The sequence below is a fragment of the Ceratotherium simum genome, chromosome 40, assembly GCF_057802395.1.
Source record: "Ceratotherium simum simum isolate JZ-2026a chromosome 40, ASM5780239v1, whole genome shotgun sequence".
NCBI classification, from domain to species: domain Eukaryota; kingdom Metazoa; phylum Chordata; class Mammalia; order Perissodactyla; family Rhinocerotidae; genus Ceratotherium; species Ceratotherium simum.
This window is the reverse complement of record NC_141939.1, coordinates 9,156,372-9,280,565: the sequence shown is the minus strand read 5'-3', so window position 1 is coordinate 9,280,565 and position 124,194 is coordinate 9,156,372. Positions and strand designations below refer to the sequence as shown.

General features: G+C 40.1%; 1 protein-coding gene across 1 annotated transcript; it reads right to left on the bottom strand.

The window, feature by feature from the left end:
- Positions 1-61,398: 61,398 nt before the first annotated feature.
- Positions 61,399-123,133, bottom strand: SLC9A4 (solute carrier family 9 member A4). The gene is made up of 12 exons (XM_004435870.3): positions 122,878-123,133; positions 117,817-118,280; positions 93,002-93,261; positions 91,586-91,803; positions 88,620-88,822; positions 87,955-88,041; positions 82,679-82,749; positions 79,095-79,256; positions 73,290-73,386; positions 68,532-68,663; positions 67,690-67,777; positions 61,399-64,097 (listed from the first exon to the last, which is right to left on the bottom strand). The coding sequence occupies exons 1-12, from the start codon at positions 123,131-123,133 to the stop codon at positions 63,742-63,744; spliced, it is 2,394 nt and encodes a 797-aa protein (XP_004435927.1). The 3' UTR covers positions 61,399-63,741.
- Between the last annotated feature and the right edge of the window lie 1,061 nt (positions 123,134-124,194).

Below are 124,194 nucleotides of genomic sequence, written 5' to 3'. Positions count from 1 at the left end.
TGAATCTTGCCCTTGAGAACTATGTAGTATGATAGATAGAATAATAGTGATAGGCAACGTTTACTCAGCACACGGAATGAGGCAGGCTCTTTTTCAAGCACTGTATCTATCATCTAATTAAATACCCACAATGCCTTAAAATTATAGATATTACTAGTACAGCCCATTTCACAAATGAGGAAGCTAAAGACAGAAAAGTTATGTAACTTGCCCAAGGTCACACAGCTAGTCAAGGTTTGAATACAGGTGATTTGACCCCAGAGGCTACACTATACTGTAGAACAATGATGATGATGATGACAGTGATGGTGATAATGGGGATGATGATTGTGGTGGTGGTAATGATGCCAGTGGTGGTGATGGTGATGATGATGGTGATTATCATGATGGATGATGGCGATGATCATGACGGATGGTGGTGACAATGATCATCATGATGATGGTGATGAATGATGGTAATAATAATGATGATGATGGTGGGGGTGGTAATGATGATGGTGATGTTAATTATGATGTCAACATGAATTTAGACTTTCAGTATGTCTTTTTTACTCACCAGTAACCAAAAATTCTATGCGATGAGTATTATTTCCTCCAGCTTAGATATAAGAAATGTCAGACTCAGAAAAGTTAAGAAAGTTAATCAAAAGCTATTCAGGGGGCCAGCCCCATGGCTTAGCGTTTAAGTGCACGTGCTCTGCTACTGGCGGCCCAGGTTCGGATCCTGGGCGCGCACCGACGCATGCTTGTCCAGCCACGCTGAGGTGGCATCCCACATACAGCAACTAGAAGGATGTGCAACTATGACATACAACTATCTACTGGGGCTATGGGGAGAAAAAGGGAAAAAAACGAGGAGGATTGGCAATAGATGTTAGCTCAGAGCCGGTCTTCCTCAGCAGAAAGGAGGATTGGCACGGATGTTAGCTCAGGGCTGATCTTCCTCACACACACACAAAAAAGCTATTCAGCGTCCAATTGACAAAGCTGAAATTAGAACAGATGTTTCTTTCCACTCTTCTAGGCTATGCACACATAGCCATAAGAGTGCCTTGAATGTGATAGAATGCACAAGAGAAATAAATATGAAAGGTTGTGGGACTTGGGGAGGAAACAGTTGCCTTAGCACAGAGGGCTCTGGAGGCCCTGACGAGGACATTGGCATTTACTCTAAGATGGGAAGTCTTTGAAGGTTTTGAGCAGAAACAAATGAGGTGATCTGACTTTTATTTTAACAGGATTCCTGAAGTTCTTGCTTTGAGAATGGACTTTAAGGAAGCAAGGACAAAAGCAGAGATGAGAGTTAGGAGGCTTTGAAAATAATCCAGACAGGAGATGATGCTATTTGACTCAACATGGTGGCAGTAGGGGTGGTAAGAAGTGGTTGGATTCTGAAGATACTCGAATTCTGGATGTATTTTGAAGGTAGAGCTAACAGTATTACCTGAAAGACCAGATATGGAGGGTGAGAGAAAAAGAAGAACCTAGGTTAACTCTAAGATTTTTTCTCTGAACCACTGGAAGAATGGATTTGTCTTAAAGTTTTGTTTCTTTAATGTAGACAGGGAAGGTTGTAGAGGAGCTGGTTTAGAGAGGCGTTTATCAGGAACTTTGGAGATGTTAAGCTTCAAGTGCCTATTAGACCTCCAAGTGGAAATGTCAAGGACAGTTGAACATTCAGGTTTAGGATTTAGGGGAGAGGCTTAGAATGGATATAAATCTGTGAGGCATCAGCCAATAGATTGGTATGTTAATTAAGGTAATAACAGTTGTTATTACAGAAAGTGACAAAGCTGAAACTCAAACCCAAGACCTTACTGGCTTAAATTAATAGACATTCATCCTTCCTTTAAAGTCCAAACCACAGTGGGAAATAGGGAAAGCTTGGAGGAGGGTTCACACAGTCATTCAGGGACCTAGGCTAATTGAGGTTGCCAATTCGTATCATCACCCCACTGGTATTGAGGAAAAAGAAATGATACCCATGGGAAATTTTTGACGAGTACAGATTATTTCTGCTCATATTCCATTGGCAAGAAATAGACTAGTGGTCACAATTAGATGTGAGAAGAACTTGGAAATATAGACTCTGGCTGGGCAGTTTTTCCCTAAGCAACAACTGTCACTAAGGAAGGGGGGGCACTAGCCTTTGGCAGTTAGCTGGACACCTCTTCCATGGTAGCACTAAGACCACCTATGAAGAGAGTGTAGAAGGAGAAAAGAAGAGAGGTCCAAGGACTGAGCCATGGGACATGCTAACACTTGGAGGTTGGGGAGCTGATGAAGAACCTGTAAAAAAAACGTTGGGAATGAACATTGAGAAAATAAGAGGAAACCAAGATGAGTGCTATGTCCTGGAAGCCAAATGAGGAGAGTATTTCATGGATAGGAGCATGAATAACAGTATCAAATGCTACTGATGTGTCAAGTAAGATAAGGATGAAGACAGGGACTGATTTAGAAACATGGAGGTTTGAGGACCTTGAGAAGAACAATTTTTGTAGAGCAGTAGATGTAAAATTGTGAGGGGTTCAAGAGACAAGTAGAGGAGAGAAGTTGGAGATGGTGAGTATCAACCTCTATTACAAGGGATTTTACTATATGGAGAAGGAATAAATAGGACAGGAGCCAGAGGGAAACATGGGGCCAAAGAAAGAAAAGTTTGTCAAGACTCAAGAATAATAGCATATTTGCACAGTGATGGGAATGATCCAGTGAAAAGGGAAAAGAATGCCTTAGAAGAGAAAAGATGAAACTGATGAAGCAGCATTCTGGTGAGATGAGAGGGATGGCATCTAATGTGCTGGGAGAGGGGTTGGGCTTGGCTAGGAGCAGGGACAGCAACAGGAAAGGAAGGGCACAGACACAGGTCAGCGAGCATTTGTGATGAGAGCACCTTACAAAGTTCTGGTCTCATCACTTCAGTTTTTCAGTAAGAGTGAGGACAGGGAAAGAGGCATTGGAGATTTGAGGATAAAAATGAAAATATGAAATATTTGTCAAGGAGAATGGAAGAGAGACTATAAATTATGAATTCCAAATAGAATTAGAACACACTTGAGGTTAATAACCATGAATACATAATGGGACCACTCAGCTCAATGGTGTGTTTTCTCTATCTACATTCTCTTGTACAGGTACAGGCATGCAGTGGGAAGAGATTGGATTAACCTACATCGTAGTTTCATCAGGCATATAGGAAAGAGCAAGTTGAGTGCTTGTACAAGGGAGTGGTATAATGGTGGACCACGGCATGTAAGTCAGGTAGGACCAATGGGTTGCGGGCGCCAGCGAGGGCAAAGACTGATGCACTTAGGGCATTAGAGGCAGTGAACTGGAAAGATAAGAAGGCAGATTAGAATGTGGAATGTTTAAAATTTGAATTTATCTATTAATGAATTTGTTTATTTTAATGCGTACTTTGGTTTATGAGAAAAGGGCTGCAAAAGTTTAGTGTAATTAATTTGTGAAGTGCATTCAAACATTGATTTATTCATTCAACAAATGATTATTCAACTGAATTGTTTTAGACTTTGTGATAGATAGTCATGATTGTACACACCGAGTGTTTGAACTAATGAAGCTCATTTTCTCATGGGTTGGCACAAAGCTTACATGATAATTCAAGTTTGAAGAAGGTTCTGACCCTAGAAGCAAATGAACAGCCTATAAGATACTGGCCTTGTAAACTCAAATGTGTAAACTGATGTAGATCACAATTGGTTTTTGCACAGGGACACAGCCTGGGATTTCTTCAGAATTCTGTACATGAGTAAAATGTGCTATTTGTGTTGAATAGTAACTTATCCTTAATATAAGTATTTACATTTTAAGAACTATACAAACTTAGAGCAAGATTTAAGTACCATAAAGTGCTAAATTCAGTAAAGTATTTTCAAATAATTTCCAATGCTTAATCTGAGCTAGAATTCACTCAGGCTAAAATTTTTTTAAACAAAAAAAATTACCCTGACCTTGCTCTAGGAACCTACTTCCTTCTGGGTCATAGACATTACTCAGAGGTAGTTTTGGCAATTCTGGAATTCTGAGGAATATTATCCAGAGAAAAATCCTTACGGAAGGCTTGATATAGCCCTTAATTAGTTGCTTACAAGCTAACTCATAGCTCTCTTCCCTGTTATCCTTCATGACACTTGCACGTCACTGTCCCCATCCACTGATGAGTGTGCCTCCTCTCTAGAGGGGGAGCTCCCACAGGGCAGAGGCCATGGGGTTTGGTAGAAGGGTCGCACACAGTGAATGCTCAGCCAGTGCTTGAGTGAGTGAAAAGAATCAGTGAAAGGCCTTGATCTGCTGTCTGGTCATTTCTTACTTAATTCCGAATATTCTTTTTTGTTTGTCATTCTATCAAATGTTTGCTCCTTGCAGTTTCATCTAAACTTTCCTTCAGTCTTTCTTACATGCTTTTCTGATCCTTGTAAAGTATACAGATAAGAAGGGGAAATTGATCTATATGATATCCAAGTCCTAGCTTGGAACTGGCTTTTTCTACTCAGGAGCCCTGGAAACGTCCTCACAAATTGTAATTGTCCCAGTTGTGCTTTCCTTCCTTGGGTGTCAATGACTGTGGAATACCAAAGAACTATTGTGGTCTACTTCTGGAGTTGCGGAATCAGTCTTCAAGCAACTGATGGGTCTTCCAGAAGATCCTTCTTTTCTTTTTCACATGATTAGCAAAATAATGGAAGTTTACAATGTCATATAGAGTAGGTTCTTCAAAGCAAGACAGCTTGATGTGTCATTCAGTTTGCCCACAATCCAAATCTACTGTTAGGCAAATGAACAAGGCCATCTCCAGTAAGGCTGAAGGTGAGCAAAGATTCTGCAGTCACCGCAGTCCTGATTCTCTGATCCCAGACCAGCGGCTCAGCAGAGCACTGCTCCACCTATGCCCCGAGGAGCAGGTTCCTTCTCTCTTCTTATCCCCAGGAGGGACAACATTAAAGCTTAGGTTTAAGATGTCAATTGAGTAAATTAAAGGGAAATGAAAGGGTCAATTTATGAGAAAACCCCAATGAAAACTGAAAAAGCAGTTACATACAACAATTCAGGAGAATACCAATGCCTCTGCCCCTCTCTATACGTTACCCTTTCCCACAGAGGTATTGCAAGGCTTCCTTCAGAAAATGAAACGTTTTCAATTCAAAATGTAACCTCTCCAATCCTAAAATGACACTGCTATTGCGATCATCTCTTTATCGGCGGCCTGAGTTTCAGGACTGTGCCTTCCAGGTCCCAGAGGCCAGGCCTGTGCCTGCAGCATGGTAGGTCCTCACAGCCCTTTCCAAATGAGTCAAAGGCTTGTATTTTAAATCTTAAATATATAAAAACAAGGTCTCAAATTTATTATGACAATAGGAGATACAAAATGGATGAACCTGATAAATATAAAATCAGGAGCATAGGAAACCAGGACACAGACATTTCCTACCATCTCATGTAAGGGTTCCTTGTGTTCCCTTTTGGACAGAAAATTGGAAATTAATGCAGAACCCTACTATACATTACTTCTAATTTGATTAATATGCTATTTACATCTTCAACTTTTTACATTTTTAGAAAACAGTATATATTTCCCATTTATGCCATAATCTCAGGGAGAGAACATTTTGCTCATTCTGGGTTTAGAGAATTGAGATAATTCAGATACATTGTTTGCAAAGATACCTGATATGGCTTCCACACAGATTATGTTTCAAATATCAGGAAAGTTTTACTCCCTAAAACCACTTTTAAATGCATATTTTATGATATGCAGTTAATATATTTAGAATACGGATTTAATTTTATGAAAAATACTATGATAGCTTTGAAGAGATAACTATAACTTAGGCCAACTAACAGATATATAGTTTCTTGTATTAGATATAATGATAACAATAACAATAATAATAATACCCTTTCATTGTATTATAATGTGTGTGTCTAATAAACTAGACAAACAGGCTATAAACATCCAGAGAGCGATTCATTTATGAAAGGCAGTATGATATCATCAACATAAATGACTCAAATATGCATAATCACTGGCCCTAGAAATGAAACTTCACATTGCAGTGAGGCTCCCTGAGAATTCAATTGAGGAAGTAAAATCATCCTTCTATAAATATTCCTTTTTCTGGAATAATTGACCAAATATAAGACTTGATTGTTTATCAGTGTTTATTAGTGTTACCATTCCTGAGGAAGTAAAATCATCCTTCTATAAATATTCCCTTTTCTGGAATAATTGACCAAATATAAGACTTGATTGTTTATCAGTGTTTATTAGTGTTACAATTTCTTTGATAATTCAACATAAATTTTATACTTATATTTATCATATTTTTGTCTGAATTGTTCTTTAACTTTATAAGTGTGAAAGTCTTTTTTATCCCAGAATTAGTTGAAACAAAAGTGATAAACATACAAAAAAAGGAATGGCAAAGGAAACACAGCAGTTGTCATGAATGTGCCTGATTCTTATGGAAGTCCTTATGTGGGCATATTTCTATAGCTTACCAGACCTCGATTTCTTTATTTCTTCATGAATTTGGAGTAATGATGTCTACTTTAGTGAGCAGCTGTCAGGACTGATTGTGAAAATGTGTGTTTAAGCACCTAGCACAGGTCTGCACAGGGTACACACTAAATAAGCATTAACTGTCCCCCTTACATGGTCCCTGGAGATCCCTGCCAACCCCAAGAGTCTCTGCATACATGATGCGATGTCTAATGACCATCAATATTGGCCAATAACACCTAAGTCTCATGTGAACCCCAGGGAACCCCAGAAATACATATTTAGACTAGGCCTCATTGCACTTACACAGGGGGTGCCAGTCTGAACTGGGGGACGTGTAACTCCTTCACACGTGTGCCTAGGAAATGGAATTCTTTGTCTTTATGGATCCAAAGGACTTAAATTGTCAATTATTCAAAATTAATTGTGATTGTGATCTTACTTGTTTTTATCTAATTACTTAAGCACTTACGGAAATGATCAGAAGGAAATCAAAACAATCAATTGGCCAGAGCTCTACCATGTACTCAGTCTACCATTTTCCTTTGAATCTATAGGTACATTGGACATCAAGTATGGCTAAATCCTATTGGGTATGTAAATAAGAAATTAATTTCAGTTCTACTAGACTTAATTTCATGTCTATTTAGATTTAAATTCAGACCTATTCAGGTTTGAGTTCTAGATTAAATTCATGCCTCCTCGGATTCATTTCCAACTACTGGAAAACTTTGACACAGTTACTAAGCTAAGGAGTTCCAGGAACCCTGTGTAGTCCTTGAGATTAAAGGTGAGCAGAAAAGACTTCCGACAACAACTTATTCGAATACACACACTATAGCCATCAATGGGGCCATGTGAAAACTCACCTGGGTCTGGGGCACTGTTTTTCCAGATGTTCATGTTTAGTCATTACATCACGGTATGAACCAGATGATCCAGGCTTGTAAACTGGAGCCAAATGAGTCACTGAAACTGATGGGGCTCAGATGCCTTTTTAGTAATACTCAGAGTGGGGTGTGACAGCCTCCACAATACCAAATAGTAGAAGAAAACAAGGAAGTGAAATGTCCACATGCCACTTCTAAGGAATAGTATCTTCAAGTCCTCTCTTTTCATCAAAGAATCTCTGGGTATCTAACTGGAAAAGGAAGAAACTGAGAAAGGAGCTGGGTCTTCCTCTTAAGGGGAAAAATCACACACATACACACACATGCATGAACAATCCTTCCCATTCCAATGCTTGCATTTACAGGTGAAGAGAATGAGGTCCTAAAAATGCACTGACAATCAAAATCAAAGCCAAGAATTCTGACCTCCTGACTCATCGCTTGATCTTTTCCCATTCAGCTTAATGATCCTGGTAGCTTGATGGTCTAAACAGGTTAATGTGCCTTAAACATTTCCAGGTATCTATCTTGGATTGACTGAGAAATTCTCCATATGAATATGTGGCCTACAGAAAGATACCACATGAATAAAACATAATCACAGATGTTGTTCAGACATAATGAGATTCCACACTACTGGATTGTCATTATGACACATTATATTTTTATGAAGGTAAATGAGATTTAGGAGGAAAGAGTTAGTTAAGGACAGAAGAGAAACTCAAATGATTTTTCTGATCCCAAAGAATACAGGAACAGCCTGGTCTATCCTTCTGACCTACAAAAAAGAAAGACTGAAAAGTTCTTGTTGATTTTCCATGAAAATATAGGCTCACGCAGAAATGGAAATCAAATCTAGCTAAACCCAAGAAACTTTATTTTGCAACGCGCACACACATACACACACAAACACACACACACACACGCCCTAGCTCAGCCATGGCCTGGATTCTCAGCAAAGAAGCCAGGCACGGCCTTTATTGACAGCAGCACCTGCTGTCTTTCATGCCCTGTTTTCTAGACTCCCACAACCTTGCCTGTCCCTCTTAGGGAAAACAGCCACAGAGACAAGGCTTCAGTGACGAAGCGTAACAGTTCCCATGTGGTGAAGCTTAGGAACAAAGGTCAGCTGTGATAGGAATCTTATAGATGTTGATTCGGAGGAAACAGAATTAGAAAAGAAATCTCACCCAGTTTTTCCCTCTGTTCTATATTTACTCACTGAATGACGTCCTTACTGTTTTTTAAACTTCAGGTACCTGTCCACTAACAAGTGGAAAAATTTAAAATTATATCTGGATGAATAAAGTAAAAGGAAAGAAGTGGTTATGTCAATTATCATGCTTGTTTCCCCTATATTACCTGTATATGAGCTCACTTTTCTCTTAAGTTTTTCTGATGGAGACCTGACCTCCAATGTAACCCCAATAAAGGTAGCCACACTCCCATTCCTATATGACTCTCTAGTTTTGTGTATGGTCTGTATAATGAATTGTATTTAAGTGCGTAATACACATTCTTAAATTTACTTATTTCTTCATCAACTCTGTATGTTTTTGTGTTTTGTCTTCCCCTTTATATTTTTGCAAAAGAAGGTAAGGAAACTAAAATTATCCCTTAGAGCGGGCAGGGACTGGGCTATGTGTTTTTATAGATTTTTCTCACGGTATCTTCCTCCTCCCCCTCCTTCTATCTCTTCTCTTCCTTGTCTCTCTCCCTCTCTCTTTCCTTTCACATACACACATGCACACAGACACAGGCACGTATACACACACACCTCAGTCGGAGCCATGGGTAAAGAATTAAATGATTCTATCTGATGATAGTATATTAATATCTAGCTCATCTATCTATCTATTATCTATCTATCTATCTATCTATCTATCTATCTATCTATCTATCTATCTATCTCCATCCCCATAACTTTTCCACATCTCAACAAGGAGGCATGCGTCCTCTTCTTTATAATCCAGTCCAAGTCTAATCTGCTTCAGGGTTTTACTGTATTTTCAGGTGGTCAGCAAGTGCTCTCGGATTGCTCTCAACTTCTTCATACCATTAACCTCATTTGCTATCGTCCTAAAGAGGAGATATTGTAGGATTTAGGTTTGTAACAATGATGAGGAAAACCTGGAAATTAGACTTCGAGGGGAAAAAAAGGATATGTCCATTTACCTAAAAATAGTGGTTAAGCTATGTTTACATGAACAAATTATTTGGCTTATATTTAAATCACTTTTAACAGCTGATGTGGCTCACTGCCTGACTGAGTTATAGTTAGATTGACTGTGAAGCCAACCAAAATATATGAAATATTTTGGCTTATTCACCTTGTGTATATTCAACTCAAGGTAAGAGTTAGTTTACTTCTTTTTTTAATTCTTTCTTTCTTTATTTTATTGAAGTCATTTTGGTTTATAACTGTGTAATTTCAAGTGTACATTATTATATATCAGTTTCTGTATAGACTGCATCGTGTTTACTACCAATAGTCTAGTTTTTATCCATCACCATTCATATGTGCCCCCTTTATCCCTTTCGCCCACCGTCCCACCCCCTTCTCCTCTGGTAACCACTAATCTGTTCTCTTTATCCATGTGTTTGTTTATCTTCCACATACGAGTGAAATCATACGGTGTTTGTCTTTCTCTGTCTGGCTTATTTTGCTTAACATAATACCCTCAAGGTCCATCCATATTGTTGCAAATGGGACGATTTTGTCTTTGCTTATGGCTGAGTAGTATTCCATTGTGTATATACACCACATCTTCTTTATCCATTCATCAGTTGATGGGCACTTGGGTTGGCCAGACTCACTAAGAAAAACAGAGAGAAGGCTCAAATAAATAAAATTAAAAATGAAAGAGGAGAAACTACATCAGATACCATAGAAATACAAAGGATTATAAGAGAATACTATGAAAAACCAGATGCCAACAAATTGAAGACCCTAGAAGAAATGGATAAATTTTTTAGACTCATACAACCTCCCAAAACTGAATCAAGAAGAAATAGAGAATCTGAATAGACCAATCACAAGAGATTGAAACAGTAATTAAAAACCTCCCAAAAAACAAAAGTCCAGGACCAGATGGCTTCTCTGGAGAATTCTACCAAACATTCAAAGAAGATTTAATACCTATCCTTCTCAAACTATTTCAAAAAATTGAAGATGGAATGCTTCCTAACTCATTCTATGAGGCAAACATCACCCTGATACCAAAACAAGACAAGGACAACACAAAGAAGGAAAATTACATGCCAATGGCCAATGAACATAGATGCAAAAATCCTCAACAAAATATTGGCAAATCAAATACAGCAATACATTAAAAAGATCATACACCATGATCAAGACTTATTTTACTTTTGGAAGACATGCCTCTAGTGCAACCCAGTTCTTACTATTTAAGAACCAGTTCTTATAAACCTATTCTTAAATTCACAGACATCAAACAAAGCTGTAAAACCAGTTCCTCTATTAGGTTGTAACAAGAAGACAAGAACTTACTTCTATAAATTTTTTTATTAGATTGTGTAATTGTCTCTGTAAGTAGCCCTACATTCTTCTACTAGTTCCTGCATTCCACCTTTTATGACTAAATTGCTCCCATTTAAACAACCCATGACTCGTTGGTCACAAGATGTTTCATCATAATTTATGAATTTAGTGGCATCCTTATGTTTTCCACCAATAGAAACAATTTCCACCTTATATTTCTATCTTATGATCTGTTTACACTCTGAGAAATGGGAAACTGCTTCATTAGGCATGGTTGTTATCTTTATCTGAAAGGCTATGGTTGAAATGATGTCTATTTAAAGGTGTATTTCCCAATTAGATGTATTAACATATAAAATGTTGATCTATACTAATTTTTTCAAAACTTTTGAAAGTATCATGGTAAATTAGTGTACCACTATATAGGATATATCCCTAGGTATTTGAACACAGAGAATAAGAAAAATAAATTCACTATGTCCATTGAAGTCACCTGAAAACAAGCATAAGAATATCAACAAGAGATTAAGCAATTAAACGTGCATTGTTATGAGAAAACTCATTTTTATTTCTTTACCATTGACTAAAGAGTTGATTACATTTGAGAAGCATCCAAAAATAACTAAAATTCTGAATTTTTCAATCAATTCTAGGAAAATTTTTAAATTACAAAATAAGGAATTGATTTTGAGCAAAATAAATCTAATAACCTCAAATCCCTTGCTCCATTGTCCTTCCGGCAGGCACTGCACTTGACAAAACTCTTACCTGGATCAAGCCAAATGTCTGCTTTCTCCGTACGTGCATCCAAACACAGGTGGAAAACAGCACAGCTGTTAAGATTTGGGACACGATAAATTCACAATATCCCACCACTCCTGGGCCTTTAATGCTGTCAGGGCAACAATGACTTTTTGTTAGTTTTCTCTCCCAATTTTTCATGGCTTTTTTTTCAACTTTCTCTACTTTCTTCAAGAATAATACTTCGCCTCCTCCCCACACCACTCTACCCTCCTTTTTTTTTTTTTTAAAAAAAGGGAAACCATCAACAAGAACCCTCTCACATACACCAGATTAACCATTTAATGCTTCCAAACCCATCTTTTTCCCTACTGAAGGGGGCCTCGATTCCTATCTAAATGCTGTTCTCCATCTGAGCTTCAAATCTCTTGTGTCTTGTGGAGAACATTAGTAAGCTGATTATTCCCTTGCTCTTTGCTAGTCAGTCTCTCGCTCCCTACAAGCGTTCGTCCATACATCCTCCACCGCCTTCCTCCTACGGCTTTGGCTGCAAGGTCTCCTCATCTGTCCACCCTTTAATTGTTCAGCTGTTGATTGATATCCTTCATCATTCTGCCCTCTTCTTATATTCTCAATGAGCATTTTCACCCTCTCCCCTGGTGTTCAAATCTGACATTACTTGTGGTATGTAAATCTACCGCCAGCCCTGAATTCTCTACTGAATTTCAGATTCATATTTACTGCTAACTGAAAGACAATGCCTCCTAGATATTTCATAGGTGTTAAAAACAAGATAAGAGGCCCAAAATGGAGTTGCTTAGGGTAAGCCCCATATCACCAAACCAAGACTTACTTAATTACAGTTTTGGCTCTCCCTAAAATGAAATCTTAAACCAGTCAATCAGGAGTCACCTGACCAACACTAATTAGGAAATCCACCTGATAGACTCCTGCCATCCCCTAATAGAGTATAATATAAGCCTAGTACAACTTCAGTGTTTCTGCTCCCTTCTGCCTATAAAAGTTTTTCATTTTGTACAGCTCCTCAGAGCTCCTTTCTATCTGCTAGATTGGATGCTGCTCGATTTGAATTGATTTTTGCTCAAATAAACTCAAAATATTTAATATGCCTCAGTTTATTTTTTAACCCTGGTTAACTCAATACTTTTAGCATAAAATTCATTATCTATTCCTCCTATCAATCCAATGTGACCTTTTCCTTTAATCCTTTTTCATTAAATGCAAGACCATCTATTTCATTGATCAAGAAACTTTGGCATTATATTTGATTTCTTACTAAATGGAAACACATTGGATTGAGAGGGAAGTCAAACACTCAGCAAGGCAGTGAATGAGGGTAAAATAGTCTATAAATTATTCATAATGGCTATTTTCGATCATAAATTCTTTAGAAATAAATTTATAAACTTATTTATAAACTTATAACTTTTACATGTTTATAATAGATTTCATTAATTTCCATTCTTCACTCTTCCCTGTATCTATGCCATTTGTCAAGTAATTTTGCAAAGGTCTCTAACTGTAGGCAGGGCATGTTTCCCCGCCTCTTAACTCTGCTTTCAACCATGAGACATAATTTAGTCAATAGATTGACGTGAAAGTAACACTGTGTTGTTCTGAATCTAAGAGTCCAGAGGCCTTGCATGTTTCTGGTGGTCCTTTCATGCCTCAGCCATTGTGATGTGAAGAATATGGCTGTGCTAACCCACTGATTCCAGGAGGATAATGAGAGACCCATGGAGCAGAGCTACCCCAACCAAGATCCTTCAGCTGAACCCAGCCTGGGGCCACTGATTCCGACTGATCTGTACCCTTGGTTGGTATATAAATGCTTATTGTTGTAAGCCATTGAGTTTTAGGGTATTTTTTTTATGCCAAATTTCTGTGATGGGGCTGGCCCCATGGCCTAGTGGTTAAGTTCGGCATGCTCTGGTTTGGCAGCCCGGATTTGGTTCTTGGGCGTGGACCTACACCACTCAGCAGCCACACTGTGGTGGTGACCCACATACAAAATAGAGGGAGATTGGTACAGATGTTAGCTCAGGGCAAATCATCCTCTCCAAAGAGAAAAAGAAATTTCAAATTTTTGTGGCAGTAACTGTCTAGTTTGTCACTTATATGTTTGGGTGTAGGTACACCAGAGAATGGTTATGATATATACTTGTCATTATTCATTAAAAAAGAATGAAGTTTTGGAAAAAATATTTACAATACATATATCTGACTAAAGAATTGAATCCAGAATACATAAAGAACTCACAACCAGCAATAATAAAAAAGTCAAACAACCCATATAAGATGGCAAAAAAACTTCCACACTTGAATAAACATTTCACAAAAGAAGGTACACAAATAGCCAATAAGCACAGAAAAGGTATTCAACATCATAGTCATCAGGGAAATGCAAATTAAACCACAATAAGATAACATTTCACACACACTAGTGGGGCTATTATTAAAAACTCTGACAAAACAAATGTTAATGAGTATAGGAAGCAACTGGAATGCTCATCTATTGCTGGTAGGAGTCCAGAAATGTCCAACCACATTGAAGAACTCCTTTGCAATTTCTCATAAAGTTCAACTTACCCCATGACCCAGAAATTTCACTCCTAGGTATTACTCAAGAGAAGTAAAGATTGTACGTTCACAAAAACACTTTGAGAAGAATGTTTATAGCAGCCTTATTCATAATTGCGTCAAACTGGAAACAACTCAAATGCCCATCAATTGGTGAATGGATAAACAAATTGCAGAATACTCAGATAGTGGAATGCTTCTTAGTAAAAAGAAATGAACTACTGACACACACAACAATTTAGATCAATGTCAAAGACATTATATCAAGCAAAAAAAAAAAAAGCACAAATTGTATGATTCAATGTATATGAAGTTCAATATAGGCAAAACAAATCTATATGATAGAAATTAAAGTAAGAAAGAAATTAAAGAGTGGTTCTTGGGAGAAGGGGTGCAGAACTGACTAGAAAGGGGCTTGAGAGGATTTTCTGGGGTTTTGGAAATATTTTCTATCTTCTTTAGGTGGTGGTTAATGGGGTGTATACAATTGACAAAACTCTTCAGACTAAACACTTAAAATCTATGATTTTATTGTATGTAAATTATGTGTCTACATAAATAATATGCCCCATTATGGCCAAAGGGGGTTGCAAGAATATACAGACAGATGAGAGAGAGAGACAGAGACAGAGAGAGAGAGACACACATACATACAAAGAAAGAAATAATCAAAATTCAAAACTACATTTCAGGGGGGCACTTGCTCTGTTTTGCAACCATATGATAAGGGAAAGTGCTCTCCCTACACAAAATTTAATAACAAAAAGAAATAGTACTTTTTACAAAGTACACATGGTATCTGTGAAATGAACGAATGCTACAGATGGTCCTGGGGCAGCCACAGTGAGACTTTCGGAAGACCTGGTGCTGCAGTGAGAACACCGAGGCCCACACAGAGCACAGAAGACTAGAATTTCGGCAGAAGAAGACATTGAGTACAAGGTAGCACGAGGTAGATAGAGCCCTGAGGCTGACACGATGCTTCCCTGACTAACGGTGCACACGCAGAACTCCTGGACTTCAGGATTCCTTGAAGTAAATGGCTTCTGCCTGGGCTCTGCACCAGGCGGAACACCAGACCATGGGTGGCGGGATCTACTGACTCAGGTGTGGATATTTTTATTTGGTAGTCTTTGTGTGCTTGCTAGTGTAGGGCAGGAAAAAAAATTTCCCTCTGCTCTCCTAGGTTCTCCAGCTGGGGCCTGAAAATTAGACTGATAAAGACAAATTAACAAGAGAAAAACAGAGTTTGTTAACATGTGCAGCATGCATACATGAGGGAGAAACTCAGTGGTGAGGAACTCAAAGGGGTGGTTAGAACTCTGGCTTATGTAGCATCCTAACAAAGAACAATAAATTTTTAGGGAAGTGACAAGAAAAAAGAAAAAGGTTTTTAGGCGTCTAGGGGCTGCAAACTGTGGGAAGGTAAATATATGGGAGAAACTAATGGAAGATAAGGGCTATCTTACCAAGGTTAGTTTGTGCAGGTCCATTTCAGTGCTGAATGCCCACCTTCTTCACGGCCATAAAGCCTCCCCAGGAGAGGGATTTACAGCAGTTCTCATTTTCAGAAGTTTCTGCTTTGTCAGGTAAGGGAAACTCTGAAGAGCTTTCTCTCTGCATCTGTTGATTCTCATTTGCCTCGAGCTCAAAATAATCCTTATGCCAAAGTGGCATATTTTGGGAAGGCATATTTTGATCCTTTACACTAGTTAATAAACTGAAATTAAAATATTTATATTTAGACCCAAGTCCTTATTTTCACTCATCTTGGAACCCAGAGATCAACAAACTTTAGTTCTCATCATTCTGTTCCACGTTCTAAACCTTGGACACCATTGTATATGTGTGTCTGTGTGTGTGTGTGTGTGTGTGTCCTCTTCCCAATTTATACCACAATGTAATATTTTTGTTAAAAAAATGCCCCAGTCCTTACCGAGAGCTGATATTACTGCCCTCTAGATGGGTTCACTTTAATAATTCTTCTTTTATAATCTAGATTTGTTTTGCTGAATACCATGGATGAATTCCTGAGAAATTGAGCACAACCAATTATCAAATCATTTTCATGCACTGGAAAGACTCACTTTTTAAAAGATTCACTATTTAGAGGAATATTATACTGAACCTCTATATAATCGTGCCAGCGTTGCTGATTGCAAGCAGAAGGAATACCTTGATATTTCTCAAAGAGGAAGTGAATGCATTGGAAAGATATCTGAGACTCAGAGCAATAACAGCTTATGTTCCAAACCAGACCATGGCCACAGAGCTCAGGAGCATGTCAGGCAAGAACCCCAGCCAAAGTCACAGTGCAGGCTCTGGACACTCACACAGCAGCTGCCACTATGACGGCTGTGGCTTCAACAGGTGCCCTCGCCCTTGGGTCACTGTCTCAAGCATTAGCATCCACCACAGGGTCCGCCTGTCCAAGGGACGGTCCCCCACGTGGTACCTCCTTTTCGCTGGATGAGTAGTGGGGGGATCTGGACCTCAGTTTCCATAGAGAGATTTGGGCTTTCCCTCTTACTCCAAAGACACAGGATGGCACAGTCCTCCAAAGGGTGATTCTTGGATGACTGGGAAGTGTGAGAAAGGACTAACAATGGGGGATGGATGCTCAGCAGCCAAAAATGGACAAATGTCAACTAGGACAAATGCCATTCATAACTGATGAATTTCAAAATGATTCAATTCCGAGATGTAGTTTCTTTTACCTATAAGACTGGCAAAGATTAAAACGTCCACAGTGAGTATTGTTACTAAGCATGCTGGAAAGCAGTCTCCTTTTCTGTGCATTGGCATGTAAACTGATTTAATTTACTTAGGGGGAAATTTGGCAATTTCTGTCAAACTTAAAACTATAATCTCTTGGGAGCCAGCCCTGATGGCCTAGTGGTTAAAGTTCGGCACTCTCACAGCTTCGGTGGCCCAGGTTCATTTCCCGGTCGTGGAACCACACCACCCGTCTTCCAGTGGCCATGCTGTGGCAGTGGATCATCTAGAAGAACTAGAAGGAGTTACAACTAGTATATACGACTATACACTAGGGATTTGGGGCTGGAAAAAAAAAAAGAGAGAGAGAGAGGAAGATTGGCAACAGATGTTAGCTCAAGGCAAATCTTTCCCAACAACAATAACAACAAAACAAACCAAAAAACCCCCCTGTAATCTCTTGGAACCTGCAACTGACTTTCTAGGACTTTGCCTATAGCTATCCTAACACACACTTGCAAAATGGATTTGCAACAGTGATCTCAGCGGCATTGTTTATAAAGTGGAAGACAGAGGAAAAACAATTTAAATTGTGTTCATCAATAGAAACATTGTCAATTAAATTATGGCACCTCCAAACAATGAAACAATGCATACCTTTTAAAAACTTTTGTAGATATGAAGAGATCTCCAAAGAATTTCTTAAGTGTTAAAAAAGCAAGTTGGAAAGCAGCATGCACGGTATGCACACATTTGTTAAAAACAAAAGATTGGATAAAAGGGAGGCATATATAACATCAATGCTTATATATATGCATAGACATTTCTTAAAGGATCCACAAGAAACTATCAATCAGTTTTGCTTCTGGAGAAGGAACTGTAGGTTTAGAGAAGGAAAGAGATCTTTCGTTGTAAGTCTATTTAGCATTTTTAAAACATGAATATGTTTTACTTTTTCAATTAAATTTTTTTTAAAAGGAATTTTACATTGCATATGTTTGTAAGCTGAATACCCAACATCTTATCTTTTACTGAATGAAATACCTGCAGTAATCGGTAAGAGAAAAATAGTCAAATTCTTTAAGCAAACATAGATTATTGCAAAATCCGTAATAACTATAAGCATATAAAATTAGCTATATAAATTAAATTTTATAACATATATGATGTTTACTAACTGGAAACTCCACCTTAGTAATTTGGAAACTGGGAATCAGAGAAGTTAAGTGATTGAGACACCAGAAGCAGCCAAAGTGGGTCCAGAATTTTCATGGGCTCTGCGGATTCCTAATCAGACAGCTAATTCCCTTCTTGTCTGAGGTACTACTGATCTGAGAGATCAACTTTCTTTGTTTTCTACATAAGATTCAGTACAAACTTAATTAGAATAAATTGTGTTATTTCCCTCAATATTGATTGACTGATTTCCACGTCTCTTTGTAAAGAAACTTGGCACTGACGAACCCGAAGGAACTGGCTCCTTCCTTGGCCAGTTCCTTAACAGACCAACAAACACAAAGGAATTTTGTATCCAAAATTTCTGTTTTGTGAATTCAATAAAATTCTTGAATGTCAAATTAGGGATTAGTTTTGAATTCTAAGGTATTGGGAGTAAATTTTATGATTACAGGTGCAAAATTTTAGAAGTTGGATTTTTTTTTTTTCTCTCAAAGTGAAACACCTTTTTTTTCTTTTTTTTGGCTGGGAAAGATTTGCCTTGAGCTAACATCTGTTGCCAATCTTCTGCTCTCTCTCTTTTTTTTCCTCCCCAAAACCCCAGTACATCCTTGCATATTCTAGTTGTAAGTCCTTCCAGCTCTTCTATGTGAGCCACGGCCACAGCATGGCTGCTGACAGATGAGTGGTGTGGTTCCGCACCCAGGAACCGAACCTCGGGGGCCAAAGCAGAGTGTGCTGAACTTTAACTGCTAGGCCATCAGGGCTGGCTCCAAGTTAAATTTTTAAAACTATCTTTAAGAATATTTTTTGAGTTGAATGTGAGGAAACGGAAAATGAAGTCTCCCATCTTGATTATGTGTTTAAGTAGTTACATTGAGAAAATGCAGTGTTTAATTATTTCATACTAAAATTAATAGAATAAGTTATTACATGATTAATGTCGCTATATTTATTCTCCCTTATATGAAAACTAACCATGATAGCAGCAATTCATCTAGAACTGAAGGGAAATCAAATGGCTTTGGTGACAGCATTTTCTTCCTAAGCATCTAAATTTAGTTTTAAAACGTGGCAATAAATAGTTTAATAGTGTTTAGAAACACTTTGGAGCTTTACTTTAAAATATCGACTATTATGTAGCCAGCTATAAAGCATTCTAAGTAAAAACACTGAAAAATTTGTGCAACATCATTTTTGTCAAGTGCCTTTTTATCAATAATTAATGTTTTAAAATGCATTTAGAATATCTTACTAGCTTCTCACTCTCCGTTATATTGATTGGAAGCTCTGTTTTAAGATATTAATCTATGTCAGTGCTCAATCATTTAACATGGCACCAAAAAGAGAGAAAATAAGCAAAAACATCGATATTCCACCAATATTGTTTGTACGTAAGCAGTAATGACCCGCTGACATAGTGGATTTACATGCAATTTAAAATAAATAAATCAAATAAAACCTCCTCCAGTCCTCACTTACCCCAAAAAGTGCTTTCCAATCAAATATTTAAATTTCTGAGTTTGGGTGAATATTTTTCTCCTAGACGCTTAAGAACATTAAGCTATAGGACTGATCTGCCTGCTGCCAGGCCCTGCATGCTTTCATATATTTTGATCAGTACTATAAACATGCACAGAAGAGGGATTTGCCTTTCTATAGGAGGCCTTCACCCAGGATTGCCAGATTTTGCAAATGAAAAATATAGGGTGCCCAGGTAAAGCTGAATCACGATAAACTATGAATTGTTGAGTGGGAGTATGTCTTACTTGCTTATCTGAAATTCAGATTATACTGGGTGCCCCATCTTGAGGAGTAATCTAAGGAAAAGTCCTACGAATGTTTGTATTAAGATGCTGTTGAGGACATTGTTTATTCTATCACATAGTTTCTTTTTCACAAAGAGACCAAGCATAAGTTTTTTTCTGGTCTTAATATCAGGAAGAGTTGGTTGTCTTCTGTGAAATTCATTTGTTTTTAGCTTAGAGCGTCTGTACAGGAGGCCCTGAGTAGGCTACTCCTCTCACCTGGATTGCTAGAAGGCTGAGAGCCACATCTGTGGCCCACACATGTGTAAGACAGCACATGGGTACCATGCTTACACATATTTTTAGCCTCTTTTCTGGCTCCATTTTCTGCCTCATCTTTAGATTCCTTTCTTCTGTTGCTTCTACTTTATTATTTTTATCTTCTTGGCTTTTGTATCATTTTTAGCACTCTTCACAAGTCTTGGGGACAGGGTGTGTGAAGAAAAACAAATAGACTAAACCTGCAGTCTTACAAAAATAGTTTGATAATTTGATATGGAATTCTTTGTTTTGAATTCCATCTAAAATGGTTTTGTGGCTAAAGGTTTATTTATTGCTATTAGGAGGCTAGAGCATAGACCCACTCTGAAAGTGGTCCCCTGGCTGAAGCCCGAGAGATGGCAGTGGAGTGAGGATTCAGCATGTTTTCATTCTTCGTTCAGGGAAGATAAGGTTTTAATTCTTCCCCTGGCTTTTTGTATACTCTTTTCTTTGTTACCACCTCTAAAATCATCATTTTCTTCAAATAACATTTCTATTAATATCACATTTCTATTCAAATAAACACCCTAGCTCCTGTTTATTTCTTTAGCCTCCAAGTTATCAGTATGCAGACAAGCAACTTTATACCTCCTTGACAGACGGGGAAATAGGCTCACTGTCCATATGGGATGCTATGTGTAGTCCCATCTGAAAGTCGAGTTAATTAGGCAGAAAGTTAACTGATTCAGTCGGTGCAAAGGTTGAAACTGAAACACGTAGTTTAGAGCTAGAGTCTCCAACTTAACTCTTAGCTGGCTGGTTGCCTACAGCAGAAGTGTTTTTGATTCGGTGACAGTGTTCCAATTTTTGCTTCTTTCATAGGATTGCATTTTTTTGCATTTAATTTCTTAAATAGTTGTCACCTTGACCGTGTCATCAGAGCCAGTCTGTTCCATTTCCTCTTCCCTCTGAGTTTTACACCAAGCGAAGGAGTAAGTGGGAGGTGGAGAGGTGGATCAAGGGCTCCATGCAGCAGTATGCAAACAGTAACAACATATAAAAATTAAAAGAACAGTTTAAAAAACTACTCTAAAGCACTGTGACTTTAGTTTCATCTAAAACCTGGTGTGAAGTGTTTTTGTTTTCTTTTTTGTGAGGAAGATTAGCCCTGAGCTAACATCTGTTGCCAATCCTCCTCTTTTTGCTGAGGAAGATTGGCCCTGGGCTAACATCTATACCCATCTTCCTCTATTCTACATGTGGGACGACTGCCACAGCATGGCTTGATAAACGGTGTGTAGGTCTGCGCCCAGGATCTGAACCTGCGAACCCTGGGCCAGCGAAGTGGAGCGTGCAAACTCAACCAGTACGCCAGTGGGCCGGCCTCTGGTGTGAAGTTTTTAAACTATCTTAATTATAATGCCTCGGGTGGGTCGCAAAGAAATCAATATACTGTATGAAATATTTAATTCTTCGAATGATGACAAACTAGTAAAATTATTTAAAGGAGTGAATTTAAGCTTGTGCCTCTGGAATATGGCCATGGAGACAAAGAATCAGACAAGCCGTTAAGAAAAATCCTGGGCCGGGCTCCTTACAGAGCCAGACCCTTAGCGCGGTTCTTCCCATGGGCCCCAAGCTCCTTCCCCTTCATATCATTTCCTTTTCCGTCCTATCTGAGATGGGAAGAGCTCACATTTCAACCTCAACTTGACTGTCCTCAAAAGAGCTCCTTTCTGGAGTTTCTCTCATTGCACTTTCTGGTTTCATCAAGAGAGGTCACTGTGGCACTACTACTAATAACAGTCTCTCCAGCTGGCCAAACAATAGAAAAATGCGGTCAGTCAGTCAACAACCATGTACTGGATGGTAGCAGACACTGCTGCCAGGCAGTAGGGATAAAGAGGTGTACAGAGGAGGTGGTCTGGACAGCACTGAAAAGTGGAGGATACACTTAAACATGCTAAAACAACAAATATGGGCCGGATCATTGGCGGAGCATCAATGTCCTACTTACATTTGGTAGGCATTGTGTTTAACAGCATTTATGTCAAGTCTCAAACATGAAGAACTATGTTTTTAAAAGATTTGATTAACTTGCATCATTTTAATCCTTTCTATACTTCAAAATACCTTGTAGGCATTTCCTCAAAGCAGCAAATAAACAGACAAAAAATATCCTCATGAATCTCTCCCTTTGAGAAATAAACTAATATGGGTTATTATCCATTTTTTTATGAATAGACGTCCCTACAGCAGGTAATAGTCAAACCCTATCCATTACCCTCCCCTAGAGTGCTGAGGGGCTCTCAACCTTGGTTGAAGGTCTTTTAAAAATCCCCATGCCTAGGACTTATCCCAGGCCAATTACATCAGAACCTTGGGGGCAGGTGGTAGGGCAGCCATTAGTATCTTTTAAAGCTCCCAGGAGAGTCCAATGTGCAGCCAAGTTGGAGAGCCACTGCCCTCAGGTGTCTTCAGCTGTGGTCATCAAATTGGGTTCTTGTCCAACACTGAAAATAAGATCCTGTAAATGATTCTTTAAAAAGTCTATTTCATGGAAATTGCTTGACAAATGGAGGGTCATTTGGTTCTGAAAAAAAAATTGCCCGGCCTGAATGCAGGGCTGCTGCAGTGAGTTTTGAGGAAATGGTGGAGCTGTGAGCTGGCACCCTTTTGAAGGCTGCCCACAATCATCTGTGGGTCATGTGAAATGAGTTTTATGTCAATATAGTAGAAGCTGTGTTTTCTGTGTGGTTAAGTAGTTTTGCCTGGTTAAATAAGCAAACAAAGGAGGACTGGGGGAAGGAGCAGGGCTTGATTAGCTCTGTGATCACCTGAGATAGTGGCCTCCCTTTCTCCCAGTTTGGTCTAGAACAGAAACTGTCCCTCCCGTCTCCGCCCCTGGTTTGTAACTGATAACAGTTGCTGACTGTTAGAGACCTTACTGCCCGGGTATCCACTGGTTCTCATCCCAACACGTATAGGTACACGACTTTATTTTTACTTCTCTCTTGAGTGAAATGACTACTCTTCACTGAAATGAGCTTTAAGCTATGTGAATACTAACTGCATGATGACAGTTGGTATTATTAAAAAGATTGTTTTAAAAATTTAGTTTATTGAAATTTGTGGTGATTATTTTTAATGCATAAAAATTGCTGAAATATTTTCCACTACATTATGGATAAAGTATGTGAAAAGTAAATAAAAATAGGTAAGTAAATTGAAAATTGTTCAACTTCATTTATAGTGGAAGATCTCAAAGAAGGCAATAATGAAGTTCATTTCCTGTGTTAAATTATTTTTAAAATTATACTGTGTAGCACTAGTGAAGATATAAATGGAACTGCTATTTCTGTCCTTTGCAGGAGGCCACACAAAGTGGCAGAAAATGTTTGAAAAATAATTTGACAATACTTATAAGAGCTTTAAAAAATTCATACCCTAAGTAATAGCAACCAGGTAATATTAATATAATACACAGTGCTTGTAATATTATTGTTAAACACTGAGAGAAAAATAAATTTCTAAAAATTGTAGAACTGTTTGTAAATAGGAAATCCACAAAAAGTAATATCCTTTCTTAAAATTAAAATTAGAAAATAGAGTAAGGGTATACATTTATTTAAATATCCACAAATAAAAATATTTGGAAAATAATGGAATCTAACTGTCTAACAATACATTATATAAATAGTGATATCTACATGTAAGGTATTATTGAGATATGTTAAATATGTTAAAACCATTAGTTGTATAATTTAAAAATTATCTGTGAAGTAACAAAAAGCTTATGCTGTACATGTGATCAAGCATAAGTCGACTCAAAGCTCAAGGTACAACGCTGAATTACTTAAGATCTGAATAACGACGAGAAAAAGGCAGTGTGCAATCTTTGCTATAATAGACGTGATTATTGTGGGACTTGAGACGGAGAGACGATAATTTATGCCGGGAGAATTGGTAAGGCTTCAGAATGAAGAAGCGAGTGTCTGCAATGGAGTTTGAGAGGACAATACCCACAGGCAGATGTTTGTGTACTGTAGGTTAACCAGCTGCAGAACACAGATCAGTCAAAGGGAGAAATACATGTATGCAGAAGGCATGTTGGGGAAATGAAAATAAATCATTTTGTTGAGAAAAAACATTCGTACCCTCTTACCCGGTAATTCAGTCATTCATTCAGTGGGCCAGTGTCTATTGAGCAGCTATTTTGACCACACACTTCCAGGTGTATGTTCCAGTGGAGAATACGACACAGGCTCTGCATTCAGGGGGCTCGTATTCCAAAGCAAAGACAGAAAAGATGTGTTAGATTAATATGTGTTATGCACTTATATTGGGTACATTGATATTGGATGCACTAATATTGGGTGGCTATTATTATTATTAGCCAGCCAGTGATTAAGATCCGGCGCTCTCACCACTGCAACCTGGGTTTGTTTCCCTGTCAGGGACCCACACCACCCGTCTGTTGGTTGTCACACTGTGGCGGCTGCGTGTTGCTGTGATGCTGACAGCTATGCCACTGGGATTTGAAATACCAGCAGGGTCACCCATAGTGGATGGGTTTCAGCGGAGCTTCCAGACTAGACAGACTAGGAAGAAGGACCCGGGCACCCACTTCTGAAAAAATTGGCCATGAAAACCCTGTGAATAGCAGTGAAGGATTGTTGATACAGCACCAGAAGGTGAGATGATGGCGCAAAAAGACCAGGTAATGTTCCACTCTGCTGTACACAGGGTTACTAGGAGTTGGAATCCACTCACAACTAACAACAACAACAACTATTATTATTATTATTATTATAGATTCAATGAGAATAATAACCTTATGAAGGGGAAATTCTGTCAGGCCCCTTTAAATTAGCTTGGTGAAGGAGTAACAGTCTTGATATCAACACCCAAATTAAAATTGCCCTCCTGTAAGTAACTTTCCAATAAAAGAATAAGGACCAGCAGGAGGACTGGATTATAAATTCTTTGAAGACGCGTCACAACCAATAGTTTTTCATTCACGAGACTTTCTTCCCCTCCCATTTCTGTCCTTTAGGATTCTACCTGGACTTTGAGATTTAGTATAAAATCCCACCTTCCCTATTTAAGAAAAGCCATTTCATTTAATGAGGAAATATTTGCTTGGTACCTACCATATGTTGAGCAGGCTGTTAGGGCCTGGGGACACAGTCGAATAAATCCTGCTCTCTGTCCCCAAAGAGCATCAAGTCTAGTGGAGGAGACCAAGGACTGCGTGATCAGTGCTGGCAGTAATGAACTCCAAAACCAATTTGGGCAATCAGGGCGGGCTTCCTGAGGGAGGTGTGATTTGAGCAGGGCTTTGAGAGGTGAGTAAGAGTTAGCCAAATTAAAGTGTGGAATGGTGGAAAACATCCAAAAGGAAGGGAACAGTGATAATGAAGAGCTTAGAATTTATTAGGCTCTTATACTGGATGTCATACATTTTTGCGAGCAAATCTTCATATAACCTTATGAAGTAGGTGTTATTACTGTCACCATCATCACTATGTTATGGATGAAGAAACTGAGGCACAAAGCTGTTAGCAAGTGTGGCTCTCCATCCTGATTTTTATCAGTAGGGACTAACTAGACTACTCACCTCCCACAGTGTTGAGCCCCTCTCCCCAGCACAGCATGTGCTGTGCTCACTTACTATCTGTTCATGGATAAGTTTGCTCTCCCAACACCATGCTTCTTGTGGTACCACGCACATTGCTCTACACGTGTGCTGAGGCTTAATTTAATCTGTTAATTGAAGAGGAAATGTCTGATTTAGCAAACCAGTGATTTAAAAAAAATAATAAAGGAAAAGGAAATCCCTTTGGGAGAGATGATACTGGTCTCTTTCAAATGTTAGAGATTAGTGTGAACATACTTAATTTTCCTTAATTATTTCTTCATATATCCAACACCCATAAACGTCTCAAGAATGTTCTTAAAATCTTTTACATGATTTATTTGCTATAATAAGCTGCCTATCTTTAATCCATAATTTGTTGGGTATCATATTTCTTTTACCTTCCTAAAACTATCTTCTCCGAGCTGCGACAGGACTTTTTCCTTAGGAGATAAGGCCAGGTGGCTTTGCTCTTACTCACGTGCTTTTCTGTGACTCTGAAGTAAGAGGCTGGCACCCCGTGATCCCCATGGTACCAACTGGTTCTACTAGTCTGAGTCAGTGCTCTTACCACAGGGGAGTTTCTTACTTTCCAGATATACAGACTGGAACGTACTTATTCTGCCTCATATAAAACCTTCTGTACTGTTTTCATCTTAAAATTGCTTTTGCAGACCTGCTATATTTTTCTTAAAGTGTGGTAACCAGATCCACCAGACATACTTCTAGGTGGGTCATTTTCTCAAGGATGTAAAGCTTATCCTCAGAGAAATGAAGCCGCAGCAAGTGAGAATTTGTTTCTCAGGCGGCCAGCACCCACTCAAAGGACCTAAGTCAAAACCAGGGATTCAGTGCTGGGTGCACCAGAGCTCCACTCCCCAGGGAGGAACCAGAGCAGGCAAGGGGAGAAAGAAGGGCCAAGGGATCCCAGCCTAGGCAAGGCCAAGAAAGAGGAACATCAGATCAGAATCAGCTAAATAGCCCTGCGGGTCAAATGCAGCCCTCTGGTTTACCCAAGATCAGACACTTTGTGTATTTCTCAAAATGCAGATTCCTGGGCCCCAGCACAGACCTAATAGGTCACTTGGGGGAAGAGGGGAAGGGGAGTGTGCTGAAATCTGTGCTTTGAACAAATTCCCCAGGTGACTCTTACGCACAATAAAGTTTGAGGATCATCAAGATAAAATGTTGGTATAACAAGCAAGTACTATTTTACATGCAACTATCCTTGCTCTTAAGGAAACATTTAGTGTGTCCAAATGTCCCGAAAATAACCTTTTAAACCCTTCTACTTGTCCAATAGTCTCTATTGAAACACTTCCAAAAAAAAAAAAAAAAAGAAAGAGGCAATTTGAAGTTCAGTGGCAACAACAAGATGGCACATTTTCATATTCTTTTCAACTAAGATTAAAGAGATACTTATAAGTGCTTTCCAGTTTTTATTTCAGGAGGTTGGGCTTAAAGTGGTTGCTTCAAGTCAGTTCAAATTCAGCTAAAGCTCTGGTTCAGGCCGGTTTTTGTTTTGGGGTGGATTTGCACACAGGTCTGAGCACATTCCACTTCTCTTAGGAAGGCTGCCCTGACGGTGAGAGGGAAGTCCCTCTTTTTGCTCAAAAGCCCTCTCAACCACTTGGATGCCTAAAATTCATTTTTTTCCCCTCAAATGCGGCTCAAATGCTAGGTCTCTGAGAGATCGAACACACCAAAACGTAAAGTGCTCATTCAGAACTTTCCCAAGAAGGGACTGTGATAAAGTAAGTGGGGCTGGGCGAGACCCGGAGGAGGGAGGGGCATGCACTGCAACAAGGGGCTGGATTGCAACACAAGACCTGGACCCCTTCATCTTTTCGCGCCACCAACCCTGCTCTTTTAGCAATTCTTTCCCCCAAAGTGAGGCGAACAGCCGTTGGAAGATGATGGCTGCTGTTATCAGAAGCATAGCTACTGGAGCTAAAGGAACCACCCACTCAAAATTTGGCTCTTTGTCCAAAAGGAACAGAGGAAAGATTGTTTCACTTTACCCAGATAATAGATCAAACCAGCGAAGACTGATTAGTCCATAAAAGGCTTTCAGCCAGGCTATATTTGCCATACAGAAAAAGAAAGGCGTTCTATTTTAGCTCCTCTGTGCCTCCTCCCCGAGCTGAGTTAATTAAGGGTCACTCCAGGATTTTCAGAGTTTTCTTTGGTGGCTTCAGAGGGGAAAGATAGGAGGTGGCTTTGAACAAACAGGAACCTCACCCATAAAGCCAATCTCAAATTTCAACCTCAGTTCTTTTGCCAGCTAAAGCATCCGCATAGAGAAGGGAGTGGGCCCTTGTGCCAGGGAATTCACCCTTAGTGAACGACAAAACCCCAACAAGCAAGAACTAACAGAAGATATTCTCAGAAACAACAACTCATGCTGGCTTTCAGAGGGAAACACTCTCGTTCTTTGTTCCTTATCACTGGAGATAACGAGAGCAAGCGCTGCGATCTGCAGCCCTCCGCGGAAGGGTACAGCATGCACTCACGTGGTGCAAACTTGGTGTTCTTCAAGTTGTAAACAGAGGTCATCTGAAGTCTCTTGAAGGCTTTCTGTTGACTCCCAAAGGCTCCTCTGGCTCTGTCCTAGCTTACAGCCTAGCAGTGCTTACCCACCTGGTAACTCTTCATGGTCTTCAGGTGTCACCTAGTGACCCGTCTTCAACTTCCACGCTGACATCCCCAAGCCTGAAGGCATTTTCTAGGAAGATTTGAAGAAAAGCCAAATGGAAAGTCAAACAGGCAGAAAGTTTAGCAAGAGATTAGTTCACATTAAATATGTGCGTTTGTGTGCCCTGCAGGGCAGTATTGTACATGGAAAAGCTATTGAGAGGTTTACTTTGGTTTTAAAACGTTAATAAATTTACTAAAGTTATAAATTTCAAATTCAAACACTCATTTCTCTAACCTTTTCAAGTCCGTCCACATTTGATGAATCAACTTATAATTACTGAGAAACTTAAATTCTCTTAAACTTTCCTTTACTATTTGTAATCTTTCTAACATGCCTACTTAAAAATCATGGAACTATTTCAATTGCTTAAATATTTATTTTGTATTGGAATTGTAAGGCCAATCAGTTTAAAATCTCAAACAATACAAATACATTAAGCAGCAATCATGCACAGATTCCTTAATTCAAAGTTATCAATACCACAGATTATATCTCACAAATATTTTCTATATTTAGTTTTAAGTCTTCCCATCACTGAAAGATATTTATCCATTAAGGAAACAATTATGGCATTCCACATAATCTGGGAATTACTTTTCTGTACAATTTTACGGGGTGCTTTCTCAACTTGGTGAGTTTCTTAACCAGCGATTTCAGGAAGGACATGGCTGATCCTTGTCTATGACCATAGTGGGTTAAACCTGACCCTATTTGTGGTGGCTGAGTCAATGACTCCATTACTCAAAGGAGGTAATCAGGTAGCCGCAGACTTAGAATCAATTATATAAAGGATAATTATTTGGTAAAGAAGTTGCAACATAATGCAGAGTTTTAATCAGATTGTATATTTGGCTCTTAAGATATATAATATATTTTCATTTAACTCTGAAGATCTTTGGACCTGATGGAATCTTCCATTCTTTTTTAAATACTTCCTCTCTCTTACTCATATTAAATGATACCTGCTTGAATATTGACTCTCTTCTCATGCCTTTGAGTACTTGATCATAGTTTTCATAGTCACCTGTTAACAATGAGATCAAGGGGAGAACAGTTTTGAGAGGCTGCCAAGGAAGCTGTTTGAGGCTGATTCACTGGAACATACGTGGACAATAAACTAGAGAGCTCCTTCGCTAGCTGCTGAACAAGTTTTCCATGCTGCCTTAACTGGTCATTTTAGTCCTCATTTTTTTCCCTCTACAATCCTTGCTATTGCCAGAAATGAATGTAGGGGACCATGTTAAAATGAAGATCTAGAAAGAGAAGAGTCAGTTGTTGGTTTCACAGGGAGGCTTTGCTAAATTCTGAAGGGCCAAGTAGATAATGGGAAGTGTCTACTGGCAGCAAAAATATACTGCTAATACAATCAGAAAAGTGGAGTTTGGGAGATGTCCAAAGATAGGGCAGAGCTCAATGGTAAGATGAGTTCTAGGTACTGGCAGCATAAAATGGAAGAGAATAACACCAATCAACCAACCAACCAACCAACCAACCAACCAAAACTCGATCAAAAACAAAAACAAAAACAAAAACAAAACACCAGTAAGCTTAGTCTCACATGACCAAAATACTTGGGTTCCAGCCCTTATTCTGCCACTTACCAACTGTGTGATCTTGAGCAGGCAACAGCTGCTCTGATCTTTAGTTCATTTATTTGTTAAATAGAAACCAAACCTACTTCACAGACAGAGATGTATAGCCCAGCAGGGAGGCTTGTCACAGGCTCAGGGCACCAGGAAAAGAGGAGTGCTTCAAAATTAAAGAAAGTTTAGTTTTGTTAATGTGGCATTTGATACTTCAGAAGAAAAATGATCAGTGTTGCATTAAGGAAAGGAATGATAATTTTTCTGCATTTCCTTACACATATTTTATAATTAGTATTATTTTAATTTTTAATCTTGTGTTCATCATTTTTTAGTCCATAGGGCCACTAAAGGTCATTATCTGGCTCAGTTCCAAGAGTTATTATGAGAATTATATTTGTGTGAAAATTAAAACTTTGATAAATATAATACGTGGTTGATAATTTCTAGTGTGAGAAGGACAGAAAATTAAAATAAAACAAGAGTTTCACAGCTTCTTTGCTGACCCCTACCTGCTGGGAAAATTTTGTCCTTGAATAATACTATTCAGGCCTCTCTCAGCTACACCAGCCTTATCCAATTGATTCCTGGAGCATACATACTGTGTAAAAAGTAAGAGGGGAGAACTTAAAAAAGGAAAAAGATCACTTGTTGCAAAGAAGGAAGATTAGATGTGTAAAGAAAGAAAGCACAAAAAAAGAATCTAGACCGTGAAAGAGTTTGGAACCTTTTGGGAATCCGGGATGAAAGGATGACTTCGGGCACTAGCATGCTCTGACAGGTCCTAAGAGAGAGAGAGAGACATGAAATTGATTTGTTAAGTGTTTTAAGGTCTTTGTCTATGAATGTTCTTCATATTTGACCTTTTCACAAGAGAAAAGTAAAGAACTAAATTGTTTTTTAGTTCTTTGTTTTACTGATGGATTTTTTGACTCAAAGTCTGTGGTAGGATGAGTAGTGAGGTCAGAACAAGCCATTTTGGCTTTGTACAGATTATATTATCATTATCATCACCACCATTATTACCATTATTTAATTTCAAATACCTAGAGAAAGGCAAGAGGGTATCATGGAACCCAGGCAGGGAAAGAAAGTGAGTTCAGGAAATGAAGAACAAGCATGTCAGAATGAAAAATACTCAAAAGAAGGCACAAACCAGTTTAAGAAGCATGTGCTGAGCGCTGGCTCCCTTCTAGGTGTGGCGATAGAGATGCAATGTTTATAAACAAAGGTCTCTCCTTCAAGAGGATCACAGTCTTGTGGAGGAAATCTTCAAACACCCTGGACATACCAGATAGGAAATGTTATAGTACATAAAAAACATAACAAAATCAAACTTATTGAGAAGATGAAAGATTCATTTCGAATAAAACAATTAGAGACAAAATTCATGAAAGAGCTAGAATAGTTCAACTAAACCTTGGGGTATAGATTGGATTTAGGCGGGTATTGCTGAGAGAGAAGGGAAAACTCATAACTTGATCTTGAAGAATATATTTATTATAACAAATATAGCCCACTGTTATAGTTCCTGCTATATATGAGTAAGATTATATATGTTTATAGACCGATATAATGCATGGACATAGATGTATCAATTTTCAACAACATATTAGCAAGTAGGATCCAGCAGTATATAAAAAAGATACTGTGTGAACAAGTAGAATTTATCCCAGGAACACAATGGTTCAAAATTTTAAATATTAAAGTCAACATTTAAAACTAATTTTAAACATTTTAAAATTAATCAATACAATTTACCAAATTAACAAAATAAAGGAGAAAATTGATATGATTATTTTATTAGATGCCAATAAAGCATCTGACATAATTCAACACTCATCCTCATAAAAATTCTTAAACTAGATATGAAAGAGAATTTATTCAGTTTGATAACAGATGTCTATTAAAAAACCTACACACAACTTCATGCTCAATGCTTAGTTAATGACCAATTTCCCCTTTCTCCACATCTTTTCAATATTGTATTGGAAGTGCTAGCCAGTGCAATATAGTAAGAAAAAAGAATAAAAACTATAAATATTGGAAAGAAGCAAACATTTTTACTTGAAGATGTGATTGCGTACATAGAAAATCTTAATATATCCACACACACAAAATACTAGAACTGATAAGTCACTTTATCAAGGCCACAGGATACAAGGTAAAATTTGAATTCAATTGTATTTGTATATGCTAGAAACAAATAATTGGAAAATAAAATCAGATTGTAGTAATTTAAAATTACATGGCATAGCATCAAAATACTACAATACTGAGTAATAAAGTTAAAGATGTACAAAATATCTACATTAAAGGATATGAAATACTACTAAATTAAATTAAGACATAAATAATAGGGAATTATACCATATTCATTAATTGGAAGACACATTATTTTCAAGATAAAATTTCCCACCAAAAAGAGCTATAGATTTACCACAATACTAATCAAGATTCTAGTGGGAATTTTTTATGGATATTATGTTTATCCTGGAAGTTACATGGAAATGCAAAAGGCTGGGGATAGCCATAACTATACTGAAAAAGCAAAAATAACAAAGTTTGAGAAATTACATTTCCAGATTTTAAGATTTACTATAAAGATACAGAAATCAAGACAGCGAAATTGGCAACTGGGATAGACAATAATTCAATGCAACAGAAGAGAGTGTCCAGGTATAGACCCACATGTATATAGTTACTGATTTTTGATCTACTTATTCACGATCAAGTAGGTCGATGTGAGATCTGTAAGGCTGGACTTACGAATTCAAAGCTACAGAATCATGGCAGCCCCACTGCAAGCACTGGACATATGAGGTGTGAAAATATGTTTCAGTGACAAAAAACAATGTCTTTACATGGGATGAGTGGAAAGTAAGGAGCCAAGAAGAGCCTGGGTTTTCAGAGTTTGCTCAAAAGAAGACTCCTTCCCTGTCTAAGTGTACCACATCTTTCACTGGAAGTGGTTCTATAATTCTCCTGGATAAAGATGTTAGTTGCATTCTGGTTTAGATCGGAGACTAAAAAATGACAGTGTACTAGTTATCAGTATTATGAAAGACCAAAGGAAGTTTGAAAGAGGTTCATATTGTGTTCGGAAATAATCATAGCAATTAACATGTGTTGAGCAGTTACTATTGACAAGCAGTATCTTAAATCCTTTCCAAGAACTATATCTTTTAATTTCCCAACAACTCCCATGACCATCATCACCACTTTTGAGATGAGAAAATCAAGATCGCTTCCCAGCATCATCTATATCTGCCTCCCTCAAAATGAACACCTTGACACCTCCTTTTCTTGGCATTTATTTCCCCATGCTTGATCTTTGCAATTCTTGTTACATTTCCTACTTGGGACACCACCTTAAAATAAGCCCCAGCAGCTGTAAGTTACATGTGTCTGAGGATGCTTTCCTACAATTCTGTCCAAATCCATTTACACTCTACAAAGGGTGTAGGTAATTGGATTATTTGCAAAATACTGAGACCCAATTCTCCAAACATCACATTAATAACAAAAACACCATTCTCATTTTTTTCCATCCTCCTTTAACAAACAATTCCCCACCCTGTGCTCGACCTATATGCTTCCTTGTCACCAGTCTGTGCAGGGAGGGATGGCTACATTTTCTGACTAAGATTTGTTATGTCTCTCTGAGTCATATTTATCATTATTACTTCTTGGTTTCCTCATTCTCCTTTGCATGAGATATCTAAGTTTCAAAGAAACTCATGATCATTTCCATATCTTATACCAAACCAAACACTCTCTCATAAAATTTAAAAAATTTTTATATTTAACCAACATTGATGGAGTAAAAACTTGGTACGTGTGACTCCTTTATCTAAAGGAGTAAAGCTGAAAATCATTTTGCTAAATATGTTAGGTACTGCACTAGGCTTTAAAGAAATAAAGATGAATAAGACTTGGTGGTTGACTTCAAGCAGCAAATGATTCAGTGGCAGAATGTTGACGGACCCTTGTGTATTCCATGGATTTAGAGAAATGCCAGAGAAGAAAACCCAGCCAGAGAAGCAAGAACTCTGACTTTCAGTCTGAGACCCCACAACTGCAAGAACCACATTGATATATATGATGATTGAATGAATTGGCCGTGTGTACAATAATTAAAAAAAAGCAGTTGAAGATCTACTGTGTGACAAACATTGTTTTAGGATCTTCAAGTACAATTTTTAAAAATGACCACAATCTTATGAAGTAGACATTATTATTATTATTATCATTATTATTATTAACACCACTGCCATTTCATAGATAAGGAAACTGAGGCACAGAGAACTAGAGTAACTTGCTCAGGGTCATCCAGCTGGTAGATGAAACCATACTTTCAATACAAATATTCTGATTGCAGAATCTGCATTTTTAACACCAAAATCATATGTGTCTTCACTAACTGGGAAGTCTCAAGCAAGTTATTTTCCCAAAACTGAAATAATAGTATTTGTTCTACTTCAAAATAATAATTACCATTGACTGAGTAGCTGCTCTATTTCAAGCACTATTTTAGACTCTAGAAAAAAATGATAGTAAACATCGCACTTATTGGTATGCAAAATGGCAGGCCATATCTCAAGAAGCCTAGCTAGATGGTATTTATTCATTCATTTCTTAACTTATTCAATAACTATTTATTGAATATTTATTACGATTTAGACTTTGTCCTAGCCAGGACTAGCAGTACATCCATGACCATGATACTCCTAGGCCTCACAAAGCTTACACTATAGACAGAAGAAACATACAATAAATACATAAGTAAGCAAATGAATTAAGCATACTTATCATGGTATAATCTGCTTTTTTACAACTATCACCATCTTCTAAATATTTTTTCCATGTTGTAAAGAAGCAGTAGATACTTTTTTTTTAATATTTGAGAATATATGTTATCTTTTGAAAAGGCTTCTATGTTGGAGCACATTCCCATGTTATGACGTCCACCCTCCTATGTCACAGACATAATTCAATCTGTACCCCTGGTAGCTGTAACACAGGTGGACTTGGGCTTCTCCAACCAGGTGCACTAGCGAGGGATTTAGTTGGAAGGGAGCAAAGGGAGGAAGCTGGTTCTGCAGACACCTATGTGCTGGGAAGGGTGGTGTTAAGACATCGGTGTTTTAGATATTGTCAAATCCGGTCCCTGATACAGAAGTGGCATCAGTGCTAATGGCAATGGTAGCAAAGTGGAGTTCCTGGCGGCTGGTGCCTGTCATCCATGATGGCGGTGGCAGCAGCAGTTTTTCAACAGGCCAGCTCTGTGGTGGTTTTAGACGTTCTTTGTGGACATTTAGCCCCGAGCCCATTTCTCCTTCTTTCCCCATGATCCTAGGAGCTATTGAACATCCATAAATATATTCCCTGTAAACTAGACAGTGGATTCTGCTGCTTGCAACTGAGATCCTTAACCCGTTCAGTAAATGTCACCGGGCGTGGGTACAGGGAACACGCCCTTACTGAAATGAGAAGGTGATATTGTTTATCTGGCCTGGTTGAAACAGAAAAAATCTGATTAGAATTGGGAGATGGGATTCTGGTAGTCCATTTCATGCCATTCTAGAAGAATTTCTTTAATTATCGTCAGTGCTTACTTTGAATAACATGCCCATTGCAGACAAGGCCTTGGAAGACAGAGTGTATGCTGCTTTAGGGCAGTGGGGAGGGCGTAAGGCACGCAGTAGTGTGGTGGGCTGCTGCTTCTGACTGCTGGAGAGTGTAAAGAAAGACAAGATTAGGCTCCAGATCTTAAATTCTCTGAATACAGCATAGTCAGAGAAGCAGAAAAGTTTCTACAAGCGTCCTAAGAGAATATTTTGGGCCTACAGACCTACAGAGTTAGTATAGCTGAAAATCGTATGAACTCTTTGACCACGTTAAAAAACAAAATTCACTTGAGTAAATTTTAAAAATCTTACTGACTATTTGATGATTCGTGAATTGGGCAGCATCCAATCCAGCAGATAGAAAGGAGCTCCAAGTGCTGTACAAAATGAAAACTTTTATAGGCAGAGGGGAGCAGGAACAAGGAAGATATACTAGGCAAAAATGTGGGTTGGTTGTGGCCAGGTCACTTTCTTTTAAGGGACAGCACGGTCTATCAGGCAGATGACTTCACTAGCGCTGATCAGGCAATTCATGATTGACAGGTTTAAGATTCCATTTCTGGGAGAGCCGAAGCTGTATCTAAGTTAATTCCGGGTTTGGTGACATGGGGCTTAGCATAAGTGATTCCATTTTGGGCCTGTTGTCCTGTTTTTAACAACTATATGAATTGCTTAATTAAAATATTAATTGAATTCACAACTCACAAGTTCTCTTATGTGAGACCATAGGCTTTGCTTGGGAAAGAGTGAGATGCAGAAAATTTGAGTGGGTACATTAAGGAACATTTGAATCATTAAAAATGCCCCAAACTAAAAAACGTCCCTGAACCTCCTAGATAGAAGAAGCAATTCCTTCGATTCTGCATAGAGAAGGTCCACCTTGTTTGAAGACCCTAAAATGACCTCAATGGGACAGGTACTTTGCAAGGTAAAGCCACCTCTGTCACCACAGGCCCTTATCATGGCCCAGCATGGTGCAGGGGTCCAATCTTAGGAGGAGAAGATTTACTATCCAAAATAATTGCAAGATATTTTTTAGTTTATATTTATTAAACATGGGAATTATTTATGCAGTGAATTTGTAGGGTTCCAGACCAGGGAGGTAGAAATACAATTTTAGATCAAGATGACTTTGATACAGATGCACTCACTGGAGATTCTAGATTCAGTGTACTTGCTTGAGCAACTGGAAATGCTCTTTATTTGCTCATTCTGACATCTGAATACATATGTCATCTGAATTCAGTGGTGGTCTATACTGAATGAAGGAGTCCAAATTCTTTCTATATGCGGACGATTCCAAAGACATGAAGAGTGTGGCAGAAATATCTGCATTATTTTTTGTCCCGTCCATAGCTCTGTCCCTGAAAGAAGACTCTGAAAATCTTCTCTTTACCATGATGGGGGGAACACTAGGATCTTTGAAAAGCACTGCAATGGTTGTTTCCCATAGGCCATGGATGCATTTGGGAGATGGTGCCATTGAGATGGACTCCCAGATTTCAAAGTAGATGATAGACTCTTGATGAGGCAGAGACCAAGTAGTGGTGCTTAATAACCACATGCAAAGTATTTGCTGTCACTAGAATCATTTGATTGTTGGTGAGGTTATGAGAATGGTCTGATCTTCAGAGATCTTTGGCAGTCATTGACTGATCATTGGGTTCCTGGGACTGAAATAGCTGGGAAACCTCTAATATTCCTCTTGATCCCCTAAAACTCTGAGACTGTCAATCAGAGCTCTGACCTAAATCACCACAGTAGACTCACGGCCACTTACCATTCTCAGACTTAAGTCAGTTCACAAACCCAGAGCCCCTTGAATAAAGGGGAAGCCAGGTACTCTAGAGCATCCTGTGATAAATCAAAACCAAGCACATTAAATTCCCCACCTAATATTTTCCAAAGTAAGTTGCAAATATTTTTCTTGTAATCATGTCCAAGGAAAAGAAAAATCTAGGGAATTATTGGGCACAGGTTCTGAAGTAACTTTCATTTCTGCAAATCTAAAATTTTTCAGTGGAACACTAGTCCAAATAGGAGCTTATGGGGTAAAACAATGCATGAAATTTTGTCCTGAGTCCAACTATCAATGACCCACTAGATCTATGGATCCATCTATTAATTTCCCAGATCCTGAATCTATAATTGAAATAGACTTACTCAGCAGTTGGCTCCCTGACTCATTGAGTGGAGGCTATTCCATCACGAAAGAGCAAGTGGAACTCTCTGAAGCTTCTCCTACCATACAAAATAGTCAACCAATATTCTTACCACTTTCCTAGAGGAAATCATAAATATTAGTGCCACTTGCAAAACTTTAAACACGCAAGGATGTGATTCTACCATCTCCCCATTCCACTTGTCTGTTGAAACTGTGCATGGATTTATGGAGGTAGTGGATGCTGTAGGGCACCAGTCAGGACCCTCTTCAGGACTGAGAACTGTCAGGAATGTTGCCTGCTAAAGATTTGCAGCTATTTCCTCCCTAGAAATACCCTTAGCTGACAGAGTGGCCTCATCTAAGGTTATGACCCCTTCCCTGGGCAGCCCACATCTATTGATGGTCCTAGTGGAGACGAAAAGGCCTGGCCCCCTTGCTTCAGTTCAGGTCATCTCTGAAGGGCCATCTCAGCTTCAGAATGCCCTGTGAGTTTGGTAGAGGCCATTGTTGCAACTCTAGTACAGTTAAACCTCTCCTGCCTACTCTCTATCCCCTCTTATTCACTCACAAGTGTTCCTAGGAACACTCTCTGTTAAAATTTCTTCATGCAAATCTCCTTTTCAGAGTCTGTTTCCCAGGGAACCAGACCTAAGAGAGTTGGAGCCAGGATTGGCCTCAGGAATCAGACTCAAAATGAGATTTTGGAGCTGTATCATCCATCATCTGGCAATAAGGACCTCATATGTAATGGCAAGTGGAATATATATAGCCCTTGGCATGCTGTTATTGTGCAGTTATTGAAACTTTCACTGGTCATGAACTGGGATTGTATACCAGTGGAAGGAGAAACATAGGTGGGTGCAATAGCTCAGATGTATGAGGGCTGTGGGGGTATAGTAATTATAAGGGAAATGGAATTAGATGGCTACTGCTGAATGCCATTAATGCATTAGGGAAAGGTGGTAAAATGCTGAGGATGATTAATCATCAATTCAGTACTAGATACGAAGCCAGAGGCTTTGTGGAAGCATATAAAGACACTCTTATCTAATGCAGCTGGAGAGCAGAAAAAGCTGAGGATAGGCCCAGAACTTAGTAGTAGAAGTAGCAGAGCTCCACAGAAGGTTGAATTCTCAATCCCAGTAATTCTGCTGTGCCAAGATCGGGGCCCTGCTTAGGAAGAAGTTGACCCTGAGACATCAGGGTGAATGAACTTGAAAATCTTGAGCGGCAGATTCTCTGAATTTCTGGACATATCATAATGGCCCACTATTTTCTGTCAAATGCCAGCACCCTCTCTTTGGTTGAGTACGACGTTGGAGCCTCTGCTTTGCAAGACTACATGCGTCCCCCTCATGATGTACCATCACCTCCCTCTCCAGCCACCAGACCAATGAATATTATTAACTCTTAACATTGCCTAGCTGGGGAACTGCTAGGCCTGAGAAGGGGGAAATGTACTAGACCCTGTGTGAACTGCAGGACCTGTACAACCTGTCCTGGCAGGAGCTGGCAGAGTAGGCACGGGACTAGGTCCTGAGGGTGCTGCATCAAGGGGGTGAGTAGTGCATAAAGTTTAGTAGGAGAGAATTTATCAATATAGGAGCGCTCTCCTGTGATTGAAGATTTAACAGCCTGGCAAGGCTTTGGGAGATGGTGGTAATCTGCTAGTAGGACAGCTCTTGAAAACCTGGAGAAAGTGATGTTTCATGTTAAGCGAAGTAAAAATGCCTGAACTTCCACAGCAGATAATAAAAGATGGAATCAAAACATTCAAAGAATTGGGAATGTTTGAATGGATATATCACGGAAGACCAGACACCCCACCTTCAGCCAACACCGTTGTCTGTTGGAGTTCCTACAAGACACTCCATTTACAAAACAATAAGGAATATTCTGGTGAGAGGATGCCAGCACCACTGTGAAGCTCAGGAGTCATTATCCCTTACAGGGAGTCCTGATAGGAGACTCCATGACGGCAATGAGGATGACAGCCTCCCAAAATAGAAGAGGCAAGATGGAAAAATAACTGTGATGAGCATTAAGACTGGAGTGGCAGGCCACAGGTCTGACCTACAGAGAGCTACAGAGAAGGCATTTAGAAGGAAATCTATCTTGCTTTGGGGCATGATAGATGGACAGTCAACAGAGGTACCATTCAATATTTACAATCAAATATCAAGGATGAATAATTCAGGAGTCTGATGGAAGCTGCCTATATTAGATTCCCATTGCTGCTGTAACACATTACCACAAATTTAGTGGATTAAAAAAGACATCTACTCTTCTATAATTCTAGAAGTCAGAAGTCTGAAATGAATTTCGTCGGGTCAAAATCAAGGTGTCAGCAATGCTGGTTCTCTCTGGAGGCTCTAAGGGAGAATTGTTTCCTTGCCTTTTCTAGCCTCTAGAGGCCACCTGCATTCTTTGGTTCATGGCCCCTTCTTTCATCTTCAAAGCTAGCAGCATAGCATCTTCAAATCGCTCTCTGACTTGACCCTCTTTCCATCGTCTCATCTCTTTCTCTGACTGTTACCCTCTTGCTTCCCTCTATAACGACCTTTGTGATTACATTAGGGCAACTTGAATAATCCAGGATAATTTCCCCATATCAAGATTCTTAACTTGATCATATCTGCAAAGTCTCTTTTGACATGTAAGGTAATATATTCACAAGTTTTTGGGGATTAGAATGTAGACATCTTTGGGGGCCATTACTCTGTCTACCACACTACCCAAGTAAACATGACAATTCCTTGCCAGTTTGAGAACTAAGCCAGATTTCAGAACCAGAACCTACGGACTAAAAGAGAGGCCAGATCTCCCAAAGTAATGACTTTTTAACACTAAAGCAAGTATATATGGGGTGATTTCCTAGTCCTTCCCTAAAGGAACCTATATTCATTCACTCAGGGAACAATCCACTGGGAAAAGTGGAGTACACAGACATTTCAAGGACTGTTGGACACAGGGTCTGATTTGACACTAATTTTCAGAGATCTGAAAGATCGTCATGACCCACCTCTTAAAGTGGGTATATACAGGAGCAAGGTAATAAGTTGATTCCTAACCCAGCTCCAGCTGACTGTGGGTCCACTGGCTCCAAAAGCCACACAGACTAGTAGTCATTTCTCTAGTCTCCAAATGTATGATTGAAGTGGACATGTTTGGAGGTTGGCAGAACCCCACATTTTTCCTTGACCCATGGGGGTAAGAGCTAGCATAGTTACAAAAGCCAAACTGAAGCCTGTAAAACATCTGCCCATTGGCCAAGATATTAAATTAAAAATAATATTGTAATTTTCTTTTCATTTGGCATCCTTGTCTGGTTTTAGTATCAGAGTAATGCCTTGTAAAATGAGTTTGGAAGTGTTCCCTCCTTTTTTACTTTTTGGAAGAGTTTGAGAAAGATTGGTATTAATTCTTCTTTAAATATTTGGTAGAATTCACTGGTAAAGACATCTGGTTCTAGACTTTTGTTTCTTGGGAGGTTTTTTGTTACTGATTCAATCTGCTTACTAGTAATTAGTCTGTTCAGATTTTCTATTTCTTCATGTTTCAGTCTGGGTAGGTTGTGTTTCTAGGAATTTATCCATTTCTTCTGGGTTGTCCTACAATATCCCTGATGAACATAGATGCAAAAATCCTGAACAAAATATTAGCAAACTGAATTCAACAATATATAAAAAGGTTCATACATCATGACCAAGTAGGATTTATTCCAGGGATGCAAGGATGGTTCAATATCTGCAAATAAATGAATGCAATACACCACACTAACAAAATAAAGGACAAAAATCATATAATCACCTCAATAGAAGCATAAGAAGTATTTCACAATATTGAACATCCATTCATGATAAAAAAAAACTCTCTATAAACTGGGTATAGAGAGAATTTACCTCAACATAATAAAGGCCATATATGAAAATCCCACAGATAACATCATAATCAACAGTGAAAAGCTGAAAGCATTTCCTCTAAGATCAAAAACAAGACAAGAATGCCCACAATTGACACTTATATTCAACATAGTATTGGAGGTCCTAGCCAGAGCTGTTAGCAAGAAAAAGAAATAAAAGGCGTTCAAATTGGAAAGGAAGAAGTAAAACTGTCACTATTTGCAGATGATATGATATTATATACAGAAAACCCTGAAGATTCCACAAATAAAACCGTTAGAACTAATAAGACAATTCAGGAAAGTTGCAGAATACAAAATCAATGTACAAAAATGAGACATGTTTCCATCCTCTAACAATGAACTATCAGAAAAAGAAATTAAGAAAAAAAGTCCCATTTACAATTGCATCAAAAAGAATAAAATACCTAGGAATAAATTCAATCAAGGAGGTGAAAGATCTGTACACTGAAATCCTTAAGACATTGATGAAAAAATTAAAGATGACACAAATAAATGGAAAGACATTCCGTGCTCATGGATTGGAAGAATTAATATTGTTAAAATATCCATACTACTCAAAGCAATCTACAGAGTCAATGCAATCTCTATCAAAATTCCAATGATATTTTTCACGGAAATTGAACAAACAATCCTAAAATTTGTATAGAACCTCAGAAGACCCTGAATAGTCAAAGTAATCTTGAGAAAGAAGAACAAATCTGGAGGTATCACACTTCCTGATTTCAAGGTATATTATAAAGCTATAGTACTGGCATAAAAACAGAGAAGTAGATCAATGGAACAAAATACAGAACCCAGAAATAAACCCATGAATAATCGGTCAATTAATGTATGACAAAGGATCCAAGAATATACAGTGGGGAAAGGATAGTCTCTTCAATAAATGGTGTTGGGAAAACTGGACAGCCACATGCAAAAGAATGAAACTGGATCCCTATCTTACACTATACACAGAAATCAACTCAAATTTGATTAAGGACTTGAACGTAAGAACTGAAACCATAAGACTCCTTGAAGAAAACATAGGGGGTAAGCTCCTTGATATTGATCTTGGCAATGATTTTTTGGGTTTGATACCAAAAATAAAAACGGCGAAAATCCCAAAAATAAACAAGTGGGACTGCATCAGTCTAAAAAACTTCTGCACAGCCAGAGAAACCATCAATAAAATGAAAGGGCAACTTACAGAATGGGAGAAAATATTTGTAAATCATATATCTAATAAGAGGTTAATATCCAAATTATATAAAGGACTTAATAGCAAAAAACAAACAATCCAATTGAAAAATGGGCTGAGGAACTGAGTAGACATTTCTCTGAAGAAGACATACAAATGGCCAGGGCCGGCCCTGTGGCTTAGCGGTTAAGTGCGTGCTCTCTGATGCTGGCGGCCCGGGTTCGGATCCCGGGCGCACAGTGGCGCACCGCTTCTCCGGCCACGCTGAGGCTGCATCCCACATACGGCAACTAGAAGGCTGTGCAACTATGACATACAACTATCTACTGGGGCTTTGGGGGGAAAATAAATAAATAAATCTTTAAAAAAAAAAAAAAAAACAAATGGCCAACAGGTACATGAAGAAAGTGCTCAACATCACTAATCATCAGGGACATGCAAATCAAAATCACAATGAGATGTCACCTCACGCTTGTTAGAATGGCTATTACAAAAAATACCAGATAATAAGTGCTGGCGAGGATGTAGAGAAAAGGGAACCCTTGTGCACTGTTGCTGGGAGTGTAAATTGGTGCAGCAACCGTGGAAAACAGTATGGAGATTCCTTAAAAAATTAAAAATAGAACTACCATATGATCCCACAATTCCACTTCTAGGTAAATATACAAAGGAAATGAAATCACTATCTTGAAAAGATATCCGCACTCTCATGCTCATTGCGGCATTATTTACAATAGTCAAGACATGGCAACAACCTAAATGTGCATCAATGGATGAATGGATAAAGAAAATAGAATATCACTCAGCCATAAAAAAAAAGGATCCTGTCATTTGCCACAACATGAGTGGACCTTGAGGGCATTATGCTAAATGAAACAAGTCAGATAGAGGAATACAAATACTGTAGATCTCACTTACGTGTGGAATCTAAAAAAACTAAACTCGTAGATACAGAGAACAGATTGATGGTTGTGACTGATGGTTGACAGATGGGAGGTGAGGGTGGGGAAAATGGGTAAATGTGGTCACAAGGTAAAAACTTCCAGTTATAAGATAAATGAGGTCTGGATATTTAACGTACAGCATGGTGGCTATAGTTACCAACACTGTGTGTATATTTAAAGGTTGCTAAGAGAGTAGATCTTAAAAGTTCTCATCACAAGAAATACAAATTTGTAACTATGTGAGGTGATGCATATTAACTAAACTTATTGTGATAATCATTTTGCAATATATATATATGAAATCATTATGCTGTACACCTTGGACAAATACAATATTATATGTCAATTATATCTCAATAGAACTAGGAAAAAAAGAAAAAAAATTATGATAAAAAACACATTAGAAAATTTTTAAAAGCTACCTTGATGTGATATTTTTGAAATTGCTATCATGTTTGAGATGGGACATTATGTAATTACTGTTCTAACTTTGTCCTTAACAAACTTAAATCTCATCCAATGTTAAAGCACGCAGTAGGCACTTAATAAATGTTTTACTTAAAAGAAAACCCCCAAAAACAAAAATAAAAAAAGGCAATATTGTATCCTTTGGCAAATGGCAGAGATTAGTTCCACCCTTAAAGACTTAAGTGATATGGTGGGTGTAGTCCCATTTAATTTACCAATCTGGTTCCTACAAAAAGCATATGGATACTAGAGGTCAATGGTGGAGCACTGCAAATTTAAACATACAGTTGTCCCAAATGCAACTGCTCTCTCTATGTGCTATTATCTGCTAGAGCTGAGAACATGGTATAATGTATGCAGCTATTCATTGTTGAATGCATTTCTTTTCATCCCTATCTGGAAGGAGAGCCAGAAACAGATTGCATTCTCATGAAATGGAGAACAGCAAACCTGCATGATCTTGCCCCAGGGCTGTGTTAACTCTATCCTTCTGTCATAGTATATTCTGCAGATAACTGGGCCTTATGAACTTTATATATAACATCATAATGACATCATGCTAACTGGCCTGGATAAGCAAAGAGTGGCATGTGTTTTAGAGGCCTTGATAAGATGTATTCACTGCAGAAGTTGGGAGACAAACAGGGTGAAGATTCGGGGACCTGCCACATCAGTGAAGGTTTTATGTCCCAAGTATCTGGGGCACCAAGACAACCCCTTCCAACGTAAAGGACAAAATGTGTCTTGCATGTCTCATCACTAAGAAGCAAGCACAAGGCCTTATAGACCTCTTTGGGTTCTAGAGGCAGCATATTCCACACCTGGGAATGTTCCCCTGATCCAGTTGTCTAGTAACACAAAAGGCTGCCAGCTTTGAATGGGACTCAGATCAGAAACGGACTCTGCAACAGCGCCAGGCAGTGGTGCAGGCAGCCCTGCTACTTGAGCCATATGACATAGTAAACCCTACGGCATTAGAGAGATCTCTTGCAGTAAGAGAGGCTATATGGAGTTTATGGCAAGATCATATAGAAGAATCACTAAATTGATGCCTAGAATTTTGGAGCAAGGCCATGCCATCTGCAGCAGAAAATTATACATCATTTTAAAAATGGCTTTTTAAAATTTTGACATGCTACTTGGGTCTTATAGCATCTGACTGTGGGACATCAAGTGACTATGCTGCCAAACCAGCTAACATGAGCTAACGATGCTAACCGGCTAACATGAGCTGAGTTCTGTCAGACTCCCATTGAATCAGAAGTCTAGGTGGGCCAAGCAACAATCAAAAATATCCAATTGGTATATCTGGGATCAGGCATGAGAGGGCCAGAGAGCACAAGTGAACCGCACGAGCAGGTGGTGTGGACCCTGCACCCCTAGGTTCCTTCAGTCTAGGGGTGGAAAAGGCTTCCCACCTTTGCTGTCCCAAGGGTATTTCACCATCCCTTGCTGATATTCCTAACTTTGCCTTCACCTTTTAAACAGATTCTTCATTAAACAATCCTTAATTACCAATATTTGAGGATTTCATGATTTCTTGACATAACTCTGATAAATACAAGAAAAAATGACCTGCCTCAGGCTAGTGATCTCCAGAAACCTCACTGACTTGGATGACCCTTAAATTTTCATTGGATGAATCACCAGTTCTCTTGCATATGTATATTTTCACAAGACATCAGCGCTCCTTACTATTTCCTGGTCACCTAGCCTTATCAGCATGTCATCAAGGTAATGAACCACAATGTTCTGTGGGATGATAAAATAATCAGAGTCTTATAGTCTAATTTATGGACTAGAATTGAACTTGTTATAACCTATAACAAAATGGTGAAGGTATAGTACTATCCCTTCCAAGTAAAAAAACAAACAAACATTGCTGTTGGTGTTCCCTGCTTATTGGAATAGAGGGGAGAAGCATTTTCTGATTAGATAGCTGCTTACCAAATACCAAAGGTTATGTTAATTTCTTCCACTAAATTTACCAAATCTGGAACAGCAGCTGCGATTTAAGACACAATATGATTAGGCCTCTAATAATCCACTGTTACTTTCCCAGATCCATTTTCTTAGGTCAGGTTCTCCAGGAAACAGTCTCTAAGGCAATGATTTGTGTGCAGAAAATTTATTAGAGGGTGGTGTCAGGAGCAGCATCTGTGAGGAAATTTGGGGCACAGAGAGAGGTTGAACTACAATGTAGTCACAACAACGCCTCAGCCAATTTCACGGGGTGTTGGAAAGCCAAACAATTCAGAAATGTTCTGAATTAAGCAAGAGGGATGGGCCTTTTTGTCTGCCTATGAATGAGTCATGGGATCCAGTCAGCCCCAGGGAGGGGGAGAAAACTTTGAGAAGACAGCTTTCTTCCTCTGAGGGCAAGGACTCAGCCTTCAACAGGCAGCAATCCTGAAAGATGGGCCAATGAGTACTGAAATGCTGAAGGGGAATCTGGATGGTTTACTATAGGCTCCAATATAGTCCACCCCTTCCACCACTGGGACACACTTCCCTTGTATAAGAAGTTGACCCTATCTGGGAACAGCTACTCCAAGATTCTGAGGGAATCTTAAGAGGAAGGTTAGTGGGATGAACTATGGCCCTCACCCCTGCAGCTGACCTGGGGGCTGTAACTAGTATCCCTCATCTCCCTCCTGTATTAGTCATTCTAGATTCCTCTTATTGTCCATCTATCACTTCTGCTCATCCAGGTGGCTTTTCTGATGAGGTGGTTCAGACTCATATCCCCGATGGCTTTCAGCCATTGCTCACCATGCTCTTCTAAGGCTGTGGCTACTGCACTTGTTCATTTACCACAAACGTTGGTAAGAGAAGCACCAAGAGAAGCCCCAGTGGATCACCTGGGATCCAAACATATTCTTCCCTGCCTCCATGTGTAAGATCAGCCCTACAGTGCCTTAATAATCAGTCAATTACTCCCACCAGAATGGTGACTCCTTCCCTCTCCTTCTGCATTACAACTTCTAAATATACTCTCTACCTTTCTTTACCTTTCTCATTGCCCTGGATAAATGACCATTACGGACTGTGTCAGTGGGATCCCTTGCCCTCTGGTTTCTGATTGTGTTCAGCCAGTTGGAGGCACTAATAGTAGACAGGAGGTAGAGGAGGGTGAGATTTGGATATTTACTTCCCCAGGTATCTGACTGCTGGGCTGGGCTTGGCAGTGTAGAGGAATACAGATACTGAGGGCTGTACAGCACTCTCCTACAGCACCCACAGTCCTAGGTGAATGTGTTCATATCAATAATTTGTCCAGAGTTAGTCATATTTTATCCTTCTTGATAAATACTCTTAGAATTCACTCCTAATCATGGTCTCCAGATTCCTTTTAAAACAAATTAGCAAAGCCCTGAAAATCCATGTAGGCTATTTCCTCTCAAACGTGGCCTTGTATTTTTCTCTCTGGGCTGTGCTGGTATCTAAATCTAATTATGGTCCTAGAGGTATTGAGGGGAGATGGAGTATGTCTGGCAGAGAATTATTATCCCCTTGAGAAACAGCTATCACAGGTAAAGTTATTGAACTAGTTTTATTTAGGGGAAAGATGATTCCATCTAATGAGAAGACAGGGTTTGCCTCTGCTGTTATGGGACGGTCAGAGGAGGCTTCACGGTTTCAAAGTTCTCAGATTCATTTTCAATACCTAGGTATTGCCATCTCAGCTTTCAGATTTCTACACTTGTCCTTTTTTAGCATAAGTAACCTGGTAGGGTTGAGCATTTAATTGGAGATGCGACTCTGCAACTATTACAGTCAGACCAGGGCTTGATTGCCATATTCGCCCTGGATGTCGGAGGCAATATATGCTCTATTTGTAAGTGCTTCTCTGATACATTGATGTATTTACCTAGTGAGTCACAAATCTAAGTGAGGTCCAGAGAAACAGAAGACTCTCCAGATAATTAAGGCTATAAAACAACCATTATGTTATCACGGATTCAATGATGCTGAAAGTATTATGAAAGATCAGAAGCCCTTTAAAGCCTGTGGCAAGTCCCAGTAGAAAAATCACAGCAAAAACTCCTATGGGTTTGGAGTTAAGCCGTGCAAATAACTTTTAAGTAAGTGACTGTGTTTCTTTTGAGAGTGCTTGCTTATGGGACACAAGGTGCCCATGCTGTCTGAATTGCCCATCATAAACTCAGTTTTATCTGAACCGCCAAGCCAAACAGCACCCAACCATCAAATAGAATTGGTACGTATAGTGTGTTGGTTTTCAACTGCAGAGAATATATTACCACAAATATAGTGGCTTAAAGCAACATAAATTTATTTTGCAGTTTCTGAGGCCAGAAGTATGATGATTAATTTTATGTATCATCTTGACTGGACCACAGGATGCCTGGATATCTGTCTAAACATCATTTCTGGGTATGTCTGTGAGGGTGTTTCTGGAAGAGATTAATATTTGAATTTGTGGATCAAGTAAGGATTGCCCTCTCCAGTGTGGGTGGGCATGATGCAATCCATTTATGGCCTAAATAGAACAAAATGGGGAGAAATGTTGAATTCTCTCTCCCTTTATGTCTAAGCACTTGTGCTGAGACATCCATCCTTCCTGCCCTTGGACTGGGACTTACAACTTCAGCACTCCTGGTTCTCAGGCTTTTGGACTCAGACTGGAAATACACCACTGGCTTTCTTGGGTCTCCAGTACGCAGATGGCAAATTGTGGGGCTTCTCAGCCTCCATAATCACATTAGCCAATTCCTTATAATAAATTTCATTGTATATAAGCTCTATTAGCTTTATGGTGATTGGTCAGAAGTTTCCTTAAATGCCTTAATCCGGTAAGTCTTCCAGTGGATTTGTGTGTTTGTTGACTCATTCCTTCAATGCTCAAACAGTTTATGAGTCTTCATTAGCTTTTATTTCCTGCTTGTGCAGAAATTTAAAGTCAGCCAGAGGTGACTAGGGCCCTCTCAGTTCTATTCTGCGCATATGTGAGTCTTCTAAATCCTCAAGAATATATCACAGCTTTTTAAAGCCCCTATGGATATCTCATTTCCCAGACCCTCCTTTTAAATTTTTGGCTAGTTCTTGTTTGCTGTAACTGGTATCACATAGCCTTGGGCAGCTGCGATATTCAACAGTTGCTGCTGATTGATTTTTACAAACACACCGAGGGTAGAGCTTGCCTCACTGAGCAAGCTCTGAGTCAGGTCAAAAAAGACAAGCCCTGTGAATTGGACTTTTCCAGGGAGATATCAGACAATCACAATATTCTGGTAATGGAGCTTTTTGAGAATGAGAATAGGCCATACTAACTGCAAAATCTGCCGTTTTTATGGAGGTTCAGTGGTTCTTCTTGAATAAACAATCTTCAGATTGTTATAAGCCTTGGGTTAATTTCCAGATTTCTGAAGTTGCTTTCGGTGATTTTTCCAGTATTTTCATTGCTTTTCTGAAAGGGATTTCAGAAAGAAGATTTATGGAGCTTCTCCTTCTGCCATTCTCTAGGCACTTATTCTGGATATGAATTTGCTTGCCTTGCTTTACATCCTTCTGGCAGCAATACCATTTATTTATAGTCATGATATTTACTTATTTATCATCATAATATTTCACAAAAATCGCCACTGACAAAGAAACATATTTTATAGCAAAAGCAGTGATACAATATGCTCAAGCCAACAGAATTCACTAAGTTCACTATATACCCTACCACCCAGAAGTAGGATAGTGAAATAGTCAATTGAAGCCTCAGTTATGGAGCCAGCTGGAAGAAACCACCTTATGAATTTGTGTTACAGTCTTAAGAGGAGATGATATGTATAGGCTGAACTGATCGTCAATATGTGATTCTGTGTTTATTGTAACCTGAACACGTGGAATGGATCCAGGAATCAAGGATAGAAGTGGGATTGGCTCTTATCTCTGTTAGACTCAATGCAAATATTTTGCACTGGCTATTGCTATACTTTCATATATATATATATATATATATATATATATATTTTTTTTTTTTTTCCTGTTCTCATGACCTTGGCTCTCCTGACTTATCAATTTTCATGCAAGTTCAATTAAAGGATGAAATTGGATCATATAAGAACTAGTAACATTGTTTGATAGAAACAATTTGTTGTGGCTGTTTTGTGTTATGGAAAAAGCATTATATTGATGTTGAGTATCAGAGAGGAAGGGTAGGTACCATTTTTCATTTTTATGGCAGTTCCTTATCTTTTAAATATTTTCATATTTGAGATACGTGGTGGTTATGAAGGTGCTGTGCTCAGATATCTTTTCAAGGGAACCTGCTGTAGGGAACGTCACTCGTTGACAACCTCCAGCCGCTGCATCTTCGGATCTATCTTGGGGTTCACATCAGGCCATATTTCCCTTGGGCTGCTCTCAGCCAATGAGTGAGCACAGCAAGTGTATTTGAAACAGCCATTTTTGCTCAATAGTGGATTTCTTTAAAGAGTAACTTTTGTTCAGGGATTCACAACTAGCTTGATCAAGACTTTGTCAGAACCGTGCTGCAGTCTGAAGTTCTTCTACCCAATGCTTTCTTCTCGCTCTCCTTTCATAGGTGTAAATCCTGCATTGTGGTCTGAGGTTTCTCCCTGTCTACACCTATTTCCTCCTCATTTATTTTTCAGAGATGTTTCCCACAATAAATCTTATGCATGTCTATCTCGTCTCTGCATCTGCTCTCAGAGGCCCCAGAGTAGCACAGGGAAATTCCCATGAGTGCTGTCCTCCCAACATCGTAGTCAAAAAACAATTTTGACTACTAGGATGTGGGAATATAACCCAAGCATACTTAAGTGAGACTCTGTTTCAGATGGGAGGAGTTTGGACAAGAGGCTCTTTAGGGTGAGAATTGTAGCAGAGTGTCTGGCTTTTGGGGTTGACAAAATCAAGTACCTGATTCAGAAATGGAGTGGTAAGTGAAATGGCTAGAAAGAAAGGTAATTTTAGTAAGATCAGATTTCTGGTATTTTGAGTTTGGTGACATCAGTGCTGGCAGCAACAACAGAGATTTCTTCATTAGGGATTAGTTCCACGCTCGGTTTTAGAAATTTTTCCTGGAAGCTTAACTTCCAGGCTAATTTGATAGACCACCCAAAAACCTCCATACATTTTTTGACATCCTTTAATAAATTCCTTTTTCTGATTAAACTATAGAAATTGCATTTATTGTTTACAATTAAGAACTCTGACAAGTAAGACAGTCTTCATCATTTTGTTAATGAATGAGTTTGATGGGAAGAACTCAGAGGTTCCTTTCCTGGTGGTAATTTTTTTTTTTTTTTTTTTTTTTTTTGCTGAGAAAGATTTGCCCTGAGCTAAATCTGTGTCCATCTTCCTCTATTTCGCATGCGGGTTGCCACAGCATGGCTGCCAACCAGTTTTGTAGGTCTGTGCCCGGAACCAAACCCGGCCCACTGTAGCAGAGCGTGCAGAAATTAACCACTAGGCCACAGGGCCAGCCGGCCCCTCTGTTGGTAATTTTTAGTGACATAATTTTCCATTCCAATAAGAGTCATAAGTAAACATTTTTTGAACATTTTTTGATGTGTACTCAGGCTTCAAGAATGGATCCTCAATTGTTTGGATATTGCTTGCAATTACTATTACATATTAAAATATTGTGCTCTTGAAAATATTTTGCTTTGATTACCTTGATGAATTTACCAAGAACTAATGTCAGTCAGGTTATTAGCCTTGTAGCCTCAGAAATCCGACTTAGCATATTGAGAATGAACGCATATCTCAGGAGCAGACAAACATGAATTGACTACTTAAAACCTACCTTGCTAACTTATAATGAGAACTATCATGGGGATCTGAATATGCAAAGTCTCTTTGAGCAGTGATCCATCTCCCTGTTAGCAGGTCCAGTATGGTGGGCCGCTGGTGAGTCTATGTCTTGCTCATCCTTACACTAAGAATAAATTATGGAGTCCCAGTTTAATGAGGGAAAAGATCTCTATTAACTTGTACCTGAGTGAGTCCTGAACTTTGTCTTCTCTACCTTGTCTCCCATAAGATTATTAAAAATAGGTTACGTTCACCTGATTCGTTAAATACCTTTCAGATTCGAAAGCTGGTTTCGTTACTCCTCTCATCTCTCTGGAATCCAACTTTCATTTAGGTTGTGGCCCAAATGTTTTTGATTTTCTTGCTTAACAATGCTTTTCAGAAGTTGAAAAAATGTATCATCCAGCAGTTTTAGTAACTTTCAGTGGCAGAATAACTCAGTCTGCCATATTACCGTATTTAAATATTAAATGCATCAGGAATTGATTTTTATGTATGATGAAAGATGGCAATTCAATTTTGTTTTTGTCCTGATGGACAGCCAGTTGTCTCATGACCATTTATTGATAATATGTTTCCATATATGTGTGAGTCCATTTCTGGAGTCTTTGGGTGTTAGTCTATTGGTCAGTGTATCTATACCTTCACCAATACTATGCTGACTTAATTGCTGTAGACCTATAAAAAGATTTGAGACCTGATTTAATTAGTCCCCCAAATCATCATCTTCTCTTCCTTCTTTTTCTTTCTTCTTTTTCTCCTTCTTTTTGTCCCTTTCCGTCTCCTTATCCTTCAGGAGTACTTTGTCTACTCTTGACATTTTGCACATTCAAATAAATTTTCAATTTTAAAATTTTCTTCTAAATTTAAAAATTTCAAAGCTTGACAAATTCCATAATAAACATGTTCAGAGTTCTATTTATATTTCATTAAATATATTGATATATTCAGAGAGAATTAATATATTTATTATGTTGAGTCTTCCTATCTGTCATCTCACTTTAATTGGGTCCTCCTTAATACCTTTCCAAAAAGTTTTATAATTTTCTCCAAAATGGTCTGGCATACTATTTTTTTAGAGGAAGAAAAGTCCAATAATACCAAGTAATGCTATAAATATGAAATTTAACAATAATATTAACCACTTCTAGTGGTAATGTAAATTGGTACACTATTTGGCAACATCTTTTAAAATTTACTGTTCACATACTCTATGATTTAGCAATTGTATTTTTTAGGAAACTTTCCTAGAGAATATTGGATAGTTTTCATATAGAGTGGATAGACTGTAGTATATTTTCACAATGGAATATTATGCAGAAGTAAAAATGAATGAACTATAGCCAAATGCAACAACATAGAGGAATCTTAGAAGCATAATATATAGTGAAGAATGTCAATTTCAAAAGACTATATGTGGCATAACACCATTTTTATGAGGTTTGAAAATGAACAAAAATGGAACAATATATCCTGTAGGAATTCACCTATTTGGAATAAAACCATAAACATAGCAAAATAAATGTAAGATTTAGAACATTGGTCACCACAGGGCAGAGTGGAGAGGTAGAAAGTGGGATAAAGAAAGAACACTTGCAATGTTACCAGGATTGTTCTAGTTCTTCAAATAGGTTGTAGGTTCATGTATATTTTACTGTCTGGCTTAATAATTTACATTTGGTTACATATATTATTTTTATGTATCAAATCTTACATACTAAAAAAGCAAATAAGAATGATTTATTATTTTATTTTATTATTTTTTTATTTTTATTTTTTTTAAAGATTTTATTTTATTTATTTTTTCCCCCCAAAGCCCCAGTAGATAGTTGTATGTCACAGCTGCACATCCTTCTAGTTGCTGTATGTGGGACGCGGCCTCAGCATGGCCGGAGAAGCTGTGTGTCTGTGCACACCCGGGATCTGAACCCGGGCCGCCAGCAGAGGAGTGCACGCACTTAACCACCAAGCCACGGGGCCGGCCCCTATTATTTTAATCTTTAAAATTTTTTTAGTCTGATCAAATCCTACTATGTAAAAATTGAATTGCCATCTTTCATTATACATAAAACCTCCTGATGCATTTAATACTTAAATATGGTAATATGGCAGAGTGAGTTAACAGATTTTTGTTTTAAGTTGGTTTTCAAAATACCACTGTTACTATTTTTTTGTGACAAATATTGAAATATTGAAATATTCATAGATAAATTGATGTAATATCTGAGAATGGTATTTTGAATTCTCCTTTGAAACATTATATCGATTCCCTCATTAATTCATGAGTTAAACATAATATTTAACAAGTGTTCATTTTATTTTTGAGAGTCATGATTTTACCTTTTTTAAAACAATTTACCCTTTCACAGGTCTAGTCAATCTGACTCCAGAGCCGGGATCCTTAACCACAAAACTATGCTGATGCCATCACTATAGTAACAGCTAAACTTTACTGTGCATTAACTATGTGACAAACACTCTGCTCTGTTTCACTCCTGTCTTCCAGCTCTAAACCACTGTGCTGTACTTCCTCCTCAAGCTGTCTCACAGCCACAAGAATTTTCTGCTTGCTTAAGATGATGTAGGGCTCTATACTTCAGAGATTTTTTAAACTCTTGACGTCATTCCAGAATCACAACCGCTTCTTTTTTTTTTTGTGAGGGAGATCAGCCCTGAGCTAACATCCGTGCTAATCCTCCTCTTTTTGCTGAGGAAGACCGGCTCTGAGCTAACATCCATTGCCAATCCTCCTCCTTTTTTCTCCCCAAAGCTCCAGTAGATAGTTGTATGTCATAGTTGCACATCCTTCTAGTTGCTGTATGTCGGATGTGGCCTCAGCATGGCGGAGAAGCGGTGCGTCGGTGCGCGCCCGGGATCCGAACCCGGGTCGCCAGTAGCAGAGCTGCGCACTTAACCGCTAAGCCACGGGGCCGGCCCACAACTGCTTCTTGAGGTAGGTAGAGTAGATGTCATCACCCTCAATTTCGTGATGTGGAACCAACTTGAGAGGTCCGAGAGCTGGTCAAGATCACAGAGTACTAATTGATGGCGCTAGTGCTCCACCACAAACCTTCTGATTCTGAATTCTATGTTCTCTGTTGGAGCAGGAGGCTGTCGGGTCATCCCCAGATAAGTGGGAATGACCAGCTGGAAAGGGTCTACTGCCAGGTGAGCTACACTCACTGTCATCCTGGAGAGAGTTCAGAAGCTCTCAAAGAACTGACCCTGGTATGGTAACCCAAGATTTGACCACTCCTCTAAGATATTTAGATTTTAGGACTTATTAGGACGCATCAATGCAGCAACATTTCCCCAGGGCTTTCTCTGTCTCTGGCATTCAAAGAATTGATAGTCTGGAAGGGAACACTGGGCAATACACCAAGACTTGCAAATAATTTATCAAATGTAAAATTATCTTCCTATGTATGAAGGTTTCCTGAGCCTACCCTAGATACCAGGATGGGTCTAATGTTGTGATTTAATTACGATCGTACATTTTCTCCTCCAATAAATTCATCCTACCTCCTCAAGTCATTACGAAACTGAATCCGCTTGTGAGGTCCTCCCAAAATAGCTATTTTCTGCTCATTCTGCCTGGAGGAATTTATTAACCCCAATTCACCATAGATGTTTTTTACTCTGCAAATTTCATTTATATTCTTGCAATGTTTGTCCGGATATTTTTAACGGAGAGCTGCCTGAAACTCCATGTGTTGCAGAGTAAACCTTCAGAAATTCCAGCCGTATTGTCCCAATTCAGAACTTGAAATTCAGCTCCAGGGGTGTGGGTGGAGCACAGCAACCATTGTTTGCTCAACTCTATGCTCCTAAGGCTGCTGGTTTGTTCTGCCCTGCTCTGTGTGACTTTCCTGTGGGCGTATTCTTGGGTGAGGATCTGTCCTTTTGTCCTCTCCTTTTAAGAATATCCCCTTTCTGGAGGACAGAACGCTTATCCTCCTTTCCTCTTTCTGATTGGTTGTTTTTTCTAACTTCTGCGTTTAGAACTTTGGGGACCCCCCTCCCCCATACACACAACCCCTTTTAAAGATGGCATAGTTAGATAATAGGGCTGCCTGCTGAACCGGGTCCAGGACAAGCACAAACTCACAAGGGCAGCCTTCACCTGTGAAACAGTACGCCAGTGAAACCCAGGGACCGAGTTTCACTTGCTCTTAGTTACCCAGAAAAATGCCTTTAAGGAAACAAAGTAAATGAAACCTTGTGGGGCCTTCCTTCCTTTTAAACTGGTTCAGGGCCATGGTGCTAGGTAAGCCCTTATTTTACAAGTTTCTAAGTGGCTCTGTTTCTCGTATTTCCATTAGCTCAAAGATAAAATCCAACAGGAATAAAAATATTGAAATAAAAAAATAAGTTAAAGAATAACATGAATTATCAGAACATGGTTCCAGTGACTTCATTGAATAAACCCTCACTTGAAAAAGGCTGGGCAATGGGAATTTTGATTTCTAACCTGCCGTACTTACTTGATCATCCCTGGCTCGTTAGAATCTCAAAAAGAAAAAGAATTTTTAAATCAAATCTTGTGCACAGATGAAACAACACATCACTTACTAACTCACACATCACCCACTTCTCTATACTTAAAGACACAGACTCCTGAATCAGTGATTTGGCCACAGCCACTGTTAGCTTCATTCAGCACTTCAGCATCACGTTAAACAGAAAGGAAGGGGCCGGCCCCATGGCTTAGTGGTTAAGTGCACGCACTCCGCTCCTGGCGGCCGAGGTTCGGATCCCGGGCACGCACCGACGCACTGCCTCTCCGGCCGTGGTGAGGCCACGTCCCACATACAGCAACTAGAAGAATGTGCAACTATGACATGCAACTATCTACTGGGGCTTTGGGGGGAAAAAAAAAGGAGGAGGATTGGCAATAGATGTTAGCTCAGAGCCGGTCCTCCTCAGCAAAAAGAGGAGGATTAGCATGGATGTTAGCTCAGGGCTGATCCTCCTCACAAAAAAAAAGAAAGGAAACTTGTGTCAGTGCAGCAGTGTATAAACAAGACCTAAACTATTACTTGATTTAAGGACATGGTCTTAAGAATTCAGCTGATGGTGGCATAAGGCATATTCACTTTTTAGGTTACTCAATGTGTTCTTCACAACAGCCATAAGGGTGTTTACTACAGCTTAGTGGAGAGAGTGATGACTTTGGAGTCAGACAGCTCTAAATGTAAATATACTGCCATTTGTGTGTCCTTGATGAAAACTTGGACCAGCTGTCCTCGGTGGAAGCTTTTGTGAGTCTCAGTTCCTTCATCCGTAAAATGGGTATAATAATCATAATACCTACTTCATAAAATTCTTGTGAGAATTACATTCTAAAAAATGCGTATGTAAAGTTCTTAGTAAAATCCTGGGCACGTTGTATGTTTTCAATTAATGGTACAATGCATACCAAGAATATAAGTTCCTCTTTAATTATTAAAGGAATGTTTCAATAGTCAGTCATCTCCCCACCCCCTTCCATTCTTTCAGTGGGTTGTTGATTTATTTTTCCATCGTAAGCAAATGGCATAGTGCAGTGTTTCAGAGCTGCCCAGGACTGTGGAGGTTGTCTGGTGGGGACCTCATCCGGGAACCAAAAACAAAGTTCTTTGGAAACAACAAATAAATGATATCCAAAAGAAACTTAATTTAAAATCAGACACAAAACATTTCATTTAAGCCCTCAAAAAATAATCTTAACAACACTAACGATCAATCCTGCTCATCATCTAATTTTCAGATCATCCACTAAGTTTGTAAAAGCAGATTTTCAAAATCACAATACAAAATCTGTACTGATTTGTCCGTTTTAAAGCAAGGGGTTTTTTTGGGGGAGGATGAAGCCTTTCTGTTTCCTCCCACTGGATCTTTCCCAAGTGAGAAGGATAACTATGTATGGATCTGAGTCACTAATTAAATTCCCAGTTCTTCTCAGGGAGAAAGTTCGGGCGGTGGTTGTGAACCAGGCAGACTTGGTTTCCAAGGTCTTCTTTGGAAGCAGGGAGACCTTGGACCTGTTACTGAATCTCTCTAAACCTGTTTCCTTTCAGGCAGGATGATACTGCATCTATGTATGCACAGCATTTTGAATAGTGCCTGGCATACAGTACGCACTCTATAAATGTTGGCTCCTACAGTTCTGTTCAAGGCTGACTTCCTAGAATGCAGAGTAAACACCTTGCTTTTAGGACCCACTTTGATTCTAGATCTGTATTCCTGTGCCTGGAAACAGAGTAGCCACCACCTTGGTTCCGTTGACAACACGATTCTAGTGACTTTGTTGAATAAACTGTAACTTGAAGAAGGCTGGGCAATGAAAATTTTGATTTCCAACCTGCCGTACTTACTTGATCATCCCTGGCTGGTTAGAGTCTCAGAAAGAACAAGAATTTTTAAATCAAATCTTGTGTACAGATGAAATAACACATCACTTACTAATTGCAGGAGCGACTAGCACTGCTGCGGGCATCTCTTTTATTCCCCTTGGCTTGTGGCCCAATTAACAATTAGCAGCGACTGATGTGCTCAGAGGAAGCGTTCCGTCTGCACCGCTGGGTTTTCTCAGGAGGAGTTAGAAATAAGATATTTGACAGAGTTTAAACAGGGAAAAAAAATAAAAAACTACAAGAAACCACCTGTTTTATTTGTGGATAAAATATACTTGCAAAAACCCTAGACAACACCTACACATTCACTGATTTTATGTATGAAAAAAAATTTACTTTTCCTAATTTTGGAAAGTTAGGAAATATGCTAGAAACTATTTTTTTCCATGCTGAAAATTCTTAAATGCTATCTCTCTAGTTAATATTCATAAGTTAAGATAATCACTTTTTTGGAGGGGAGGTCTCTTACAGAAAAGAAATTGCAGGCTGAAGAATTAAACCCCATTGACTATTTCCCCAACAAAGAGAAGTTTTCTCTTTCTTCACTGGGTGCCTGGCATGATATGCAGAGGCAGGGCCTCTAAATTCATTTGTCTCTGTGAGAATAAACCATGATTAGAATAGTGCACTGGGGTAACTGTCCCAGAAGGAGGAAAATGCAGTAATTTTGAGGTAATGACACAAAAATAAACAAGCTTTATTTGTAAAACATGAATCCGTACCCCGACCCTGTCTCTGGTTTTGCTGTTGATTGACGGACACTGGATAGAGGCAGGTGGAACTATGATCATGTTTTTCAATGCTCTATTTCTGCCACATCCTCTCCCTGTCCTCCCAAGTATCCTCTATTATGTCAGTCCAATTGTCTCTCAGAAAACTCTCAGATGTCTGTTATTTATACCTTGTCATATAATCAAATCAATATATGTCCTCTCTCATGAGTACATGTATTTTAGCCTAAATAATTGTAGCCATTAGTGATCAAGCTCTGACTATAAAACAAGCACTAAGCTAAGAATTTTACATATATTATCTCATTTAATCCTCATGACCATTCTATGAGGTAGATAAAATTATCTTATTTTACCAATCAGTAAAGTTCAGCTTAGGAAAGATAATCAAGTTACTCAAGGTCCCACGCTAAAAGTGGGCTGAGTTCAGAGCCCACTTAAGAGTTATTGATTTAAAAACCTAAATGATCTGAGTGGCAGGCATCCAAACAGGTGAGGAGGTGTTCTGGGGGCTTCCCTGCAGGCTGAAGCCAGCACTCCTGAGTTCTGCCACACACCTGCCATAGTAGTCACTTCCTATACAGGAATGATAATTCTATCATTGAATTCAGGTGCCAATGCCAGCCCTTCCTCCCACGACCCTTTGTCTTTTTCCAAGAAGAGAAGCATAGAGGTATATGGCCTTCACGAGAGAGACAAAAGCAGGAAGGAAGCATAATGAAGTGTCCAGAATCTCATCTCCACTTTGTCACGGCAGGTTCCTTTCCACAGCCACTCTTTCTCTTTAGCACGTTGATTAAAGACAGGAAAGGTGCCCGTGGCATCCTTTCAGGGTTGGGGAGGGCGAATAAAAACATTTACCACATCCCAAACACCAGAAAATATGTGGAAAACCCTTAAGGCGGAAAGCCGCTATATAAGGTAAATAAAAGAAAATGCTACTTCACGCAACTTCAGAATTGACTGAAACCCAAGAGCATTCAGGCTAGCAATATGAATAGGTTTGAGAAAGTAAAACACAAAACAAAACAAACAAAAAAACCTATGGAGGGAAATTAGGATGTTGTGGGTTGCGTGTCCAATTTTTAGAGGTTTAAAAGGGCTGGGGCCGGCCCGTGGCGTAGCGGTTAAGTGCGCGCGCTCCACTGCTGGCTGCCCGGGTTCGGATCCTGGGCGTGCACTGACTCACTACGTGTCAAGCCATGCTGAGGCAGCGTCCCATATAAAGTGGAGGAAGATGGGCACAGATGTTAGCCCAGGGCCAGTCTTCCTCAGCAAAAAGTGGAGGATTGGCAGATGTTAGTTCGGGGCTAATCTTCCTCACACACACACAAAAAAAGCTAAAAGGGCTAATTCTGTTACTGGAAGAGAGAAGGTGGACTACTCAGCGGACCACCAGCCAGGCCCAGGAGAGCACCCCGTATGGGATTTCAGCCCCTCCCTGAGGTGAGTAGGGAACAAGAACCAGATCTTCCTCAAACTCAAGAGGAAACTTGCTCTGCTGCACTGCTTGGTGCCTGTTGGGTCTCATCATGTGAAACCAATACCCAAGATAGCCAAGAGCATCCCTGGGGCAGCACCTGTTACACCCTCAACCAGTGCCCAGAATGGGCTGTCACTGATGGAGTGAAGATCAGACCACACTGCATTTTGAAACAGTCCTGGATGGTAACCAGAGGTTACCTGGAGGTAACCAGCCATTTCCACCATGAGCTCTCCAAGTCTAGCAGAGCTGCCAGGACCACGAGGGACCTCAGTCTGCCTCACCTTTCAGGCAGGAGCTCCAGGGCCTCTTCCCAGACTCGGGCTGCCCTGGCCAGACAGTGTCTATGTGAACAAATGACCTCAGAGCAAACAACTCTATTGTGGCTTCTACCAATTAAAGGGGCAAGATCCAACGGACTCACTGAATCCCACCACTCCTTTCTCAAAAGGCACCAGCATCTCAGAGAAAAACAGAAGTTAGATGGAGTCCACTCATCCTTAGACCTTGCTGGCTACTCTGGGGAGGGGCTTTCACAGTGTGGATTCCTGTCATTTTGTGGAGAGTCCAGTAAGGGATATAGGGACTCTTCACTTCTCAAGAATCTGCCTCGCATATGACTTTGGAAAGGTGATTTCTGACAACCCCTCTCTGTCTCTGCATCTCCATCTGCCGTTTAAGAATCATGACTCACTGACTCCCTCTCATGGGGCATCAAGTTTTTTCTGTTGCTTGAACTGTCGATTAGTTTAAACAAAAAGAAAAACCCAGAGATCCTTGAGTTTTATACGTGCTTCTATCCCTTTGGGCTGATTACTATTATTTGGTTGAGTATAATTTTTATTAAAGTCAAAATATTTAGACAACTTAGAAGAAGCAGTCTTCTATTTCAGATTCAGAAGAAGAGAGACAAGTGGGCTCTTTTGATTGCCATTTCTACCACTGCAGCAGGAACCTGAGTGAATGCTGTTCACAAAATACAATCCGGGGACCGTCACACGTTCTTTGACAGTCGCTGGTTTCCATGGGTTACACTAGAGGGCAAGCCCACGTCCTTCAAGGAAAAGCAGACCCTGAACTGGCATCAGGCAGCTTCTCAAGACCTTGTTTTTGTCACCTGGAAAATAAGAATGTCTGACAACATCCTCTCTAATGTCCTTTCCAGCTCTAAATTGTCGTTGTCATTTCAACATTTATAAATAATCTACCAGGTACGAGGCACTACAATAACAAAGAGAAAAAGTTGATAAAAGCTAAAAAAAAAACACATAGAAAAAAGGTAAGGCCAAGAGATAAAAGACACAGCTGATGAATGGATAAAATTTAAAATGAACAAACTATCCTCCCTGTCCTTCGGACCATGGACCATCGGATGCACATGCCCGTGTATAAGTGTAACCCCAGAGAAGTTCCATGACACGTCCCAGGTGCTGTGGGAACACCAAGGAGGAGGGAGATCACTTGATCCCTTCTGATTCACGGGATCACGGTGGGCCTAGGGGCAGGGTGCATTGGATCATGGCCTTTAAAGACGCATAGGATTAAATCAGTTTGGGATGGTAAGAGATATCAGAAACAGCAATGATAAAGGATATTATGGTTAATTGATTATTACTGATTAGCCACTTGGCGTAATAAATAGCACTTAATAAATATTTGTTAATCTATAGGTGGCCAGAAGAGTGAGAAGAGGAAGAGCGGGGAGGGAGGGAGGAAAGATAAAGTCATCTAGCAAAGTTGATGAGCTGGAGTGTGAGGTTCAACGTCATGTTTGGGGATGATGAGGATGGAAAATTAAATTGGAAAATGTTTCAAGCCTTAGATACAGAGAACAAACTGGTGGTTACCAGAGGGGAGAGGGTGAGGAGTTGGGTGAAATAGGTAAGGTGGCCTAAGAGATACAAACTTCCAGTTATAAAATAAATAAGTCATAGGGATGTAATGTACAGCACAGGGAATATAGTCAATAATATTGCAATAACTTTGTATGGTGACAGATGGTAACGAGACTTATTGTAGTGAGTATTCTGTAATGTGTATAAATGTTGAATCACTATGATGTACACCTGAAACTAACATAATATCGTATGTCAACTATACGTCGGTTAAAAAAATGACTAGATAATGCTCTAAAAATAATAAACTTTGTTACAGTCTAGAAAAGAAACCCTAGAGCAAACTATCATACCCTACAATGCACAGCTCATAAATACCTGATGTTTGTGTCATTGCTAGTAAAGCCTGTTTATGGCTGTTTTGTTTCTAATATTTGTTTTTAAAATAAATATTCCAACTATAAAAATAGACCACTGATTAATCCACTAGATTAATCTGTGAACAGATTAATCCTATAGTCTGTAACACATCTGTCTATTATTGCTACTAGTTAAATATAGCAATGTTATGACAAATTTTGCCTCTCTTCAGAAATATAATTATTATATCATATCAAAATTGAAATCGAATGCATTCACTTGGGAGAGAGGACAATCAGCTTGTGAAGCCAGCAACTCCCCACATGACCTTGGGCTAAGTGTCTTTATCTGTAAACACAGGGGGTTGGGCCAGGCCATTTCTAAGGCCCCTCCTAGCTCTAACTTGATTACGGGGTGCACAGGCATATGCTGAAGGTGAATTACTGACAAATCACTTTTGTATCTCAATAAGTTACATGGATCACACACTCTTAGGAATTCTTAGTGAAGAATTTTGGGGGGGATTAACATCTATCACTCACAGGGAATTCATCTACAAAGTACACCAGCTACGAATGTGGCAGAGCCTACAAGCTGCTCTCAGGCCTCTGAAAAATCTCCCTGCCTCGTATAGATGCATGTCTGATATCTTCCAAAAAAGTCAACTCAATAGCTTTCTTCAGAACTCTGAAAATCCTTCTTTCACAATAACAGGAAGACAGGCTCCTGAAAAACACAGAAACGTTCCTGCAGACAATAAAACTATTTTCTTCGAAGCAAAGGGCTGTGGGACTTGTAGTGTTCCCTGCTAGGTCTGTGCTCAGGTGACTGTCTGGACCCAATCACTGAGACATCTTGCTCACTCTCCTCTTCAGATTCATACTCCTCATCGACTGCATGAAACAGTGGTTTGGGCCTTAAAGCCGCCCTTCTGCCTCCACCAACATGCTCTTCTCGGCTTCTCTGTCTTTGATAACTGAAGTCAGATGGCCTCCTTCCTCTGTGTAAGCTCTTCATCGGGATTATTTCTTGTGTCAGGTGTCTGTCTTGAAGCAACCCTGTTCGAGAGTGTACGTTGAACGTGATGGATGGGAATTCTGAATCACTGCTGTCATTGTCTGGGAATATATGACACAAGGAGGAAAGAACAAGAGTTAAGATCAGCGAGTTAAAACTTAGTATCCAGATGCCAAGAACTCAGAGTGAAGCTGATTCCTTCTTGAGCTTCCAGCTCTTATACTCAACTTTCTGATCAGCGTGATTTTCCTTTTTCAAGGTAGCTACCCCAAGAGGGGAGTGGAATAGACGCTATGTGCGCAACGTTATAAATAAATAGAAATGCATGGAAACCTATGCATCAAGCTAGTCTTCTCCAGGTAAGTAAGAGAGTGGTTTTTTTTTTTACAAAATCAGATCAATGGGCCATAGGCATTAGGCCATAAGGCACAAAGCTGCTTTGACTTGTCAAAGACCAATGCTAAACTGAACGTTACATGATACTGTGATATGATAATGATTGGTTTTACCTTGGTTTGTTTTTTAATCAGTGGTTACCAGAAGGCATGAAATCTGAGTTTTACCCCTTTGACCTTGAAATAGCCAATCATGGAGAAACAGGGTTGGGAGGGGGGTCACAACAGAGAGCCATGTGTGGCAAAACAACCCTGACTAGATGCTTTCCTCTCAAAGGAAATAAGAAGGTGAAGAGATTGTGGCTGGCACACAATGGCAATGACAATGTTGGTAACATCCATTTATTGAGAACTTACTATGTCACTGTGCTAATTATTTCACATCTATTATGCCACTTAATCCTCAAACAACCCTTTGAGATGAGTAAAATTATGATCCTCATTTTGGAGGTAAAGAGGCTGAGGTTTCAAGAGGTTAAGTGACTTTCAGTATCACACAATGAAGGTGGGACTGGAGCTTGGGCGGAGCCTGTCCACCTGCACATCAGCTCTCCCCCGGCTGTCACTGTCTCCTTTATATGTGCCACACGTGGGTCGGGAGGGCTCCTCATGAAAGGAGAGAAGCCATCGGGTTTCTATGTAAAGTCCCCTCCGGGATGACCTTCCAAATACTTAACCCATGTCTAGGACATTGCCTTTTCCCTACTTCACTATGCACACATCTTCGAAGGAATATATTTTACAAATCTCTTTTATTCTCCTTTCTTCAAAGTTTTAATTTTATAAATTTATTTTCCTTTTAAATATTCTCTTGAGAATTTAGGTATTTTGAGACCTTTATTTTTAAATCTGAAAGCAGGCTTCTTTCTCCCGCTCTCTACTCTCTCCTGAAAAAAACAAAACAAAAACTCCACAGCTAGAACTAATACTCACACAGGTTTACACTTGACAAGATGTGTTTAAATTGTGGGATATCAGAAAATCTTAAAATACCCTGTGCAATAATGTTTTTCCAAAATATGTCCAAATTATCCTGACAAGGTAGCCAGGAAGTTGAGGAGGGCAGGGGGCAGGAATCAATTGCTTTGAATATAGAACACATTAGTTAGTATATTCGTCCATTTTTTCATGACTTCCCTTTAATTTGTGCTCTACAGTCTGGCCTGGGACCAGAGTTCCTCTGGATCCTTTGGTGCTTGGAATACCACCTAAGAAAACAACAGCCTGGATACTTCTGCCCCCAAGAGCCATTCCTTTCGCTTCCCTCTGCTCCCTCTCCTGGTTTCCAACCACTCCTCTGAGTGTGGCTCCCCCTCAGGGGACGGATTGCAACTGCAGTCAGTTGACCACCTGGTTTTAGAAAGTGGGTTCCATGCACTAGGGAGAGGCTGGGCAGGTCACTCGCAAGGAAGATTGAGCAGATTTGATTAATCAGAATGAAAATTTCTGAATGGCAAAAAAGTCTAAAAACTGAAAGATAAATGTGAAACTTGAGGAAAAATCATTGGCAACAAATATGAGACAATGGATGATATCCTTGTTATATAGTGTTCTTCAAATTCATTTTAAGAAAGCAAACAAATAAATTTTAAAAAATGGGCAAAGACAGAAATAAAAACTTCCCCCAAGGAAATATAATTGACTTTAAACATATGAAAAGATGTTCAACCTCACTAAAAATCAAAGAGATGCATATGAAAATTAAATATGGTATATAAATTTTATCCTACCATATGGTAGATTACTCAAAAGTTTGACAATAGCCCAGTGATGATAAAAGTATTCAGAAATGACCTTTCTCACATATTTTTGATGTGAGGGTAGATTTAAATATATATAACTTTTAACCTAAAAATTTTACTCCCAGGAAAACGTATTAAGGGAATACAGTCACGCATTGCTTAACAACGGAGATACCTCCCAAGAAATGCGTCATTAGGTGATTTCATCACGCAAACATCATAGAACGTACTTACAAAACCTAGATGGGATAGCTTACCACACACCTGGGTGATATGGTACTAATTTTATGAGACCACTGTTATATATGTGAGCAAAACGTCGTTATGCAGCACATGACTATAATGGGTTATTTATGCAAAGATCAATCACAAGTGATCCAAGGTGCTTATCATATATCATTGCTTATATTCACTAAAAATTGGAAATATCTTAAATATTTGTTAATAGAACTTACCTAAATAACCTATGGTGCTTTTATATAATTGGCTGTTATTAAGTCATTAAAAATGATTACTAGGTTCCTATCTATTGACACGGAAATACGTCCACAACATATGGTTGACTAGGCAACTTTCTATAAAAATTACAGAACAATGACTATACTATGATTTTATTAATAATATGATGCTGTGTGTTCAATTTTTTTTTTTTTTTTTGGTATCAAGTATAGGTAGAGTAAGGATCAGGATGGTGTAGAAAGAATTATAGAAGGCTGCTTACCAAAATGTTCTATAGTGATTCTATCTTGGTATTGGGGTTTCAAGTGCTTTTAACTTTCTTTTATGCTTTTCCCTACTGATTGATTTTGAAACAAACATATTGTTAAATCAGAAAAAAGTCGTTTGATTTTAAAGAATAATTACATTCACTCTTCAATGATTTAATTCTCAAATTCCATGTGTTTAGTTCATCTGAATTTCCAAGATGATTTTAAGTCTTAAAAATTTAGGAAAATTAAAATAGATAGCATGGCATGTTCTATATATTATATGTCACCTTTTGCTATTAGAAAATTATTTTATATATACACTTTAAAAATAATAACTTGGCTTTTATTAGAATGATAGGCAGTTTCAATAATTCTAAGAATTCTACTTAAGAATTAGATATTAAATGGGGAACATTAATCAGTAAATTTGATGAAATTATTTTAGTAAAATTTAACAACCTCGGAGACTTCCGCCAATTTTTAAGCCATGGGTGAATTACACATTTTCAAAAAAGTGTCCGTTTTACATTTCTGTAAGACCCTTGGGCTGTGTCCAGCCTGCTGCCTCCTTTTGTATGGCCCATGAGCTAAGAAGGGTTGTTACATTTTTAAACAGCTGAAAAAAAATTAAAAGAAGAATATTTCCCGACAAGTAAAAATTATATGAAATTCAAATTTCAGTGTCTATAAATAAAGTTCTGAATTAGATTAATAAAAAAGTTATTTTCTCTTTTTCTTGTCATATAAGTACCTATATAATCTTGATTTTGCCTTTTGGCCCATGAAAATATTTACTATCTAACCCTTTACAGAAAAGAAGGAGAGCAGCCAGGCGCACGAGGTTACCTGTGAACTCAGCAGCCCTCCTGTCTCTTCTGGCTGGCTGAGGATCGCCATAGGGAAAGGAGAGGTAGCGGATGTTTTTGGTCCCAGCCTGAGGGTAACAAGTAGAAATAAACGGAGTTAGCTACTGCAGTTTGGAGCTTGACATGGCAAACGAAGTGAAGGACAGTGCCCTATACTGTGGTATCTTGTGTGGATTACTGGCTTTCAGTTACTTGTGTTTAAAGAAAACAGAATGCTTCAGCCTTCAATATATACTTCCCTTCCCTCTCATGATAAAATGGACCATTATGAACTTCTCAAAGTTACTCCCACAACCCCACAGAGATTAGGGTAGAGGTTAGGGTCTACTCCAGACCCAACCTCCATCCAGAAGTCCCAGTAAGATTGCTTTGATATGGCCTCGAATAGAATAGTGCAGCTGCACAGTGGGTGATGTGAAGATGAGGGCCAGGAGTCTTGGCAAGAACAAATTCTTCCCTGTATCTTCCTGGGGGAGAAGTAAGCTTCCCAGAGCCAGGGTCCCAGTCCACGGAGGTTCCCCTGGGATGTTCAGTACCTGGACACCATGGTATCTGGTCTAGACACACAGCCCAGGGAGTGTGTTCCAGTCACTGGCCCACCCTGGAGGGCAGTTTGCTGCCTTGGACTGCAGGGACAGACACCTCGGATTCCTAAGGCCCTGGACCCAGAGACAGAGCTTGTCCGGTGTCCTACATTCTCATACTTTTGTATTTCTCTGGCAACAAGTGGGTGGTTTTGTTTAAATGTCAATGGTAGTCACCCGAGGACGCCCGGTACAGGGACGGGCCCAGCTCTCAGGTGAGTCAACAGTCCCCCCTTACCGGCTTTCCCCACGGCAGGCTGTGACCTTTCCTCATACTCTCCCTTAAGGTGTTCTGGCGGCGGATCAGAATCTCTTTAGCCTGCTTCTCACTTGTTTGGGGTTTGAGGCTATATTTGTTGTAGGATGGGGTCTGCAGAAACAACAGAACATCAAATAAGTAACGACATCTCCAGTACAACTTTGAGCCTCAGGAGGTCATGGAAATGTCACAGACTAAGACTGTTACAGCTGGAAGGCACATGGAGGTCATCTGAGCATTTGCCTCAATTACAAAGGAGAAAGTTGTGGCCCCAAGAAGAAAGGTCTGTGACCAAGGCCACCCCTAGCAGGACAGAGCTGTGGTCGGAGCCTGTGCCTTCTGGCTCGCAAAGCAGAGCTCTCTGTCTGTACTTTCCCTATATTATCCCTGCAGTGGTCCTCCCCTAAGATACCCACAGGCTTCAGCTGCTCCCCACACACTTTCTTTCCCAGGCGATATTTTTTACTCCAGGCCAATGGTTACTGAACATTTGGATTTAATAGATCAGGAAAATGTCAAAACTACTTTGGGAATTTCAATAAGGTTGCTATTTTTTAATTTTGCCAACTAAAGATACATACAAAAAATCAACCAATTATTATTACCACCATCAGTTCAAAAAGGAAGAGGTCTTTTAACCAAAAGAGTAGGAAGGACATAATCTTGAAGAAAGAACAGGCCTTCAAATTGAATCAATTTAGCTTTATGAAAAATTTCTTCCTTGTCCTTACCCCAGGGCAGTGAAAACTTGTCTTGGACTATAGACCAACATTGGTCCTCAGACAGATGTTTGCAATGCACTTAACTGGAACTTCTTCTCCCCCTTCTTGCTCACCCAAGGTTCAGCAGTGAATACCCAGCTTTCTCTGGGTCAGTAGGTCCCGATAATAGAATCGGGACTGCAGTGCTCTCTCTCCTGGTTAATGGATGCTTCAATAAGGATGTTCAGCAATAGAGCAAATGCTTTGTATGCCAGGTGCCATGGTAGGCACGGAGATTTTTAAAAATGAATAAATTAGAATTCTGGTCTTCAAAAGGCTCATAGTCTACTAAGGAAGTCAAACAAATAAGCATATACTGTTATGTGATCAGGTAAGTGATAAGATATTGGGTTCTGCAGGGACTTATAGAGTACAGGCAAAGGACATGTAATCCAGTCTTGTGTGGGAAAGGTGCACTGCACTGAGCTGAGTCTTGAAAGATGAGTGGATGTTCCTTCCAGGAAGTGGGAACACATGAGAGAAGACATAGCTGTGAAACAACTTGGGAGGGAGGGAGGAGGGTCCACTGGAGTAGAGCTCGGAATTTGTTTGTTATCACAGGAGAATGAAGTACTTAATCAAACTATGGTGAGACATGAGACTAGAGGTGCAGGAAGGAGCTGGGCACAACCTGCCAAGAGACGAGGCTCCATCCTTCAGGCCAGTGGTCTCTTAGGTGGGGTGCATACACTCCAAGGGATGCCACAAGATGATCCCCAGTGTGGGAAAAGAAAATACTAATACTTGTATTTCCATTTATTTTTACACAAAAATACAAAAGAAATTAGACCCTCACTTGGTCGATATATGAGACAGTTAAGTTTCCTGTCAGAACAGAAGAGGGTGTTTGTAACAAGGAGGCATTGACCACAGTGTCTTCACTGGTTTCACTGGTTTTTAGTTTACTGTTTGTGTTTTAATGTAGATACATCCAGTTAAGTAGATTTGTGGCTTTTATTATCTATTAACTAAATTAATCCTCACATAGTAGACAGTTGTCTAAAAGTAGTTCCATAAATCAGGCATAGGTTGGGGGCTAAGGGAGCAATGAGGTAGCAGCAGAGCCAACCTTCACCTTCTCCTCATGGGAGATCTTTACCAGCCACTCTTGACAAATTAACCAATCTGACAGGAATTTGGCAAAAAATTTGAATTTTAAAGACATTTTAAAATATGGATTCTTATCCTCCATCACTAATGAGGGACCTCAACCTAAGTGCATTTTGTACATTGAGATATTAAAGAACGACATTATGATACTATCATGAAAAATATTTAAAAGTTAAGCACCTAGAATACCAAGACAATTTTACAAGTGTAAATACCAATACCTTTTACAATTTTTCATCAATGTTAAATTCATGCAAAACTTAATTCACTCAGTGTGCACATTTGTGTGTGTATAAACATATATTGCCATGTATAGGAATGCTAATAATAGAAATTTCCCACACTTTGACTTGAGGGGAGGCTGTACTTTAAGGAACATTTGGACATTTTTTCTTCTGTTTTGCCTCACATCATGTCACCTATATGCTTGTCTAATCTGCCTATCTGTAGGGAGCATAGTAGATCCCATGAATATAATGTATATGCAAGTTTCTTCCCTCTCCTTCCTCCATTTCTGCCATTTAATGGAGTTGGTGATTGTTTAAAGCCTGTATTCCCCACTAAAACTTGAGTTCTATGGGAGAAAGATCTGCATTCTAGACTTGCATTAAATATTTGCTGAAGGGAACTGAAGTTGAATAAATTGTTTTCCTCCTTTGAAAGTATGTAGAAATTCAGAGAGTGATCTGCTCATTGAGGCCACCCCAGGGACTGCCCACCAGTCTCTGATCTGCCCTTAGGGTCTAGACCGAGGCCAGTTTCTTCACTTGTAAGTTTAGAAAGAGTGTTTCTCAGTCTCCATCCTCACTGCATTCCAGAGAGCGTCTGCTGTGGCTGTCCCCCTGAGAACCTCCAGAGGTTAGTCTTTCACCTTCCCCACCAGTGACGACCCTGTTCTGGATGTGCTGAGGGGTGGCCTTCAGACAGGAGTGCAACAGACCCAGCAGGGCCAGCTCAGGTACAGAACAACTGTGTATTATAATCCCCCAGAGTTAAACCGTGCTCTGAGTGACTCCTGACTCCCAAGACGGCCTCTTCTGAGATGTGAACACTGAGAAACGCCCCAACCACTAGCCCTGCACAGCGTGAGGCCTAGTGACCAATCACCCCAGCTAGAGGACAACAGATGTCACCTTTTGTGACAGTCCTCAAAATTGTAGATTGTCCACTAGAAACAAAGCAGAGAGTTGTCCTGGGTTGCACCTTTAGAGCGGTTTTTCCTTCAAGAGAGCACAAGGATCATGATGGAGGAGAGGAGACACATGACCTATGTAAAAGACAGGGTGAGAATGGAAAGACAGGAACGGGAGGGGACTGGTAAGTTTCACTCTCTAAAAGGAACAAAAGTGGAGGCAGAAGCCATCTCAGAGCTTGGAACTCTCCTCTGTTTATTATTTATGTTCTCCCCATGTGACTTTCCTTGGTGCTCAGCAATAAACTCTTTAAATCAAAAGAGGCCTATGTGCTTATTTGGGAGCAACAAGGAAGGGGGATACTGCATAGCTTAAAAGGGAGAAACCCGGGGGACAGACCGAATAGGCACACTTATAAAAGAAGAGGGTGGCTATCTGGGAAACTGCATAAAAGGGAAAAAAGAGAGAATGGGCAGTTAACCTCATTGTAGATAGGGTTGGAGTCTCAGGATCCCTATCTTCATTTCTGGACCTTTCCCTAAATTCAACCTTCCTCAATATGATTACCAGGCTTCCTTTGGGCTCTGGCCCTCACTAAGCTAGCTGACATTCTTTGAACCAGGAAGTTCTTAACTTTTTATCTAAGGCAGAAGGTGATAATCTCACTGAAACAGTTTCACTTGGAATGATTTGAAAGCTGTGGAATTTACCCTAAGCGTGCTGATTAATGCTGACCTATATTCCTTGAGGAAGTGCAGGGCTCTTTTGCTGACACATTCCCCTTAATCATTGACCTTTTGGAAACAGGAAACCAGAAAACATTCACTTTCACTGGATCATGTGAGTCTGGAGTCATGGAAAGAGCACTGGGTGGTTGTTGGAAGACCAGGGTTCTTAACTTGGATTTGTTTTGTGACCTTAAACAAGTCACATAAACCACTCCCCAACCTCAGCATCTTCTACTTGAAAATGAGAAGCTTTGACTAGGTGATTTTTTTTGGTCCCCTTTAGACTATGATCTATGACATAGTCACAAAAACCAAGGATCTAACAATGAATTCACTTATAATTACATTCAATAATTGGGATGTTCACTTGAATCCTCAAACTTGAAAAAAAACTCTAATTAGAGGACACAAGTTTAAATATCATTTGACTAAATCAAAATTTCAGAAGGACTTACTCACTGCCCCCAGAAAAGTTCTTGCTGTGTATGTACTTTGGACCAGTTCCCAGGTGCTGATATAGACTCTGTGCCTTTTTCCAAAATTGAAAAATAATGTCTCCTTTTATTTAGGCTTTCAGCATTGCAGGTCCAACATTCTAATCTAAACTATCTCAGTTTTCTAGGCTCTGTTCGAATCAATCAGACTGAGACAACTCGACTGTCATCGTGTCCTGGGGCCATCTTCTTTCTGTGGTCCCGTGGATGAGATCCACCACTTGTCGACTCTGGAGGGAGAGGGAGACCTGCTGGTTCTGGAAAGCACCAGGCTGCAGAGCTAGGGCAGCCTGACCCCTAGGGACAGCAACTGGATTTGCAGTTCTTTTTATACCATGGTGCCAATTTTGCAGGAGAAACATAACAATTAACTTTCTGTTCTCCAAACTAAGCAAGAGAAATTGGTCAGCAAGGAGGCTGCTTTAGAGAAGATAATGTGAACAAGAACTGATTCCTGATGGAGCGATTCCAAGGACAGGCAATAGGGACAAGTCAGGAGGCTTATACACACCCTTTGTCGAACTTGGTACATGTTGTGTGTCAGAAGGTCCCTCATGGATTCCACATCTTCAGGGGAAAGCCTTTTGGTTCCTTGTATCCTCTGGGCCCTGGAGATATCATTGGAGGGAAGCCAAACTTTATTCTTCTATCTCGGTGAGAGTGCCACGAAAGTATCAATGTACTTGTAGGAGTTCTAATTTCCAGAACCCCTGTTTTTATATAACCTTTCCGATAGTTTCAGTAAGTTCATGTGAAATGTCAGTACACGTGTCCCAACTTACATTTTGAAAATGCGGTTTCTTTGCCTGTAGCTTTTATATGGGAATTATTCTAACTTACTTTCCAAAAGGGGGTTTAAGGGGGTGACAAACCAGTTATTTTTTTTCCTACTTATCTGTTTTGAACAGACACATTTGTAAAATACAATAAAAATCAATTATTACAAAATACATTTTTAAAAAGATACCATAAAATGCAAACCAAATGTTTTACTGTTAGATTCAACAGAAATAAGTTTACTCGGTCAAGGTTGACTCTTGGTTAGGTCTGTACTTCTCTCACCTCGGACAGGTGACAAAGAGCTCATGGCCACACCACCCACGCACCACATTTTCAGTAGCACTGATCTAAGAGAGTATTAAAATTTTATGAGTACATTTATCTTGGAATTGCCCCTTTAGGGATTTTATCTTTGGTTAAAAAATAATTGTAAGAAACTAGAATCATATTTTATCAGGAGAATTAGAGCATGTCCACCATGGAAGCCAGCCCAGCTCTGAGACACCGGGCATTCTGTGAGATTCTAGAAGCAGCTGACTGCTTGCTGCCTCTGCGCTGACCAGCTCCACATGGCTTCCCTCACCGCTTGGAAAGGGTTCAAAATCCAAATACACCCAGGTTAGCATCAACGCACAATTGTCTTCTGAGGATTTCAAAGTCATGACCTTGCTAAGTGCAGAATTCTCATGTGACAAATATATTTGATTTCAATGATTTCAATCTAGTGGCAGTAATTTCTAAAAACTTTCTGGTGTACGAATAACATATGTCCACTGTAGAACATAAGAACAGAAAAGAGAGAACTAAAGAAAATTAAACCCATCTTTTACCACTATCACCCCTCTTAACATCTTGGTATAAACACTTGCAGAGTTCTGATTTTTTCCTTTCCAGCTGCAGCTCTTTAGAATGCATAAGGACACTGCTGTGCTAATAACTGCTTGCAAAGGTCTTAGGATAATTGATCACAGAGATAAGTAGTTATCAGTTTCAATACAGGCCATTTTTTGAGTATTTTTCCCCACACATTAGTGGCAATATAGCCATAAGTAGCAAGAATATTTTATAAGCAATATGCAATTGGTAAAAGATTTTTAAGGACTTGGATACTGGATATCACAGTATGCCAGGATTTATTTAGCAATGCTATCTGTAGACTGACTAATGCCCTTTCTACAAAACCATTAAAATCAGAGTTTTGATATCACAGAGCTTCAAATGTCAACACTATTGATATTCAGTTACCACCCTTGTTGATTTAAACATTATTATCAGGGCATTTCAACTTAAGTGTTTAAATGTCCTTCAAATAAAATTTATTCTGATTTAGATACACCTACACATTCCCACCATCTGAACACATTCCTTTTTATGGTGGAAGTCATCTACTGCTAAGCAGAAACAACAGCTAATCAAACAGGTCCATTTTCCGTGTTCATGATAAAACAACCAAATAGAAAAAACCATTGGTAAAGGTAATGGAAAAGTTAAACTTGAGATTAGACGTAGATGTAACTTGGCACTTTCCTTCGTTTACAGTTGACCACTTTGGGAAGGACCAGACTTAATTAAGGTCCATTCAGGCTACTAGCTGGATATGCAATCCAGGCATCCCAGAGGCACTCTCTCCCATTGGTGCACACTGAGAAGCTGGGGCTATAAAATCATATAGAGGAATCATTCACTTGGGCTCCAGTGTCCAGGTGATACTGGAGTTTCCTACATGCCACTTCATCAGCAAAACCATCCCAAATGACCATATCAGGAGCACAGGGAAGATACAATCCTTGGAAAAACTGAATGTTAATAATCTCTGGGTCAAAAAAGTAGAATTATAAATGGAAAGACGCTTGTCACCGGAACATTCATTCATTATCCACAAAGGAAATCTCTGTCACCTTAAATCAAAATCCTCTGCTAATTTCATGACTATTAAAATCAAACTGGGAAAATCTGAATCTAAAAGTATTCGAATAAAAGATTCACATTTCTCTTAACTTTTTTTTATCAGATGCTATAATAATGTAAAAAGAGGCTTCAATTCTAAACACAGCAATATAAATAAGAAATCTAGTAGATGTTATATTCCTGCCACAAGATGAATTCCCCAAAGATCAAATATTATATCCCGATTCATTTAGGAGAATCTATCCTCTTTTAATAGCTTTATATATGAAATCCATGGGGAATATACGCTAAGATGATGGAAGGATGTGCCCACTGAGTAATCAATGGTACCCGACAGCTCTTCTGTGTCTGTGGTCTCCTAGTGTCTTTTTAGAAAGGTCATCAAGATGACCAACATTCAGAATGAGTGAAGAGTGGCAGAGAAGAGGGCCCAGCTCCCCACAACACAATGTTCCATCACGGAAGTGAAAATCCAACAGAATCTTCATTCTATAGTCTTCGGTGTAAGAACGCATAAATGTAAACTTATACCTGTCCATACGTAATCAATTAAAAAATTCTTAAACTACAATAAATTATGATTTTTTATAAATGACATGTTAAAATTATTTGGGAGTTCAAAATATAATATTTTGAAGTTATATAGCTGTAGTTGGTTATGCCTATAAATTTATAAATGTTTTAATATCACTTTAACATTAACCAAATATTTTTTAAAGCTTTGACACTTTTAATCAGTTTGAGCCTCTATCCTCTGATATTTCTAAGAGCTTACTACTCATTGGTAAAATGAGTGCCTCATATTTAAAATAATAATCCAAGTATATACTCTACCTGTTCCATTGGTTGTTTTGAGGGTCAAATTAAATAATGCATGTAAAAGTCTTGGAATTCTATAGGATCAACATGATCTGCATTGTGCTATAGACAACTCCTGGTGGTAGTGTTCTCCTGAAGGTCACAAAGTTTGGAAATCTAACCTCTTGTAGAACAATTGCTTAAACTTCTAAAGAAAAAAATATATGTGCATTTTGTTGTTATCATCTCATACAGAAAAATAAAAAGCGAGCTGAGTACACACTTCTTTTTCCTATTATTGTATGAAGGTTTGTTTTTTAAGAAATGAGCTGCTTTGATCTTAGGAGAGGAATTCCTTTTTGCTTGACGTCCTACAGATTTCTGATGAGATCAAATAAATGCAATTTAAATACTAAACTTGTATTTAAACTTGTATCAGTTTAAAAATCTCCTCTCTTACCTCGGTTAACTAAATGGTTTGGGCTATAGGAGGGAAAAAAAATATCTCTAATCTATAAGGCTCTCTTACTAATCTTGAATCAATGTCGGAAAAAATAGTTGACTCAACAGAAAGGCCCTCTCCAAATAAAGCTGGCTTAAAAATTGCCTTGAGGTCAGAAACTGGGGCAACTGCTTATGACCAATGCAATGGAATACAGAGATTCAAAATCTGTTTTAGCACATGATAGACTGATTCTCATTTGAGATAAGTACCCCTACATTCCTAGACCGAATGCTCACATAACTAGCATGCAAACCAATTGAGGAAGTTCTTCATGGTCTAAACTGTCTGCACCTGTCCTGCCCTCTCGACGTGCATTGAAGTAACTCCCGTCCATCCCTCGGTGAGCAGGTCAAACGCCTGGGGACCAGATGAGGGTCACCTCTTATACTCTCACAGCTTCCTAGACTTTATGATTATGTCTGTGTGACCTTTGTCATTAACATCGTGACCCTGCTAGGGTATGAGCTTCATGAGCAGGGACGGAGTCTACTTTCAGTACTTGGCACATCATAGGTGTGCAAGGAACAGGGTTGGGCCTAAGGTGAGGCAAGTGAGGCACTAGCCTCTGGGAAGGGGATGCCAAAGAAGTTCAGTAATCAAGTCAAGTAGGATTTGAATGCAATATTTTAGAAAATAAAGATCAATGCAAAAAAAAAAATCCATGATGAATAAAATACCAATATTTGAAATAAACACAGAATCAATATTACTGATTTTTCCTTCTGCCTCAGGCTCCAATATAGCTCAACATGGCATTGCCAATAAATATTTGTTAGCTCATTCCCATTTTAGTATCAGAAGTTTCCTTAAAGCCACGTAATGGGCAACACCAAAATAAACCACAAAAACAGTTTCACTGAGAATTAAGGCAGAAAGCTTTCTGTTTACACCAAGATGCCCTCAGGGACGTGACTAGATTTTTCCCCGGCCATGGAAGAAAGGTGATGGTGTTTCTGATTCATTAGCAAGTAAGGGATGAGAAATAACACTCAGGCATCGGTGACAATTTTAGTGCTATCTATTCTTAGCTCTTCTCTCAGCTTGCTTTTCAAACATGAGGGCATAATTGAAGCTCATGATCAAGTGAATTCACCTGCTGAAGATGACAGGCTGGAGGGGCTGGTGTTCCTTATCCTAAATGTACATTGTGACTAATTTTCCCAATTCATAAACAATTTCTTGGAATAAAACTGGGCATCTTTGGGGGGTGGTTTAATTCTTGTGACATTAAGGGGGTTCTTGTTAAATGTCAGAGAGTTAAAGCAGCTTTAAAAAATATCTAGCCAGCTCTTGGGACAACTGATTTCCAGATGGTCCAACAGAAGCACCATGCTTCAAAGGGAATCATCTTGTAATGATGGATTTATATATCAGTCTTACCCTGCCTCAACACCAACTCCCTAAGGTCCTCTGTTCCACAGGAAGCCAGTTCCCTCCCTGCTTCTATTCCAAGCTGGTCCCACACAGACTCAAGGCAAATCTCACAGTCTCACATAGATCTTTGCCTTAGACACAACTATCAACTCAGCTTTCTCTTTAAAGAGCACACCAACCTCCACACCTCTTGCTACCACCATTCATCCTCAAATCCATGTTAGTGTCACAGGATGCTGACCTGGTCTCTCCTCATGCAGGAGGGGAAGAGAAATGACTTATGGGAGAAATGCAACAGTAGGATTAGCAGAATCAAATGAACAGAGATTAAAGGGTAGAGATTTCTTTTTTTTTTTTCATGAGGAAGATCAGCCCTGAGCTAACATCCATGCTAATCCTCCTCTTTTTGCTGAGGAAGACCGGCTCTGAGCTAACATCTATTGCCAATCCTCCTCCTTTTTTCCCCCAAAGCCCCAGTAGATAGTTGTATGTCACAGTTGCACATCCTTCTAGTTGTTGTATGTGGGACGCGGCCTCAGCATGGCCGGAGAAGCGGTGCGTCGGTGCGCGCCCGGGATCCGAACCCGGGCCGCCAGTAGCGGAGCGCGCACTTAACCGCTAAGCCACGGGGCTGGGCCAGAGATTTCTAATCAAGAAAAGAAAGAGAAAATCTTGCAAAATATGCTATAATTCTATAAATTCACTCGCCCCTCCCTCCCAAAGAAAGGTGTTATGCAACTATAGTAGGCAACTTTTGCTATAAAGTAATTTTCAGAAACTAGGCGAAACAGGTTGAGCATAGCTCAAGCTACAAAATACTAAGACTTGGATCATCTTTTTTTCATGATTCCTTCCTTATGTATCTGCCTCTTCACTCCTAGTATTAATCAGTTAGTGCCCCGGTGGAATTCTAACACTGAAAGTCTAGATCAAAGGGCAGATATGACTTACTGATGAGGTACGGAAAAGGCTGTAGAACTCAGCATCCCAGTCTCTACCATCTCAATTGCTTGTTTCATTTCCAGCTTCTTGTATAAAGAAACAATGCTTGATTTTGGCAGGTTCTTTCGGATTAGTATTTTCCGTAAATATCTATGATCAAACTTCTTAAACCTAAAAATGAAAGCCAACATTTTGGAAATCTTTAATCTCTGTGCACGTTATGTAAGTATGTGTTTTTCTTAAAACAAACTACTACTTAACTTTATCCTGAAAAACACCAGGACAGGGCCTGGAATTCATAGCCTTTGAACACATTTTTTTAAAAAATCATAGAATTTATACATTTTTTAAAATAAAGAAAGAATGGCCTACTGGCCTGTACACATTGAAAATCAACTAAACAAAAGGAAGGGACAAGCTGCAATCAGGGCAAAAAGTGTGCGTAAGTGGGGAGCGAGGGAGGCCGAGCCCAGCTCAGCTCTGATTGTAAGAGATGAAATGAGTGGGTTAAGGCTTTTGAGCAAGTGTTCCATTCTAATAGCTCATAACAGTGGCAGCTGCACTTACAGTAATACCGGCCTATTCAACCAGAACCCAATAAGTTTAAATGGCCTGGTAGTTACAGTAGTTTTGCCCATTATGCTGCAGATTATTTTAAATCCTGCCAATTAAGGAGGGGGGACCCACATATATCCTGACATTCTGAATGATGGAGAATCTGAATAGCTAGACGCTGATGGCCGCTGACTATTGTAGCAAACCTCTGGCCGACCCATTAGACTGAGCTGCACATATGCATATGGTGCCTTCAGAGTCGGCCATTTGTTTGGAGTAGGAATTTTCAACACTTCCAATCATTTTACATTCAAAGAGTAATTTGTCTGCCTGTTTTATTTTCTGGAGGGGAGCACAACTCCCTGGCTTATCATCTGGTGATTGATTTCCTGGTCTGCAAGGCGGATGGACTCATTGTCAAGTCTCCTCCGAGTTTAGCGGGCTGTGATTCCTTGAGCTCTGTGATCTGTGTTTGCCTCATATCAGGCCCAATCTTGCTTCAACCAGGTCACCCCCTCAGCCTTCTAGTTTTCTACTTTTCTTCAGGAGAAGGCACGTTCCTGTTTATTCCTGACTCCACTGTAATTGGCTCCCCAGCCATCAGGACTTTCTTGACACTCTTCACGCTGAGCTCACCTTGGCCTTGCACTGTTCAATGCCAGTGGTTGAACATGCCCTATGTGCCACTTGGCTTCTCCTGATGTGCCACTGGGTCACTTCCTCCATGCCCTCCACATCCTGATTCGGACCTGATTCTCTTCCAGCCTCCCTAACCACTTCTTCCAAGTCTCCCCTGCCCCTCCTCTTCCTTACCTGCCCCATAGGAATGGAAGCTTCTCAGAGTCCTGTCCTCGGTCAGCTTCCCCTCTTCACACCCTTGTGGTTACCTCACCAATGCCCATGGCTTTAGTTAGCAAATACTCACTGACAACTCACAATCTTTACCTTCCTTGAACTTAAGACTGAATTCCAAAAGGGGGCTGAGTATCTGAGACATCTTAAACAGAATCTACTATTTAACCAAACATTCTTCTATAGTCTATAAATTTAACCATGGCATTGTTATCTCCCTCTGCTCCCTTTCTGGAATTCTGAGAGTCATTCTTATTTTCCCTTTCCTCACCTTTCTCTGCCTGTGCCCATCACCAGTCACCACATCTACCTCAGAAATATTTCAGTACCCTTTCTGCTAGTTCCTTATCCTTACTAGTCTGAAAGCTCTGTGGTTCATTCAAAACAAAAGAGGTTTTAAAGTCAGTCCTGAATTTAAATCAAGGTTCCACTGCAGAATACGTTAATTGACCTCTTGGAGTTGGTTTTCTCATCTTTAAAATGAAAATAATAGCAATAACACAGGACTGTTAAGGAGATCATGTAAGAAATAATATATGAAATAGCTACCATAGTAGCTGGAGCTTACTCTATGTTTACAAGATGATAGTTGTTTTTTTAAAAAATTTTTACATGATTGTGAAAATCCCCTTACAGCTCTCCCTCCCCACATTATCTCTTTCTAATCCAATTTCCATATTGCTTTTGTAGTTTGCCTTCCAAAAGCCAAATACGGTCATGCCACTCTTCTATTTAAAAGCCTTTTGATATACGTTTATAGGTCAAGTAGAATTTTATAGTATTAATGGCTGTATAGAACTCCTTAGCACTGCATCATAAAAGCAACGTCTTTGTCTTTCCGACTTCTTGTCTCACCACATCACTCTCTCTGACCGTATCTAAATGGTGCTATGATCTTTCTTGCCTTTGCATACTGAAATACACTGCTGCTGCTGCTGCCACTTGGCATACTTTCCATTCTTCTCTGCCTGGAGAACTCCTCATTTATTTTCAAAACACACTTCCATTTCTGTATTAATATAGTTCTATGCATTTACCTCTGTTATTGCATTTCCCATATTGATCATAATTATTTGTTCAGGTTCTTTTACTCTTTTTTTCCAGAACCTCTTCTACTATACTGTGAGGATCTTGAGTGCATTGAGTGTGTCTTACTGCTCTTCATATCTGCCTTTGTGTCTAGAAAATTAGGCATAGATTTGGCTAAATGGAAGAATATTAAATGATTTTTCATTTGGGAGAATGAATGATAGGATTTCGCCTTAAAAATGCATGGCCCAAGTTCTAGATTGGTGGATAGTCACACAATTTAAATTCTACTTTAACATGATGAGGACTGCTAAAACTATCCTTCTTTCTGCCTCATAAAAAGAGCCCACTCAAGAGCTCTCAGTTTCCCTTTCAGGTGGCACCACTCCACAACAGCCAGATTTTTTAAGATCTAGTTTCTCCTTGGTATCACCAACATCAATATGTTGGCAAGCCCTAGAGAGGAAACTTCTACCATGGGGTTAACTTACCTACTGCTAACTCCTACATCCTCCAAACAGCTGTGCATAATTCCAAAACTCTCATCTTCCTCATCCTCGATGAAACTCTCCTCAGGGCCACATACTTAAGAAATATGGCTCTAGACTAAATCCAGGAAGAGAATGAGTTCTGAAATGTATGATCTAGTGGAGAAGAGGGACTTTGGCATTCTTATAGAATCATTATGTGCGAAGGACCCTTAAAGGTCTTCCATTGCAGCCTCCCCAACAAAGGAGGAATCTCTTCCCCAGGATCCCTGATGAGGGAAACTCATCAAACTTTGGATCACCAAATTCCCTCTACAGCCTCATGAAGACAGTCATTCCATGGTTGAGCTCCTCTTATCATTGAGAAACTTGTCCTCGTTTTAAACTTAAGTCTGACTTCTCTAATTTCCATCTATCAGTTGTACTACTCCCTAAAGCAACTTGGCCCAAGTCTACAGCCTCCTCCACCTGATAGTTCTCCATTTTCCAGGCTAGGCGTTCCCAGGACTTCCACCTGCTTCTGGTATGGCATGGATCCCAGGCCTTTCATCTTCCTGGTCCCCTTCCTCTGGATTCTTTCTAATTTAATGCTCATCTTCCAGTGTAACCTTTTGAGGTTCCCATTCCACAAATATCCTTCCTAGGTAGTGAAGCCCTCAGCCTCCTTACTTGTCTCTCACTTGGTAGTGGCTCCATTGCCCACACACATCTTCAATTCCAGCCTTCAAGTGATCCATCAGCTGCCAAACCAAACACAAGAAAATGACAGCTGGTGAAATGTTAACTCTAAAAGACATGAAGGAAAGCTAATACACTTTGGAAAACAAAGGAGGCTTTAATTTCCTGGAGCATATCCTCTTTTCTATCACTCTGTTCATGTAACTGAAACTCACAATACCTTTCATAGTAATTCAACTTAGTTTCATGATTCAAAGACTCTGTAGATAAATTCTTTAATAATGCACATAACTTGCAATGAAAACAGGATACCTGCCATTTGCTTTGAATAATATTTTTCTAGAATGATCTAGGAAATTTCTCATTACTAAAATCACATGGATGTAAAGCCTAATAATTAACTGTTACTTTTAATTTCATTGCAAAAGAAAAGAAATTGCCAATATCCAATTTATACAGTTTCTGAAAATATAATTCCACAGATATGCTATTACAATAATAACATGTAACAACAAAATTTGTGTATGTGCCTCATTTTTTATCTAATCACTTTGTCTCAGTATTTACATTGCACTATCCAAGCCAATTATACTACATTTGCTTTATCCAAATTTTTTATAGGAATTTAGGAAAAAAGCACCGTTTCTTCAAAATTTATGAATTAGTCTTGAAGAAATTTAAATTTATAATCATTGAAGTTTATACTAGCTTCTAAAAATTTTTTGAAAATTGATTAATATACTAAATTCATTCTTAAATACTAAATTGATGCATTTTCTGCCAATAATTATAACTTTTTTTATGAAAAATAAATAAGAAAGGAGTGAAATACCCAAGTTCTATTGTTTTAGGTATATTACCTAATTTCTCAAAATAATGAACAGGGGGATAAAGATAGAGACAAAAACCTTAAATCAGGTTAAAGCATCACTTATTTTAAAAAGACTCATTCTCTATCCCCATCTGTTGAATACTTTCAAATGGCCTTGAAAAATTTTGGTTTGGGCTTCCTAGAATTTAAATTACTTTATTTCCTCAACGTTGGCCATGAAATTCAGGACTGATTTTGAAAGCCTCAGCTCTACTCTTCAGGCCTTTCAACTGATCAAATCAGGCCCACTCAGATTATCTAGGACAATCTCCCTTACTTAAAGACAACTGATTATGGACTTTAATCTTACTGCAAAATACCTTCACAGCAGCATCTAGATTCATGTTAACAATAACTGAGGACTAGCCTAGCCAAGTTGACACTTCAAAAAACTATCACAGTGACTAATGTTCCGAATTGCCCTACTTGCTTCTAAAATCCTTGTTCCAATGGAACGTAGGATCCTCTGTTCTTTCTGAACTTTTAATGAGGAAGGGGTAAAGGCTTCTACCAATTCTGCCTAGTGGTGAAAACATCCAACTCTAACAATGATGAAATGAAGTTCAGCGTGGTTTCTACCTGTTTGTTTAAGTTCAACACAGTTTTGAACGAATGCCATTCTGTGTGGCTCCAGGGAATAGAAATGAGAACTAATATATGGAAGGTATTGGGAGAGAGACTTCAACTCGGTTAATGAAAGCATTCTGATCATTGTTTCTTGTATGGCACACCCAAACGTGAAAAGGATGTGTGCAAGCAATGATTGGGAACAGTTGGCATAGCTGCTGTACAGAAGACTCAAGCTTTGAGGAGATGAACGCCCCAGACAATTTTTAGGTTGCTTTCATATCTGAGAGTTCATGATTCTGATGCTGGAGAAACTGATGAAGTCTTCCCTGATGAAGAAGAAAATTCCATTGATCAATGGAACAGAATCAAGAGCCCGGAAATAAAACCACACATCTATGGACAGCTGATCTTTAACAAAGGAGCCAGGAACATACAATGAAGAAAGGAAAGTCTCTTCAATAACAGGAAAACTGGACAGCCACATGCAAAAGAATGAAAGTAGACCATTATCTTACATCATACACAACAACTAACTCAAAATGGATTAAAGACCTGACTGTAAGACCTGAAACCATAAAACTCTTAGAAGAAAATATAGGTAGTACACTGTTTGACATTAGTCTTAGCCATATCTTTTCAAATACCATGTCTACTCAGGCAAGGGAAACAAAAGAAAAAAACAAACAAATGGGACTGCATCAGATTAAAAAGCTTCTGCAAAGCAAAGGAAACCATCAACAAAATGAAAAGACAACCCACCAACTGAGATTTGCAAATCATGTATCCGAGAAGGAGTTAATTTCCAAAATATATAAAGAACTCATGCAACTCAACAACAAAAAAGTGAACGACCCAAGCAAATAACGGGCAGAGGCTATGAACAGACATTTTTCCAAAGAAGATATACAGATGGCCAACAGGCACAGGAAAAGATGTTCAACATCACTAATTACTAGGGAAATGCAAATCAAAACTACAATGAGATATCACCTCATACCCATCAGAATGGCTATAATTCACAAGACGAGAAATAACAAGTGTTGGGGGCCGGCCCTGTGGCGTAGTGGTTAAGTGCCCACGCTCCACTGCTGGCGGCCTGGGTTCGGATCCCGGGTGCCCACCATCACACCGCTTGTCAGGCCATGCTGTGGTGGGTGGCATCCCACATAAAGTGGAGGAAGATCGGCACGGATGTTAGCTCAGGGCCAGTCTTCCTCAGCAAAAAGAGGAGGATTGACATGTATGTTAGCTCAGGGCTTATCTCACACACACACACAAAAAAACCAGTGTTGGAGAGAACGTGGAGAAAAGGGAACTCTCATGCATGCTGGTGAGAATGCAAACTGGTCAGCCACTAAGGAAAACAGTATGGAGGTTTCTCAAAAAAATAAAAATAGAAATATCATATGATCCAGCTATTCCACTACTGGGTATTTATCTAAAGAATACGAAATCAACAATTCAAAAAGATTTGTGCACCCCTATGTTCATTGCGGCATTATTCACAATAGCCAAGACATGGAAGCAACCCAAGTGCCCATCAACAGATGAATGGATAAAGAAGATGTGGTATAGGGCCAGCCCCCTTGGCCTTGTGGTTAAGTTTGGCACGCTCTGCCTTGGCAGCCCAGGTGTGGTTCCTGGGCATGGAACTACACCACTCATCTATTAGTGGCCATGCTGTGGTGGCAGCTCACATACTAAAAGAGAAAGATTGGCAGTGGATGGTAGCTCAGGGCAAATCTTCCTCAGCAAAAAATAAAAATAAAAAGATACACACACACACACACACACACACACACACAATGGAATACTACTCAGTCATAAAAAAGACAAAATCATGCCATTTGCGACAACGTGGATGGACCATGAGGACATTATGCTAAGTGAAATAAGTCAGACAGAGAAAGACAAATACAATATGATTTCACTCACATGTGGAAGATAAACAAACAGACAGATAAGGAGAACAGATTGCTGGTTACCAGAGGAAAAGGGGGTGGGGGGAAGGGGAAAGGGGTAAAGGGGCACATGTATATGGTGACAGATAAAAACTAGACTATTGGTGATGAACGAGAGCAATCTACACTGAAACTGAAACACAATAATGTACACCTGAAATTTACACAATGTTAAAGGCAATATGACCTGAATAAAATTTTTAAAAAGTGAATAAAGTTGAAAAAAAAAAAAAAAGAAGAAGAAGAAGGGGGCCAGCCCTGTGGCTGAGTGGTTAAAGTTCCACGTGCTCCGCTTCAGCTGCCCAGGTTCATGGGTTCGGATCCCAGGCACAGACCTACTCCACTCATCAGCCGTGCTGTGGAGGCATCCCACATAAAAAATAGAGGAAGATTGGCACAGACGTTAGCTCGGGGCTAATCTTCCTCACCAAAAAAGAAAATCCCACTTGTGCACAGTGGCTGTATCTCATGCCTGAGAGTTCCAGTCCACTTTCCTGATGGCCTGTCCTACAGATTTTGGACATGCCTAGCCAGGCCCCATAGAAGGTAAGCCAATTCCTTGCAACAAAGCTCTTAGTATACATCTCTTACTGGTTTGCTTCTGTTGAACCCTGACAGAAGCACTGCCAGCTTAGACTGAAAGAGAAAGACAGAAGATAAAACGAAAGAAGGCTGTTGGATCTCTAAAACTCTATAGGCAAGAAACAGGCTGATCAAACTAATGAGCTGCAAACACATGCTACCTTTCACGATAAAGGAAGTATGACTCAGTGGGTGGAGCTGAGAACCCAGAGGGTGGAGCGACTGTTCCCAGGCCTTGAAACCAAACAGAGTTTTCCCAGGTGGACTTAGAAATTTGCTTGGGATAGATGACTCCTTTTTTCCTCCCATTTTTTCCCCCTTTTTGAAAGGGAATATCTATAGCTGTTATCCTATGACTGCCCCACCTGTGTATTTTGGGAACGGGCAACTTGTTTCTTGAGTTTCACAGGTTCAGAACCCCAGAGGGGAGCTGTGCCTCAGAAGGGATTATACCCAGAGCCTCACACATCCCTGATTTAGATGGTCGAGATGATGAGATCTGGAACTTTTGAGCTCATAAGATTTAGATGAGATTTTGGTCTTTGAGTTGGTATTATAATGGATTGAAATTTTGGGGATGTTGGGAGAGAGTTAGTGTGTTTTGCATGTGAAACAGACATGAATGTTTGAGAGGCATAAGGCAGACTGTGACTGGCAGAATAACGGTCTCCAAAGATGTCCACGTCCTGATCCCCAGAACCTGTGAATATGTTAGTTTATATGCAAAGAAGCATTAAGATAGCAAATGGACTTTAGGTTGCTAGTCAGCTGACCTTAAGATAGAATATCCTAAATTATCCAGATGGACCCAATATAATCACAAAAGTCTTTACTGTGGAAGAGGAAGGCAGAAGAGTCAGTGCAGCATGAGAAAGCCCTGACCGGCCATTGCTAGCTTTGAAGATGGAAGGGGTCCATGAGCCAAGGAATGCCAGCAGCCTCTAGAAGCTGAAAGAAGCAAAGGAACAGATTCTTCCCTAGAAACTCCAGAAAGAAATGCAGCTTTGCAACATCTTGATTTTAGCCCAGTGAGACCCATTTTGGACTTCTGACCTCCAGAACTAGAAGATAATAACTTTGTATTTTTTTAAGACACTAAACTTGTGATAATTTCCTGCAGCAGCAAGAAAAAACCAGTACAGTCGCTCTTGGTGGAGCTGGAGAGGAAAGAGGCTATGTCTAGTGACATGTACACATGTCACATCAAAGCTCTAGATTACTCCCATAGGTGGCAGATGGGGACATCTTATTAACTTATTAATTATGACGAAGAGATAACTTACACGGATATGAAGCTCTTCATTGATGGATTCTTTTTTATTGGTCTTTTTAACATCCAGGTACCTGACCAGAGGGCCAATTGTGATTCCCTAGATCATAAAAAACAAAATAAAGGGTTTTGTTGTAGTGAAGATTGCCATTATAGAGAGCAAATCCATTAGCAAAACTATTAGAACTTCCAACTTTTATGTTTTCTTTTGGTACTAGCTTCTACTGGATAGCTCCAGTGTTTACTTTTGTTCTTGTTTAATTATTTTAAATTCTGCAATAAAAATAGGCAGTACGTCTACATTTTAAAGCAAAAATTTAGTTTCATCCTTTAAAATAAACTCTCATTAGTTTGCTAAGACATAACTCCAGCTAAAATAAAAACGCATGCTAGCTAGTACTGATTGGAATCTCATTTTCAGCAATACACAGTAGGGTAACTATCATTCACTTGTCACCCAGGAATATTTTGATTAATACATTTTATTGATTAAAAGGCAACATATTTTAGAGATTAAAGGATGACCATAAACATGATCTAGAAATATTTGGTAATTTAGCTTGGGTATTGAGCACACGTCTGAAAGTCAGAAAAGTGCCCCTTTTTTGGTATTATAATAATTTAATACATAACCCTGAAAGAATTTACTTATTTCAGATATGAAAGTAATCTACCAACCTGAATAAATACAGTAAAATATGTAACTACTAGAGTAGCAGTGACAAACATTTTCTTCCTAGGAAAAAGAGACAGAGGAAGCAAAAATGCGAGTGAAAAACTTCCGGCTCCTCGAACACCGCTGTAGAAAATTACGCACTGGTCCTTGATGGAGAAGGGGTAAGTCCGAAACTGGTTACTGACATAGAAGAGAGCAAACACGCCTAGAAAGGGGGAAATACGTATTAGAGCAGAGGGTCATGAACGGGTAGAGGTACAGTGCTAGTGAACCCAAGCTGAGTGCATCTGTCCTCAAAACGAGGCCTCCTAGTTCTATCACACCCAGGATTGTCCATCCCAAACATAGTATCTTACAAAACTTACCACTTTTTGACTAGGTGTGAGACAGTAGTGCTTCAGATTGGTAGCTTCCGTGTGTGTGTGTGTGTGTGTGTGTGTGTGTGTGTATTTAAAGTAATAAAATCTTGATACTTTTGGATATACAAAATGGCAGAAATTTTGGGGCCAGCCTGGTGGTGCAAGCGGTTAAGTGCGTGCGCTCTGCTGCCTCGGCCTAGGGTTTGCCGGTTTGGATCCCAGGCGCACACCGACGCACTGCTTGGCAAGCCATGCTGTGGCGGCATCCCATATAAAGTGGAAGAAAGATGGGCACGGATGTTAGCCCAGGGCCAGTCTTCCTCAGCAAAAAAAAAAAAAAAAAAAAAAGAGAGAGGAGGATTGGCAGATGCGAGCACAGGGCTGATCTCCTCATTAAAAAAAATGGCAGAAATTTTCTAATCTATACTCATAATTTTTGTTCTGCCTTTCAAAACTAGGTAAAGCAAGGGGATTATTTGGGGGACAAAAATATTTTTATCATCTCATGTTCTCGTTGAGTAACCAAAAGGAGCTTTAAACATGAGAAGAGCCCTCTTGGTGACTGTGGTCTCTGCAGGGTGAGCAAATCTGTGGTTGGTTTGGTTCTTCTTGAGGTTCAATGTAAATAAGAAAGGATGTTGGCAAGGGTTCAAAGGGGGGCTTCTTACAGTCAGTAAGTGGAGGGTGGAGGGTGAGGGAGCTTGTTTAAAACAGAAGTGTTTTCTGCCACACTGATTTTCTATCCCCAGGCGGTCCCCATGACCTAGCGACCATCAATGCAGTGGTGCCTGGTGGGAAAGCTATCTTCACTAATTAAAGAGGTTTCACTGCAAGATGATAAAACTCTCAGTATCCTCATGTGACTTCTAATCACACAGGCTTCACAGCAAGTAACTTTTGATTATAGGCACATTGATAGGGCAAGAGACGGTAAAGTTTAAACTTTTTCATTTTGTTTCAATTTTCCTGGGTCCTCCACATACTAGTCATGTGACCTCAGGCAAGGTTCTTAATTTTTTTTATCTACTCAGTCTCCTCACTGCTTAATGGGAGTAATGATAGTATTCACTTCAGAAAGTGGATGCAAGGCTTAAATAAATTTAATATCTGTAAATAATATAAAGCAGAGCCTTATATGTTACAAGCCTTCACGAGTGTGAACTATTGTTAGCTACGATGAGTCAGGCCGGGAAGGGAACAGGCTGGAAGCGGGAGACGTGGATTCTGACACCTGGCTCTGTCCCTCACTGTGATGTGGCCAAGTCAGCCATTCTCTTGGTGACTGTTCCATCAGTTCCCTCAGCTAGAACAGGAAGGAGTTGGGCTGGATGGTCACCAAGGGTCAACAATGTTGAGGTATCCACAATATACCTGGATGGTTTCTATTCTTGTTGGCTGGGCTGAAGCTCTGTAGTGTTACTTCTTTTGACATTAGCTCTACTCCTCTGAAGATCCCTACAGGTTTAGAACTGAAAGGAACCTAAGAAATTTGTCCACACTCACGATTTTGTGGATGAGGAAGATTTTGAGTAGTTAAATGTCTATCCAAGGTCAAATAGTTAGTTAGCAATGGTGCCAGGATTTGACGTGAGATCATAAATTTATACCACAATTTCCTTAAATCTTTTCTCCCTTGAGGATCCAACAGGCACATATATTAACAGTTAGTTTTATGAATACTTTAATATTTCTGCATACTTGTTATTCTTTCCTAGATCCTAAAATCCATCCTAAATTAATTTAGAATTGATACGTTCAAGATAAGTTCTCGGCCATTTCTCTAATTTCTGTTTGAGTAATTGGCTTGTAAATATTGATCAAAGTCATTTAAAAAATGCTTCAAATATTGGTCAAAATCACTTTAAAATATAATTGCTTCTAATCAAAAGGCAACACATATTGTAGTTCAGTACTTAATGTTCTTTTCTAGCTCCGGAAACATAAATGTACAAGATATAGCAGCAGCCATTAGTCAAGACATCTCCTTTTTTAAATTAGGCATATTTTGTACAGTTGACACCAGTTACATTACAGAGTTGCCTTTACTACTTAATACTAAGCACTTTTTAAAAATAAAGATTCACTTCCTGGTCCTTGGTTTTCTGTACATCACACTCAATCCTCAACTAAAATCACCTGTATTGTTTAGAGCACTGTTTCCTAATAGTACTTGCCTCACGCAGAATACAACTTGTGAGATCTCACTTTTCCCGTAACAAAAGTGTGGATGCCCGCAGTTTATTATCTATATCTGATTTAAGGTGCGACAGGACACAGATTGGCAAAATGAAGAGCAAGGAATAAATTTACTGAGTTATATTTAAATGTGTAGATGTGAAAGTTCTCTATTCAATTGAAAAAAAAAAAAGAAACCCCTGCTCCAGCCTTGCTTCAGGGCAGAGCCTTATCAGCCACTAATTACCTTGAACTGATTGAAGGAGTAAACAGAAAACATTCCTGGTCACTACAAGGTGCCTATACTCCCCTAACCAGTAAAACCAGTTAGTGTCACCTCACTACCTACTTATGCTTTTACACCTCAGGAAGGAATCAGAAAAACAAAAAAAAGAAGGCGGCAGGAGAGTGTTCAGGGCCCTGCTGTCTCTTACTGATGGCTCTCCAGATCTGGCAGAAGGCCAGCGTGAAGCAGATGAAGGCCCAGTTCCACTCGTGGTTCTTCCCAACGGTGGACACGCCCATGAAGATGAAGATCAGGGTCTCGCTGACACTGCTCAGCATCTTCATGAAATACTTGATGGTCGTGTAGGATGTCTGGGACACGTTTTCTTCTACATACTTTTTCATTGTCACGGCGCAGGCTGTGATTCTACAAAAGGAGCAGAGCCTGAGAGAAGCCACGAGATTTTGCCCCTCCGTGAAAAATCCCAGCTACTGGTGACGCCACAGATACACAAATCCTGTCTTTCCCTGGAGAGAACACCTTCTCCATTCCCCTCTATGACAGATTTCCTTTCTTCCTCCTCTCCCTCTCCAAGGGGTTTGCACAAGTTGAGTGTGGGCAAGGTGGGTGTGGCATGGCTTTCCCACAACAAAAAGGCACTAACCCTGCACAAATCCGAAGCAGAACTGTTTCTACCTTGCCCTCCCTCATCAAGAGCGTTGTCAGTCCCACCCCTTACTCTCCACTTCACTCTGCCTTAAAGCAAAATAAATCAGTGCCGTTACCTAGAAAGAATAACTCAGCAAGGCCCCTCATATTGCAATATTTCTTACAACAATTTAATGAGAAATTTTTCATTTAAAATGTTTCTGTTCTAGAGCTACTTAGCAAGTCTGGAGGGGAAAGACAGGACTTTGCCTTGTCTTAGTAGTTCTGCTTACTTTTAAGGTGGGAAAATGATGAGTGCCCAGACTTTACACTATTATATTTAATTGAAAGATGTATTTCTATACAATAAAATTAAATATTTCTGCACAACTAGCTGGGTATGAGAATGATGTCACAAGGAAAATAACATGACTAGATATAATAAGCCAAGTTGAGAAGCCTCATTTCAAGATCTACACAAGGATAAACATTTCAAAATATTTTCATTAGGAAAAGGCAATCTGGATTTCTAGTCTTATCCCATCTACCTAGTTTCATTCCGCATTGACCAGTCCTGGAGCTCTGATGTGACTTGAGGGAAATATCAGAAGGCGGAGCTCAGGAATGCTTCCCTTTGCCGTTAAAATAATGAATTTTTCAAGGAAAAAAAATAATCTACTGAAATGAGACTTTAACTTTGAACTTCTCCCAGCTCCTCTCTGTATCAGCTTTTCTGAGCTTAATTGCTATGCTCTCCTTAGGCAAATCATGAGAAGAGAGCAATGCAAATGCTGGAGAGAACATTTGTTTGGCAAAGGATCTGAATAAGATTTTACAAAAGTTTAAAAAATCTGAATCCTACAACACCTTTGAGAATTAGCGTCAGAAGTCAAGCCTTTTCCAGATGCTGGGCCACAAGATGAGGTCCTAACGTCTCTTTTATTGCTATGAGAGTTAGTCTTTGGTTTGTACTCACGCCAGGATGCCAGAGAGATAGAGGGTCTCAGCCGCCAAGTAAGACAAATAGCTGAACATGAAGACGATGAGTGGTTCAATTGCAGAGATATTCTGAGTGAAACGTGTGATAAATGCAGAAATGAATCCAAAAATGATGCCGAAAAATACTCCCCCAACCCCCACAATAACGAATCGGGCACATCCAGCTAAAATGTCAACAGGTTCTATGGCTTCAAATTTATGCATCTTTGTGAAGGCAATTAATATGTTGTATAAGACCTAGACAAAAAGAAAATGAAAAGAAAGAAACACGAATTAGAAATGAGAAATGTTTTACACACAGATTCTTAAATTTGTCTACTTAAATAATACACAACAATAAATTACACGACAATATGTATCAACACGGCTGCCCAACTTTTAAATGTATTTCAAATAATTTAAATATATTCAGTTTCACTGAATAAGAAGTCACACTCACAGCTTTCAGTCATCGAGCACCTACTATGTGCCAGTCTCTTTGCTAAGCTCTCTGTGTCACTATCAATTTATTTCCTTTCAGCTCTGAGTGCACCATTCACTAGAAGCTCTGTAATAAATGATGGATTTCCTTTAAGTATTTCTCCTTAACAACGAGCACCACGTTAAGCTCTCTCAGTAGGGGGAGCTGAAGGGACATTGTAGGGGGAAGGGGCCTCCTGCAACTTCCAGTGGGAGGGGCGAGAGAGTCAGCCACGTCGGTAGGAAGACTTCCAGTGGATCCTGCCATGGCCACAGGGCCTGACAGTGGTCCCTCTGTACTTGCAGCTTTGGCCTGACGATAACCTGTCCACAGAGCTCTTGACACACACACACAAAAAGCCCCAGCATGGCCCTGGTGCAGCATGCCTGTGGCCAGGGGTCTACCTGGGCAGCCCACTGTCTGTAAGCCCCCTGCTCTCCCCACCCACCCCCGTGCAGCCTGCTCCTCTGAAGGCCCTCTGCCCCCTCCTGATCCCAGGCTCCCACCGCACACCTGGTGCCCCTGACTGCTGATGCCTGCTCCCTGCCTGCCCTCCGGAGGGTGGTCTATTGTTTGCCCAGCAACTCCAGACCCGCTCCAGTCTGGCCAAACCAGCCAGCTTCTCTGCTGTCCCATGGTCCAATCACACCTTCTCCAGTGAGATCTGAACCCCTTCCAAGTTTGTCCTTTTTTGGGGGCGTGGAAGACCATGGAGAGTTTTTTTTATATCTTATAGCTATTCCTTTACTATAGTTAATAATTTTGATATTAACATTTCTCTGTTTAACCTACTGTGTGGTATCTCTTTCCTGATTGGACCCTGCCTCCTGCATTTTTTATACACATCATTTCATTGAGTCCCCCTAATAATTGTAGCCCATGGGATACATACTCCCAGATTTCCTACTATTTCTCTTCTCATTTCCGCATTTATATTGAAGTTGCAGTGAACTATTTATCACTATCCCATGTCACTCGGCAGCGCAGAACTTAGACCAAACTTCTGAAAAGTGGCAGCTTCCACACAGTAAATGAGACACATAAAACACGTAAAGTAAGATCTTTGCAGAAAATGAAGACCTCTGAGAATACCCAGCCCTGAAGAGTCCTGCTAAACCACAGCACACACCAGGACAAACGAAAACATCAGAGCAGGGGCGGAAACTAAAACTCAAGGAAATAGCATCAATGATTATATTCCATGTGCTGTAGAATCGCAGGAGTGCCATGGACCCTCCGGAGCAGTTAGGTCTCTACCCTGTTCATCCCCCAGCTCACACTCTGCTCTCTCCTTGCCTCTGGACACAATCCTCCACTCTGCAACCTGCCAGACTTCCCCAGGCCTGAGCCACGTGCTCTCCTCTGACCTCTCCATTCCCGATCTGTCTTTCTTTACTGAGACACTCGGTGGCACCTCTGTTCTTCAGGGTGCCCTGACAGTGTTTACATTCTGGCTGTGGCTTCACCCTCAGAGCTCACCGGAACTGCGTGCTCCTTTGTGAACATGCTGGTCCCTCAGCCGTGGTCTGCAATCTGCAGACAACTGTCGCCAATCCTTCCCCAGCCCCATCCCAGTCCTGGCCCCTCCAGGTCAGCTCTGTGCATGGCCTCTGCAGACTCCCCATGATGTTCTCATTATGATGAAAGGTTGTTTTTTTCCCACAGAGAGGTTGGCAGCGAATAATCACCTACAAATGGAGCGTTATTATGTTCATAATCATCAACAGTCAGGGTGCATGTAAAACAAAGCCCCACTTCATCTCATTTGCACTCTTTCCTAAGGAGTGCCTCATATTTGGTTGAGTGAGGCGACAGATAGAAGCAGCTAGTCTGTGAAGATAAGCATCTTTGCTCTTGGGTGCCCCAGAGTCCCTGTGTAAACTGTTTATACAATTTTTGCTATCCATTTATGTGTAAAGATCAAAAATCTTATCCAGTGTAGTGTGGCTTTTGGCTTTGGAATGTGAGTTGCAGTCAGTCCTCAAAGTGGCTCAGGTGTCACCAATCCTCATCTCGGATGCTTCATCACTAATGGACTTTGTTGATGGAGGAGAGGGGACATGGGGTCATGCAATGGCCTGTCTGCTCACAGGCTCTTGGTCCACAGGCACCTCCCTGAAGAAGCTTTGTCACCTCGCCTTCTGTGTTAGTTTCCTTTTATGGCTGCTATAACAAAGTACCACAAACTGGGTGGCTTAATTCAACAGAAATTTATTTTCTCACTGTTCTGGAGGCTAGAAATCTGGAATCAAGTGGTTGACAGGGCCAGGCTTCCTCTGAAAGTGCTTGGGGAGGATCCTTCCTCACTTCTTCTTGGTTTCTGGTGGTTGTTGGCAATCCCTGGCATTCTTTGGCTTGTGGACACATCACCCAGTCTCTGCTGTTGTCTTCATATAGTCTTCCCTGTGTGTATCTCCTCTGTGTCTTCACATTGCCGCCTTCTAACTACACCAGTTATTGGATTTAGGGTCCACCTTAATCCAGTGTGAGGTCATCTGAATTATGTCTGCAAAGAACTACTTCCAAATAAGATCACATCCTGAAGTTCCAGGCGGGCATGAATTTTGGGTGGGACACTGTTCAATCTAGTACAGCTTCTGTAACCAAAACGATCTTACAATGGAATTAACTTGTATTACAGACTAGCAGATTTTAGTTATACATCTCTCAGGGCACAACTTCATTTTGAATTTCTTAAGGTCCTAATCTGTGGTTTGTCCCCAAGATGGATCTTTTATGCTTTGTCAGAGAGCCTAGGAGACATGTTTTCAGTGTCTGGCTTAGTTCCCACTTTTTAATATAATTAGTAGGCAGTAGCCAACAAGCATGGTTAGATAAGGGGATGTGGACAGAAGGTTATAAACAGGCTTGTGTCTTCCCCCCAAAGAGATGTTTCTAGTGCATTTTCTGGGGGAAAAAGAAGAAGCTTGGGAGCGTTAAGAAGAATCAGAAAGCTTGGTGCAAATTGGCCCAAGCAAGGACACACATACACACACACACACAAATACACACACACCGTGAGCATTGTAAATTTCTGAGATTAGGAAAGGGATTACCTTAAAGAGAGAAAGAGTTGCTTAAATCTCAGTCCAGATTTTTTAAAGAATACACATGCTGAAGTGCAGAAGTTTTAGAAAATATAAAAGTACAACAGAAAACCCCCACAAATGTCCCACAATTCCTAGCAGAGAAAGCCACTATAAGTATTATATGTATCTCTTTTCTAATCCTGCTTGTCTGTCTGGCCATCTGTCTATCTGTCTGTCTACCTGCCTCCCCACTCATCTGGCATCTGTCAACTACCTCTGTGTCTGTGGCCGTCAGAGCCCCTCAAATCTCCAACCACAGGGAGTGAAACTGACAGATAGCTGCTGTATCTTGATTCCCACCTGCTGGTCTCAGCTCAGGACCTAGTGTGGCAGGGGCGCTAAGGCAGGCCCATTCCTGGGAGGTGCAGAACTCCTCTGATGGGTGTTCTTAACCTGAAGACTCCCGGTAGGCTTGGTAAACTCTCTTAGAAATACAGTGAGACAGTCCCATCCAGTTTCTCTCCGTCCCTATCTCTACGTGGGGTCATCTGCCCCATGGACTGAGGGCTCTCCCCTCTCTTTGAGCTCCATCCCCATTTTCTCTTACAGGAGTTTTCCCTACAAATCTCTTGCCCATCTAATGCCCAGAGGGCATTAGATGTGTCTAATACATGAATGACCTGGATAACATCTTCCTGTCTGTTTGTGTATCAACCATATGTTATAAAACTGTTATAATACTGGCCTATTTTATTCAAGCAAAGTGAAGTCATATTTTAAGAAAAATCTTGGCTGAGTGTTCGAAAGAAAATTGTGACAAATTTGACAATGGTTTCAAAATGAAGTAAAGGACCTTAGTGGTTGTATCCTGACTAGTGGGTTTGTTTAGTCCAATTTCACCCCCTGCTTAACCTCAGAGCAACCCAAAGATGGGTCTGAGATGCTGTGGGTGTCGCACCTTTGGAGCTGTGCTCACATTCCCAGGAGTGAAGCCAAGATGAGGAGCCAGACACTTCCACAAGACCCAGGAAAGGGAGGTTTGAGTCATGTAAGTGGGACCTGGGAGTTTATTTGACTCTCAAATCCAGAGGAAACTCAAAATATGATTGAAACTCAAAGATTTGCATGTTGTTGCCACAATCTAAAACTGTTTTTCATAGCTCTCCGGATGAAGTAGGCACCCAGTCTGTCTCAAGGGCCTGGAAAAGTCAATTGGGCCAGCCGTGCCCCTGGACACCACTGTGCCCTGCCAAGAAGATGCCATGGCAGTTCCAGAAGCTACAGTAGTACATACAATTAAAAAGACTACATTTACAGACACAATCCATGTGACTACATGAAAAACAGTTCTTATCTTTCGAATTACCAAGCTCTGGATGTCATTACAGTTGGAAAAGATTTTCTTTGGACTCATTTCAAATCACAATAATGTGTGTATTTTTCACACAATAGAGGGAAAAATTCAGCCAATGCTGAATCTCAAACATGTCCACAATGCTAATGGAAAACAAGATTACATCTAGCCTCTCCACTCATGTGGAGGTGTGATATTGTGATATAATAAGAAATACATATTTTGTCTTTGTTCCTGCTTCCTGGCACAGAGTTCCTAAAAACTCTTCTAATTTCCTGAGTGATAGGGATGCCAGGAGCATCCTTTGTTATTCATGATGAGCCCTTTTCAAGCATACCCGAGTTTACGCTAATGAGGTGACTCTTGTGGACTTTAGATAACTTCAGGATGGGGGCTGGTTACCAGAGGACCAACCATGTGACTAGAGGGTTATAACTTTCAGCCTCACATCTTGACCTCCAGGGAGAGGAGAAGGGCTAGACATTGAGTTCAATAACCAATGGCCAGTAATTTAATCAATCAAGCCTATGTAATGGCATCTCCACAAAAACCCTAAATGGAGGGTTTGGAAAACTTTCAGGTTGGTGCAGGGAGGGTTGTACCCTTGGAGAAGGCATAGAAGCTCTGTGCGCCTTCCCCCATACCTTGCCCTATGCATCTCTTTCATTTGGCTGTTCCTGAGTTGCATCCTTTATAACAAACCGGTAATAAAAAGTAAACCATTTTCCTGAGTTCTGTGAATCGTTCTAACAAATTATCAAACCTGAGGAGGTTGTGGGAATTCCCAACTTTACAGCCAATCAGTCAGAAGACTTGTGATTGGTGTCTGATGTGGGGGCAGTCTTGCGGGACTGAGCCCTTAACCTGTGGGGTCTATGCTAATTCTGGGTAGTGTCAGAATTGAATTACATTGTAGGACACCCAGTTGGTGTCCCAACAGTTGGTGAATGGGTTGGTGTGGGGAAAACACCCACACATTTGGTGTCAGAAATGGTGTTGTCAAAAACCAGTTCAGAGGAGGTGTCTCAGGAAATGGCCCTTTTGTGTTACCTTTACCAAGCTCACTAAGCCACCCACGATCATAATAACAGCAATCCTTTAATAGATACCACAGCAAAAGTTTGTAAAGCCCTTTCAACACACGGAATAATGACTAAAGACACCAGCCCACCAACCAAGGCTTAGCAGAGATGGAATGTTGATTTCAAATGTGCTGACATTTTTTTCTTTATCAACTTTACTGAGGAATAATTTGCATATAACAAACTGCCTCTAAAATGAATGAATTTTGACCATTGCATACACCATAAAATCACCACCACCATCAAGATCTAGAACAATCCCATGAACCCAGAGAGGTTCCTCATTCCTCTTTTGAAGTCCATCCCCTCCTCTAACCCTGAGCCTAGGAAACCACTCGTCTATTATTGCCACCATAGATTAAGTTGTGTTTTATACACGTTAAATAATAAAGTATGGACTCTTTTTTGCATCTGGCTTCTTTAACTCAGCATGTTTTGGGAGTTCCCACGTTGTTGTAGGTATCAGTCCTTCATTCCTTTTTATTCCTGAGTAATATTCTATTATACGGCTACAGCACATTTTGTTCATCCATTCACCTGTTGAAGGACATTTGTTTCCTGCTCCCTGCTCCCGAGTTTTTGGCTATTGGAATATTGCTGCTATGAACACTCATGTACAAGTCTTTTATACAGACTTATGTTTTCATTTCTCTTGGGTATATACCTAAGAGTGGAATGGCTAGTATGTTCAATACATGTTAAAATTTTGAGAAACTGCTGTCATAGTCCATTTGGGCTACTATAACAGAACATCGTAGACTGGGTGGCTTATAAACAACAGAAATTTATATTCTCACAGTTCTGGAGGCTGGCAAGTCCAAGATCAAGGCACTGGTGGATTCGTTGTCTAGTGAGAGCCCACTTTCTAAGTTCTAAGACAGCTGTCTTCTGGTCATGTCCTCACATGGCAGAAGCTACCCCTTCTCTGGGCTCTCTGGGGCCTGTTTTATAACAGCACTAATCCCACTCATTAGGGCTCCACTCTCATGACCTAATCACCTCCCAAAAGCATCACGTCCAAATACCATCACATTGGAGTTAAGGTTTCAACATATGAATTTTAGAGGGATACAAACATTCAGTCTATAGCAACTGCCAAATTGTTTTCCAAAGTCATTGGATCATTTTCCGTTCCCACTAGAAATGTATAAGATTTCCAGTTATCCCATATCCTTGTCAACACTTGATATTGTCAGTCTTTTTAATTTTAGCCACTCTAATGGGTGTAGAGTGGTATTTCATTGTGATTTTAATTTTCATTTCCCTGATTACTAAAGATGTTGAGCATATTTTCACGTGTCTATTGACCACTCATATATCATCGTTTATGATGTATCTGTTCAAATCTTTTACCCATTTTTGAGTTGTTTATATTCTTATTATTGATTAATAAAACTCTTCACATATCCTGGATGTAAGTCTTTTGTGAGATACATGCATAGTGAATACGTTCTCCCGTTCTGTGGCTTGTGTTTTTTTTTTTATTTAATAGTGAATTTCGAAGAGCAAAATTTTTTCTTTGTATAAAATCCAGTTTATTATCTTTTTCCTTCTGTCATTTGTGCTTTTTTGTCCTTTGCCTTCTCCAAGGTCATAAAGATTTTTTTTCCAGGAGATTTGTAATTTTAGCTTTTACATTTAGTCTGTGATACATTTTGTGGTAATTTTTGAATTTTCTCAAAGAAAATTCAAGGTAAGGGGTAATTTTCATATTTTCCACGTGGATATTCAGTCATTTCAGTGCCATGTCTTCTTTTTCCATTGAATTGCCTTGGTTCCTTTGCCAAAAATCAATTGACCATAAATGCATAAGTCTGTTTCTGGACTCTCTATTCTCCTCCATGATGTCATTTCTATTGTTTAATCAATATTGTGATTTTATTGCTTTATTGTAATTATTGTGGCCTTATAGCAAATCTTCAAATGCGTCTTCTATCTTTGGTCTTCCTTTTAAAAATTGCTTTGTTTATTCTGTCTTTTGAACTTTCAAACAGATTTTAGAATCAGCTTGTCAATTTCTATAGAAAAGTCTCTTGGGATTTTGATTGGGGTTTTATTGAATCTACAGATCAATTGGGGGAAAACTGACCTCTTAATGCTATTGAGTCTTCCATTAACAAACATAATATTATTTAGGTCTTCTAATTCCTGTCAGCAATGTTCTATAATGTTCAGTGAAAAGGTTTTGCATATCTTTGTTGTACTTACTTCTAAGTATTTTTGTTTTGACAATACTTATAAATGGAACTTAAAAATTTTCTTTTGCCACTAGTATTTAAAGTTGTTTGCCACTACAATATTAAAGTGTTATTAATTTTTGTTCATTAACTTTATATCCTGTGACCTTGCCAAATTTATTAATTCTAGTAGTTGTTTTATTCCTGAAGATTATTTCTATGTAAACCATCGTCATCCACAAATAGAGATACATACACTATTTCCTTAGTGATCTTGTTTTTATACTTTTTTCCCCTTGCCTAACAAATAGAAACGTTGAGAGTGGATTCCGTAAGTATAATGTTAGCTGTAGGTTTTTCATAAATATCCTTTATCATGTTGAAGAAGTTACTTACTCTTTCTACCCTGCCAGGAGTTTTTATCATAACTGAGTGTTGAATTTTGTCAAATGGTTTTTCGCATCTATTGACACAATCATTTATTCTATTTACATTGTTAATTACGTTGATAGATTTTCTCAATGTTAAAGAAACTTGCATTTCTGGAATGCACCTTACATGGTCATGACTTATTTTCCTTGTTATATAATGCTGAATTTGATTTGCTAATATTTTCTTTTCTTCTTTTTTTTTTTTTGTGAGGAAGATTGGCCCTGAGCTAACTTCTGTTGCCAATCTTCCTCTTTTTGTATGTGGGATGCTGCCACAGCATGGCCAGATGAGCGGTGCATAGGTCCGCACCCAGGATCCGAACCTGCAAACCCTGGGCCACCAAAGTGGAGTGCATGAAATTAACCACTATGCCACCACGCCGGCCCCACTAATATAAGTATTTTTGGTCTGTATTCATGAAGGATATTGGTCTGTAGTTTTCTTTCTTTGCATTATCTTTGTCTGGTTTTGGTATCAGGTAAAGATGGCCTCATAATGTGAGCTGCAAGATGATCAATCCTTGCAATATTGTGATTTATAAGAAGTATTTATTTGGTCATTCAGATGACCAAAAGTATATTTCTCACATGTATTTGGTCTTTGTCCACAGTTCCTGTCCCACAGCTCCCAAGACCCTGGGAATTTTTTGAGCTATAAGAGCAATGGGAGCATCTTTTGGTATAATAATTGGTCTCTTGTCCTCAGTTCCTGAAATGGCTCAGACCCATAAAGGTGCAATGAGTGTCTTGTTATTCATAACAAGTCCCTTTCCACCGCAACTGGGTTTATGTTAATAAGGTGACTTTTGGAAAGCACCACCTAACGATGGGGAGTGGTTGCCAGGGGAACCAACTAGGAACAGAGGGTTGGAACTTTCAGTTCCGCCCCCTTATTTCTGGGGAAGGGAGAAGGGCTAGAGGTTGAATCAATCACCAATGGCCAATGATTTAATCAATCAGGTCTATGTAATGAAGCCTCCACAAAAATACAAAAGGACTGGGCTCAGAGAGCTTCCAGGTTGGTGAACATGTGGAGATACTGGTAGAGTGGTGTGCAGGAGAGGGCATGGAAGCTGTGTGCCCTTTCCCCATACCTAGCCCTATGTATCTCTTCCATCTAGCCATTCCTGAATTATATCCTTTCATAATAACCAGTGATCTAGTCAGTAAAATGTTGCTCTGAGTTCTGTGAGTCACTCTAGCAAATTAATCAAACCCAAGGAGGGGGTCATTGGAAGCTCTAATCCAATGCCAGTCGGTCAGAAGCACAAGCGACAACCTGGACTTTCAATTGGCATCTGAGGTGGGTGGAGGGGCAGTCTTGTAGAATTGAGCCCTTAACCTGTGGAATCTGATGCTATCTCCCAGTAGATAGTGTCAGAATTGTGTTGAATTGTAGGACATCCACCTGGTGTCTAAGCATTGCTTGGTGGTGTGCGTGAAACCAATCCCAACCAAAACCGAATTTATGACCAGAATCCTTATTCTTCTTCTATTTTTGAAAGGTTTTATGGAGAATAAGTATTTGTTTCTTAAGCTTCAGATAAAGTGTCTTAGTTATTATAATTTATTATTTATTTTATTGTTGTCATTTATTAACTGTAAAATTGCCTTCCTATTACTTAGAAATTACTTTGCTCTACTTTCTCTAGTTCCTTCAGGTAGAACCTTATGTTGTTGATTTTAGATCTTTCAACTCTTTAATATAAGCACTTAAAGCTATATATTTTCCCCTAAGTACATCTTTAACTGCATCCCACAAATTTTGATATGTTCTATTTTCACTATCATTTGTTAGAGATATTTTCTAATTTCCTTTGTAATTTCTTGTTTGAATCATGGATTATTTAGATGTGTGCTGTTTAGTGTCCAAATATTGGGGTTTTCCTGGATATTTTAATGTGATTTATTTTTAATTTAATTTTGTCATGGACAGAGAATATACTCTGGTCGCAGGCCTTCTAAATTTATTAAGGCTTCTTTTGTGGTCAAATATATGGTCATTTTTGATGAATATACTATATACACTTGACGGGAATGTTGGGCACAGTGTTCTATAATTATCAATTATACAGGGTGGTTGATAGTGTTCAGATCCTCATTGTCTTGCTGGTATTTTACCTACTTGTTCTATCATTTCCTAAGAGAAGAGTACTAAAATGCCTCCAATGATCATGGAATAGTCATTTCCTTCCTTTACATCTGTCAGTTTTTACTTCCTGTAATTAGTGGCCCTATCATTAGGTGCATATACATGCATAATTATTAGATATTCTTGATGAATTGACTTTTTTATCATTATGAAATATTCCTCTTTACTTTTGTAAAAGTTTTATCTTTATGTCTATTGTAACTGATATTAATATAGCCACACCAACATTCTTATGCTTACTGTTCACCTGGTGTATCTTTTTGTATCCATTTACTTTCCAGTCATCTGCATCTTTATAATTAAATCGTGTTTCTTGTAAATAGAATATATTTGGGTCTTGTTTTATAATCAATTCTGATAATCTCTGGCTTTTAATTGGAGCATTTAGTCTATTAACATTTAAGGTAATTATTCATATGGTTCAATTTAGATCTACCAGGTTATTACTTGTTTTCTAGTTTCCTCCTATTTTTTTTTCCTTTCCCACATTCATTTTGATTATTTGAATACTTTTTAGGATTCTATTTTAATTTTATTATTGGCTATACTTCTTTGCATTATGTTCACTGGTACTCTACAATACAACATTCTTAACTTTTTACAGGATTTAGGTTAATGTTATGCCACTTCACATAAAATAAACTTATAACCTTGTAGGTTCATTAAGTATACTGACTTTTAACCATCCTTAAGGACCGAAGTGAGAAAGGTATTTGTCTTCACAATATTAAATCTCCTGGATTCCTGCGACGCTGATAACTGAGGACTTAACAACAATTGATCGCATATTTTGTGACTAACAACCCTTCTAGTGTGATAACCATAGTCCCCACCATGCTCGTGGCCCTTTGTAAGGGTAACTTCTATGACGTAGCATCTGAGGACAGATTAGCCTTGTGTGGCTACACTGCTTTCAACATGAGAGCTCCCATTCAAGAATAGGAGTAGACAGACCCTTGAGAAGACTGTCCACAGACTGGGGGCTGTGAAGGAGCCTGAGGTGAAAGCTTCTGCCCAGTTATAAGATAAAGCAACTCAATTTTCTGAGAAGTACAGAGAGAATTGTCTAAATGTGGATGAATAGAGAAATACTATGAGACAAATTAAGAGATGTTGAGGGGCCGTAAAGAAGTACAAGTTTTGAGCACCAAAAACAGTGAATAATAAAAACTAAGGAGTAGGGGACAGATAACTGAGTAGATTATGTGGAAGCTAACTGGAATGGGAAGAGAAATGAAAAGATCTATAAAAAAGCAGTGGAATCTGAGCAAGTGACCAAGTGGCATCCATTGTGGGGCTCTGGAGTGACGATGGGATAGTTGTTAGCACTGTTTACCCAATACTTATTTTCCTTCTAAGCACCTGATGGGATTGCAATTCCAGCCTCTACCATATGACTATGCTCAGCCAAGTTTTCAATTGAATGAGTTTTGAGCAGAGGTGATATATGCCATTTATGGGATGGGGAGTTTGCATGCTGAGGTAAGGCCTTCCATAAATCTCTCTTTCCTGCTGGTACAATGACCAGCAGTGCTCAATACGGTGGCTGCTCTCTGAGGCCAGGATCCTGAGTAACCATGATGAATAGAAGCCTCTGTTGGTCAGAGAAAGACAAATAGTGTAAACAAGAAATACTCCTTTGTTGTTTTAGGCCACTGAGGTTTGGAGGGATGTTTATTACCACAGCATAACCTCGTCCATCCTGACTGTAAGAAAAGATCTGAAATCCCTAAAACCAGCTTGGTTCTAGTTATAGCCTTTGTGAGACCTCATTGTAAAGAACTTCCTTTTCCTGGGTTCCTGAGGAGTTTTCTATGAATGGTGTCCTCCCAAAATTCATATGTTGAAGTTCATAAAGAGGTAATTAAGGTTAAATGAGGTCATAAGGGTGGGGCCCTAATCCAATAGGACTGGTGTCCTTACAAGAAAAGAAAGAGACACCAGGAGTATCTCACCAGAAACCAACCCTGCTGTCACTTTGATCTTGGACTTCCAGCATCCAAGACTGTGAAAAAATACATTTATGTTGTTTAAGCCACCCAGTCTGTGGTATTTTGTTATGGCAGCCCTAACGGACTAATACAGGATCTATGTCTTCCTGAACACCTTATATATCTTTTTAATTAATTCTCATTACTTGAGCTTGCCATAAACTCAGTTCCTTAAAAACAAAAAGCCTAATTAATGACTGACTCTACATACATGCAAAAAGCATTGAAAGTTCAGAGTCACAGCACAGTACAATAAAAATTATCTTTACTGTATGTCAGATAGTGGGAAGATACAGAGAATATCATAAAGAAATGGATTCATGGGCTGGCCAGTGGCACAAGTGGTTAAGTGTGCACGCTCTGCCGCGGCAGCCCAGGGTTCGCCGGTTTGGATCCCGGGCGCCCACTGATGCACCGCTTGTCAAGCCTTGCTGTGGCGGCGTCCCATACAAAGTGGAGGAAGATGGGCATGGATGTTAGCCCAGGGCCAGTCTTCCTCAGCAAAAAGAGGAGGATTGGCAGATGTTACTCAGGGCTGATCTTCCTCACAAAAAAAAAAAAAAAAAGAAAGAAAGAAATGGATTTATCAACGTTACACAGGAAATTAAACAATGAACCCAGTTAATTTTCCATTTTGTTTGAAAGGGCATTGGCACATTCGACTCTGTCATACAGCAGTTCCTTGACAAGCACTTGCTCTGACTGTTAAAGAAAATCAACCAAGAAAACCAGCGATTACGTAGCAGGCGCCACATAAAGATTAAAAGACAGAAGGGAAGAGGCTTTCACCTCACTCCTAAAGGAAGGAAGAAGAAGATCCGCATCTCAGGACCGGAAATGAAACATGGGATTCACCAGCTCTCCTAGGCTGATATCCCTGAACATTCGTTGCTTATAACCTCAGAGAACAGAGGCCAGGAAGAGGACCCGAACCGTCGTCAGAAAATTCACTAAAGAGGAGAGAAGTGTGAGTGGCAGGATTTTATTGATTTAGGGCACAACAAAGACGTTTCTTTAAAGAAATCCTTTTCAATATAAAAAGTTTGAAAATTCTTCTCAACTTGAAGAATAGTGGGGAGACGACTGCCATATTTCGTAGCTGCGATGACCACCTACCTGCCAATGGCTCCCAAATATGCGTTTCCGTTCGATCTCTCCCCCAGGCCCCTGACTCCTGTTTCTAAAACTACTGAAAAATTATTTTCAGTGGTCTGTAGGTATGTCAAACCCAGCGGTTCAAAACTAACCTGATAGTAATTACCCACCCTCACCAACACCTGTTCCTCACCCAAGACATTGTCCAAGGAACTGCCCTAGCCTAGCAATCTCTCCCCTCCCTCGCTCCCCACACCAACTTGGAGCAAATGCTCACAGAACTATCTTTCACCATCTGGTGTTAGTACATCTCCATGACAGGAAAAGTAATTCGAAGGCTATTTAACCTCAAAAATTTTTTTTTTTTTTTGGCTGAGGAAGATTCACCCTGAGCTAACATCTGTGCCAATCTTCCTCTATTTTTAAGTATGTGGACCGCCAATACAGCATGTCTGCTAACAGAGCAGTGTAGGTCCATGCCTGGGAACTGAACCTGGGCCACTGAAGCCGAGCATGCTATACTTAACCACTAGACCACCAGGGCTGGCCCAACCTCAAAACTTTTTAACTCTAAAAGCATACATCACTTGTGATCAGTAGAATTAAGTTCGCTGAAGACTAGCTCAGTGATTTGCTTCTTCTGAGGTCACTCTGGCATAGAGGAAAGAGCAGTTTCTGACAGAAAGTAGTTGCTCAGTAATATTTTTTTGTGAACGAATGAATGAAGGATGAATAAATGAATGATTCAGAGTCAGGGGAACTCTGGCTCAATCAAACAGGACTGAAATTTACTTTTAAATAAAGAAGCTGGATTTCAAGATCTCTCAATTTTCTCCCATACTGTTAGTCTAATACTCGCTAATGACCAAGGCTGATCCTGGGTGGAAAGGAGTGAAGTGTGGATAACCATAGCCCAGAGCCTGGATCAATGGCTTCCTCTCCAACTCATCACCTGGATGTAAAGTTACAGAGTGGGCTTGCACAACAGGTTCTGCTGGATACTGTTCATTTTACATAATCAATGTCAACCGGCTCTTTCAGCCAGCCAGCTCATGGGACTTTTTGCATGATACCAAGCATTCATTTTCCGTTTCACAACCCAACACACCCAACACACTCTTGACAATGCACTCAGATGTGTGGTTGGGGGTGGCGGATCTGTTGAAAACCACGGAACTAGGAAGCTCTCTTGGCTGTGTTTGGAGTTCTAGGCTTTTCTCCCAAGTCAGTGATTTCTAGATAATGTGGATTTCTACATAATGTACTATGTAATCTCCCAGGAAATTTCTATGGCTTAAAAGGGCTATAAGAAAATACAGAAGAATAGGTAGGTCTGTGGTTTTGAGTAAGAAGAATAATTTACAAATGAAAAGAAATATGTCAAATGTTCATTGCTAGTGGCTCCTTAAAGGAGGGACAATGTTTTCTTCTGCATCCCCGGCACTTAGCGCAGTTGGTGCACAGTGCATGGTTGTTACGGCTTTGAAAGAACTGCTTCTATAGGCTATTCTGTGCTCATTCTGATTATTCCCTAAAGATTTAAAGAGTTTGCTTTTCTCCCTAAGTGTTTCTTTTCCAAATCTATTTCAATAGCTACTCAACCTACCTTCTGACAAAGGAAGGACAACCTGATACCAGTGAGCCTTTGTCTTTTTTCCTGCCCCTGTGAACTGGAGTGAGTTCTAACCCCCTGTAAGTGGCTCACAGCGTAGGCTGGTTAAAAAGCAATTTGTACAATCAAACTTCAATCACTCTGTTTCTTCAACCAGAAGAAAATGAACCAAACAAGTGTTTATGAATAAAATTTGAGGAATTCCAATGAAATAATTGTTGAAGTGTTCCTCTCTGACCCTGCATTGTTTCAGCATGCCTCTGAATTATTAACACACGCCTAAGGAACACATATTTCAAGCTGCTGGTTAATAGCATCTACAGCTTAGACCCCAGACATGCAGGAGGTAAACGCGTCGTTCAGTTGGGGAAGTTTAAGTATCAAATTTGCCTTCTCCATGTTGGGGAACCTCCGAGCCCTCAACATCCTTGTTTGCCGGGATTGACATGAGCTGCCCTCTGCCCCTCATTTCTCCTGTCTCCTCCCACCACCCCAACCTGGTCCAAGTGTCATCCCAAGCTATTTGTGTGTGTTGCCACACACACACACACACACACACACACACACACACAGTGGGCCCTCACAGCCAGCACCCTATCTCACTGCCGATAGCAGCTGTGGGCTGAGGAGAAGCTCGCCAGGCAAACCTCCAAATGCTTTGATGAGAGTGTATGTCTGAAAGAAATGCCTGGGTTCTGGGCTGGGTGGGCATCAGACACCTGCCCTCCCCCACGGGGGTCAGAAGTAGCCCTGAGAGAGACATCGCACAGCTCAGGTGCACTTTCTGAGCCATTGCCAGGGGCGAAATTCACTCCCTTGTCACCTGAAGCCACCCAACCAAGGCTGCATGGCCCTGTCTGAGGTTTAGGCCTTGTCCCCATTTCTATGCCGACAGACACCACCCAGATTGCCTTTCTTGTGTGGAACCTCCTTTCAAATACAGGAAGGCATTTCTCATCACCTACCGTGTGCCAGGCGTCCACGTGTCTTATTACATATCATCCTCAAAACCACTCTCTGAGGTCAGATTAATCATTCTCATTTTCCACGTGGAGAAGCAGAGGCACAAAAGGATTGAGTCACCTGCTCAAGGTCACACAACTTGTAAGGTTCACATCCTCGTTATACCCTGAGCTCCCTACATTCTTGGCCAGAGGAAACTGTCTACATGTAAAGGTACCTGGGGCCTCTCACCTCCTATCCTAGGAACCTCAATAAAATGAAAGGAAATAAGGAGACACAAAAGAGGACAAGAAAAATTTGCCTCCCGCTCCCCGCTAAAGAGTCTGTTCAAGTTTGTGTACAGCCCTTCTCCAGGAAAAGCTGAGACTGCAAAGTCCAGACAGATGGACAATACGAATGTGGCACCACTTAGGACGTGAGGAGAGCTCTGTGGCTCAGAAGCGCCCAGGTAGAAAAACTTCTGTTAACAACACTATTATTAACTGATTCTGACACCAATTCCGTTGTGTGTGTTTTGTTCCCAACACCACCAAGCAATTAACTCAATTCTGACACTATGTACTGGAGATAGTGTCATATTCCACAGGTTAAGGGCTCAGTCCTTCAAGACTCCTCTGCCCACTTCAGATGCCAATCGCAAGTCCAGGTTGTCACCTGTGATTCTGACCAACTGGCTATAGAACAGAGGTTCCAATGACCCCCTCCTTGGCTTCAATTAAGTAGCTAGAGCAGCTCACAGAACTCAGAGGAACACTTTACTTACCAGATTACTGGTTTACTATAAAAGGACATAACTCGGGAACAGTCAGCTTGAAGAGATGTGTAGGGCAAAATATGGGGAAAGGCCGTGGAGATGCCACACCCTCTCCCGGTGCCCCTCTCCTCTCCACCTGTTCACCAACCAAGAAGTTCTCCAAACTCAGTCAGTTTGGGTTTTTATTGAGGCTTCATTACGTAGGCATGATTGATTAAATCATTGGCCATTGGTGATTAAACTCGACCTCCAGCCCCTCTCCCCTCCCAGGAGGTCACGGGGGGGGGGGGGGGGGACTGAAAGTTCCAACCCTCTAATCTCATGGTTGGCTCCATGGCAACCAGCCCCCATCCTTAGGTAACCTAGGGGCTTTCCAAAAGTAACTTCATTAACATAACAAAAGACACTTTTATCATTCTCATCACATAGGAAATTCCAAGGGTTTTATGAGCTTTGTGCCCTGAATGGGGATGAAGACTAAATATATATTTCTGATTATAAATCATAATATCACAAACATCAAACACTCTGTACTCACCCTGTGCCAGGCACTATTTTAAATGCTTATGTGTAGCAACTCATTTTCACCCTCACACAACCTGATCTCCATTTTACAGACAAGAAACTGAGGCCCAGAGGAGTTAAGAACTCACATGAAGTCACACAGTGTGCAAGTAGAGAAGCCAGGACTTGAACTAAGATGTATGGCCGCTCTGTCCAGGCTCCTGGCTACACCTGACTGCCTCTTGAATGGGATGTTATTGGACCCCTTTAAGGCAGGAAAATATAAACCAGAGAGAATCACAAAGGAAAATTCACCCCCAAATGAAAGTTTTTTTAAATCTTTCCCAAATGAATCACAGCTTCTTCTGTGCTGCTCCCTATGGTCCTGGCTTGGTTTGAACTCGCCATCTCATTCTCACAGCTAGCGGGGGCCATGATTGTCCCTCTGCCATTGAGTGGTCACCTGATGGATCAGAGGCACACAGTTCATCTTCACACGCCCAGTGCCCAGGACAGCACAGGCGTGGATAGGTGCTCCATGAAGGTGTGGGAAGGAAGGAGACTGGGACTCTTCTCTCCCAGCACGCCTGCCCCTGGTTTCATCGCACCTCTAGCATGTAGGCTCAGGGAGCAATTCTGAAGTTTGCCGGTGGCACTTTGTAGGAGGGAGAACACCCCAGTTTGCTCACAGCCTCCCTGACAAATACAAATTCCAATGGAGTGTCACTCTTGGGAGGAGGGCTGTGGTCACCAAGACTGGCAGGAGTTGCAGGTGGGCCCCAGGGCCTGCACAGCCTCTGCACAGCCTCTCCTCAGCCCCATCACTCCCTCCCTCATTCATTTATTCACTGTCTCTGAAGCATTCTCTCCTGCATTACAGTCATTTACTCAGCACCCGCGGCAACACTCAGGGCTACGTGCTGGGTCCTGTGATGATGGCGGGAGCTGCTAGGAGAGAAATCACGAGGATCAACATCAGCTAATTAGCAAAGTCAGGCTGCTAGAGGGATGGAAAGATGAGAGGAGAACAGGGCAAAGGAATTCTAGCATGAGGGATCAGGACATTTAGGATCTAAGGCCAGCAACAAGAATGCATAATAAATAGAAGGACAAATTGAATGAAAGGTAAAAGATCTCTGCTAAGAAACCATTGCTATTGATTGCTGTCTGGGAAAAGCAGCTGGAGGATAACTCTTCACCATATCTTTTGGATATCGAGCCACAAAGAATAAACTATATTTAATAAATAAACTACTCCTTTGACAACCTGTGTCTTTATAATAAAAACAACAATGAGGAAACTTAAGCACATGGAGATCTGGTAACTCATTTGAGAGGCTCCAAGGCCCAAGAAGGGCCAGTACAGAGACGTGAGCCCAGACGTCAGGTCCAGGGGTCTCTGCTCTTGACCACTACATACTGTCCCATCACAGAATGGGGATGACAGTCCCCGCCACATTAGGTTGTTATGAGGCTCGAATAAGGAAAAGTACATACAGCACCCTTCATTGTGGCTGGTTGGCCCAAGGTCTGTGCTCAGAAATTTTAGTCGACCTCTCTCTACCACTCTCTCATTCCTAGGGGGTAGACTAGCAAGACGCCAAGTGAAGATATCACTAAGAGAAGGAGAGAACCAGAGGAAAAGAAACTGGGAGGGCGAGAGGGAGAGGTGAAGGAACAGTGTAGAGTATCAGTTAGGAGAAGAGATGCTCTGGAGCCGGGCTGCCTGCATTCAAATCTCAGCCCTGGCTGGTCCTGGCCTTTTGGATCTCTCAGAGGAGGGGGAGGAGGGAGGTGTGTGGACCTCTCAGATGAGTGGGAGGAGGGGGAGATGTGTGCACCTCTAAGATGAGTGGGAGGAGGAAAGAGATGGCGAGAGATGGAAAGTGATAGAAACCTTGGTGGCATCACCTGGTTGCTCATTCAACAAGTTGATCCAGGAAAACCAAGGAAGAATGTAATGTATGAACAATCTGCCTACAGTAAATGAGGTAGTGCCACATTTAAAACCAACTGCCTCTTAAGGCAACCAACCATCATGCCATGTTCGTAAGTTGGTGTAATATAAGGATAACAGCCAGCATTCGTGGAGTACTCACTACGTGCTAGGCACTCACTGTACTAAGAGCTGAATATGAGTTTTCCAGTGACCCTATGAGCTAAACAATATCATCACCCCAATTGGACAGAAATGAAGCACAGAGATGATCAGATTCTTTCCTGGAGCCACACATTGGACTCAGCCAATCAAGCTAGCTCTGATTTGGAGGAGCACTGGCTTCACTACTAACTGGGCATAAGCCCAGTCTCCTTATTGGTAACACATGGGTTCTCTCCTGTCCCTCCCAGCTCCATGAGTTGGAAATTCAAAAGGGAGAAATAAAAGGAAAGAGATTGGAATGAGACAGACCTGAGCACCCATGTCCAGTCTGTGACTGACCAGGCAGTATGCCCTTGTTCAGTTTATTTTAACTTCCTTTGCCTTATTTTCTTCCTCTGTGAAATGTGGGTATTAATTCATACCTCATAGAAAAATCTAAGGATTTAATAAAATAATAAATGTAAAAGTGACCCCATACAGGACCTAGTATACTAGGATATGGTAGCTGTACCTCTCTTCTTGCTGTGATTTTAGCCATGAGATTTAACTGTGGACACTAGTTATCATTTTAAAACTATTTGGTTTGCCCTCTGTTCTCTGTGCCTACCATTAACGGTATGTTCTGGTGATAAGAGCCACAACCTAAAACATTCAGCGAAAGGGAGAAATCAGGGGGACAAGAGACCTAGAGAATCAGATTCATTGCTATCACAGCAGTTCTGGAGCAACTCCTTCTTTTCAGTGAGAAGGCAGCTCTTTAGTGGTTAAAGATCTGTAGAGTTGTCACATGTAACCCACTAATCATAGATCACTTTCTAGATGACTCAAACTTTCCGCTGAAAGACTTTGCTTTCGACTCTTGCCCCTAAGAAGGCTCCTTCCTCAATGAAAGGGTGAGTTCAAGGCCTTTGGCTCAAAATACAACTGGACTGCATTAAATACCAGTTGCTTTCAAGCTGCTTTCTAAATCTAGCCCTGGAGCGTCTCTGGTTTCACATAGGGACGCAGAAGTGCCCCAGCACACACTTAATACTCACTGTGCTGTGGGTGACCACGGAGTGACCCAGGAGTGACGTGTGGGCAACCCTCCTGGAGCCAACACAACAGAAACTTCGCCCACTGGAGGTCACAGCAATGTCCTCAGCAGATACTCTGGACACTTGAATATTATAATTTTATTTTGAAATTATCCTTTCAAAAAATGTCTAAGTGGAAGCAATTAAACTTTGGGAAAGTCAAACAAATGCTGCTAGCAAACAAACCCCAACCAGAAACCAAGCTTTGTTTGGCTCTAGATGTAAAATCTAGGCAAAATCTGGGTGAGGTCAGATTCGCAAGCTTAGCCACAGCACCAAGGAGGCAGCAGAGTCAAATGCTTTCATTGGTAATTAATAAACGCTATTTCTCAGAAAGAATTTTTGTAGATTGTATCATAAAGTTCCCAATGAAGAAACAATGTGTTCTGTGAAAATTAAAGAGTTGGTATTTAGAAAGTCATTTCTAGACTTCTCTAATAATTTGTGAAGGACAGGGTGAATAATTACCTCAGAATGGGCTGCCAGGAGGTGGCCCTGATGTTATCACAGATAAACACTCTCAATGGCATTGCCAGTAGTAGGCGTTACAGTAAGTAAAAAACCTCAAAGAACTTGGATATTAGTGAAATTAGATTGTGTCTGGGAGATGAACTATGAAATGAAAGCATCATGGCTCAGAGGGGCTGCCTTAGGAGATGGAACAGATGTCCAGCCAAGGACACTTACTCCATTGTAACAAAACCAAAAGTTTTGGATTTCCTAATCTAATCCCCCTGGACCTAATCTAGCCCAGTCTAAGGAGAGGTGCGCAGTCCTTGTTCTAGCCGTATCATCATTTAGATCAAGATACATCGGCTTCTCTCAACCTAAAGGCAATAAACCAGTGGTTCTCAAATGTCAGCAGTCATCAGAGGTGTTTGTTAAAAATACAGATTCCCGGGGGGCCGGCCCAGTGGCACAGCAGCTAAGTGTGCACGCTCTGCTTCGGCAGCCCGGGGTTCCCTGGTTCAGATCCCAGGCGCACACCGACGCACTGCTTATCAAACCATGCTGTGGCAGCATCCCATATAAAGTACAGGAAGATGGGCACGAATGTTAGCCCAGGGCCAGTCTTCCTCAGCAAAAAAGAGGAGGATTGGCATTGGATGTTAGATCAGGGCTGATCTTCCTCACAAAAAGAAAAAAAAATACAGATTCCTAGGCTTGAGTCCCAGAGAATCTGGGTCAGTCGTTCTGGGATGGGGTTTGGACATCTGAATACTCATCAAGCTCATCAGGGTGATTCTGAGGCACGTGCTTGAGGGTCACACTCTGAGAAACTAAATATCTGAACCCACGGCAGTCTGGAATCTAGGTGCCCCTGGCAACTTCCCGACAACTTGGCCTTTGGTGAAGAAAGTACGTGCAGGCCTGATGACTCTAGTACCTTGCTCAACAGTTAGAGATTCTCATTGTGAACAGACAGATTGACTTCTATCTTCAAGTACAGGCCTCCTTCACTTGGTCAACCTACCCTGGATGTCTTGGATTACTTTTCAAGAGCCTTTTCCCCTCTGTACTATCTATTTTTGCATAAAACCCTCATGATAAAATATTGTGTGCCAGATGAATTAACTAATTAACTGTAAAACGGGGGAAATAAAAAACATAATATTTGCAGGTTCTTTGGTTAGGCACAATCTCCAAAAGCAAAATATCACACCCAGAGGCAATAAAAGAGTGTGTTAGTGGGTTTGGCATCATAAAAATTTAAAACTGTATATGATAAAAGATACCATAATCTAAAAAATTTTAAGTGACAGAATGGAAGAAAATATTTGCTTTTTACGTAATATTCAAAAGTTTAGATAATTTAATGAGTTTCTACAAATCAACATGTCATCCTAAGGAAAAATGGAGAAGACACAATATTTGTATACAATAATTGGGACATACTTATGACAAAATTATTCATTGTTTATATGAAATTGAAATTTAAGTGGGTGTCCTGTATTTTTTTTAAGTCTAGCAACCCTTACAGGACATGAACTTCCAATTTACAGTGTGAGAAACACTAATGATCCACAATCATTGAAAAGATGCTTGCAATCATCATGCTAATTAAAACAAACATGAGTAATCCTTTTTTTGCTCATTAGATTGGAAAATATTAAGAAAACAATATCTCTTGTTGACAATACAAGGAAAACTGCACTCAATACACTGTCTATGGAAATGTAAGCCCATAAAGACTTTCTGGAAAATCTTGGCAGCTGTGATGTAAAGACTAAAATTCAGGTCCAATAATACTTGCTACCTTGACATTTGGTAAAACTGTGAGGGTCTTGAATGGCCTAACTGCAAGCTCCCCTCACCAGTCTGACCCCATGGATAAAGTCCTCCAGCCAAATTACGCTCCTTATCAAGGGGACCAGGTACAGTTCCTGCTTATCCCTGAGTATTGTGTGTGAGCCCCCTGCCAGCCCCTGGAATTAGTCAAACAAGCCAATCACGTCATCCTGTGGGAACCAGGAAGCACCCCATCCTCTTAATACTGCAAAACCTGCCTCCCACACCACTGGTTGTTCCCTCTGTTCCGGAGTACAGCCCCCATGTGGCTCCGCATGGGTGCAGTGTCCTCCTCCCCGGGCTGGGAGTGTATGTGATTAACAAACTGTTATTGATCCATCTGTCTAGTGTCAGGTGTCGCTCCATAACGCTAGCTCAGAATCCCTCCTTCATCAATTGGGTGAAAAGGAGGTGATTAAAACAGAAGTAACCTTCAAATTTTTAAGTATACCTGCTTTTTAACCCAGAAATTTCACTTCCAAGAATATATCCTATAAAAATATTCACAAATTCAAAAAGAGATGCACACATAAACAAGACTTTCCATTACAACATTGTTTTAAAAGTGAAATATTGCCAACAACCTGAACATGAATCCATCAGGAAATGGTTAAATAAATTATTGTAAACGTAATCTGTGAAATACTATGCAACAGTTGAAAAGACCTAGAAAGAATTCCAAGACTTGATACATCCAAGCAACACAGATAATATAATCCCATCCAATTTATGTAAAGTAATATAATCTACATCTGCGTATATATATGCGTGTGCATATAATGAAGATGAGGAGGGAAAACCCCCAACTGAACAAAGGGGTCACTTCTTGCATAGAGAGTGAGGAGCCGGACAACGGCGGCTTTTGTGCTCTTATGCTGTATAATTTTGTACTGTGTGAGTCTTTTACATTGAAAATGCATTCTAGTATTACTTATGTGATGTGATATAAATTTTAAAATAAGAAAAGTATATCAAAGTATATCTAAAAAGTCTCATGGACTAACACTTTGTGAAGGTTTGTAGTAAGGTAAAGAAACTGAGCAATGAGATGACTAATCAGGAAAATTCCAGCGTCTCCAGCCAAAGACATTTCTTGGGCCTTTAATGTTACCTGTTGATCTAGCCTGTAAGTCGTCCTTGACTTCTCTGCAGAAGGACTCCTAAGCAAAAATGCCTCTTTCACATTTTCTGTATGAGTCATGCAATCGAGACTGAGGTACAAGCTAATGCATTTTTGCAAATCCTGTCATCTCTCTTCCTACCCCTATCTTTTATTTAACTTCATCATCTAATGCATCACATTGAAAAAAAAAAGCATATAAAGGAAATGAGAGTGAGGTCTGCTGAATGTGAGAAAATAAAAACATAAGTACTGCTCGTCCTAGTATGAAAACCCAGAAGAGCCTTTAGCAACAGCTTCTACTTGCTAACTGAAAGACAGAATTTAACTAAAGAATTATATGTTCTCTCTTCTTTTTCTCTCTTTAAAGAAGCTAGTTGGCTAGTGAATGACAAACAGTGTTAGTGAGCAATTATGCACACAACATAGATCCTAAGGGAAATTGTCAGAACTTGGGCCACACTGAGTTGACCAAAGCCTATCTCCATCCTGCTGTGGCCCAGTCCTGCTCAGCCTTCTCCATTAGTGCTGAGGACAGACTCCTATCCCCAGGCACACCCCAGACCCCTCATCTCCCTGGGGACGCGTCATTGACATCTCACCACAGTAATGCCATCATTGAGAAGGGCCTCCCCAAAGATCATCATATAGAGCGGCTCGTTCACACGCGCCTCCTCGAACACAGCCAACACGGCCACCGGGTCCACAGCTGAGATCAGGCTGCCAAACAGCAGGTTCTGAAGCAGGTTGACGTCACTGAGGCCAAAGGCCTTGATCTGGCAGATGAGGTAGAGGGAGAGGCCAATGCCAAAGGCGTTGATCAGGGCCCCCAGACATGCCCACCACAGGATGGAGCCGATGTTCTCAAAGAAGGGCCGGGTGGGCATAAAGTAACCGCCCTCCAGGACAATGGGTGGAAGGAGATATAAGAAGTAGATGCTCGAATCCATGACCGGAGGTGATTTATGGTCGGTGCCAAAGATGATGGCACCCACCAGAGCCCCAACGGTGATAAGGAGGCAGCTTTCCGGCATGAGGCCTGGCAATCTGTGGTAAAGATGGAAGCCTGTGGAAGAACAGAGATCCACATTTAGATGTTTGCAAATAAAACAGTTCTGGCCACTAAGATCCCAGGAGACGAGTGTACAAGAGATCTTTCAAAGTTAAGCAGATGGGGCCTTGGCCAAGCTGACTGGCATCTCTGGGCCTCAGCATCCCATCTGCCGCAGGATCTGGGAGTGTTGCCGGGGCTTTAAACAAGATCAAGTGCTTAACATGCCAGGTCCAGCCTGCTAGTCCCCTTCCCCTTCCTCTTTCCTGCTTTCCCATCTTACGGGGATCCGAGAGGCGCATTAGAGAAGAGGAGAGAAGAGGGTGGAACTCTTCTGCACTCATGCAAAACCCACCTTTAAAGCCCATGCAGTCGATCACAGTCACTTAAACCTCAGCTTGTTCCAAACCTTACCTCACTTCCCTCTCCACCAAAAAACAACCAAAAATTGAGTCCTTTATTTTGTTTCCCTTATTTAACCAATGACATTGCATCCAGTCAGGCACTTAAGAGGGAAATCAAGTCACATTCTCATGAAGCCCTTCCTCCACCACCTTTGCCCCTTCATGCAGTCAGCTCCCCATTTCATCACTTCTGTCTCTCATTAGCTGCCTTAAAGACCCTCCCCTCCTCTCCGTTTCTACAGCCACTGTCTTTTTGAGGGCCTCCCTACTTCGCATCCTAATTACTGCATTGTCGTCCTGATCTCTTTCCTCATCCTCAAGCCCCCAGTCCATTCCACATCCTGCGGCCAGATGACTTTTCTATACCACAAGTATCTGATTGTCTCATTCCCCACCTAAGACCCTGAAGGCACACAGAGCATCGCATGGATTTTACACTGGGGGTATTTGTTAAGCATCCCTGTGCCAAGACCAACCCACTGGCAAGTATTGTGAGGTGGAGGACCAAACATGTTTTCTACAATTCCAACTGTTGACAAAATTTTAGACATAAGACATTTACAAGTAAGAATATAAAAACAATACAATGTATAAGTATATAATGCCATGCATATTGAATAAATCAACAAATATGATAAGAGATCAGAGCACAGGGGGTCACCCTGGGGCTCTCTCCTAGTCAATATTTCACACACCCTGCACTATCTTTATACATCCCACAATCCAACATTATAGTCAACCACAGGCCTTTTCATCCTGCAGGCCCTCTTCCTTGTCTTTGTATACTGTTATTGCTGCCTGGATTATCCTTTTCTTCAACCTGTTTTCGTCCTGCTCAATCTTTGAGGTTAAGATTTTGCCAACCACTTCCCAAGGAAATAATACGTCTTCCTCTGAATTATTATAACATTTTGTCTCTAACTGTCTAATAAGAATGATCTTTTTCTACCATTTTTTGTGCACGACTTGTCTCTCCTACTAATCTCTAAACTCCTCAAACACTGGCAGAATGATATACATCTTTATATCTCCCCAAAGCCCTTAGCAAGTTGTCATTTCCCAACAGCTGGTCTATTTGCTGAAAGAATCTACAAGTTAATAAATGAATGAATGAACAGGTTAAATGTTCATCAGAGAAGCTTTTACATGGGAAATAGAAGTTGAACAGGTTATTGAAGAATGAGTAGGGCTTACATAGTTGAACAACACAATGGAAGATATTTTAGGCGGGGAGAACTCCAAGAAACAAGAAGAGAGACAAGATGGCCCAGTCAGATATTTGACGTTCATTGAGGAGATCCACCTGCCTGGAGCAAATTTTGAATTGGAAAGAGCATTGGAAAAAGAGTCGGAAGATGATTTTGAGCCAAATAACGGAGGGCCTTGAATTCAAGGCTAAGGAGTATAGGCTTGCTCCCATGGGCCATAGAGAGGCATTGAATGTCTCCTTAGGAATTTTTAGGTTCAGCCATCCAATGAGCATGTGGGTTTTCCTGCCCACAGCTTTGAACTTCTCCATTCACTATCAGCAGGCAGGTGATTACAATGGAGTATCACTAGTATCAAGCGACACTATTCCAAACCACAAGCCTGGCCCACTGGCTTCAAGACTAGCTGAAATTCTCCTTCTAGAGTCCTGCTCTCTCCACTTCCTAATGACACCTTTGTCCTCTCCCTCCTCCTCCTCCTCCCCCTTCTCTCCTCCTACTTCCTCTCCTCCTCCTCCTCCCTCTTCTTCTTCCTCTTCTCCTTCTTCTCCTCCATTCTCCTTTTGCATTTAGTGCTTATTTTAACCACACTGAACTTTTTAATATGTAAAATAGGTGCAAGAGCCCGTAGTGTGATTTTCTCAGGCCCTGTGTCTCCCCAGTTTGGTCCTGTTTCCACGAATCGAGTTTCCTGAAATGGATCCGACACGTACCTGCCTTAAGCCAAGTTGCATCTACACAGCAGTAGCATGAAGAGGCTTCATGCCTGTGAATCGGGCACTGTAAAGGGACATTCTATGTGCATTTCACATTTCACAACTCTCTCCCCTTTCACAATTGACAATAAAGTCAGTTACTTGGAGATTTTTACAGTTCCAGTGTCTGAAACTTAAATGGCACAAATAACAAAGTCCTGCCTGAAAGTCAAAGACGGCCCTACAATTCTATTCTGCCCAATGATTCAAGGAACATCTTTTTATAATGTTCCAAGAAGTGAAACTAAAATAAAAAATAAACAAAAGTCTGAGGTGACTTTGTATTATCTTTGTTCTATAATATCATTCTTTTATAACATGTAGAGTTTAGTGTTTTAAAAAGGATTGGGGACAGTTGCAATGTTTTTCTGTCAGACAGTGCTGGATTTGACTTTAAACTAAGGTTTTAAACTAAGTTTCTTGAGGGCAGGGACCACGGTCATTCACACATATTGCATGGGCATTCAATAAATGTGTCTTGATAGAATGACTGAATAAAAGAATAATAATAGTAATGATTATTAATTACATTTTGATTCAAGTTTTATAATATAGAATCTAACAAATCTATATGGGTTCCTTACGTGTTAAAGTTTTATGCCATTTTTTTTTGCCGGAGGTGACTGAGGCGACATATAAAACTATGAGCCCAGCACAAACAATATTTCTAAAGAACAATTTATGCTTTATGCAAATATAAAGCCAAGATAAAATATATCTTTTCTGCATTGAGACGTTTACTGATATAGAATGTAAGCCTCTTTTCCATTAGAAAATAATTATCTGAACCAAAAGAGGTCTTAGAAATAATTTCACAGGTGAACAAACTGAGACTTAGAAAGACAAAGTGACTAGCTAGTCAGCAGCAGATCTAGTTTCCTGATTCCCAGACCAACTTCACCCATTACTGTAAAAAAGGAAAGGAGTGGGCGGCCAGAATCTCTATCATTGCTTACAAAGGAAAACTCAAAATGCATATATACGATCACATTGAATATTCTCCGAGTCCATGTGGTTGCATGAAAGGTATTAGACCCCTAGCTCTGAATTGAGAATATTATCCCTTTAGAAAGCCATTTTACCTGAGCACTTTTTAGAAATAATGTGAGACACTTTGTGTAATTTAATCATTTGACAAATCACACAAGTGTTCTTCAAGCTAACAACTTCCATTCAATCTTCACACCTTACTAGCTCCAAATGAACAGTAGTTATGAAGGAGCAACTGATGAATACACCAGTACCCCCAACATCCGTGGGGAGGGAGCAAGATGAATAGACAGAGCCCACAGTTCTGATGCCAAGGAGTTAACTGCCAGATCTCATGGCTCAACCCATATTTCACACCCATTCTAGAGGAAAAATGTAAATAAGCATCAAAATGTTTCACAGATTCTATCCCAATACAGCAATTTATCTACTCAAATAAAAAAGTTCATTACTGAGGTAGAGGAGATGTTATGCTTAATAATTGAGATAATTGTATCAGTTTTCCACTTTGGAATAAGCTGGTTTTAAGGCGACAAGGGGTGGAGATAGGGATTAAATGGTCAGAGCGTAAACCATCACTTTAGTTTTTGGCCCAAAGAACTCTGATTAGAATTTAGACCATTAACTTGAATTCACCTTATTTCACAAGGGAAACCAGAGGTGCCCCACTGGTTCCATTTGGCTCAGGTGTAAACCAATATTTTACTGACAGATATCATCTCATATGCCCCCGTATCCCATCACAGAGTGATATAAGAGTCGTCTGTGGTTGTCTTGTTCCTTGCTTTCTGCCAATTTGCAAGGAGCACGTGCCACTTATAAAGAATAAACAATGGGAGTCATTGATGAAGCCCAAGGTTACATGGCCGAGAATTAAGGAAGAATTTTATGTGGTTCCTGAAATTTCCAGTGAGCATCATTCTAAGGTCTACATGTCTTACTGTCTATTTTTTAAGGCATAGAACTCGAGATTTTTACATGCCAAATAATGTCACATGGTTGCCACCCTGAAACGAAAAGAAATCAAAACAACCCATGATCCAGAAGTATGATTTTAAATTTGAAAGCACAATCCTGAAGTATTAAATGGCTTCATAAAAAGCAGTTATGACTTTCCCTTGACTCCACGGTACAGAAGTTTTGATGTAATAGCAGTAACAGTTAAAATCCACTTAGCTCACTGTCCAGAAGGCATTTTCACATACATTATCTTATGTGGAAAACTACTCCCACAACCAGGTGTTTGGGGACTTACCTATTTTTGCAAGGGATGCTAGAAGTATCCAGAGGGTGACCTCATAAGGAATTTGCACGTAGTCATAATCCAGTGCAAAAACAGCTATCTTCTCATCTGGCTCTGAGCTGGCAGCAGCAAACTGAACATTAGGTTCACGCTGGGCAGTGGAATTTGTGAATTCATTCATATCAGAAGATGCTTCAGAACACTTGAGGGCCACTAGCAATAGCAACCAATTCCAAAGACCAAAAGGTACAAACCCCTGAAAACCCATGCTGTGGGCTTATCCTACCTTGTGTGCCGTTGCGCGCACACATCTGAAGTGAGGAGAGTTTCTAGAGAGCAGTGGTATCCACATGGGTCAAAGGTAATATACGTACAGTCCATGGGTCCTTCCAAGAAGAGTCCGAGAGTGCCATTGAGTTCTGATTATAGATGCTTTCAAATCGTCATTAGAGGATTTGTGTTCAGGCAACACAGCTTCTGGCTCAAATGCAGTCAGTCATTCAATAGACTTGTCAAAACCCAGGGAACTGCCTGTGTGACGTTCATCCAACCATGATTTGAAAAACAATTTATGAAGAGGAAAATATCTCTTCATTTGAAATTGTTTCCTCACTTCTCTGCACGCTGGTTTCATCTTGTGAGTGAAATTAAAAAGGACACCATTGTGCTCATTCCAGATATCAGTGGAGTCCTTCTAACTAGGAAGGGAATCCTTCTCTCTTTACCAGATCCCAGTAAGGAGCTACCTATCCTGCACCTGCTCCTTCTCTCCTCCCCGTGCTCTCTCATTTGTTTTGAATGGTCGAGGCTGCAGGTAGCTCTTGAGCTACGCTTAATTATTTGTTGTGATTTGACTTTTGTAATGAAATGCTTTCCCTGAGTGTTCTCCAAAGGTTACACTTCTGACACCTAGTGGGCAGCCGCAACACAACACCTTAGCATGTTTAATGATGAACAATTAAAATGACTATGTAATTATCATCCAAATCAGGGCACTTGTGAGTAAAGAAGAGCTATTACTAATTATGCCAGAGTTTGGAAGATGGCCATGTAGGAGGATCCTGAACTCACCTCCTCCCACATATGCAACAAACCTATAAATACCTGTGGAACAATTTCCTCTGAGCGAGATCTGGAAACTGGATGAAAAAACCCTCCACAACAAGGGACAACACAGAGAAGGGGGAAGAGACAGAGATGCAAACCTTCTGAGGAAAAAACCACACCCTAGCTGTGGCACTTCATGGTAGAAAGCGATCTCAAAGGTACAGAGTTTTCCCGGAGGAGCAGGGGATTCTAGATCCCACATTAGGCATCCAGCCTTTAGAT

Excerpts from the sequence above, each read along its gene's own strand:
- SLC9A4 (XM_004435870.3), bottom strand. The coding sequence starts at position 123,133 with ATGGGTTTTCAGGGGTTTGTACCTTTTGGTCTTTGGAATTGGTTGCTA. Across the intron at positions 73,387-79,094 it reads GCCTTTTCCGTACCTCATCA|GGCCCAGAGGATACAAGGAA; the intron begins GTAAGTCATATC and ends TGATATCTCCAG. Across the intron at positions 67,778-68,531 it reads GCCTGCCGTGGGGAAAGCCG|GCTGGGACCAAAAACATCCG; the intron begins GTAAGGGGGGAC and ends TGTTACCCTCAG.